The 144,179-nt window shown below is 37.4% G+C and overlaps 1 pseudogene; it reads left to right on the top strand.

The window, feature by feature from the left end:
- Positions 1-49,469: 49,469 nt before the first annotated feature.
- Positions 49,470-49,619, top strand: LOC123393893 (annotated as a pseudogene).
- Positions 49,620-144,179: the final 94,560 nt, after the last annotated feature.

Below are 144,179 nucleotides of genomic sequence, written 5' to 3'. Positions count from 1 at the left end.
CACATGCAAAATAATGGGCAGAGAGAGCGACTCTTCTTTCAGAATCTTTTAAGTTCTGTTATTGCTGTTGGTTTGTTTAATTCACTGCAGTGGAAAGCCAATGGCCCCACAAGAGCAAATGCTTTTATAAGCCTTCCCAAAAGGACCTCGTTCTAATCCAAAGAGCAGTTTCAGTGTTAAGACAAATGCCTTTCAGAGACCCAAGAAGATGCTTAAAAGGGAATTCGGTCAAATATTTGAGCATATTTCCCCCTAAACACTTGCCTGCTTTCTAGTTACTCAGTCGTAGTATAATCTTCAAGCATGGAGGGTCCATTAGCATTCCAAACACTATGGTCTAATCTCCCAGGATAATAATAAGTCAAAGATACAAAAACAAACAATAAGTCCAGATAATTCTGGACTTCCAATAGTGATAATTCATGGGGGCATGTTAAAACTCTACAGTTTGGTGCCACTTCAGCAGTTTCAACAGTTTCCATAGCCTCTGAGACTATTGGTATTTTTTTTGTTTGTGAATAAATTGAGCACTTGCTGTTTGTACAATATTGCATTGTTCCTAATTTGCAAGACGCTAGATAGTCTTCTAATATCATGTGAGAACTATGGGTTTTTTTTCTGTCTTCTCACTATATAATATATATATATATAAAACTTCTCATTATAAAATACACCAGATGTATTTTATAAGATAGTTTTCAAGATGTGTCTCAGGTTATAAAATAATGTGCAGTAGTTTGGTATTGGGACCAGGCAGATTGTTTGAAATTCAATGTGATTCCTCAACTTCTGACATAAAAAAGCAAGGGAAAAAACAAAGGAAGCCTCATAGTGCTCTTTAGATCTCCTTGTTCTACATTTGTGGTTAATTCATTTCAATTTCTTATATCAAAGGGATATAGTAACTTACCATATACCATGGATCAGTGGGAGGACAGTTTCTTGTTTCCATTTCTTTTAAAAAAAAAAAAAAAAGACCCCACATATACATCATACATAAATTTTTAAAAAATGAAGAACAGGTAGTAAGTAGTAAGGTATGAGTTATATTGAATAGCTTTATTTCCCTGACTTGCTGATAACATTTCATGACTCTCTCTTCCTTTTTTCCTCCCTCTCACTATAAATATCAGAGCTGATGACTGACTTTTACTGCTGCCTTTCATGCAAACTCCTCAGGCTTGCAAATCAGCTACTGATTCTGGAAACCTTCTCCCTGTCTCCCACTCTTGCTCACATTGTTTCCTAATAATGGGGCAAAGGGGCCACTAAGAACACACGAACCTTGTATAGTACACTGATTGGAGTGGGAAAACTCGAAGGTTGAATTTTGGACACATTGCATCAGCTCATTTCAGTCCGTGTGGTTGCATGGTACAAGGGAGCTACCCACTTGACATTTTGCCTATTGGGATGATGTCAAAGGGCAGCCTGGACAGGTGAACACAAATGGAGCAGAGTAGAAATGTTGGCAACAAAGCCTTTCTTCAAGCAGTAATTCTACTCTCACTTCAGACTTTGTTTCTCTTTAAAAATAACATTTGAAGATACTTTACCTTTCTAAAATGAGTCACCTTCCCTAATAATGGTCCAGGTTAACATTCTATCACACATATTCTCTAACCTCCTCCCAGCACCTCACACTCACATGCCTCTTCTGTCTGATCAAAACTTATGAAGCAAAGGCAGTGGGTATATTGGGGGGTGGGGTGTATATAGACACACGAACACATACCACTGTTCATCTAAACCCCATGCTGATTTAGAAATGGAAGAATAGAATAATTAACTATGGTGATTAGCTTTTTTGAGAACATACTATGTGCTAGGCTGTATACTAAACATTTTATTACATACTTAAATACACACACACACTATCATTTAACACAACTTGAGGGAGAAACTATAATCAGCTCCATTTTATAGATAAGAAAACTAGTAGGCAAGGCTGTCAGTTGAGTTTCCTGGATCACACAGCTGTAAAGTAGCAGAGAGGTATGCTAACCCAGACCCTGTGCCACTTTGCCAAAAACTCAAATACTTACACCACCCAACCCGTTGTGCAATGTATGTGTTATTTGGGAACTTGCTTCCAAATATTAAATAAACTGTGGGGCTGTTGCCAGTCTTTTGGATTTGTGATAATTCCATTTTCCTTAAATGTGAAAGTTCCTCAAGTTACAGCTCCTGGAAAGAAACCTCTAAACCTCAGGCTCTTGGACTGTGCTGGCTGATATGATAGCACATATGGCTACTTAAATTAATGTAAGCCCCTCACTTCCACTAGACACATTTCCCATGTTCAGTAGTGGCTAGTGGCTACTCTGCTAACCAGCACAGTCATTGGACATTTCCACCATAATAATAGTACTGCTCTAGAAGACAGATAACTGAGGAGATACAAAAGAGCAAATGATCCTTGAGCCCCTTCCAGAAAAGGAACTGACATGTGTTTCCAAGGACAGACGTTTATGGAGTGCTTGCTCCTGGCCAGACACTGTGCTAGGTGCCAAGAGCACAATGATCAATACGGATCAATGAGGCAGACATGATCTCTACCCTTCCTGGAACTTGCAGTCTCTGCTAGAGTCAGTCACCTGAGGTGAACACTGCTGTGGTAAGGGAATCTAAAGTGCTTGGAGGCAGAGAAGACCTAGAAGATGCAGCATCGAACCCTGGCTTTGGGGCAGGAGTCAGGCAAGGTTTTCTGGAGAGCAGGAAATGTAAACTAAGGTCTGGATTATGAGAAGTCTCATGAACCAAATACTAAAGGAAAAGTGTTCCTCACTGAGGGAACAGCCTGCATGAAAACTCAGATACGGGGAGAGACCATGCCCTGCTCTAGAGGAGTTTAAAGAAGTCAGTAAAATCACTTTCTCCAGTCTGTTTCTCAGAATGAGAGCTTGGATAAAATCTCTTTTTTTTTTCTTTGTATTTTAACCAAGTTATTTTGCATGGAGGGAAGGCAACAGAGAAGCAAATAGCGAAGCCTAGTGCAGAGTAGGTATACAGGAGCCAGAAATGTCTAGTAACTCTCCCTTACCCCTCAAATGCTCCAATACAAAGAATGCACACAGACAGGAGCCTGTGCACTGTTAATAACAATGCAGTAGCCACTTAATATGAAGGACACTTGCCAGATACTATGCAGGACAGTTTACTGGCATCATTTTATCCATTCCTCACTATAAGCCTAGCTATTTCCCTACATTTATGCTTACATAATTAGAAGCTGGTAGAGTGACCCATGAGATAGAACAGCCTGAACTCATGAGCTCTTCTTCTGCCGAAATGCCAGGTTGTAGTCTCCTCAGGTACCACTTCTTCCCTGCCCAGGCTAGTACCTCCTAAGATGACCAGTTGGAGGGATGGTTGAACTCACATGAAGACATGGAAGAAAAGCCGAAGAGTAGAACTAAGAAAACTTGTGCTGCAGAAAAATTAGTTTGTACCAAACTAAAAATAAAGTGTAACCCCAAAAAGGAGTGGCCAGGGGGAAATGCCCTCCTTCTTTCAGAACCTACCTGTTAATAGTTAACCATTTACCAATACTGATTAACCCCAATAGAGGAATTTTGCTTTTTAGCCTTCGAGTTTTCCAGGAAAGTATTAAACAAGGATCACTTGTAGTTGTCATCTTATCTAGCAATGATCAGACAGATTCAAAACATTTATGATTTACAGTGGGATAGTTCAAGCCAACTTTCTTCACAAACTTCCCTCTGAGATTGCCTCAATCTGTTGAAAACTGTTTTATGACTCAACCCAGCTAAAATTTCAGCAGCACGTATCTTCGGATAAAACGCTTCATTCACATCAAGCAGTAATTAAATGTGCAGGGCATGAAATAAGCAGCAAGTTTGGCTTCAGAGACATCTTGCAATCTGTAAACGATCCAAGATAGACCATATGCCTTTAAATCTAGATGACTGCATATGTATCCAAGGGAAAGCTAACTGCCATTTCTGCACAAGAGTCATCAAAAGATGAAAAAAGGAAAAAAAGATTAAAATAGATTTATGTAGCTTGTCTGATAAATGTATATTAATACGTATGTGCGCTGAGACTTGGCAAATGGCTCTTAACTTTCCCTTTTGGTTCTCAATTCAGTTCTTCTAGAGAAAATATTCAAATTGACAACTTGAACCAGCATTATCCTTTAGTAGCTCATTGCAATGGTCTGGGGTAGCTATTTGGACAGAGTTTTTCCGTCCAGCAAGTGTTCCCACTCCTTTAGTTTGGGTTCCTTATAGAAATCTCTCCCCCATTCTACACTGGGACTGGCCACCACCGTAACATCCGATTCCTAAATAGGCTTGCCATGCCTCAGAGGGGTGATTGGTTTAATCATGAACATGTGACAGAACAAGACCCGTCTGATCTCCCAGAGATTGCTGTACAAACAACGGAAGGAGAAGTCTTCCATGCATGGGCTTACAAAGCTAGGAGGATGTGAGAGCGGGGCTGCTGGTGGCCATCTTGCTACTGCACGAAGAGAGCCCATGTAAAACAGTCAAGCAGGGAAAAGCAGAGCTGCGAGATGGAGACAGAGTGCTGACCACGTTGTTCGAACTTGTGGATTCCATCATGTCTGATGTCACTTCTTGAGTATTGAATGAGTTAAACCGTGACTGGCAACAATAGGAGGTGCTCAATAAATGTTATAGCCCATCTCTTTTCCTCCCTCTTGGACTTTGGCATCTGCCAGATAAAGATTCAAACCATCTTTGGCAACCAACACTTCTGTTTTGGGCTTTTACAGGAAAGTCAGTAAGAGAATGGAGAATGATGAGCACAAAGCTGACCCCTCAGAGCAATGCAAGCTCCCTCTGCATCTTACAGATAGCTCTTCGGAAGCAGTCCTTCTCTGCTCAGCACACTCTCATAGCTTAGACAACTGCCTGGTCCAGAATCCAGCTGGTACGAAAAATGACACTCTGTTTCCTGAAAGAGCACGATGAGTTGGCCATACCCTAAAGTGGGACCTACTACAGGAAGCAGGCTATATAAGCACCTCGTTGGGCATGCAGCTTTCCAATGACCAATCATATGAAGGTGTCAGTCTGTGCTTGTTTGGCTGTTTGCCAATGGCACCATTCTCTAGAAAGCAGGCAATCAAGACTATTAAAAATACATAACTTATCAACTTGACACAATGTTTAACCTCATGAAAACCAGACAGCATGGTGGTAATTAGTGCTAAATACTAACAGTGGCTTAAAATTCAGTTATGACAAGGCAGGTAAAGCCACCACTACTGAATGATGTTTGTAACATATACATCCTCTCACACCTGCAAGGTTGTGTTGATAAACCATTTGCTTGCCTAATAAATGCAGTGGTTGATGCTCAGATTGGGTTGTTTATGTGCTATAGTCTGTGCAGTATGAAAATCTTAAAGATAATTTCTGAGATCTTATGTTTGTGCTTTTTCAGACTCAGTAAGTAGAGTCTTAAATATTGTAGGATTTCGAACTGGAACGGATCCTTACAGGTGAAAAAAACTAAGGCTCATAAGGATTTAACGAGCTAAATGGCAAGGCAGGGACTTCTGGTTTTCAGCTGGATGGTTACCTCTCTGTCACACCCCACTCTCACTGCAAAGACATCAGAGTTGGGCTGGATCCTCTAAGACATCTAGTCCAACCTGCTCATTAACAGGTAAGGTAAGGAAATGGGGCCCAAAGAGATGAGGTTTTCACCAAAGGTCAGAAAGGAATCAGGCTAAAACTTATTGACTCCTGGACCAGTGCTCAGTCCTTATTGATATGGATAAAAAGGCTTATTGAACTTAGTTGTAAACACAAGTCGTCCCAAACCAGTTAATTTCCATCAAGAGGCCAACAAGTTAATGAACACCCCTTCATCACCAGGGAAATCTGGCAGCAGATAAGGTCTTGCAATAAAATGTTTTAGAAAGATGGGGTCTCCAAGTCAAGAAAATGCATGGTAATGTATAACTAAACAGCTGAACTGAAAGACTATAATCCGCCAGGTGTGTTGTGGTGTTTTATTTTTCTTACAGTCACTGAGATCTAGAGGCTGCAGCTATTTCTGATACTGAAACTTCACTGACTTCAGCAAAAAGGCCCTTAAATGGCCTAAAGCATCAAGTCTCTTTTCAGTTCTTGGTTTCTAATTTATTCTGATACGGTAGACAGGGTTAAACTAGAGCGTTTGTGTTGTTGTTACAGTTTAAAGTTCACAGCTTTCTAAATTCCTATAGGATATGTGTATACCAGGTAGAGTCTACATAACTGTAAATAAGTCTTGGTCTCTTTCTTCCTCTCCTGCTCTTTCTGAAAATTAGAGGAGTTCAGTCATTCTATCTAAGGAAGAGGGGGAAGGTGGGAAGCAAGTCTCTGAGTTGCCTGTCCGCCTACAGAAGAACATGAACATTGTTAATCAGCATTACAGGCTTGGCTTTGCTTCCCAGGGAAATGGCTGGTAGAGATACAAAATGTTTTAATCCTTTCTAAGCAATGTTGTCCTTAGTGATAGCTGGGAAGGAGGGATTTCTTCTTTTCATTTATACCTTTCAGCAACCTTGTAAAGTTTCGAGTTACGTACAGTAAGAACCAAACTAATGTCAAATTAGGTTAATGAGGAATTATCAACTGCTTGCTCTATGCCCAACATTTTCCTAAGCCCTACCGAAGGGACAAAAAATAATATTGCCCTTGTCCTTGAAGAGTTCGCTACCTTCATAGAACTGCAATATTTAATAACAAAAATGATAAACTATTGCTGTTCCTTGGGTGTAGTGCATTCTGGTAGGGCTGACCCTCATCCAGTGGGGTGTGACTCTGGGAAGCAGTCAGAAGGCCAGGGAGGAACGGAAGGTAGGTAGTTCTGAACACTAGCAGTAGCCCAGTTATGAACACTAGAGCTGTCTCACATGAACTTATGAAAGGAATCATCTCCATTTTTTTTTTTCTTGCTTGCTTTGGTTTCCTGCAATGAAACTCTTAAGGCTACAATGTAAGGGGTGCCTTGACTCACACTTCACCCCTTGGTCCATATGTCGTCTTTTATGTGGCTCAGAAAGTGGTGTTCTCAGAGCTGCAAAGAAATGGTGCAAAAGAACCCCTTCGTTCTTGGTAGTAACACCCTTGTTACTATCTGATCCTGAGTCATGAGCCTGAAGTGAGTGTAACCTGTGGTCTTGACTCTTTTTTTACTGAGAATAAAAATATATTTGTCATTTTCCTTATTTATGTATTTTTTTTATCTCCCTACCCCTTTGTCTTTCATGCAAATAATTCCCTTGATGGGTCCACCTTATTTGTACTTCACTTATATTCTGATTTATCTGAGTTTTGGGTAAACAAAGCTAAGGTTAGCAGCTACAACCCATGAACCAAGAATAATCAGTCAACCCTATTAAACCTTTTGGAACAAAGTAGATGTGCCTACCAGCTCCCCTTTCTAAACTGCTTATAATAAGCTCCATTATGGTTACTAGAAAGGACTTTGGAGATAGACCCAAGCAAGATACTGGGGGTTCCCAAATAAGTTCTTTGATTTCTGAGTTTCTACTTTATTATCTCTAAAATAGGGACAATAATAATCCTCCCTCCTAATGATGTCAAAAGGATTAAATGAGGTGCTGCATGCAATGTGCTAAATACTATACTTGGTCTATGGGTGAATAAAAAAAAGCCAATGCAATATTGGCTTTTATTTTTATCATTACCCTTAACATCAATCTGGATGCTCTTTTCAGTTCAATGTTATTGTATCAAAAATTGCTGGCAGTGAGTCAGAAAAAGGCCACAGTGTGCTCTGTCATTGGTAGAAGAAGAGGGAATGCTGAATTCAGGCACAGACCTATTACAGATGAACTCTAACAGAAATTTTTATTGTTCTATCAGCAGTATAATAATACCAAAAAATAGAAATAAGCAGCAAAGCACCTACTACTCCTCCATGCTAACACATTAATTATTATTTTTCTATATTCTTTTTTGATTTTCTCCATCACCAGACATAGTTTTGCAGTTACACTTTTAGCAGTTTGGATCTATTCAAAAAGCACATAAATGCCCTAGTGAGCACCGAATATTAGTAAATTTCAAGTCTTTCTGCCTACTAAACATTAGGCCATATTCTAAGGTACTAGGAACACAAAGAATACAACACCTTGAAAATTTACAGTCTATCTAGATAAAAATACAGTTTTTGTTTTGGTATCATATTTTTTCCCCCCATACCTCAAGGATTTTCACATGTTGCTGCAGAGGAATGGAGAAATAGTCACGAAACAAAAGATAATGCATATTTCAGAGCTGATAGCAAAATAGAGAAGTGACTGGAGAATGTCTGACCAATGTCTGTGTAATGGCTGGTTTCATTCAAAGAGGCATACGAATGTCCTGCATTAGGAGTCATTTATATCGCAAAAAAGATAAAGTGAGAAATAAAAAAGAATGAAAGGAATTCAGGTAACACATGCATTGTGGGGTATCTGCAATAGTGATGACTTGAAAATAAATAGAAATAAACAATCAAAATGTGAAAAAGGGACTAGCTATAAAATTGAAGCCATTCATGAAATAGACAAGGAAAACTCAGAAACCTAAAGATAAAATTACTTGTATTCACTGTTAGTTTAATGTTTATAGGTGCCACAAAAGGGGGTTATCAACCAAAAGAGAGAAATCTATTAATAGAAAAGTAAGAAATCAATTGCAATGAAAGAAAAATTGTTAAAGGGGCACCTGGGTGGCTCAGTCAGTTGAGAATCTGACTCTTAGTTTTGGCTCAGTTCATGATCTCTGGGTCCTGAGATCAAGCCCTGCATCAGGCTCCATGTTCAGTGGGGAGTCTGCTTGAAGATTCTCTCTCTCTACCCCTCCCCATCCAAATAAATAAATAAATCTTTTAAAAAACCATTAAAGTATCAAAAGCAATAACAACAAACACTCTACAAATATAAATAAGATAAGTGGGAAGCACTTGGTACATATCATAGGAGAATTTTTAAATTCTTTTTCACTCCAAATTATCTTGTTACTACTGCATTTCTCATGGAATCACATGAACAATTAGGCAATGTGCAGAGGCTCAGTTGAGATCTTACTGATCCATCACCTTTCTGGTAAACATTCTTTGTCATCAAAAAGAAAATTATATAACTGACCATTAAAATAATCAACTTCATTAAATCTTAGCAAACTCTCACCCAGAAATGAAAGTGTAAGTGAATTTTACTGAGAAAAGTAATGCTTCTAGGAAGGTTATTGCTTAGTTAATTAGTTTCCAGAATAATGCTAGAGAAGCCCAATAGGAATTGTTGTTGTAACAGGGCTGGCATAGGTTGAATATTAGTAAATTTCAAGTCTTTCATCTGATCAGTTGATGTCCATGACTCAAAAATAGGATGGACAATTAAATTAACATCAATCATTTATTATAAATAATCTAATAACAACAACAACAAAAACCTCAAAATACCTTAAATGTTCATAAATTGAAAATTAAAATTTATAACACATCCAATGCAATAGAATAATAATTAGCTATGAAAATAACATATATGTGCCAAATATATATAAAAATTTTACAGAAGTCACATGAACAATAAGGATATATAATATAGAGAGATGTTAAAGATATGGAAAGGTATTCAAGATACCCATTAAATAAAATATTCTAATTATATAATGGCTTCATATACATATCATTTTTGGGGCACCTAGTTGGCTCAGTCAGTTAAACATCTGACTCTTGATTTTTGGGTCAGGTCATGATCTCAGGATCATGAGATCAAGCCCCACATTGGTTTCCATGCTGTGTGCAGAGTCTGCTTAAGATTCTCTCTCTCCTTCTTCTCTCCCTCCCCTCAACTCACATACTCTAAGTGAATAAATAAATAATAAAATCTTTTTTAAAAAGTTACATATCCCTTCTAAAGGGATATTACATATTCATAAAATTATTTCTGGAAGAATACACAAGAGATTGTAAATAGTGACTACCTCTAGAATGAGACTGTGTTGAGAGGTGTATTTGTGCTTTTCAGTTTATACACCATCATACTGTTGAATTTTTAGCCATGAGCATGAATTACCATAATAATAAACTTTAAAACTGAAAAAAAATTTAATGAAAAATTACATAAACAGTTAATGGCAAATGGCAAATGTATCAAAAAACAATTGAAAGCTTAATAAAGGGAAATCGCTATTTGATCCAAAAAGGTGAAATAAATAATTTTCTATGAAAATAAATTTATCTCATGATTCTAAAGTAGAACAACCATAAAATAAATGTTAAACAATACATTAAACACATTAGTTGCCATGTGTTAACAGCACTAAATTATGAGGAAAACTGTGAAACTAATGATTCTTTTTTAGTCAATAGCTTTAATTATCAAGAATTAAATACATAAATGGAACTTTTCTCAAAGAACTTTATGAATTTTCCTATGAATATGCATCTAAAAGACAGAAGGCCTCTTCCCTTCTTCCTAACCACACTCACGCACACACACAGCTCTGCCATGCACTGTCAACATATGCTCACTACTGAAGGGAAATTTAATTTCATGACCCACCTAAAATATCGACATCTAAATGTAGACATTCTTTTCATTGCAATAGCTGCTGCAACCATACCCTTACATGGTAAAAAAAAACATTCAAAGAGATATATACATTTTTGGAGTGTGTCACATGGTAATTTAACATGTGGCACTTGCAAAGGATGGGCCTTGGAGTAAGAGGAGGTGCTTTCTTGCACTACCCATTCTGGGCCAAATCATGCCCGTGGTCATCAGATGTGTCTATTCATTCCTTTTGGTATTTAAATGGATCCTTGTAACATAAAACTTTGTAGTGACAATGCAAAAGGCAAAATAAGAATGCCTGGATCCAGAGCGCCTGGGTGGCTCAGTGGGTTAAGCTGCTGCCTTTGGCTCAGGTCATGATCTTAGGGTCCTGGGATCGAGTCCCATATCGGGCTCTTTGCTCAGCAGGGAGCCTGCTTCTCTCTCTCTCTCTCTCTCTCTGCCTGCCTCTCTGTCTACTTGTGATTTCTCTCTGTCAAATAAATAAATTTAAAATAATCTTTTAAAAAAAAAAAAAAAGAATGCCTGGATCCAGACTGGGGAATTATTATATGAAATCATAAATAGGTAATTACACATATAAGTATATATATATATGTGTGTGTGTGTGTGTGTGTGTGTGTGTGTGTGTGTGTATAACTATATGCTTCTATATATAATATATATATCACATATATAAAAATATATATAACTATATGTTTCTCTCAATAACCCCAAATCCTTCTCATTAAAAGATGGGTAAAGACTTGAGCCTAGTCCCATTTGGATTCTCACCTTCTTGCTTATATTCCACTGATTCTCTTTCATATCCTTAAACTGTTATTAGTAACTTATTATTAATGATCATTCTTGTTACCATTTTTTGAGAACCTAGCATATATTGTTCATTGTACCAACCATATTGCTTGTATTTACCAAATTCTTACAATTTTACAAGGAAGCAAGGGCTCAAAGAGGGTACGTGGGTAGTAATTAATAAATAATAATAATTGTAATAAATAATCAATAATACCAAAACTAAGATGAGAATACTGTTGTACCATTTAGGGTTCTGGGTTGCAAATGATAGAATCTGATTTTGCCTAACAAAAGCACAATAGTAACCTACTAGAAGATTATCAGACACCTCACCATGTCTATGAATATCCTTCCAGAAATTTTATACACACACACACACACACACACACACACACACTTTTTCCCTTTATTATTTTTATTATTTTTTCCCCTTAAAAAATATGTCATATTATGCTGGAGAAATGGGCTCAAAACTTATTGGGGGAACAATGGGGAGGCTAGACAGTCAGAACTTTAGCCCAAGTCCTGCCACTTGTTCATAATAGAAAATAAAATGGACACAGTGAATGGCCACCAAGGAGAATGGCTGAATAAGTTATGATGGAATTAATGGAATATAATGCAGTCATTAACAAAGACAAATTGAGCTCTCACTGAAAGCTTGGAGATATTTCCATAAAGAGTTGCTGAGTAAGGAAAGCAAGATGCAGGAAAGCATCTATAATATAATCCCATCTTTATAAAACATCACAGAGCCTACATATTTGTACACACATATATGAATATGTATTTTTCCACATATGAATACATGACACAGATGATACAGAGAAAAACATGGAAGGATATATTCTAGGTTGTCACCAGAAGTGTTTGGCTGAGGTTGGGAAAAGGGCAGGATGAGGGATGATAGAACCAAGGACAACAAGAAACTGATAAACACACTGTGTATACGATTGCATTTCTGCATTTTTGCAGAAACACAACCACATGTAGTTGTGTTTATATGTGGTACATGTAATAAATAATAATATTTTAAACCTCAAGGGCAGAGTCTGGTTAGGATTCTGTGACTGTTGTGGCATCAATACAAGCTTTCTACATCTGTGCCTTTTCTACATCCTTTGCTCCAGAAGGAATGCATCTGAAGATAGAGAGCATCTCCTGGTCTGAGCAAGTATATTGGTCAACTCAGCTGCATAAAAAACACCACAGGATAGGTAACTTAAATAATAGAAATTGACTTCTCACAGTTCTGGAAACTAAATGTCCAAGATCAAGATTCAGCTGATTGAGGTTCTGGTGTTCTTTCTTCCTGGCTTGTAGACAGCTACCATCTCACTGTAACCTCTCCTGACCTCTTCTTGTGGACCAAGATAGACCTCTTTCTCTCTCTGCCTCTCTCTCTCTCTCATTCTCTCTTCCTTTTCTTATAAGGCCACCAGTTTCATAGGCTAAGAGCCCCAACTCTATGATGTTATTTAACCTTAATTACCTCCTAAAGATCCTGTCTTCAAATACAGTTACACTGGGATTAGGGTTACAACACATCAACTTTGGGGGAGATACAAATCAGTCATAGAAGTGAAGCAGCTTCTTTATTTTTTATTTCATCATGGAAATCTAGGTCCTGACTCATACACACAGTGTTAGATTCTCCAAACACTTAAAGGTGGTTTGGCTGGGTGGCCAATGACACTTGACTCATATGCAGATATCTGACTCTAAAACCCATGTACATTTTTACTATGCCAGATAGTTTCCTCTGCAAAGATAATTTAGTCTCTCTGTGTTAATACTGTATGTTTAGACTTTAGGTATAAGGTCTTTGACAAGTATATTTCTATTGCATGAGCTACCACTTTTCCTAATTTGCTATTGTACCAATCCAAATTTAATCTGTGGTATAACTGCTTTTAGATTTTTGGGGGTGGGGTGGGGGTAGGGTTAAGGGATATATTTTATTTTCTATATTGTCTCTCTCTTTGCTGTGTGCTGATAGTAAGAAGGTTATACAGACCTTGCTGACTTTTGGAGAGAAAATATTCATTTATACCTGAAAAAAATTCTCCTTCTGAGTGAAAATGACTGGCTACAATGCTCTTTCTTTAGTCACATTATCAAATACTCCCTGGATACAGTCATGACAATTTTTTTATTTAATTATTTCATATCTGCCTTAATGGATTAAGCCATTGCACCTTGTTATTGTTTTGCAAGACCCTTTGGTAGACCAAACATCCAAAATGACTCCCTACACTCTAGTCCAAACACAGTTTCTGTGAGGCTAAAATCCATGCAGTCATTGTAAATGCATAAAAATTCTTGGAAATCTATTGAACATATGTAACAGATGTTACATAATGGATACTAAAATTCAAAACTGTTTCATAAAAACGCCTCTGAGAAGAGTAAGCCAGAAAAGTGCAAAAGAATATAAATACTATGCTACCATTTGTGTAAGAAAGAAGAAAGCATTCCCATACCTACCTATCTTTACAAAATGAAACAGAAAGATATAATGGGCTGAATTTGTTCCCTCAAATTTCATATGTTGAAGCCCTAATCCCTAGTACCTAAGAATAGTTAGGGTGTTTGAGGAGTCTAAGTTAAAATGAGCCCGTTAGGGTGGGCTCTGGCCCAGTCTCACTGATGTCCTTGTAAGAAGAGATGAGGACACACAGAGACAGCAGGAGGATGAGTGAGCAGAGGAGTGACCATGTGAAGAGGCAGCAAGAGGGTGGTTAAGCAGAGATGCCTCAGAGGAGTGCACTGAGTATGCATATTTTGGTGTCTTAAATATTCTTTTATCAAAAGGAACCAGGGCTTCTTAGAGAAAATACCAGAAGACTGGAGCAGAATAGGTACAAGGTGAACATACAAGGTTTTATTGTGCCAGAAATAAAGAAAGTTATTTTTTAAAAATGATAGGGATGCCTGGGTGGCTCAGTGGGTTGGCCTCTGCCTTCAGCTCGGGTCATGATCTCAGGGTCCTGGGATAGAGAGCCTCACATCGGGCTCTCTACTCAGTGGGGAGCCTGCTTCCTCTCTCTCTCTTTGCCTGCCTCTCTGCCTACTTGTGATTTCTGTCTGTCAAATAAATAAATAAAATCTTAAAAAAAAAAAAAAAAAGATAGAGGCTAGTTTAAAGGGCCTATGAATGGCCAAACTGGGACAATGTTAATGCCAAAATAACTGAGTCCAATCATGTATTATAAATTAATTAATTATAAGCTAGGAATCCACATGCTCATACTGAAAATAAGATAAATGGATAAGGGAGAGGAAGGGCTCTTGCTTACAGTATAATACTTGCCAAGTGGCAAACATAGAAGGAAGGCTAGAGTTGGATAAATATGTTTGTGAAGATTGGTCCAGACAAGAGTCATCAATGGATGCTAAATATAGGGCTAATTTTGATGGGGAACAGGGTATTTGCATAGTCTTCAAAAAATTTCCCATAGGTTGCTTGTTAATTATAAGGGAAAAAATAGTAACTATGTAGTACACAAATACCAAGACATCTTCACCATGTACTCAAAATTCACTTTACCAATGAAGAGCAAATAGACATCGTGTTCTTCTAGATGTGATACCTTGAAAATGATACAACATTGCTTATGCAATATTCTGGCCAGTAATATATAACCTGAATTAAATCATGAGGAAGTATCAGAGAAGCCCAAATGAGAAACAGTGTATATTTTTGTATACTTAAAAAAATCAATAATATGAAAATCACTCAAAGCCTGTGGAAATCTTCCAGTAAAAGGCTGATAACTAAATGCAATATTTGATCCTAGACTGGATCCTATTCTGGAGGGAAAGAAATGTTATTAAGATGCTTTTATGTTAGTGGACAAAATGGATATATGGATGGTGGACTAGGTAAAAGTATTGTTTCTCTGTTGTATTTACTGAAGTTGAAAACTATATTGTGGTTATTTATGTTTTTAAAAATCCCCAATATTATGAAATAAACATTGACATATTTAGGAGTAAACAGCCTGATATATACAAATTACTTTAAATTGTTCATGGAAAAATATATATACACACACTCTGTATATAGATAGATGATACAGAACAAATGATAAAGCAAATAGAGTAAAAAACTAACAATAGATGAAACTGGGTAAAATGAATATTGGTATTTTCTGTAATATTCTTTTTCTTGCATCTTTGTATAAGTTTGAAATCATTTCCAAATCAAAGGTTTTTTTTTTTTAATTGTTTTCTAGGGCTTGTTTATGTGTTTTGTATGTCTAGGGAAGATGCTCTGAGAAAAGGATTTTTTTCATCTGAAAAGATTACTGTTTAGGAATGGGTGTTCTTTTAGTGAACTATTTTTCTGTCCTTTAGAGGACACTGATCTATAGAGAAAATGGCAGTAATTAGGAAAGCAACTAAAAAAGCTGGCTATGAGTAGTATTTTGATCCAGGAAAAGATACTTTTTCTTATATTGAAGAACTCTTAGCTCAAGAATGAATAAAATTTTAACAGGAAGAATATAAGATTGTGAGTTATGACAAATTTATTTATAGATTTAACATTTATGTTAAAGTAAATAACTGTATGTAAGAAAGAACAAACTATTCTGATTTCCATAAAACAGGTGTAAAATCTGGAGAAGAAAAAAAGGAAAAGATAACTGTTTCTTTAGAAATAATAATAGCTGTCCTCTAGTTCTCCCCTCTTTTAGTGAACTTGGGAATTAACTCAATTCTCTACTCCATTTTGATTGTGCACAGTTTGCCTTTGCTCAACTCTCCCTTGCTCTCTTCATTGTGGGTTAGCAGTAATGCAGTGATTCTCTGAATGCTTGAAACACCAACCTCCCCACCTGCTCATATACTTGGATTTATTTCATTTCCATTATAGAGCCATTGAATTTCATTATCATTTGTTTCCATGATTTTTTTTCAATTCTTCTTTAATTTCCCGGTTGACCCATTCATTCTTTAGAAGGATGCTGTTTAGTCTCCATGTATTTTGGTTCTTTTCAAACTTCCTTTTGTGGTTGAGTTCTAGCTTTAGAGCATTGTGGTCTGAAAATATGCATGGAATGATCCCAATCTTCTGATATCTTTTGAATTTCAGTTATTTTAAGTCACCGATTTGTAATTAAACTAGTCCCAAGTGAAGAGCTAATCTCTAAAATAGTTCTTTTTAAATTTTTACAAGTAGTTATATTCAGGTATATAAAACTGATTGGCATGCTACAAACTCCATATAGGCTACAGTGTCTAAAGGTATTTTATAAAGCATGCACGTTCTCACCATATACCTTAGAATTTACTTTTCTTTTGAAATTTTTTACTATAGAAGTGTTCAAACATAGGCAAAAGTAGAGAGCATTACATAATAATCCCCCATGTACCCATCTCATAGCATCAGCAATTACCAACATGCAGGCACTCTGGTTTCACCTATAACCCCATTTTTTTCATATCCCATCCCACTGGATCATTTTTGTGGCATATCTCAGATATTGTATCATTTCACTTATAAATACTTCAGTATGTATCTCTTTGAAAAAGTCATGATACTGAATAATTTAATAATAATTTAAAGGCAATTCTAAATTAAAATTTAATTTTCAAATAATTGGTTTTTCTGTCTCTTTATGGTATTTCTTCTTGATCTTTCTCTTTGAACTGTAACCCCCTCTGTACAATTTTGAGATGTGCCACGGAAGAGGTATTGCTTTAAGTCTAAGAAAACGTTTCCAAATTATAGATAGTTACGGTTATGCTCATAACCTAAACCTGCAAAAAGTAAAATAAAGCTGCATACCCTTACTTAAAAAAAAAAAAAAAAAAAAACCTCTTTATTGTAAAATAAAGAAAGATAGGTCAATGTATAGCTTAACGAATTATCATAAGACCAACACCCTTGTAACCACGTCAAGGTGACCTTAGAAGCTTGTCCATATGAATTGTCTCAACCTCAGCCATTCCATCCTCCCAAAGCAGTCACTACACTGACTTTTATAATTATTCCCTGTCTGCTTTGCTTTATCATCCAAGAATGCAAACCTAGACCCTATTGTTTAGCCTTGCCTATTTTTTTTAAACTTGGTATATGTTTTTGAAGCTCCATGTCTTTTAAGACCAGCTGCATGCTTATTCCACTGCATTTTCGCCACCTTACCTACCCATGAAAATTAGGTTTTATTGCTTTAAACATCCTTTCCTTCCACATACCATTACTGTAACTAAAATATATTCAACTAAACCCACACAAAAATTAAAAGCAAACAGTCTTTTCCTGATGTAAGCAGACAAAATACTTTGATCTAGATTGAGGTGGGAGGCACAAAGCACTTTTATAATTTCAGCCAACACTAGAAAGCCCAACAGTAAGTATTTCATTGTATTTTGAAAAACTTCTGGTGGCAAAGTTTCCTTTTAGTTGTCATGACAATGTTCATTCTTTACAATGTGGAAGCAATTAGAGTACCTGGGAGATTAAAAGGATAAAAAATATATAGAAACTTCTAGACAAAGTTGTTTATTTGGTATAATTAAAGTGAAACAAAGACTAATACATTTTGATCAGTTCTGGATATAACATTTCTCAAAAATCCTTCCGCCTCCACTTTTATTGATTAGAGAAACAATGTGGCCTCAAAATGACAGCTAAGTGATTGAAGAAAAATATATGAGAGCAACATTAAAATATGAATTCCCATTTTATATTGTCTTTTTATTAAGTCTGTTTACTTGCACATTTTAAGGTAAAAATTCAGAAGCATAGCTTATGCTTTAGAAAGGAATCCATTTCTTAAATGGTGTCAGCAAAAGCTTTCTTTCCGTAAGATAGTAAAGTAAGTAATTGAAGGATATTTTTCTTCATCTATATATCATGGTCAGGCTTGTGTTAGAAAGAAACAGGAAAAAATCTCTAGCATTAGCAGTTATATTTGGTAACAAAGATAACAGTAACATTACTTTATAATTTGATTTTTTTATTTTTAAAAAAAAGTGTGAGAGAGAGAACAAGCTGGGGGAGGGGCAGAGGAAGGGAGAGGGTCAAGCAGACCAAGCAGACTTTGAACAGGGAGCCTGACCTTGAGCCCTACCAGGAGTCTGATCTGGGATTTGATCCCAGGACCCTGAGATCATGACCTGAGTCAAAGTTAGAAACTTAACCAACTGAGACAACCAGGCACCCCTATAACTTGATTCTCATTAAATATTTTGTAGATACCTTGGTGAGAGTGATAGAATCTGGAATTTCATTCGTTTCCCTTCAGTTTTCCTTTCTACTCTAAATCTAACCTGTTGGAAAGATAATCATATGTCATTGATTATCTACTAGCTATGATATCCATCCTTAATATGAACAGTGATTTTTCCTTCTTTTAAAATGGTAATTTGGCACTTCAAAGAATAAACTAGGTAAAACACATCTTGAAGGTGCTCATAAAATGCAGCATTGTTTAAGTTTAGTCATACTGATCACCCAATAGAGCATTAGCTGGGGGAAGAGCAATGATATTACTATCATATATTTACATCAAGGAATTTTTATGTGAGCCTCTATTTGTCCCATCAGTATAGATGTGGCAAGAAAAATCCAACTGCATAAATATCTGTCCATGTGAAATTGTGAGGCATTTGTTAAACTGTGCTCTAAATTTAATCCTCACTAAATCGTATCATTTATTTTTTCTTAAAAACTTAATGATGAGAAGTCATTGTTTATCTGCAAGATCTTGATATTACCTTAAACTCTTGAAAAGCCTGGCAAAGATATGACCTCTCATCTTAAGTTTTATATTTCAGATAGCTTTAGGAGAAAAACAGTGACTTCAAGATCTGGTCACCATTTATCAGCTGTTAAAAATGTCTTTTCTTTTTGGTGTTTGAGAAATATCACATTAGCACTGCTTTGTTTCAAGGTCATCTGTTAAGAGTCTCAATTTACCTGCAAGTCTTGATGGATCCTGAACATTAATGAGTGGCTCGTTCCTACCTTGTAATACAAAACTGAGTCTGTTCCTGTGTCATCTAATAGAACAATGTTTTTTTGTTTTGTTTTGTTTTGTTTTTTAAGCAGTGGTAGAAGTAAACACTCAAAAGCATCACATCTAGTTCCTCTTTCTTTTTCTCTTGAGAGAGAACAAAGCTATTGCTCCCAAGGAATAGAAACCTGGCATCATCTCCCTGTCAAACAGTTCTTCATCTCATAGTGAAGGAGCATCCTTTCTCCATACAGAATCATTTTTAAAAATGTGTTTTATCCCTATTATGAAAGAAACACTATGCCTGCCTGGACTTTCCATAAAGTATCCCTCATTGTGTCTCCTCCGTATTTTCCTGGAATTTAAAGCATTTCTTTACATTGATATACTAAATAGACATCTGGACTACACAGTAGTAGGCAGTTTATTAAAGGCAGGTTTTAAAGAGGCAACTGTAAGAACCTATTTTATTCTTTATGTTGCAAGTGTAAGGATATCAAATGTCAGTGAATTTATTTTTGTGTTATACTGGGTACCTCTTTGTTGTTGTATGGAACATAAGCTTAATGATTCTTTGTGAAGTTAAAATCCTCATGTCCAGGAAGCCTAAATAGGCTAGTATTTGACTGGATATGTTATTTTAATGCATATTCCATAATGATTATTAATGCTCATCATCATAACATTTGTCAGGACACTCTATTTGAAGTAGGCTGCTTTGTCTCCTTCTTTTACCTCCCTCTTCATGCCATTAACTTTTATCCAACAGAGGGTCAGAAAATACATTTATTTATTTACTCAGCCATCGGAAATATTTGTGGAGGACTTTCTGTGTGCAAGTGTTAAAGAATGTTCAAATAAGTTTAAGAAAAAGCTCTTGCTTTCAAGGACCCTATGCTGTTATAGAGACAGTAAGACTTGCTCTCAAAAACCCACACTAGAGACCAATGCTATTTGATTGGTAAAGGGAAGGGAAATATGTATTGGTCATCTAAGTGCATTTACATGCGATCTCGTATAATTCTTACAGCAATCCTCTCCCAGAAGTATTATTATCATTTTTTTTTCTCGAAAAGAATGACAAAATTTGTTGAAGGTCATGGGATTTTAACATGAATCTGTCTTAGTTCAAAGCCCATAGTCATTCTGGTGGAAAGGGAATTCGCTCAGGAAGAATGAGGAGTAGTGCTGATAAATAGTGGAAAATAAGGCTAGGGCTAGAATTAGTAGCTGCGGATCTGAGGAGTAAGGCCACTTAGTGGTGGACTGTGAAGGCTGTACTTCATCCTGCAACCAGTGGGACCACAGGAAAATTCTGATCAAGGACATGAGATGATCAATATCATTTTTTTTTTTAAAAAAACCTTCTGCCAGTAGGATATAGAGGGAAGAGATGTAAGTTATTCTGTCATTTTTAGTGCAAGCCATACTCTGGTTTCTAGACTGGGCCAGGAAGCTGCCATTCGCATTTTTTATGGTCTATTGTGGGCATGTTCATTCTTTCCTGGGTGAAATTCAGTTTTTTTTCTTAGTTTTTTTTTTCTTTGTAGATTTTATTTATTTATTAGAGAGAGAGAGGGAGAGAGAAAGTGGGGGAGGGGGCAGAGGAAAGGGGGAGAGAGAGAATTCCAAGCAGACTCCCCACTGAGCACAGAGCTCGATCCCATGACCCTGGAATCATGACCTGAGCCCACATCAAGAATTGGACGCTCCACCAACTAAGTCACCCAGGTGCCCCAGTTTTTTCTTAGTTCTAAGTGTATCATGGATTAGTGCTCCTGTGGCTGACAAGAAAGGGGAGCAGGGCAAAGAAAGGAGAGATGCAAACTAATTATACTGAGATGAAAAATAGGAATTTTAGTCCCTGATTAAAGGAACAGTAACTTCTCAGTGCATTTTTATATCTCACAATAAGGTAAATGTCGATTATGTGGGAATGAATGAGAAAAGATAGTCTGGGATCATTGCTACCAGGTAACAATACTGTACATATCCTTCACAAACTCATAATTAAGGTTCTAGTGAGAAAGTGTGAAGAGTCCCAAACAGCTTAGAAGAAAATGGCATTATTGAATCTTATGTTGCGTACTATTAGAGGTACAGGGTAGAAACTCGGTACTAGGAGATGCAGATATGCCCCAAACCCTGTATCCAAACTACTCTTGGCTTTCCTATATTAAAAGGTAATATCTCTCCTCCCTGGTTGCACATAAGAATCACCTGGAACATTTTGAATGATATATTAATATTCAGGCCCCATCACCAAGAGGTCCAAAGTTAACTGTTGGGGGACTTTTCCCCCCTTATATTAAGACTTAGGCTTAATAGACATATAGTAACAAACACCAGATTTTTGTTCTACTGTTTGATGAGTGGGTCCAGTTTTAAAATGGAGATGCCATAAACTTGGGAGTTGTACAGTCTTTGATCTTCAAGCCACAGGTTGAACATCTCTAGGACTAGAAGAAATTCAGAAATGATTCAGAAATTAGCAGAAAGGAGAATGATTACTAAAATTACCTTTAAAATATATTTTGAACTACATTTACTGAGAGGGTACAGTTTGTCAAGGGTCATAATATATAAACTTTTGAAATTTTCTTTCTTGGCTGTATATAGAGAAACACCAAATTAATGATGCATATCAGTGGGGCGCCTGGGTGGCTCAGTGGGTTAAGCCTCTACCTTCGGCTCAGGTCATGATCCCAGGGGCCTGGGATCGAGTCCCGCATGGGGCTCTCTGCTCAGCAGGGAGCCTGCTTCTCCTCATCTCTCTCTCTGTCTGTCTCTCTGCCTATTTGTGATCTCTCTCTCTATCAAATAAATAAATAAAATCTTTAAAAAAAAATGATGCATATCAGTGAACTGTGGAAAGACCATGCAGCCTGAAGCCAGAAGATTTTTTTCCCTTTGTGATTCACAACACACCCTCCCACCACCAATGACATGACCCGAAGGCCTGTTACAGAAGAGTAGGATTATGTGAGAGGGGAGTGCAGAGGGCTACTCATGGTATTAAGATCTGGGCCCCAGAGCTTTACCAGGGACCTTTAGTTGGTCCCATTTTGTATGGAGGTGGTGGGAGAGGGAGCAGCACAGGGAATTCTGCCAGCACCAGTCTGTCTGAAGGAGAAAGACTTGCCTCATGTCGTGCTTCCGAGAGCAAGATTCTCCACATGGAAAAATACTAGAGAATGCCAAATAGCCAAACCCAGTAGAACATGAAGGAAGGAAAAATAGAAGCTGGAATTTCAGACATTGTTTGACTACCTTATCACAAGTAAAACCGCTTCTGAAACATTGATAAGAGTGGGGATTGGCAATTTGGTATGAAAAGTGATTTGAGTAAACATGTAAGCAATTAAACATGCAAGATATAATTTTATTGTTTGATGTTCACTTCTGGCATTCTTTCTGGGAGAACTGATGACACACTAAAACCTGATTCCTGGAACCAGTTTTCAGAAGCACAGATTTTAAATTCTTATTGGTTATTGACAAAAAGCAAACAAACTCATAACAAGGCAGAGAAACCACACATGATTTCCATTTCAAGTAGCATTAGGCCTAGAAAAAATATTTAGTCATACTTTCAACATTCTAATTTCAGAGATGTGTTAAGACTGAGTGAATAAATATGTGTGAGTTTAGTTAGCTAAAGAGAAGGCTTTAGTATCTACAGATAAAAGCATAGCAATGAAACAACACCTCAGAGTCATCATTTCCCCTTAGCAACCCCGGATATAAATGGGCACTGAGAGGACTAACTATGGAGAGTTTCCCATATGCCAGCGAGCAAAGTTCATTACATGGATTATCTCATTTAATTCTCACAACATGTTCATGGTGCTGATCCTGTTATTATATGTGTCACAGATGAAGGAACTGAGAAGTTGAATAGCTTATCTGAAGTCACCCACCTAGCAGGGCCAGAGGCACACAGGAACCCAGGCTGCTTGATTTCAGACCCCGAGAGAAGCTCAGAATTAACACCTCAGGTCACTGCAATAGTGTTCAAAGGATAGCATCAAAAATATAGTCCAGGCCCTCTGCTGGCCCCATTCAGAACCAGGATAGGAAAAGCAGGACTGAAATCCATCCCTGGCTTTACTTCCCTTCACCCTCCAGGCCTTGGTCAGTCCTCACAAGAAGCATCCAACAGGCAGGTAGTTGTTTTCTTCCCTGACCTCTTTCTTCCCTTCAAGCAGCAAGGTCAGAGTGACCAGAAGGACAGTCACGGCTCAGTGGTTGACGTGCCCCACCCCCTCCCTTTTTACCACTCACCCTGTGAAGCTCAGGACATTTCAGAACATTGTCAGCAGCAAGCCCTGGGCAGTTGTACTCTAGCTTTCTATTCCTAAGCCTCTCTACTGTAGTTTGTCACCATGCCTTTAAGTCTCACTATTTAACTTTTGAACCAAAGGAATACAGCTTGAGAAATAAGAGTAATAACTAAAGGCCCTACCTAATATGTAGTCCTTGCAAGCTACTGTATTTGTATTTCACATTTACAGTTCCCTTCATTGTCATTATAGTCCTGTGAGGTCAATACGGATGTGACCAGGTCATCACCAGTTGCTTGGGACTTATACAATGAAAATCCTGTGCCCTAGGAACTCTTTATTCTCAGGCAAGCTGGGATGCTTGATCATATCAGATAAGTACTATAGTAAGTTTAAAAAAAAAAAAAAAAAAGGAGGCCCAGAGAAGTTTAATGACTTGCTCAAGATCACAGACTTAGCAAGTAGCAGAGGCAAGAACTGGCACCATAGCTTTCTCTCTTAGCCAGTAAGATATAAATTGTTCTTCCTTGAGAATAGGGAAACCTTAATGATGGACTAATGTCAATGACAATAATATCATCCCAAAGATATCTGAGCTAGGAAATTGGAAAAGGAAGGAGATATTATTGGGACACTGTGATAGCCCCCCCCCTTTTTTCTACATGACTTTATTTAAGCCTGACAACAACCCTGTTCGATGTAATTTTTCCCATTTTATGGTTGAGGAAACAGAGGCTCAGGAAAGTTAAAAGTCTTGCTCAAGGCCAAAAAGATAGGAAGTGCGGAGATGCATTTCAGATGTAATTCTCACTATCTCTGAAGTCAGTGATTACTTCATTACATCTGGCTATCTTCAACAAAAAAATTTACGTTTATAGAACACTCTGCAGTTTACAAAGCCATGTTATATGCATTACCTTCTTTGATCCTCACGAACTCACTAAAATAGGTAGAGCACTAATAACATTCTCCCTTACACATGAAAACACCAAAGATTTGGGAGGTTACATGTTCTTCTGAGGTTGTACAGGTATCACGTTACTAAGCTGAGACTAGAAAGCAGGTTTCCTGACAAGTTAATGTTATGGAGTGAATGTTTATGTTCCTGCAAAATTTATATGTTAAAATGCAATCCCCAATGTGATAACATTAGAAGATGGGGCCTTTGGTAGGTTATTAGGTCATGAGGGTGGAGCCCTTATGCACAGAGTTAGTGCCCTTATAAAAGAGACCCTGCTCTTATAAAAGAGTCTCTTCTGCCTTGTGAGGTCACTGTAAGATGGCAGTCTCTGAACCAGGAAGCAGGTTCTCATGAGACAACAAATCTGCTGGTGCCTTGATCTTGTACTTCCTGGCCTCCAGACCTGTGAGAAATAAATGTCTATTGTTTATAAGCCACTCAGTTTGTCTTAGCCTGAACAGACTAAGACAAGTTAATGTTCTTTTATTCTTTCTTCCTAACTTTTTTGGAACATATTCTGTAGGATATCAATGAACTTATGTGACAGAAAGAAATGGGTGAGGTAATGGGTGTGAGGTGGGGTGGGGTAGAGAAAATGGTGAACTCCAGTTCCAAGATAAATGTGACAAGATAAGTAGACTAGGAGCCAATTACCAGAAGAACTTATAAGCTCACAGCAAGAATAGGCCTAGACTTTTTTGACGTTTCAGCAATGACCAGAACATGTACTTACTATATAAAAAATCTCTGTTTCCAGCTCATTCATTTATTCCTTCATTCAATACTTAGTGAAGACCTAACATGCCAGGCAAGTGAGATATAAGAATGAACAACATAAATATAGAACAGCTAGATACTCAGAGTTTATGGTGTGATGAGGAACTATTATCACTGTTTATTATACATGCCAATCCTGGCTCTTCTCACACCAGCTGGGGGTGGGGACAGCTAATTTGTGTAGCATTTGTTGAGTCATGGTGTAAATGGTTTTACCTGTGGTTGATTGTAACCTGCCAAGGTGATTCAGTTGGCCCTCAAAATTCCTAAAAATGTAGCAGTCCGCTCTCCAGGCTCAGCAGATCACTGATACTTGTCCCCACCTCACCCCATCTAACCCTCACACATTTAACAGTGGGAATGATTATTCCTTACAAGTTCTAAAATGTTTTAAAATTAGGAGCGTGTTTCCAGCACTAGGAGGATAGCAGCAAAGTTGGCAAAGTGTAGGGTAGTGTGGGTTTTTGTTTTTGCCTAGAGTGACTGAAGTGGGGGTAGGAGAATCCAGTAATACTGCGAATTATATCTGGGAGCTCTAGAGCAAAAAAAGCTAGAGCACACTAGGAGTCTCCTAATGATCTACAAATGGACCCACACTCAGGAGATGGACAACTTTAGCAAGTGTGATTTCTCCACAGCTTAGCTTTACTCTTTTCGGTCCAGTTTCTTATGTAAGATCCTTACCTGAGAGAAGTAACGTGATGACCCATGAATGTGGGTCACTAGATCACACTGGTATGCACTTTGCTGAGAATATACACTTAAAATTGTTGAAAAATGGTTTGAATGGAGGGTGGGACCTGGGTTCAGGGGGTCAGAAACTTGCTAGAAGGAAATGTAGGGGCAAACCTAGAAAGCAGAGTGAGGAAAACACTAAGAAATTCAAGGCCTCCTGAATCCCACTTCATAATTTTGCTTGGGCCTGGTGAAATATGCACGTTTTAAGATATCAACAATTATAAAACAGTAATGATAAGAAAAACAGGTTAAAAAATAAAGTAAGATAACTTGGAAGGATTTATCTTCTATCTCTGCTAATAACCCTGAAAAAGACATTTGACAGCAAATAAGAGTTTACAGCTGTTTTGGCTCCCATAGAGATTAAAGGCTAGTCTTGGCAATAGTCTGCAGTACTTAGCAGCATGTGTGAAATTACTCGTGGAGATACTTCTCATTTTGTACATTTTATTTATTTTTTATTTTTTTAACCATGGTATGAGGATGAATTCTTTCTAGATGCAGCAAAGTGAACTACCAGATTGCTTTTCAGTGCTTTTCAGATAGTACAAAACTTTTTGCTCACCTAAAGAAAAAACATAACAAGTGGTATTTGGTACTGCACCAAAGTTCCTAAAGACCTGCTCAACAGGAAATTATTTATGTAATGCTTCAAGATATTTGATAATCAGGGACGCCTGGGTGGCTCAGTGGGTTAAGCCACTATCTTCGGCTCAGGTCATGATCCCAGGGTCCTGGGATGGAGCCCCAAATCAGGCTCTCTGCTCAGCAGGGAGCCTGCTTCCTCCTCTCTCTCTGCCTGCCTCTCTGCCTGCTTGTCATCTCTCTCTGTCAAATAAATAAATAAAATCTTTAAAAAAAAAAAGATATTTGATAATCAGAAAATGTTGCAAATTCCTAATGAGACAATGGTCACATGAGTTAGTGGTAACAATATACTTAATTCTTTCTTCAATACAGAATGGACAAATAAGACTCAGTACTAAGTACTGGATAAATAATGACCAAAAAAAGAAAGAAAGAAAGAAAAAGAAAAAAAGCAACAACCTGGATGTGAATGGATTTAGCCTGGTCACCTCAAGGATAATCCATATCTATAATAGAAATTACTGTTCAAACAAGTGAAAAGATGGTGGCAAAGGGGAGAAAGTGTAGTTTCACTGTGATAATAATGATATTAATATTTCAGTGCAATAGTTCATCACCATCTATTCACCAGTGATGTCCACTTAATGTTCAACTGGCTAAATAGTACAACTAACATACACAGGCTGTTTCAGTACATTATAGGATGTATGATGGTTCTAAAATTATATCTCAAATAATAAATTCCCTTGGACAAGAGTATATGTGAACATACTTTAATTCATAACCCTTTTTTTAAATCCTTGGTCATAGGTTCTACTTTCTTTCTTTTTCTCACTTCCTGTCATTGGGAATTACAGTTTGACAATATAACAAATGAACATAAAGATTTAGTAGGTGCTTCTTTTAGAAGCTAATTTTTCTCTTCTTTATAGATTTATTGCCACACCATCTTCAACCCTTATCCCAAATGACATCGAGCTTTAATACTCAAGGAATATAAGCCCCCAATTATAATTAGGAAAAAAACCCCTACACTAAAGAATCAGAGACCCACAAAAACGCAGCTCAAACAAGTTAACTCTAGTGTCTAACTTTACTGTTTTCCTATTTTGGGGCTTTCTTTAAATTATAAACTTGGTATAAAACCAATATTAAAGAAAATTTTGAAAAAATTTTAAAAATCAACTGTCACTTGGCTCCAAGATAATTATTTTCAGTTGTACATCTGTTACTGCATTCTTGAGCTTAAGGTATATCTATCTTAGGTAATTGTGATTGAACCGTGCACTCAAATTTGTATTACTTTCTTCTCATGAATGTCTTTTAGTGATTATTCATTTTTTTTTCATTTTTGAGTATCCTCTGAGTACCTGAAAGAGTGCCTAGCACATAGCAAGTGTCATAAATAAATACTTTACTAAAGGATGGCAGAAATGTCAGAGTGCCCAGATGTTCTTTAAAAGGGTATATACCGTGTATCTAAACTGGTCCAGGTATAGCTGAGTAGCAATTGTTGCTCACAAGACAAGTTGTGAGTTAATGAATCACTATATGCTGTTTACTTGTTCTGAGATGTTTCAGGTTTCTCCTCTGGCAGGATGCCCCAGGCTCAAGTGTGATATGAGCTTCAGGTTCTGCCAATATGGCCTTGGGCTTGTTTTGAAGCCTGCACATCACTGATCTCCAAGGACTCCAAGGGGACAAGGAGGACACTTTCTTCTCTTGCAACTAGTGTTTGCTTTCCCCTGATAGCAAAATTAAGCAGTCCACACTCTTGGAAACTGAACAGGGCAGCCCCAGGCTCAAGTGTGATATGAGCTTCAGATTCTGCCAATATGGCCTTGGGCTTGTTTTGAAGCCTGCACATCACTGATCTCCAAGGACTCCAAGGGGACAAGGAGGACACTTTCTTCTCTTGCAACTAGTGTTTGCTTTCCCCTGATAGCAAAATTAAGCAGTCCACACTCTTGGAAACTGAACAGGGCAGTTGGTGGGAGAGACAGATTATGGTAAGGACCAGTGGGACTGAGAGAAATCGATCCCATTTCAATGTCGTTTGGCTTGGAAGATGACAATAGGCTTCACCCAAATGGGCCATATTTTTCCAATGCCAGTTGGGAATCTGCTCTAAGGTAGGCTTCTGTGGAGGCTGCCTAGATTCCATCCCAGTGCATTTCAAGGTATACTAGAATTGTGGGGACAAAAACAGTCCTGTACACTTTCTCCCCCACTCCTGGTCCACAATTAGAGATGTGGATAGTAAGAAAGTCAGTAAACTCTGCTGATGACTTTTTTTTTTTAATTTAATTTAATTTTATTCTTTCAGTGTTCCAAGATTCATTGTTTATGCACCATACCCAGTGCTCCATGCAATCTGTGCCCTCCTTAATACCCACCACCAGGCTCACCCAACCCCCTACCCCCCTCCCCTTCAAAACTCTCAGTTGTTCTCAGAGTCCACAGTCTCTCATGCTTTGCCTCCCCCTCCAATTTTCCCCAATTCACTTTTCCTTTCCTTCTCCTAATGCCCTCCACGTTAATCCTTATGCTCTACAAATAAGTGAAACCATATGATAATTGACTTTCTCTGCTTGACTTATTTCACTTAGCATAATCTCCTCCAGTCCCGTCCATGTTGATACAAAAGTTGGTATTCACCCTTTCTGATGGAGGAGTGATATTCCATTGTATATATGAACCATATCTTCTTTATCTATTTGTCTGTTGAAGGGCATCTTGGTTGATAGCTTTCTATTGAACAGAATAGCTCGGAAGCATCTTAAATACCATCTTAATGAACTGACCAAATTAATATAGTCTTTTTTGGGTCAGTTAATGGAAAGAGCCTGGATTTTACATTTAGACAGATCTGGCTTTACATTCTGGCTATGCCACAGAATATGTTGGTCATATGATTTATGTCACATGAATGAATTTCTTAGCATCTGAATGTTCCATCTCGGAAATTGGGAAGAAGAATTCCAACATTGCAGGGGTTTGTGAATATTAAATAGGATCCCAAGGTGATCATTTGAAATCATACCAATCCCATGTGATAGGCACATAATCTGTTTTTGCTTCCTTTCCAGAGATCAGGTAAGGGTTTAGGACCACCTGGTTCTTTAAGCATAGCCCTTTGCTTTATTAAGGACAGTGGTCTTCCAGTTTTAAAATAGGAGTCCACAGCCATTTCAGAAATTATAAAGATTTGCTAGAAGTCCATAATGCCCACTGTCACTTTGTAATTATATGAGATCAATTTGGAGACTTGACTGTCCTTACCATTCTGTATGCTGCCAATCTAACAGAACACTAAGGTCGACGAGAAGATAGATCCTAGGCCTTACATGGTAACTTACACACAGAGAGCAGCCCAATAGCAAATCCCGCAGAGCTCAGATTTCCACTGATAGAATTCAACCCTAGACATAAATTACACGGTGCTTACAAGGCAAATGAAACACAATCTATCAAGATGGAATCACCAAGCTTGCACCTCACAATCTATCAAGATGGAATCACCAAGCTTGCACCTTGCAGCCAAAATGGATGTGATTGAAACAAGTTTCTTTGCAGATTCTTATTTCGGATTCTGACATTTTCCTACAGTTTGTTTAAAAGTTTTCTGAAGTAACTGAAAAGTAATTGTATTTTTTGGCAACATAGAATCCCTAGGAAAGCACTTAAAATGCAACCGCTGCTGGCATAGGAAGAGGAGATATTAGATTATAGATATTCTGCCAGAGATTTAAAGGTATTTTTTACACTGAAGAATTGCAGCTTAATTATCTGACTTAACCCAAAGTAACACCTTTTTTGCCTTTAACATGAGATGCTGATAATTTATCAGCCTACCAAAAACTCTTGACCAGCATAGTCTTAGAATAGACAATATGCAGTTTTGAGAAAACGAGTGAGCATAGTTGATTATGAAACTGTTTGATATTTTCCCCCTTCTGATAGATGAAAACCTGTATCTCCTTGTACCAAGTATCCTGCCAGGTGTAAGCAGGTCCTCAGCTCTCCTCTCCAGCATCCCTATACAGTCTCTGTGGGAAGCAGGTGCTAGGCTTGGCAGCTTGCACCCTGGCAGCTGATGTGGGGTTCGTTATCATTTCTGTAGCTACTCTATGGGGTGCTCATTATCTACTCTGCCTTCAAGCAGTGGTCCAGATGGTCTTCACACTGCCATGTGTGTTAGGGAAGAGCTGCAGACAGGGCAGCAGTGGCCAGGTGTGTGGTGTGGGCCCTGTTGTGTGTCGGGGCATAAAAGGGAGGCTTGGATGGAGAAATATACCTCCTTCAAATTGTTTTCTCTTTTCCCACCGGCATCTATTCACTAGGGATTATAGGGGATTATAGGATAATCACACCTGCAGGGACTGCTTCAACTTCTTGGTGTGCTATAGGTGAAATAAGAGAAGATGAACAAGGAGGTATCCTACCTTTAGGTAAACTTTTAGGTCACCACCAGAACATAGGTAGGTAGAAGACAATATCCTATGGACCTCATTTGCAAAACTCATCCTTTATTGAATTTCCTGTATTAAAATAATTTTTCTGTTCTACTAGATATGTGACTATGTTCTTACTCCCTGACATATCAATGTCTTTTTTCTTTTCTGAATTAGTCTCTGTTTATTCTAATATTGCTCAGTTTACTCAATTTTACTGTAAAATTGATTGTGACCTTTATCAGGTGATGCATCTTAGCATCCATTCTTTTGGTCTGACCAGAAACTAATTTTTCCTCCTTGCTGCATAAGTATTTATTAATAAATTTGAGGAATCACCTTAGCATTTATTAATTCACCTAATTAGTGTTTTTGCCAGGCATTGTGCTAGGGTCTAGGAATAATAAAGAAAAATGAAATATTCCCCCTTTCTCAAGATGCTTACAGTCCAAGGCTACACTTATTTCCCAAAATATACTACAGAAAAAACACGTTCCTGTAGTTGTTTTACTCTACCCCTCCTTTATGCCTCCCCAGACCTCTCCCCATCAGCGTATTTTTGAAATGTTATACACAGGGTACATCAGCATATTAAAAGCTCAGAATCTTATTTAGTATTAACTATTAAATTAATCCTATTTAATTTTATCTTACTCAGATAAATTTGGACACACCTTTTGTGTAACACCTGTAAGTGGCCCAAGAAACGAACCTTTCTGAAACAGCAAATGAAAAATGTTTTTCTGAACATCTTTTCCATTCTAGTGGGGGAAGAATTCGAGAGAAACAATAAGATCTTAGACTTCCCAAATAGGTTATTGAATTCAGAGCATTTTAAGGAGAGAATGTGTTTTATGTATTTGATTGAGTTGTATGAAAGTTCAAATTATGTGTTATTCTTACTTACATCATTGCATTTTAAAATCCTGAACTCCTACAAGAAAGGTTTAGAGGATTTTTATAACATATCACCTTTCCTTGAAACTTTATCATTGTGCTTCACTGGTTTTCTCCAAATTTTGTAGATCTCCAAACACTGTAAAGTATCTGGGCCTTTGTTGTAATTAACAGGATCTCAGGAAGATCATATGGTTAGTTGCCTGGCATGGGTTGGAAACAGGAGTCCCCATCCTTTTGGGGAGCCAAGGCTTACTGTTTTCTAATGCTCTGACCTCATTGAGGAATTCCTGATAGCATCTGGCTCTGTCACTTTCCTGCTTGAAATACTCTTGAGCAGCTGCCCCTCACAGCAGGGTAGCTGCAAGTGACTGGCTGGGGATCCCTGTTGTAAATGACAGCTGCAGGGTGATTTTGGTCATGGCTGCCAAGAGGCAGAAGTTGAGTGAAACATTATAGAATTTTCATTATTCACAGTGACAGTGTATTCATGGCCTAACAAAGAGTACCAGTTGCATACAGAAAAAAATTGGATCCATTTTTTTGAAAACCTCACTGATGTCCTTTCATTCCCAGAAAGTGGAACAATCAAAACAAAACTGAAGGTACACTGATACTTCAACCCTAGCCAATTCTGCCTAGTTTGTATATCCTTGGCCTGAGACACTTAGCATACCATACTACTAACATACCATTTTTGGAGCACTTTCCTGGTACCAGCTACCACTGTCTATAACCATTATCTGAATTTCTCCTCCCAACACACGTAGGAAGTAACTGCCTTTTTACAGGTGAAAAATCTGAGATGTTGAGAGGTATGTAACTTGCCCAAGGTCATATAGCTAATAGTTTATGATACAGAGACTCAAACTGAGACCAACTCAGAAAGGGACTTACTGAAAAGTCCATGCCATTGACATATGGCTGTGTGAGTTTCTAAAGTCTAAGAATAGTAACTGTTGTTTAAAGTAGTGACTTTTCCCAACAATAGTACAAGGTGGTATTTCTAAGCCAAGGTGAACAACAGGAAATGAATTTAGCAACTGAATTCCATTTTTTGACTGCTAAATTTCAGTATAAGTTTACAATGTCAATTTCTATTCTGGTTTTCCCCTTCAGTAAATAAAGATACTAGATGATTGTTGTGGACATGAAAATGACTACCCACTTTATCCCAGTTTAATAACTTCTTTCAGATTAAGATGGATCGATTATTGTTTGCTTCTGTTCTTCAAGCACCATCTTGTCCTCTGATTACACTGACTGAAATGAGGATCAGTCAATCCCTAGTTTCCTGCTGAGGGGACAGGGTTGCGGAGTGGATATGCATGTGAATTGGGCCTAAAGTTTGTGGAATACAGTCATTATGGAAGGCAAAGCTTGGAAACATCATTCCTGTGGAAATGGAAAACCCTTTGAGGAAATTGCAGTCAGGCTTCCATCCATGTTGAAGGTGTTGTGTTAGTACTAAGAGGTGCATATCTTAGAAGTGTTTTTCTCTCTGAGTACATTCTTAGGATTTCTGTAATGGCTGCCGAAAGATTTTCTTTGCCTTTCTTTTAGAGATTAAAAAGGGATCTTATTCTTAAAGAGCTAGTTCCAGTGTGAGAAGTATAGTGATGCCCTGTTTTCTTTCACGTGGCTCTAAGAGAAGGAGAAATTGGAGGTCATCCTATTCATGTTCCAGCCACTATAGATGGGTTGATGGAGATATCAGGAGGTCTTCAGAAGACTTTTTGACTAAGAAATCAGAAATACCTTATCTGAGATAGTGAGGGAAGGGGTTCAGTCCAGATGTCACTGTATATTTCTTATCCCACAGTTCTAACAATTCATCCCGATCTCTTCTTTGCCAGGTTTTGACACAGAAGTTTCTTTTTTGATAAGGCTGAAGGCTTGGGGATGTTGCTCACCATTCTCACTGCAGCCAATGCTAAGGTTTTGGTCAGTATTTGAGATAAACTTTTATTAGAATGTTTCCATTAAGATGCTCCAAGGCCGTTATGTCAAGGAATAGACACATTTATCTTGTCCTGATTTAATTGCAGAAAGGAAAGTTGGTTTTATATGCTATAAAGCTGTTTTCAGGGAAGATAGAGCTTCATATCTATAGTTCCCGTGTTTCATTTTGTTGAAACCTTCAGTTTCTCTTAACACTGCTGAAATTATAATGCAGTTTCACTTTATGAGGCCCCTGAAATGGTGGCTACAGCCACTGCCTGGTTTAGCAAATTGACAATGACATGTACAATATGGAGTGCTGGAGCCAACTCAGCCAGATCTGTGGCAGCAGTTCACAGGATTTGCATGCTCTGCCTTAGGAGACTGCTTCTTAATGGTTCATGCTGCTTCCAAGAGGATATCTCCCCCACCCTTGACCACGTGGCTTTTCTCCTTAACAATAACTCCTCAGAGCCCACCTGCACCTCCTTACCATGTCACCCTTAAGTCCAAGAAGCTCTGATGAACCAGTCACCTCTAATTGCTCCTTTTAGGCTTTCCTCCCTCTCTTCGCTCAGGTTAGCTTAGGGTCGGCCATTTGGTAAAGGATAGACGGAGGTGAAGAGAAGTCAATGTCCTCGCCTCCTCTTCCAATCATCCAGCTTTGTCTACCTTGAGCCCCATTTTGCCCCCTGGCTGAACCGCCCGAAATGAGATCTACCCATCAATCTCCAGGCCACTGGTTTGCTGAAACAGAAGCTCTACTACTACCACTACTACTGCTGATGCTGCCACAACTACTTCTCCTCCTCCTCCTCCTTCTTTTCAAAAGGAATTTTTTCACTGAAACAAAGCAAAGAACAAGTAAGTACAAAAGCATAGAACCTGACAAGTCTAAGACCTCTCTGTCCTGGCCTTTGCCACTTTAGAATCAGTGTTTCCTATTGGACTGGCCACAGAGGTCTCTTTCTTTCAGATAATGAGAAGAAAGGATTGCCATACATCAGAATAACAGGTTCCCTTCATAACCCAAGTTTCTCTTAGTGCAATCCTAAGATATGCCCAAGAGTAGCCCTTTCCAAGTCTATCATTAATCATAAAATGATAAAATTATACATTCTAAAAATATCTCAGATGTTACTTCAATCTAGGATTTAAAAAATGTGTCTTTCTTTTCCATCCCCTGAAACAGCCTTCACATTTTATTTAAGTGGGGTACTCTGGTACTTTGAATTTAGCTCCATTACATCCTTTGCATCAGCTGAATCCCAACTCTTGTAAGATTTCCTTTGGTGTCAACCTTGGCTCTGACTCTCCGGTACCAATACATTGATTGTAAGAACCTCCAAAGATGTCTATGTCAGTTTTTACTTCATTCCTATAAATAAGCAGGGGACTCCATCATATATACATGGTATGTTCATATATTATTTGATGTCCTACAGGGGTTATCTACTCCTTAAAGACAAGGGCTGTGTGTTTAACAGTCTAGAGCTATGAAATACATATCTGGCCACTTAAAAAATATTATTTAATAATAATTATGTGGAATTCAGGAATTGGGAGGTAATTTGTAATTTTAGAAAGCAAATTATTTCCTTTTAGGCACAATAGGCTGATTGTAGGAAGTTAAGACATTTAGAGATATTACCACCTTGAAAAGGAAACATCAAAAGGGTTGCCAATGAGAATCAGTGGAGAATTTTCTTATAAAATTCCATTGTATCTTTACCTTTTTATGGAAAATATTACTTGTTATTTAAATTATAGTTGAAGGTATGGACATAAGATCTCTGAGGACAGAATTCCCTTTCCAATCATCTTGATAAATTCTTCATATTCACATAAGCACCATGTCTTGCAAATATTAAGTACTCAGTGAACTTCTCCTGAATTAATAATAGAGATGGGATGGGCTGTGGAGCCATAATGAAAGGGATGCCAGGGAAATGCCCTTAAATGATATGCTATCTGTGTTGTTGGTTTGGGTTCCCTTTCTATAGGTCAAAGTCCCTTTACTACACTCTTGCTCTCTTCACCCCATCCTTGATCTGTATCTGAAGGGTCAATACCTATAGAAAAATTTCATGAACATTATTTTCAACTTTTCTCCCATTAACTGCATATGGTGTAGAACTAATTCTTACTTCATACTTTTGTTCCTTTTTCTTTATCCCTCTCTTTTTGTCCCTTTCCCCCATCTCTCTTTCCACCCACATCTCTTTCTGAAAGCATTCCTCCCACACTGATTCACTTTCTTCTTATAGAGAGGAACATCAAAGAGATGTTGTCAAAGAGGCAAGATAAAACAGGTAAATACATATATGTGGTGGGATGGAATACACAACACAGTTATAGAGACTGTCTTTATTCTCTGTATACTTTAATGTCTGTTTCATAGGATATTTACTTAGGTGATTTTTAAAGACCAGTTCATTTTCATAACAGGCTTTCTAGTTGAGTGACTAAATGCAGTATAAAATGGCAAAGCGGTTATGGAGTGTTCAATTTATTCTTGGGTAATTGCAACAATTATAAATTAATTCCTTTTTTCTTTCACAAACATTTGTTAAGTACAGACTGTATGCCTGGCAAGAGGTAGGACAGTGAGTATACAAAGCTGTTAAGACATGATCCTTGCCTTTAATGAGCTTTTCCAAGTGGGAGTGTGAAATAACAAAATCCCACCTCAAAAGCCCAGGACAATATTAACACTTCAGTCAGATTTTCTAGGAAACGTTCTTGTTTTGTGGGAAAATACTGCATGAATCTTCCTTTCCAGTGCTTCAAGGTTAATGAGAGCGAGAGGGCAATCAGCTCTCCCCCTCAATGTCATTTCAAACTTATGAGTGTTAATACAGTTTTACCTTAGTTAGTTCACTTGTCCTCAAGCTTCACAGAGCATCAGAATCACCTGGGCAGCTGCTAAATAGACCCACTCCCAGATATGTTTATTGAATTGTCTGGGACATAGGGAAGTATTCAATCTCTGCAGAAGATTTTAATATACAGATTGGGTTGGGAAATGCTGATGGAAATTGTTGGTTATTGATAAGCTGGATCACCCCTCCTCCACAAAAATTAAATTAATCATCAATAGCAAGAACAATAATTAAAGGCATTTAAATAAAAGAGGGGGGTATGGGGGTAGAATTCAAGCTTTAGTTCTGTAAAAGGAGAAAACAAATTAATGCTTTAGGAAACAGCATTTTTCCTGGAACAAATTCTGAGAGAAACTCTCATGCTTGCTGACAAATTAAAGACAGCTTTTAAAAAACTATGTTATTGAAGCTTCACTGAGGTAAAATTAACATGCAAAGTCCTGTATGTTCTAATATATACAACTTGATGTATTTAGATGTGAGTATATACCCATGAAACTATCACTGCAATGAAGGCAGTTCTTAAAGGGATTATAGGGCCATGTTTTAGTGAGTAGTCCTGAGGTCTTCAAATGAAATACAAACAAAACCTAGAATATGATGCTAGAGGAGTAATCAGATAGCGTTGCCCCTATACCTTATCATACCTCACACTTGGAGGACATTACCTTCAAACAGTTCTTCATGGTAGCTGGTATTAAGCACACCAAATTTCTACTTCCTTGGGGGTGCTGAATGAAATGATCTTGTCACTGCTGACTCATTGGCTTTGAAAATCATGTAGTTGAGTAGTGGGTAAGGATATTTTATGATGAAAATAAGGCATAGTCTCCTTTGTTGAGAAGGGCAGGAGTATCTGAAACCCAAGTCAGGATATTTCTTAGGAAACATTTCTGAATTCCCTAAATCACTTGAATCAGTGTTTAAGACCCCATTTACTATACTGGGGTGTTCCCTAAAATAAGTCTGGGCCCCAGAAGTATTCAGGTTCACACTAAACAATGTAAAAGAAAACTATGTGTCCTATATATCATGTGTCTTTGTATAAAGAGCTCCTTGAATGGGTAGAAAATTCAAAACACAATAGAAATGGAATAAAAATTTATGTAAAGACAATTCCCCCAAAAAGACATATAAGTAGCTCTTTAGAAAAGAGGGAAAATGCTTAACTTCAGTTATAATGAGAAAAAATGCAAATTAAAATTAATCTGATACATCTTTTAAAAAAATCTATATTGGTAAATATATAAGAATTACACAGACTGTGGGGAAACATGGACTTGTGTACATTACTAATGAGCATATAAGTTGACATAGCTCTGTGGATGACAGTTTGTCAATATCAAACAAAATTACAATGCACATAACATTTGATCCAGCAATTCACCTTCTAGAAACTTAACCTGCAGGAATGTACGAGGTTACTGGCACAGAGTTATTTGTGAGATCAAAATTTGGATAAACCTAAATGTCTTTATAGTAGTACTATTTATGGTACATCCATAAAACAGAACAGTAGGAAACCATTTTTTAAAAACATGGGGAGTTGTTTAATTTACCCATTAGGAATAATCTTCATCTACTATTGAGGAAATAAAGGCATATAAAAGTATATATAAACATGTATGTACACACACACACATACTATGTGTGTGTGTTGTTGTTTTTGGTTCTTTTTGAATTATATACCACATGACTGTATGTAAAATTCAAAAATAAAGTTACAGGCTGTTGTTGTTAGTTATCAAAAAGAGTCACAGGGACAAGCAAGTAATAATCCTGCATGAAATCCCATTCTAAGGCAAAATGACCCCTTGATGTACCTACCTCTATGGGTACAAGTTCAAAACCAGGTCATTTTCCATATTTACCTACTCAGTGGAAATATTCATTATTGACCTCTCTTACATTGGAGAGTGTGAACAAAAACAATGATTGGAACTTGACTGCTCTAGGTAATGGGAAATTCACTCCCCACTGTTAGCCACAACTGAACACATTATCTTCCTGAAAAATTCTCCCACATACTCCAACTTTGAACTCCTTTCCCATACCTCCTGATTCTTTTGCTCTTAGTCAACCCCTCTCTATTCCTCCAGAGAGTATTCATTAACCCCTTCTCCAAATATCTGGGTTGGGTTTCCCTACCATGTGCTCCCAAGTACCCTAGTAACCATCAGAATGATCTTTATCCTTCTCTTTGCAGTCACTCAGTCACATGTTAACTTGTCTTTCTCCTCAAGATTCTAAGCTCCCTGCAGGGGCAGTGACTGTGTATTAACTCACTCCCTATTGTTTCATTAATATCTGCCACAGAACCTGCCCAGTAATTTGCACTCATAAATATATTTGTTGAGTGAATGAATAAAGGGCAGTTTTGTTATCAAAGATAATGCCTAAATCATGAGAAGGAAATGATGCCCTTAGCATAAGGTCTTATTCAATTTTGGAGAGCAGGGAGAATAGGTGGGGAGACACTGCATTTCTCAAAAATAAAATAAACACTGCTTGTCTTGATTCAGTCACTCTATTTCTGGGGTGAAGAATGTTGATACTAACTTCTGTTCACATTCTTATCCCCTTCCTCAGATAACCTAGCAGGTAATCAGGAGTTCTGCCTCTGAGCTGAGAGTTGGAGTATCATCTTCACCGTTTTTGCATCCATTCAATTCAAACAAATGGACCATTAATTTGAAGCATGATATTTTTGGAAGTTAAATAAATCTGTGGGAGAGCACTTAAAATTAACGTTCAGAATTATTGTCAGAGGACCTATTTTCCTCCAACCAAAGTTTATGTATCAACAGACCAACTGCAAGTCATGACAGGGCATAGAGCCAGTTTCTCATCCTTTCAAAGTTTAGTGCTGACAATAATACTTGAATTTTATGTGTATATCCACATGCACCCTGCCCAGTTTGGCTGCTGTTCCCTAAAAAGTGAGTGAGTACAGGACTGACCAATGACTCCAGGCATGGTGAGAAAAGAAGAGAGACCTGGGTAGTTAGAAGCTAAAGAATCCAGAGCAAAAATTAACATTTATAACCCCCTTCTGACATCTGTTTGCATAATTAAACAGAATAAACTAGAGAGGGAAAGGACTTTTTGTGGATGAACCCCATGCTGTGCTGAGAACATTTTGCCTTTCTAAGAATAAGAGTTTGTTCAAAAGTCTGATGTTTATGTGTCAGTTTCAGCATAGGGTTTATTTAACTCTCATTGTCTTTGAAATTTTTGTTCTCTTTAAAAGGGAACTTTTCAAACTAACTTAACTGTTGTTGTTGTTGTTTTTAATATATTTTATTTATTTATTTATTGAGAGAGAGAGAGAGAGCACCAGCTGGGGGGTGGGGGTTGCAGAGGGTGATGGAGAAGCAGACTCCAATGTAGGGCTGACTCCCAAGACCTTGAAATCATGACCTGAGTTGAAGGCTGTTGCTTAATTGACTAAACCTTAACTGTTCTTTCTTAATTGAATCTTTTCTTTGCAATGGAAATGCAGTGGAAAATATTTGGGATGTCATTATTAACATCAAATAATCAAAATTACCTTTCTTTCCCCTCTCCTCTACCTTTACTGTCAACCAACTTTTAGTATTGACTTTAGCTACTGCCAGAGTATAAATGTGAAACAAATGAAGAAAATGCCAGACTCTTCTGCTCTAACTCATCCCTCGTGAGAGGTTGGTTCATGCCCTCTAAATCTTGGCAGGCAGAATTGTGCCTTCTTCTATCCCCACTACTCCCTGCAGGAATCTGTATGTTCCCTAGGAGTTGAATAAGTGTTTTAAAACAAGCAGTGTGATGGTTACAGCTTGGAGTAGAGCCCATTGTGAGTTGAAAAGAATTCCCAGCTGTGTTTTCACTAGTCCAGAACCCAGCTGCAGCAGTGCGCAGGGGACCCTGTTTCTTAAGCCCTGTATGTATATGTACATATTCACATCAATGTATATGAGTGCATGACTTTGAAGCAGTTGGGAAGCCCTGAACCTTAGAGATGAATTCATTTTCTTTGTGAGATAGACCTGAGTATCTACAGGGACAGGGTAAATATATCGTACTTCTCTGTTTATTAAATTGTAAAGATTCTCAGCATGATTTCAAACATTAGGAGCATCAAAAGAAATGAAAAGCATGGATATTCATGTCAAAGTAGGTAAGGGCATGGAAAATAAAATAATTCAAGGTAGGTCAAGGAGTATCAGCGTACACTGAAAAAAAGAATAATGAGGTTTAAAGTAGATTCAAGATTAGTGTTATAAAAGGATTCCTTCTCCCTGGCCTCATTTATAGAGTAAGTCTGCGTTTTCTCCTTACCGGGAGAACTGATTCTCATAAATATATGCTAAATTTCCCTTTAAGATTACACATAAGCCAGGGAGAGGTAGTTATATTGAAATTAAATTTGAAAGAGAGAAAACAATGCTCTTCTAAACAAAAAAAGAAAATTACAACTGGGTATCTATCACTTTTCATGGGATCAAGAGCCAATGAAGCTCAAGAGCCTAATCAAAAGACAGAGTTACAGAAATGTGCCTCCAACTTTCCTTAACAGTGCTTATCTGATAACCAATAAAGTCCTTCATTTGCCACTTCAGTTATGAAATATAATCAGTCAAAATAAAATATCGAATCCAATATCCCCCATCGTCAAACCTGAGGCCATTTCTGTCTTGACCTGTATTCCTCATCATTGACTATACGCTGTGTTGGGTTTCTGAGTGCCTGATTGAATGACCTCAGATCTCTGTATCAAGTTTTGAATGCCAGTTTTCCCTAAACCCTGATCTTAGTTTTTGCTCTTTGTTTGCTGGCTCACCCTAGTGTCATCATTATCTGTCAGTTTAGGAGCTTTTGAAATCTTGTCCTCCCTGAGATCACTCACAACCTCCTTAAAAACCCCAGTAAATGAAAGGAGTTGTAACACTAAAAGAGCAAGCAACAAACTCCTCAACAAATTGCAAGAAAAAAGCGTAGCAAGGGCTAAAGTGACCAAATGTCTAAATGTCCTCAAAAAACCTGGGCAGGATGGAGGAGGAAGAAAGCAGTTTGGGAAAGGCGTTGCTAGGCCTAGAAAGACAGGGACAGTGTTTCAGACTTAATTGCCAGCAATTTTCTCTGCATTCATTACACCCATTCACAAGCTTAGTGTTATTTTGATGTCATTATTCTGCGAATGGCCTTGGTTTTATTTTTTAGAATACAAGAAAGGGACAAAAAGAATGTCATCAGGAGCCTGTCAAGCAAGTGTTCTCTTCGAAGAGGAAGAGAGTGGCTGAATCCTTGTCAGCGGAACTATTCATTTCATAGTTTCCCTACAGCTAAAACACCAGTATCCAGGGTATGACTTGCAGTCCTCTTGTTCTCAGCATCAACAGTGGGGTCAAATTTGGGGTCTGATTCCTGAGTCTGTGTTGGACCACAACTCCTTGGCAGTGGCATTTTTATGATGAAAGGAAAATACACAGCTGACTATGATTTAGAGCTTTGCTCAAGGTCAAAGGAGGCACCTCCACATGACAAGCTTCCTGTTCAAAGTCCAGGGCACCACAGAATGAAAGCTACTTGTTAAGACATATCAGGCAGCCAAGAGCATCCATTAAGGCTCTTTGTATAGATTTTAGGATATTAAAGTGAAATAGAAGATATGGCTCCTTCCTCTTAGAAGCGTGAAATCTAATGGAGGGGGAAAATACACAGGCAGGAAAATGGGACAGTTATAACTGAAAATAGGAACAGTTACAGAAGAGTAGCAGAAATATGAAAAGATGGTCACTGTGTTAATTGGACATGGACAGAGATATATACTCATGTGCTGAGATAGCCTGGGAGTAGCTGGAGTAAAAGTCTGTGTGACCTTCATAGCGCAAAAAATAAGATTTTTGGAAAGATTTCAGCTTCAGGTGACTTGATAATCCACCCTCCCTGCGGGGTCTAGATCCTATGTATCCCCTCCACTCTATCTTGTGTTGAGAAAGACTAGACCTGATGTCAATAAATCAAAACAAAACAATAACAACAATAAAAACAGGGAGAAGAAGCAGACACTTGGGCTGGGGAGTGGAGAAGGGGTTAAAAGAATTCGAAAAAGTGGCTCTATGGAGAATTTGCAACAACCAATAGAATCAATCAGAAGGCTAGGAATGTGTGTCCATGCCTGTAGACTAGGCATGGGAACAAGTTAAACAAACCAGAGATACCTACCACAATTTGATTATGTCCAGGAGATTATATTACTTGAATCTAAGGGAAAGAACTAAGGATAGTTTAAGAAGTTTTTTGTAATGTCGGCCTGGCTGAGGGAATGGATAAGCCACTGTGTTAGAGGGTCTTCCATACATAACCTATCCCTGGTCTACAGACAGACTCTGTTCTTCTAGAGTAGAAGGTAGAGGAAGTCAAGGCAAGCTGCAAAGGATCAACCAGGAAAGAAGGCCATCTGATTTTCCAAACTGCTCCCTTCCCTGGATGAGGTGGAAGGGCCAGATTACCAAGATGTGGACACATGTTAAAAATAAGTTGTTTGACAGAAGATTTGGCCTGATAAGAGAGTCCAGGGAGCACAACTTAACCAAGTTACCTTCAGCTACCTTTTCTAATGGATTGCCCAAAGACCTTTTTGAACAGTTTGCACAGCAAGTTGCTTTTGGTAAACATGCATAGTGGGTTATAGTAAAACCATATCATTTTTTATTTGCACTGGAATTATATCCAAAGCACCATGCTACATCCATTGTACAACCCCTCAGGTATACGTTTCAGCAGAGAAGGGGCAAGGCTGACAATTCCTCAGGTCTCCCTCTTCCAAAGGCTTCACTCTGAAGTAACATTCTTTGTCCTAAACTCTAGGTAAGAAAATGGTATAAAGTATCCCAGAAACCCTCTCTAACAGGTTCCTGCTGCCACAAGTCCTGCTTGATAAGCCTTTGCACTGAAGGAGAAAAGAATTTTGATTATGGTAAAAACATACATTAACTAGTTGCTGAAAGTATTATCCAATGTATCTCCAAATAAATGCCACAAAGCAACTTCAGGGGCAGAGTTCTTCTTCTTCTGTTGCATTTTTATGCAGAATCATTCTTTTAAACAAAAACATAGATAAAATTAACACCAAATATAATCAGAAGAGGTGAGTTAGAAGAATTACTTGCACATCCTAGAAAAGATGCACCTAGCAATACTTCTTTTTATAAATTATTACTTTTAAAGTTATCTTTAAGTTTTGTTTCATGGTCTTTGTATTTCAAAAACCAACTTTAATAATCTTTTCTTCACTGGGGCTATTGTAGGGTAAAGAACTTATACTAGTAATAAATGAGGGTTTGCAACTTGTGCTTTTTGTAAAAATTAAGTATTACAAGTGACAGCAGGAATAATGAATTGCAAAACTATAGTGACAGAAATCCTGGAAATTATTCATGGAAGGTTTAGAATTACTACAAATGTCACTAGCAGCCTTCAATCCAGCATATGGGACAGAGCCCCTCCAATGACGGCCCTCGATCATCATGTAGAGAATTGTGTGGGCAGAGTAGGTGTCATGAAGTAGCTCAGAATCCATATAATTTTCTTCATAATTAAAATTTCTTGCTAACAGTTTATGAGTGGATTTGTAAGAGGTTGATTCTACAGAGAGCAGGAGGGAAATAACTATTAAAAATAGGACAATCACAATTCACCACAGGAACATTTGCCAACATAACATTTTGACCCAAGCTACTAATATTGAGCTGTGGATTACAACCTTTTGTATGACTGTGGCCATCTATAATTAATTGAAAGGAAATCATTATTTGCTGCCTACCCAGAGCCTGGGGTTAAAAGTGGGAAGGGGGAAAAAGAAAGGAAAAAAATTCCTACACATTAATTTCATGATCTTTTCTATTTTTAATGTTCAGCTGGTTTAAGGTAGCTCTAAGAAAATGAGATCTGAGCCTAAATATTCAAATATGGTATTAATTCCTTTTCTCAAAATCAAGATTATTGATTTTCTAAACATTTGGATACTAACTAGCATTTGTCCCTAGGATTGAGTTTTATTGTATGATACAGAGACAGTATCAAAGTCAGGAAGAATTAAATTTCACCCCATGTTTTTTTCAAGTATCTAAATAAGGAGCACTTACCCTTCAGGGTCTTATCTGTTCTTCCTCCTTCGGAGAGAGGTAAAGTTTATGGTGGAAGAACACAGGCTTTGGCATCAGAGGGTAGATGATTCACATCCACCCCTGGCTAGCTCTAGACCTTGGGAAAATCACTTAATCCCTGTAAGCTTCAGTTTCCACATCCAAAGTGGATTATCCTGTCATACATATATATAAGGTCATAATGAAGGTTAAATGATATGACATACACAAATCTGACTAACAGAGTTTAGATCACCCAGTTCCCACATTTGTATTCAAAAAGCTGTTTATTCCCTTGCCACCAAAGAAGAGTGAGCCAAAAAGGAATATTTGCACTCCAAATAGTAGCAAATATAACCCTAAGTGGCTTGCATAAGAAAGGGACTTCATCAGCTCATATCTTTGAAAGTGTAGGGATAAGGTTGGCTTCAGGCAGGGCTTAGTCCAGAGACTCGAATCATGTCTTTGGGCTCAGTTCTCTGACTCTTGAACTTCACTGTTTTCTGTGCTGTCCTCACTCTCTGGCTGGCTTCCCTTGAGGCAGCAAGATGGTCGCAGCCCAAAGCCTCACATCTTCTTATTGCCATAGCCTGTGGAATAATAACAATGACAACAGTGGAAACAATATGTACTGATCCATGGATGAAGCGTGTTTTTCATCTTTTTTCTCCTTTATTATATATACTGAAGGTATATGACTTGATGATTTGATAAATGTGTATATCAATACACATTGTTGTGAATACACATTGTTGTGTATGTGGGAATAAATGACATATAATTTGAGACAATACACATTGTTGTGAAATATTCCTATGATCAACTGTAATTAATATCCACTTCAGTGCCTTTCTAAGCAATAGATAGATGGACATGGGTAGAGATATAGATACATAGAAGGGAAGTATATATGTATTAGGGTACATATATGTATATACTTCTACAATTTCATTGTCTATTTTACATGTGAAGAAACTGAGACACAGAGAAATTAAGTAATTCCTCCAAGGTTTTTCAGCTAGATGGCCACGAGACAAAGACTCTGACCCAGTCTAGAGCTAAATGTTGTGCTTATGAATTCTCTGCTGAGCAACGCCTTCCCAGAAGCCCCAACTAAGAACTGCTAACAGCCCATTGTCTGGGTTATGTACTTCTTCTTGAATCAATCTCATGAGCTGCTGGGAAAAGGAATGCTGATTGGTTTGAAGAACCCACTCTGGAGCTGAGAGTCTGGTCTGTCCATTGACAGCACCTGGCTGTCAAGACTGCAAGAGTACTTGCCAAAAGGGACTGTTAAAAGAAGAGGGCATGGATACTAGGCATGTTACCTTCAGGGAAATGGATATAAACTATAGGTGGAGGCTTCCAACAAGCTTACAGTTTAGAAGAAAAGATAAACATGTACGCAGAGCCATGCTATAGGGCACTCAGAATACTTCTTATAACTCTATAGCAGATTGCTCACTGTCTGCTGGCATCAGAGTGCCTACACATGGGCTCTGATTGGTAAGGCCCTTTTCTTTGTCTTATCCTGCCTTGAATTGCTCCTTGCCTGTTTTCATCCACCCATCCCTTCAACAGATATCAGAGCACCCACCTTGTGCCATGCATTAGTGGTACTGGGAGTTCTGAAGTAAACAAAATGGGCACAGTTGCCATTTACATGGAGCTGCTCACTGAACAGTGGAAGAGCTACCGTTGCAGTTAATGTGTACCAAGCATTTGCAATAGGGATCTGTGCGTAACAAAGTGAAGAGTGAGACACAAAATCATATCAGAGGAATATAACCCAGGCTGGAGTCAGGGGAAGCTTCTGGGAATAAATGACATATAATTTGAGACTTAAAGGAATATGAGGAGTTGGCTAAACAAAAGTAGATGGAGATACGATCTCAGAACCTCTGTCCTGTGAATACTTTGGCCATTTCTTATTTGTGAGCCTTATAGCAATGTCCTTCCCTGACACCTCTATCCTCAAAGCCTCCATAAAATTTCTTCTAAAGAAAATTAAAATATGAGGGTAATTGAATTGATTTATATATGCTTTATGTTGGGTAAGATTGCGTATCATTGAATCATACTCCTGAAGTCCTAGTGTTCCACAAAGGTGTCAAGGACTCAGGGGTGGAGGTGAGGGGTGGAAACGGAGGCAGAGGGGCTTGCAGAGGGCGAAGAAGCTGAGCAGGATGGCTCTTGGGTTTCCTTTCTCTGATTCAACCAGACTGGTTCTGCTTTTATGCTTTATATAATGGAAAATAAGTGTATATATTATCATGGAGTTTAAAAATAAAATACAAATAGCTCTGAGATAGCATATGAATTTATTAGAGTTCCTCAAATTTATTGTTTCAGAACATTTCTCTATATTCCAGTCATCAGGTCCTTGACTGGGAGAAAACCCATCATTATGACACAGTCTCCATGAGAAAATTCAGATTCATCTTTTGTACTTAAAATCACATGCCTTTTCTAGGAATGCAGCCTCCTATAGCACCACCTGGATGTCGCAAGTAAGAGAGTTTCCAGCATGTGCAATAAGATTTCAGTGAGGAGAAACTGGACTTGGCTGGGGGGTTATCAGTGATGCTTTCACAGAAGGGGTGGCCTCTCACTGGGTTTTTGTTGGATTTCAATAGTCATAAGAAAGAGCAGGGCTTTCCACATGAAATGGAAAGATGCAAGCAGGAATACAAAGGCATGTTTGTGGAGAACAGTTTGAAAGATGATTTGGCTGGAACCTGAGTATCATGTGGAGTTGTTATATGAGATAAGGCTAAGAAGCTAGCTCAGCTCAACATGGGAAGGGCCAGGAATGACAATTCACCTTCCCTTCCGAGGGCTTTTGTACTTGCTGTTTTCTCTGCTCAGAATGCTTTTCCCCCAGATCTCCAGATGCCGAGGTCCTGTTCATTATGTAGGTCTTTGATCAAAGTCATTCCTTCCCAAAAGTCTACCTTGACCAACTTGTGAAAGCAATTCCCTTCCCATCCAGCAACTCTCTATCATTACTACATTTCATTTCCTTCATAGCATCAATTTATTTCTTTGCTTGTTTACTACCTACCTTCTCAAAAGCCATGAAAACAAGAATCTTTTCCATATTGTTCACTGCCAGCTCCCAACATGGTATATATTAGGTGCTCAGTAAATATTTGTTCAGTGAATGATTACATGAGTTATTCTTAAACAATGAATAATGAAGAGCTGTATGAATTTTTTATTTATTCATTTTTATTAACATATAATGTATTATTTATTTCAGGGGTACAGGTCTGTGAATCTTCAGTCTTACACAATTCACAGCACTCACCATAGCATATACCCTTCCCAATGTCCATCACCCAGCCAGCACATCCCTCCTACCCTCCAGCAACCCTCAGTTTGTTTTCTGAGATTAAGAGTCTCTTATGGTTTGTCTCCCTACTCGGTCCCATCTTGTTTCATTTTTCCCTCCCTTTCCCCACAAGCCCCTACTCTGCCTCTCAAATTCTTCATATCAGTGAGATCATATATAACTGCCTTTCTCTGATTGACTTACTTTGCTCAGCATAATACCCTCCAGTTCCATCCATGTTGTTGCAAATGGCAAGATTTCAGGTTTTTGATGGCTGCATGGTATTCCATTATATATACTATACCACATCTTCTTTATCCATTCATCTATTGATGGACATCTAGGCTCTTTCCATAGTTTGGCTATTGTGGACATTGCTTCTATAAACATTTGGGTACACCTGCTCCTTCCAATCACTACATTTGTATCTTTAGGGTAAATACCTAGTAGTGCAATTGCTGGCTCGCAGGGTAGCTCTATTTTCAGCTTTTTGAGGAACCTCCATACTGTTTTCCAGAGTGGCTGTACCAGCTTGCATTCCCACAGTCTAGGAGGGTTTTTATTAAGAAAATGAAACAGGGGCTCCTGGGTGGCTCAGTGGGTTAAAGCCTCTGCCTTCGGCTCAGGTCATGATCTCAGGGTCCTGAGATCAAGCCCCACATCGGGCTCTCTGCTGTGCGGGAAGCCTGCTTCCTCCTCTCTCTCTGCCTGTCTCTCTGCCTACTTGTGACCTCTGTCAAATAAATAAAAAATCTTAAAAAAAGAAAATGAAACAATTCCAGAGGCGTTTGAAAAACATTAGCTTGGCAGCAGAGTTTAGGATGGAATGAGACAGTATGAGATTAAGGGCAGGAGGATCAATTAGGAGGCCATCTTAACAGTCCAGAAAAGGGTTAAGCTCCCAAACTCTGGCAGTGGCAAATGGGCATGAATATATGGGCTGGATGAGAGAATTGTGGAGATCAAAAGCATGCCATTTGAGGACTGATTAGATATGGAGGGTGAGGGACAGCTGTGAATTAAGGGAATGGTGATACCATACTTGGAATGAGAGAATTTGGGGAAAGAAACTAGCTTGGACAGAGTTCATTTTGAAGCATCCTGAACTTTAAGTGATGCATCATTTGGAAATGAAGTAGAAAGTCAGTCAAGCTTTGAGCAGTGGCAGTATCGTAGCCAATGAGGTTACCCGAGGCGCGATTATTGCTAATTGAAGTAGAAAGTCAGGTAGGCAATGTGCGCCCTTGCCTGGAAAGATACACTAGAGCAGGAAATAAAGGTCTGGGAGTTAGCAGTTCAGAAGTTGTAGTTCACCCCTTGAGAGTGAGTAAGGTCTCTAAGAGAAGGTATAGTAAGAAATGAACATAGCACTGAGAGTAGTGTGGAGAGAAGCTGTAAAATTCAAGGATGAGAGAAAAGAAGGGGAGCAGTAGGGATAGAAAGAGCAAATTGGGAAGAGAGCATTTCGAAGTAGTCACGGGGTACCAGAAGATGGAAGATGAGGATGATGCAGGTTGAGGACAGGCATCTCCCCCTTCTGTCTCTACAATAGGAAGAGCAGAGTTCAGTGCACTCTACAGTTTATTATCACCAATACCTTCCACCACATTGCCTTGCTTACTAACATCCTACACCTACCCACATGTAAATTCTGCATCACTTCTCAGCAAACACTCCTGTTCAAAGACCTTCCATAATTTTAAAACTCAGTTGCTCTTTACTGCTTTCCTGTATGTACATTTTTTTCTTAATACCCAGTACCTTATGGTTAAAATCTAGTTTGAATCTTTTAATTGCTAGGCATCAACAATAGAGCCATACAAATCACAATAACCATAGTAATAGTCCATAATAGTTAATCATTTACACCTAATCTCATTAACATTGCTATTGCTTGTCATCACTGTGTGCCTATTATACAGGACATAAGAAAAGGGAAAAAAAAGATAATGACTTCTCTCCTTTTTCAAAGTCATGGACTATCTTTCTAGTGTTCTGGAATGTGTCTCTATAACATTTTTTTATTAAGGCCTGTGAATTTAAATAAAAGTAGAGCCTATGGTACAGAAACAAAACTCTGAATAGCACAAAAATTATGCAGAAGCATAATGAAGGAAATTTAGAACTTTCACCATCCCTTCAGGATTTTCCTCCCTAGAGTCAGGTTAAGTGATACCAACTGCTGCCCAACAGGACTTTTAAAAATCAGAGTAATCCAAATTCTCCCCAGTCAGGCCCATTTATTGAGCCCATGATAAGAATATAAACAGAAAGTGTGAAGAATATGCAGGGGGTGGCACCAACCATTCACAGGCCTCAGGAAGGGCAAGGCTGATGCACTGATGATTGTGAGATAAGATGAAAGATGAGCGAGAAAAATCTGTAGCCTGTGCTCCTAATCCCTAGCAGTAGTTTGTAACCCAGCTGTGTGCAGCAGATGAGGCAGATAGACCAACAATCACTCCTGGAAGCCAAGACAAAATCCATAGGAGAATGAAAGTCTTTGTCATAGCACTGGATTCTTTGGATTCAAGACATTATGGGTCCCCAAGGACAACATGAATTTGAGTACAAGACCTTACAGACTAGAGTTAGGCAGCCATTGACCTAAATCAGCCTTTCTGAAGAAGAGGCATCAATAGAGACAACAGGGAAACAGACCTGGTGCCTAAGAGAAAATTGCTTCTGTCCCCATATTGGAAACTCTTGGTATCTGGCCCAATGTACATGCAGGGGGAGGATGTTGGTTGGTATTTAAAAGTTAGGGAGAATATAGTTGTCATCTGGAACATTTGTCTCTTTGAGGTCTTTCAGGAGTCAGTTGGGGGTTTCCTACCCTCTGAGGTTTAAATAAACTTTACTCAAATATCCACCCTCACAACTAGGAATTATTGAGGACCCACCACACAAGTACTATACATTTGGGGACTTTTTTTTTTTTTTTTAAGATTTTGCTTATCTATTTGACAAATGGAGATCACAAGTAGGCAGAGAGGCAGGCAGAGAGAGAGGAGGAAGCAGGTTCCCTGCTGAGCAGAGAGCTCAATTCGGGGCTTGATCCCAGGACCCTGGGACCATGACCCAAGCTGAAGGCAGGGGCTTCATCCCACAGAGCCACCCAGGTACCCCCATACTTATTTTTTGTGGCTCTCTCTATCTCTACTCCTGCATCCATGTCCTCACCAAACCACGGCTCTAACCTGGGTGCAATAATACCTCATCCCTCATCGTCTTTCACAAGAAATCCAATTGCACAGAGTACTTCACAATTTTTGTAATTTTATTGGATATTTGTGGAGGGCAAGGGGCAAATACATCCATTCATTTCTTGAGTACGTATTGTGTTTTAGTTGCTGTCGTAAGTGCTTTAGGTACATCAGTGATAGAAAGACAAAATTCCTATCTTCCTAGAATTTCTAATCCAGTGAGAGAGATAGATGATTAGCTCCATGAAGAGTGTAACCACCTGCCAGTTTCCTGTTCCCTAGCCATTCCACCCTTCCTCTTTACTCTGCAGGTTTCTGAAGCCTGTACTCTGATGTGTGACCTCATGGCCCCACCAGGTTGCTTTGTCTTTCACAATCTCCCAGCCTTCACATTTTGGCAGGCAAAAATATCTCCATCTTGTTGCATAGGATTATCTAAACCCATGGCGCTAGACTGGAATGAGCATGTAGGTGCCCAGTTGCCAATGGGAATTTAGGTTGGTGGATGGGACAATGGGATGAACATAGAAATTTGTGATCAGGCAGCTCTGGGGTCAAATTTCTACCTCCTGCTGGTTATATAACATTGAACATGTTCCTTAGTCTTCCTAGGCCTTGATTTTTCTCACCTGAAAAATGGGAACATTAATCACTTTTCCTTAATGTGAGGAGAAAGTTTTTTTTTTTTTTTTAAAGATTTATTTATTTATTTATTTATTTGAGAGAGAGAGACAGTGAGAGAGAGCATGAGCGAGAAGGTCAGAGGGAGAAGCAGACTCCCCATGGAGCCGGGAGCCCGATGTGGGATTCGATCCTGCGATTCCGGGATCATGACCTGAGCCGAAGGCAGTCGTCCAACCAACTGAGCCACCCAGGCATCCTGAGAAAGTTTTAATGTGGTAACAAATAAAAGTTTCCAGTACAGGATGGGTACTCAAATATAACTAGTTTACTTTAGGTTCTAGAGAGATTTTGGGGGTAGACCACGAACAGGAATCAATCAGAACTCAGGACCAGACACAAGAATGGTCATATAGGCCAATAAGGGAGAAGGAAAGTTAACACTTGCTCCACTTTAAGGGGCAACACAAACATTCATAGGTTATCCCTACCACTCTCTGATTAGTGGTAGGGTGACCCCCTCCCATATCACAAGCTAGCACAGGTCAAAGCCCCAAATATGTCCCAAGAGCAGGATGTCCAAGGTGGCTGGGGCTGGCAGAATTCTGGCATTTAGGGTAGGAGTAAGCAACTGGTTGTTAGGGCATTGCCCACCGAGGTTGGGAAGTTGAGATTCTCAGACTCTCCAGTTTTCAAGAGCTCTGAAACATCTTCTAGTCTGGGGGTTCCTAAACATGACCCTGACATAACACTTCTGAATAAGAAGTCCCCAGTTTTGAGCCAGGCCAAATACTTAAATACTTCTCAGGTGACTCTTGTGGCTTAGGGTGGGGAAGAGATACTCCATTTCTAACAAAGCTCCCAGTAGATGCCTATGCCCAGCTCATGGACCCTATTTTTGATAGCAGGGTTCTAGGCTGACTCCCCAAGCAGATGCTTGAATCTTCTCTACTATATCCCCATCAAGAGGTCATTCAACCAATGTGTGACTATCTTCTGTGAAAGAAATCTCATTACCTCTGATGGGGTCCATTCAAACTTTATCCTTCCTAGTTAACTGTGTGTGTATGTGTGTGTACACATGCATGTGTGCATGTGCGCGCGTGCGCGCGCGCGCGCGCGTGTGTGTGTGTGTGTGTGTGTGTTTTAAGTCCTGCTTTTGACATTTCTAGCCTATTCTGTCTTTTGGAAGTTCTGCCAGAAAATGCGTACTTACGTTTTTCTATCATTTATCTTTCTATTTTATTTTTTAGATTTTATTTATTTATTTGACAGAGATCACAGGTAGGCAAGCAGGCAGAGAGAGAGAGAGGAGGAAGCAGGCTCCCCACTGAGCAGAGAGCTTGATGCAGGGCTTGATCCCAGGACCCTGAGATCAGGACCCGAGCCGAAAGCAGAGGCTTTAACCCACTGAGCCATCCAGGTGCCCCTATCATTTATCTTTTTAAAGATTATTACATTAACTATAGGTTTTTGTTAGAAAATATGGAAAATACAGGCATATAGAGGGAAAATTCCGGGGCACCTAGGTGGCTCAGTGGGTTAATGCCTCTGCCTTTGGCTCGGGTCGTGATCCCGGGGTCCTGGAATCGGGCCCCGCGTTGGGCTGTCTGCTCCGCGGAGAGCCTGCTTCCTCCTCTCTCTCTCTCTGCCTGCCTCTCTGCCTACTTGTGATCTCTGTCTGTCAAATAAATAAAATCTTTAGAGGGAAAAATCCTTAATAACCATAATACTACCGACCAGATGTACTTGCTCTTAAAATATTGGAGCATTTCCTTCTAATTCTTTCTTATCATGATTTAAAATCTGATTCCTGTGTCTTTCTCCCTTAGAGCCTCAGAGCACGAGGCGCAGCTCCAGCCTGTTTCTCTCTGGTAGCTTCAGGCAATGGGCAACAATTCTCCACTGGCTGATGCTCCAGTGCCTGCCTTTCTCACTGACCTTACAGCCTCCACTCCTTGCAAGAACAGTGTTTGGGCAGAGATGAGAGGGAGGACAATCCAGGCCCTCTGGGTGAGACGGCACTGGGCACTGCTGGCATTCACTGAGCAGTGAGGCTGTTTTTCAAGTCATCAGAATGGCTTTACAATGAGCCATTCTGTTTCTTCCACATGATACTGCTTGTCACCGAAAAGCAAACATTTTAAGGCATCTGTGGCCACACAAGAGAATGTTTTTCATTTGGAAAGTAGATTGGCTCACAACCAATCATGTTCTCACCCTCACTCAGCTGTATTAGTGTTGTGATCAACTGAGCAGGGGCTCATGTTTGGAACACCAGGGTTCAAATCCAGTCTTCATCATTTGTTATTAACTGAAAAGTTGGACAAGTTACTTTAACCCCTCTATGCCTCAATTTTCTCATCTTTAAATGAAGATGATACTACCACCTACCCCACAGGGTTATGTGGATTACATGAGTTAATCTATATAAGGTTTTTATTTTTACGTAAACTCTACACCCAACATGGAGCTCAAACTCATGAAGCCAAGATCAAGAGTTGCATACTCCACCAACTGAGCCAGCCAGGTCCTCCACATAAGATTTGTAGAACAGTGTATGACTCATGGAAGAACCCAGTAGATGATATCTAACATACACACACAAATAGCCACAAAGTCAAGTTTAATGGGTAAGATTTATTGAAATAAAGAGATAAGCTTGGTACTTATTTCCATATTTTAACCTTGAGAAAGACCTGGCTAAGAAAAGGTTCATGGAGTGCCTAGAGACAGCTGTGATAAGAAATATGTTCTGCATGGGAAGCCACAGCACAGACTCTATCTGTGGTCCTGGACCTATGCAGAAGGGGCTGTGCTCTAAGCTCCTAGCCCAGAAGCTGCAACAAGACAGGTGAGCAGTGAGCACTGCTCTTGCCAGCTCCCTCACTTTTGTTATTTCTGCCTAGTGGGCTGACTTAGAAAGGGTCCAGGATACGGGGGAAACCTGGGAAATTGGGAAATACTTCAGAGTTAGTTCAGGTTCTCCCTAGGACAGGACGTTGAAGATTCCATATTCCTGTCTCTGCGTGCATCTGAGACCTCTGTCTGAGCGTCAGATGCTCTAAGTCTTGAGAGCTGTGCTGAGTCCCCAGGGAGTCACTGGCTCCGCTCTGAGCAATTATTGCATTACTGCAATTATAGCTGGTTTTCTAGAGAGCCACTAAATGGCACCCTGATGACTAGAAAAAGATAATGTTTAACCCTATACACCTAACTTCCTATTAGAGAATTACTTAGACACTGGGGGCAATATAACTCATTAATAAATAAGTTCTTTCTGTGTTTTCTAATCCAGACCACCCCGGTATCTTACCCCATACACTGATCTTTGAATTTATAACCCATTCTCATTTTTTCCTCTTTGTCTATCCCACTACTTTTTTTTTTAACAGCTTTACTGAGGTATAATTGCTATACAGTACACTGCATATAACTTACACATATAGTTTTGTAAGTTTGACATACACAGACATCAGTGAAACTATACTCACAATCAAGGTAATGAACTTGTCATGTCCATCATTCCCTAAATTTTCCTTAGTTCCCTTTCAATTCCATCCCTCCTACTTCACATGGTCTCAGGCTGAATCCTGGGCAATCACTTATTTAGAACTTCATATAAATAGAATCATGCAGTGTACACTTAAACATATTTTTTTCCCTTGTGCTGTCTAGGATCTCCTGTATGATATTGAATGGGAGTGGTGAGAGCAGATATCTTTGTCTTGTTTTTGATCTTGGTAGGAAAGCATTCAGTCTTTCACCCTTAGCTGTGAATTTTTTTCATACATGACCTTTAAAGGAAGCTTTCTTCTACTCTTTGTTTGTTAAGAATTTTTATCAGGAATGGATGTTGGATTTTGTCAAATACTTTTCCAGCTTTTTGTGAGGTGACACAAAATAAGTTCATTAAAAAGACAAATTGATGTTTGAATGCTAAACCAAGCTTGCATTCCAGGCTAAACTGTACTTGATCATGATATACTATTCTTTTTATCTGTTCTTGGATTTGATTTGCTACAATTATGTTTAGAATTTTTGCAAGTATATTCATGAGGGGTGTGGGTTTTCAGTTTTCTTTTCTTGCAATGTCTTTGGTTTTAGTATCAAAATCATGTGCTGGTCTCAGAGAATGAATTGGCAAGGATTAATTCCTCTTCAGTTTTCTGGAAGAGTTTTTATAGAATTGGCATTATTTCTTCTTATGTATTTGGTAGAATTTACCAGTCAAGCCATTTGGAACTGAAGTTACAAGGGGGCAGGGTGGGGAAGATTTTTAATTACCAAATCTATTTCTTATTTCCTTTAATAAATATGGGTCTATAAATATATGTGTTTTTCTTTGGCTTAAAAAAATGCCTTATCTTTCAAGGAATTGTTCTTAATTTATTGGCATAAAACTGTTTAAATTATTCCCTTATTATTCTTTTAATATTTACAGAATCTATGTTGATACCTTCTCTTTTATTTCTGGTGTTCATAATTGGTGCTCATTGATTATATTCTTTTAATCACAATTAATGGAATTTTTAGAATCTTTAGAATCCAAAGATTTTTAGATGTTTAGAAAAGAACAATATTTTCTAAAAATGCGTATGATTTCAGTTATTTTTTCCTATCATTTTTGGTTTTCTATTTTATTGATTTCTGCTCTGATCTTTATTATTTCCTTTCTTCTGTTTACTTTGAGATTTAATCAGTTTTCTTTTTCTAGTTTCTTAAGGGAAAACCTGAGGCCATTAATTTGAGCTTTTCTCTTTTTTTAATTATTAATTTTTAAATTTTTAGAAATTGAGGTGCAATTGACATATAACATTATGTTGGTTTCAGGTATACAATGTAATGATTCAATAATGGTATGTATTGCAAAGTGATTGCCACCACAAATCTAGTTAACATCCATCACCTTATACTTCTTCTTTATAATATAGATGATTAGTTGTATAAATATACCTATAAATGGCATTGCCCAAACTAAGAAAGTTTTTTTCCCTTTTTTGTTTGGTTTAAAAACCTTCCTGATTTCCCTTTTGATTTCTTCTTTGGTCCATAAGTTACTTAGAAATGTCTTATTTAATTCCAAATATTTGGGGAACTTTTCAGAGAGATTTCTGTCATTACCTTCTAATATAATTACACTGTGTTCAAAGAATATACTTTGTATTACTTGAATCCTTTTTAACTTCATGGGGACTTAGTTTATAACCAGGATATGGTCTATATGTCCTGTGTGCACTTGAAAAAAAATGTCTATTTTGCTGTTCTACAGATATCAGTCAGGTCAAGTTGGTTTATATACTATTTTTCAAATCTTTTGAATAGTTGTTCTGTTTTGCCCTTTGTTTCATCAGTTAGTGAGAAAGGGGTATCAAAACATCTATTATAGGGGCACCTGGATGCATTAGTCAGTTAATCGTCCATCTTTTGACCTCAGCCCAAGTCTCGATCTCAGAGTTGTGAGTTCAAGCCCTGCATTGGAGCCTATTTAAAAATAAAAAATAATTTCAAAAAATATATCTATTCTGTGGATTTTTCTATTTCATCTTGAAGTTTTTAAGTTTCTGCTTCATATATTTGACACCATTATTAGGTTTTTAATGTTGGGACTGTGAGGTGATCTCAAACTGACCTCTTTATTATTACAAAATGATCTTTTTATCCCAGCTAATATTTTGATGCTCTGAAATCAACTTTATTTGATAGTAATATAGTAGTAGTATTTTCGGTAGTAGTTACTCCAGCTTTTCTTTCTTTAGTCTTATCTTGGTATGTCTTTTTCCATCCTTTTCAATTTAATCTATGTGTGCTGTTATATTTAAAGTTAGTTTCTCATAGCCAACATTTATTTGGGTCCAACAATTTTTGCCTTTTAACTGGATATTTAGATCATTTGTATTTAATGTGATTATTGATGCAGTTAGGTGTATACATATCATCTATTTGTTTTCAATTTTTCCCACCTCTTCTTCTCTTTTCCTCTTTTTCTGCCTTATTGTGGGTTATTTAATTTTTTTGTGATTCCAGTTTATCTCCTTAGTTGTATTATTAACTGTCACTCTGTTTTGTTATTTTAGTTGTCTTAGGGTTTGTAGGACCCATCTTTAACTCGTCACAGTCTACTTTCCATTGCCATTAGACCACTTCACACGTGGTATGGGAACCTCTCAGCAGCTCACTTTCATTACTTCCTTTCTGGTCTCGGTACTATGGTTGTCACACATTTTACTTCTCATGTTATAAGCTACACACTACTTTGTAATTATTTTTGTTTGAACGGTCAATTCCTCTTCTAAAGGGATTTAAATAATAAAGAAATTTTAAATATTTGCTCTTATAATGACCATTTCTAGTGTTATTCCTTTAGTTCCATCCACCTGGACACTATTTTTAAAATTTCTTGTAAGAGTATGTCTGCTAATGAATTCTTTTAGCCTTTGTAATATCTGAAAATAATGTTATTTTGCCTTTGATTTTTGAAAAATTTTTACCCCTGACCAAAGATCTCTAGGGTGACAGTTTTTTTTTTTTTCTTTCACTACTTTAAATATGTTGCTCCATTGTCTTCTCACTTGCATTATTTCTGGTGAGAACTCAGTCATCTTCATCTTTGTTCTCCTGTATGTAACATAACTTCTTTCTCTGGCTGTTTTCTTTAATTGTTTTCTTCATCTTTCTTGTCTGAGATTCATTGAATTTCTTAGATCTATGGATTTATAGTTTTCATCCAATTTAAAAAATTTTCAGCTCTTATTTCCTCAAAAACTTGTGTCTTCCACGCTGACCTTCAGGACTCCAATTGTACAGTATATGACTACTTGAAGTTATTTATAGCTTGGTGATGCTCTGCTCATTTTTCTTTTTTCTTTCTTTTTTTTTCCTTTTTCTTTTCTTTCTTTTTTTTTTTTTTAAGTTATCTTTCCTCTGTGTTTCATTTTGGATAGTTTCTGTTGCTATGTCTTGAAGTTTACTAGTCTTTCTTGTTTCAACATTTAATCTGCCAGTAACCCCATCTAGTATATTCCCTATTTTATACACTATAGTTATCATTTCTAAATTTTGATTTGGGTCTTTTTTATGTCTTAACTTTTTGAACATATATAATACTTTTAAACCTATTTTAATGTCCTTATCTGCTAATTCTAACATCTGCAGTGTCAGTTTAGGTAGATTAATTTTTCTCCTTATTATGGTTCATATTTTCCTATTCTTTGCATGCCTGATAATTTTTTATGTATGTCAGATCTTGTGAATTTTACCTTTTTGGATATTGGATATTTTATTATGTTTACAAATACTTCAAGCTTTAATCTGGAATGTAGTTATTTGGAAATAGTTTGATCTTTTCATATCTTGCTTTTAATATTTCTTAGAACTAAAATAACGTTCAGTCTACAGATGTTTGTTTTCTACTACTGAGGCAAGATTTTCTGTGTACTGTATTTATTTTCCCATGAAAACTATTAAGTTTTCCAATCTGGTAAGCTCAGACACTATTCTCAGCCCTGTGTGAACTTCAGGCAGTTGCCACTAATATTTTTTAATGTTTCTTTCTCTTACCTCAAGTAGTTTTGCCAACATGCTCTGCTCAGACTTCAACTCAGGCAGACCCTCTGTATATAATTAGTTTTTGCTCCATGCAGCATTTCCCTCTCTAATATTCAGTCCTATGACCACCAGTTACTTTGATGTCTCTGGATACCCAGATCTATCTCTTCGACTCCAGGAAGCCACAGGGATCTAACTGGGTTTCTTCTCCCTGCACAACAGCCTGAAAACATCTTTAAGGCATTAAGCTGAGGCAATTCTAGGGCTCACCTATTTGATTCCCATCTTTCAAGCATTACTACCCTTTGTTGCCTTATATCCAATGTCTTGCAAACCATCATTTCATATAGCTTTTTTTTTTTAATTGTTTGTTTCATGTGGGAGAGTAAATTTGGTTTCTGTTATTGTATATTGGGTGAAAGTGGAAACTAACCACCATTTCTCCTCAAATATACTCTGGCTATGTCCATTTTAATGACAAATAATATAGCTTCCCATCATTAGGTATAATCTGTTGAATGCCTGAGAGTAGTCTTTTGCATTTAGCTTTTGTGTGGATCTCTGTGAGTTACTTTAGAAATTAATAATATGATCTAGGATGTGTTTTATTCCCCTCAAGTGTTTGTGTCCTCCTTCACCACTTCGAGGGCCACTCTTCTAATGGGTTCTTCCCCTAACATGTGTTACATGCATGTCAACTAGGCTAATTGTTCACAGCACCAGAACTTTTAAATTGTTATTCCTTTTTTATCACTTAAAAGAGAAATGTATGTATGAAAGCATTTATTTGATATAGTTGTTGATGTCCTTGTCTAATGTCAAGGACATCAGGTAGATTAGGAGACAAATTTCTGAATCACATGTAACATGATAATAAATATAGTAAACATAATTAAAACTAGAACTTATTGAGAACCTATTATTGGCCAAATACTGAATGGATCTTCCCACTACCCATATACATTATCTTAATCTTATAAGGTGATCAATAGGTGGATATTTTACAAGTTAGAGATCTGCCACTCCATTTTTGCAGACAAGGACAGTGAATATCATAGAACTTTAATAATTGCTAAAAGCCATTGGGCTAATAAATAATGTAAGTGGGATTTAATATCAGGTAGTCTGATTCTAAAATCCAAATTCTTTCTCTTCCACCATACTGCTCCAAGAAGAAATCAACCTGTTGCCGATTGTTGGCCTTTTCTACATTTTCTCACTAGTGTGCCCAGCTATAGAAAGACATGTTAAAATCTCAGAAGCAACTGAAATATCAAAATCCTTTCAAGTAGACTTTTTATTAATCCCTTTATATATCCTTCTCTTAACCTGAAATCCTTTAAGCAGCAAATAAATTAACAACTACAAGTAATAAAGGCAGTGAATGAGATGTTCATTTCTACATAGAGAAAGGTTTATTTGGATGATTTGAGGTTATATTCAGCCCCAAAATAAATGCCATATGAATTAAATATATAAGAATGAAAATCAAAGACATAAATAATTAAAATGAAATATTAGATAGATTTTAAAAATCTGGATTTGGGAAATACCTTTCTAAATAAGAAACAAAATCCAGAAATCATGAAGGAAATAAACTGACAGATATGATAACATAATCTTTTTAGTTCCATCTGTACTAAAATTTTTCAAGAACTCCAAAAGCACTTCTCAAGTGGAAGAACTGGGGGAAATATTTGTGATACTTGTAAGAGTTAACCTTCTTAATTGGGCCATCCTCAGCATTACTCCCTATTTGTTCTTAGAATGCACTGCGCTGCAGGGAACTTTGTCTCCCAGGCCACCCTCCCTCTGGCTATGTTCTTGGGTCTATCCTCATCTGGAGTTCCTAGTATCCTGAAGAGACTTAATCAATCTTGGGTTGACATTCTGGCTCTTCCATTTACAAACTACATGACCCCAGACAAGTCATATAACCTCCCCAAATCTCAGTTTAATGGCCCAAAGGGGATAGCAGCATTACTCAGCTCATAGCATTTTTTTGTGAGAGTCACTTAGCTTGATGTTGGTTTATTGTAAGTGTTCAATAAATTGTAGCCATTGTTCACTGCTATATTCTCAGTGCTAGAACAACATATGGCACATACAGACACTCAATTAGAATTTGTTGAATAAATAACTTCTACAGATCAATAAGGAAAAGACACTCGGTGGAAAAATAAGCAAACGATACGGTAGGAAATACACAGAAAAATGCAAACGTTTGCACAAACAGGGAAAGAGGCTCTATCTTAATAGTAAAAATGCTAATTAAAACAATAATAAATTATTGTTTTTTTAACCTTCTGCTTTAAATGGCTGATCACAGCCAGTGCAGGCAAGGTCGTAGGGACATCTTCCTATATGTGGTTGATGGAGTAGAGCTAAGTAAAATAGCCCTAGAAAAATATTGGCAATAGGTTTTTAAATCTAAATGTACACAATTGGCAGTTGCACTTCTCAGGTCTAACCTACAGAAATAATACGTGTTTAAAAGGATAGATATTTGAGGCTGTTTGTTGCACATTGTTTGAAATGGAAAAAAATTAGGAATAACCTAAATTTCCATCGATTTATAAGGTCCATTGATTGATATAAAGGTCCATCGAGTGATAACTACTAAAAAACAGTGATACATCCATGTAACTGGCTAGATATAAAAGAAGTTCATTTTATATATATATATATATATATATATATATATATTTATTTATTTATATTTTAGGGATATATGTTTAAAGAGAAAATTGAGAAGCAGCATACTAATAATATTTGTAATGCTTATGTGTTGGGCAGTGCAGTAACCAACCTACTTGAATTATTTTTTTTAATTTTTTTTCAGCATAACAGAATTCATTGTTTTTTGTACCACACCCAGTGCTCCATGCAATATGTGCCCTCCTTAATACCCACCACCTGGCTCCCCCAACCTCCCACCCCCCTTCAAAACCCTCAGATGGTTTTTCAGAGTCTATAGTCTCTCATGGTTCACCTCCCCTTCCAATTTCCCTCAACTGCCATCTCCTCTCCATGTCCCTACTTGAATTATCTTATTTAATTCTCAGCACATAGACATCCTCTGTGGACTTGAGTTTCCTCATATGTGAAATAAGGAGGTGGAAACAAATAACCTCTGGTACCCTTCCCATCCTAGCTCTAAAATGCTACCTCTACTGAAGTACTATTTTGAAAGACATCTAGCCCTGAACAAGGCCAAGCATGATGATACCTCTAGGAGGTGGACAATCAAATTGATGTCTGTGCAGTGGTTTCTGCCATGGAGACTCTAGTACATGATTCTGCCTCGTGGAAGATATTCACAAACTTGTTCTCAAATGCTAAATGAAATGATGCCACTGCTTATTGGTAAAGAATGATTTTCTGACATTACTGTGAACTGGCTTCACCTGAAGCCCACCTTACAAAACAAAGGGAGCTCAGGTTTTCTAACTGTGGATACCAACCACATGCTCTCCCAAATGTCTAACTGTAGTAGAAACAATTCTCTTCACTGTCTCCCAACTGGCACAGAAATTGCCTCTCAGTTTTTCCTGGTCTGGCATGTTGGCATCAGTTTTCACATTGGCAGCTGAGCAATGGAGAATAAGAGAAGTGTGAGGAGCAATTGAATGCCCATGGCAGGTCTTCACTTTTGGTCCACTCTTCATCCATACCAGGAAGTGAAAAAATTGAATACCTTTATGTCTGTCCTGTGGAGAAAGGACAATTTTGAATTGTGAACATGTGTGGAACAGTGTGGGAATATAGGAAAGTGAGTAGTAAATTTAAGATTTTGAAAAAATATTTACATTTCTAGAAAAATTTTATTAATATATTTTGTGGAAATTCATCAAAAAGATTGTTTTTACAACTGCCCTAATTTTACCTTTTTCTTTTCTTTTTTTTCTAAGCAACAGAGGTATATTCTGTCTTTGGATTAGTGTCTCATAAAAACAATGTATTTTTCAGTAGCTACAAACTCAAAGTACAATATAAGCTCAGTTTTTGTCTATTCAGAAAGACCTTTAATCAGGTAGAAATATTTAATTGGGTAATCATGCCCCAAACTTTTCCTCTTCAGTCATGTAATCTGTTGGGATTTATTTGGATACTATTAGTGGCACAGGTATGAAAATGACCATCAGAGAGACTGGAAGAATTGGAATCACCTATTCCAGGAAAGGGTAAAAGCCCATTTCAAGCATGTGTCAGGCAACTGGAATGTTATTTTGGAAACGGATAATTGCTTGTCCCCAATATTAACAGAGAGAAGTGTATCCTCTTGCATGGACTACAGTAACCCCTCCAAAAATCATGTTAGATTATTAAAAGTTAAGAAGAAGGATAGGGGAGGATAGATCACAAATCTGTTTTATTCTACTGGAACTCTTTAACTTTTAGATACAGATCATTTTTACCAACCCTGACTCTCACAACAGTTTTGATGCACAAATACTGTATGAATAACCAGGTGTCTACATTGTGCCTCAGGCTGGTTGTTGTCTTTTGAGTTGAAAGCTAAATACAAGCCAATAAAATCAGAAATAAACTGGAACTATTCCTGAAAGGTTTCTTTCCAAGGGCAATAGAGTATAACAGAAATCTATAATGGACTGGCAATGCCTAAAGCCCACCTATTCCTCATGTAAAATATTAGCTTTGAAAACTACAGAGGGCAGATTGAATATTTATCTAATTCGTTACATCTCTGTGTTTAACAAACTATCGGGTAAGAGATGTAAACATGTATCTCTAAAATAAGACAGAAGCTCTGTTGGCCTCCTCTACCTCTAACAGTGACTAAATGACATGACCTTTGCCTACGACAGAGGCAGAGTTTATTGCTCTTTGAACTCCTAGCCAAAGGTCTATTTCATACCTCACCATCAGCCAATACTAGTCTCACTGAAGAGGATAAAATACCTTATACTCCATTTTTGTGCCCCTCTGTTCCACAGGCCAGAGGCAGGGCTATCTCATACTTTCTGAGCTGTATTCTTCAAGCTTAACAAATCCTAAGAATAGAAAAGAATGGATGCAGGACCAGATGAAAAGCTGGATGACACTTATGAACTATTTCGAGTAAAATTTGTCTTTAGAGGTGATGTGTCTCCTTTAATTCTTATTACTTGAGTGAATTCCTTCCCCTGAAGCTTCTGTTCTTCATCTGTTCCCAATGATGTTATTCCCATGAGGCACCTCTATTACTGCTCAGAAATCCACTTGCCTCCTGGGCATGGCTGAATCCTCTAGCTATACCTGGTCTGAGCTCTTATGCTGGGTTCTCAGACAAATAGTAAGAACCATTTCCTATACCTGAATCATGAAAAGGAGGATAATTGAAGGAGATAGCAGCAACTACTCATTTCTTTTTGAAAAGGCTACATTTCTTCTTCTTCTTCTTCTTCTTCTTCTTCTTCTTCTTTTTTTTTTTTTTAGGATTTATTTGTTTATTTGGTGGGGGGTATGGGCAAAAGGAAAAGATAATATCCAGCTGACTCCACACTGAGCATAGAGCCTAACGCAAGTTTCCTCACGGGGCTTAGTCTTGCAACCCTGAGATCACAACCAGAGCCGAAACCAAAGAGTCGGACACAACCGATGGCACCACCCAGACCCCCTGAAAAGACTAAATTTCTAGGGGTGCCTGGTGGCTCAGTGGGTTAAGCCTCTGCCTTTGGCTCAGGTCATGATCTCAGGGTCCTGGGATCGAGCCCCACATTGGGCTCTCTGCACAGCGGGAAACCTGCTTCCCCTTCTCTCTCTGTCTATTTGCGATCTCTGTCTGTCGAGTAAATAAAGAAAAATCGTTTTTAAAAAAAAAAAAGACTAAATTTCTAATTGAAAAATTAGTGCCTGTATTAGACAACTTGCCTAAATGTTTTGCGTCTGCTGAAGAACTATTACACCTGCTCTTAGTTCTCTAGATAGAAGAATTCATTGCTCTTTTATTTTCCTCCTTCCATTTCCAACATTGAGGGGCTTCTTTCAGAGGAGCTAAGAAGGCTGATCTCTTACATTCCCCAATGCTGTCAACTGTGGGTCCATTTTAGTGTGGAAAAGAAAGATAAGACCATCCTTTTGTCAGAAAGAGAGACCCAGGAGAGAAAAAAGAAAAAAGCAACAATCTCCAATGACTATTTTCTGAACTTAAGCTTTTATTTATGTATGTTGCATCACCAAATGATTTCAATTTGCGGTAGTATTTTAATGCAGAAAAAATGTAAAACTATCATACTTGACATTTGAAATTATGCTGATTGGCTAGCATGTTTTAAAACATCAAATAAGATGGGCCTCAGTGTTTGACAGATTTTTACACAAAATACATTGTAAGAAACCCATGAAAGGGAAAGTGTCAACAAATTTCTTTATAAAATTTAAAAGACAAATGCACAGAATTGCAGTAGGTGTATTAACTCCATGTAGAATTTAAAGTGACTTTTGTGGTTTATAATCCTTTTAAGATTCAATCTGGAAAATTGCTTTGGAACAATGAAAACATGAAATCAAATCATAAAGCAGACTAATGGATAAAGACTGTAACACAAATGGACATATTTTATCCTACGATAAATGCAAATACATTTCTACTCTTTTTATAAGCACAAAGAAGGGCCTACATTAATATACCTTACAATAGTCATTATTTCCCTTGCAAATTTTTAAGTTATTTTTAAATTCTCATCTGCTTGTATTTTTGTCTTTTCGCTGTTGCTTACTGGTTCAAGTCTTGTACACACACACACACACACACACACTCCTCATAAAAATAATCAAAATCCTGTAGGTATTGATGGGCATAATATGGGTGTTACAAAGCAGCTGTTTGCAAGGACTAGATCATATGTAGGACATTTAGGACATAGATTTAACAATGAAATTACCACCTTTGAGCTTGAATCTGCTGATAATCAGTGCCTGCTAGACACAAACGAGGTAAAGCAAGATCAGAAACCACATCTTCTCATTGAGTTTTATTCATTGAGCATTTCTGTGCAACTTCTCACAACACATTGAAATTCTCTGCTGTAGTCACCATGTGATTGGGTTTTAATGTATGGCAGCATATCCCAAGGGCAGAGCAAATTATGCTACCTGAACCCTTTATCTGTAAGCAGCAATACAACAGGGTGATGTAAAATAGAAGACAGATTTATTTAGACATAAACAATGTAAAAAATATTATTCGATACAAGAAACATAAAATCCAATATCCCAATAAATCTAGCTGGCAAGCCTTACCTTATTGCTAAATGATTGCACAAAAGAACAAACTTTCTTTAATGTTTCCAGGTTGACAAATGCAATATGTTCTGTCTACAGCCCTGTAACTTTGTCAGGAGCTATAAAGTCCTTCTCTCTTGGGTGCCAAAATTTCCACAGAGGTTCACAGGATTTTACTCTATCCTGCTGCAGCTTACTGAGACCCTGGCCTTATATTTGTCCTGTGGTTTTTTTAATGAAAACAGCAGGCACTATTAGAGTAGTATACTAGAATTGCTTATATTTACCTTAAAATTATTAATCAGTTATAAAAATTATCTGGCCCACTGCACCTCAGACATTACTGTGCATGCAAATTACCTGAGGATATTGTTAAAAAGCAGACTCAGAGTCAGTTATTTTGGGTGAGACCTGGGATTCTTTGTTTTGAACTTAGTTCCCAGGTATAGCCAATGCTGTTAATTGGAGGGCCACACTTTGTTTTGCAAGAATCTGTATGACCTCATTTGCTGAAGAGAAAAATCTTTCCCAAAGTGCATTTAGGAACTTAAATTTCTACAGATACATAGGACTGCGACGTTGGAACATTTATTAAACTCTTACGATGTGCCTGGACAGGCACAGGCAGTAGGGATACACGGATAAGGGTACCACAGTCCTGCCCTCATGGTGCTTAGAAGGTCATGGGGAGTCAGAACAGAGAAGAGAAGGACTTACACAGAGCTCACAGCTGGAAGCAGAATCCACACTTCCTGAAGTCCAGTCCATGGTCCTGTAGGACCTTTCAGTCTCTTGTCTTCCTTATGGCTCTTTCACATCCTCCCTACCTTCTCCCATCATTGCGGACCTACTATTTCATTCAGACTCTAAGTAAACCCCTCCATTAGAGAGGCCCAGTCAACATGACTAATGGTTCCCTGATAAGGGGTGTGAATATTCTCCTGTAAGTAATATGGCATCCTTGAAGGAAAATGGCACTAGAGGAGCTAGAGTTTCGTCTGTGTTAACTATTTTGTCAGCAGCACCTAGGATAGTGTCTGAGAGGAAGAATTCAGTAAGCATTTTTGAGTGAACGAATGTAGGAAAGAGGGAATGAATGTTCATTTGCATTTCAGATATGCTAACTACTTGAAGTGAGGGAAAAGGATTAGATGATAACAACTCTTCTTTGTGAGAATGGGTTGGCTGTCTCTTCTGTGCCCCTGCACCAAGCCCTGAGGCTGACATTGTCATCTGATCTCATGAGATCCTTCCAATAATAAGAGAGCAGTAGCTACAAACCACTTAAGTTTCAGTTTGAACCCAAAGCTCTCTGACCCCAGAACTTTTTAGTTTTTTCAGCCACTACTACTTCGAATGCATGTTACATATACGATACTTCTACAGTGCTGGGCAAAACAAATGCATATTAGGTATAAATGTAAAATGGCAACAGGAAGTATGGCAAAATGATTAAGCACTCAAGCTTAGGAATCAAACAGATCTGGTTTCAGATTCTGCATCTGTTACTCAGTAGAGAACTTGGGCAAGGTAATTAACCTCTCAGAGTCAGATTCTGCTTCTGTAAATGGCAGTAACACCTACTTCACAGAACGGTGTGAGAGAAAAAGTAATATAATATGCATAAAGACTTTAGTGGAGTACTTAGCACATACCCACTGTTAAATACATGGAAATCATATTACTTATTGTTGTTTTTAGTAAATATGCTTGAATTTTACTTGGAAAGATATAGACTGAAGAATAAAAGAAAATTATTTTCAGCAAGGATGTTGTGAATAAGCTAGAAATTTCTCAGAATAAAATGCAGGACAGTTTATTCCTGATGGCTTAATTATAGCCCTGCCTAAGATTTCTTTCTAGTCCCACAATTCTTTGTTTTCTCAGCTAAATAAAGAGGGCAATCATAATACTGACCTACTTCATAAATGTCGTAAGGAATACCAAAACTGAGTATCTGAAAGAGTTTGGAAAATGCAATGTAACATATACATTCTAACTAATAATTATCTTTTCATTGAGGTCCAATCCAAAACTACTCTGGTAAGGCACCAGCTGAACAGTCTTTCTCTGTCAGGCACTTGTCAATCTGGTACAGTGGAAATACCCCCAAATGGTGTAAGAATACATTTTGGGGAGTTTCCATGGCAACCTATAGACTACTTTAGAATGTCTTAAGTCTGCAAAACTCAGTTTTGTTGCAGTCAAGATAATCAATCACAGTATCAGACCAACTTGCAGTATAGTTCAAAACAATTTCCATTTTTATTGAGAACACCATATTCTATATAATAATTTTTCCCCATAGTGCACCTTTTACCTTATGTGAAAACACAAATAACCTATTCCATCTCATAACTATCTCACAGTTTACACAACTACCTCACAGTTTACACCTAACCATATCTCATATGTAAAGCAAAAATGAATTTTTGAGACTCCATCAAAATCAAAACTTCTGCACAGCAAAGGAAACAGTCAACAACACAAAGAGGCAACCCATGGAATGGGAGAAGATATTCACAAATGACACTACAGACAAAGGGCTGGTATCCAAGATCTATAAAGAATGCCTAAAACTCAACACCCAAAAAACAGATAATCACATCAAAAAATGGGCAGAAGACATGAACAGACACTTCCCCAAAGAAGATATACAAATGGCTAACAGACATGTGAAAATATGCTCATCATCATTAGCCATCAAGGCAATTCAAATCAAAACCACATTGAGATAACACGATACACCAGTTAGAATGACCAAAATTAACAAGACAAGAAACAAATGTTGGAGAGGATGTGGAGAAAGGGGAACTTTCTTACACTGTTTGTGGGAATGCAAGTTGGTGCAGCCACTTTGGATAACAGTGTGGAGATTCCTTAAGAAATTAAAAATAAAGCTACCCTATGACCCTGAAATTGTACTACTGGGTATTTACCCCAAAGATACAAATGTAGTGAAAAGAATGGCCATCTGTACCCCATTGTTCATAGCAGCAATGGCTATAATTGCCAAACTGTGGGAAGAGCCAAGATGCCCTTCAGCAGACGAATGGATAAAGAAGATATGGTCCATATATACAATGGCATATAATACCTCCATTAGAAAGGATGAATACCCAACTTTTGTATCAACATGTACAGGACTGGAGAAGATTATGCTGAGTGAAATAAGTCAAGCAGAGAGAGTCAATTATCATATAGTTTCACTTACTTGTGGAGCATAAGAAATAACATAGAGGACTTCAGGAGAAGGAAAGGAAAAATGAATTGGGAGAAATCGGAGGGGGAGAGGAACCATGAAAGACTGTGGACTCTGAGAAACAAATTGAGGGTTTGGGAGGGGAGGAGATTGGGGGTCAGGTGAGCCTGGTAGTGGGTATTAGGGAGGGCTCATATTGCGTGGAGCACTGGGTGTTATACATAAACAATTAATCTTTGAACAAATCTTCGGAGAAACTCCAAAAATCATGATAGTGAGTTTGCATTTCTTGTGGAAGTCAGAGGACACAGTTCTGTGAGGGTTTGGTGCAGAGAGCAGAATGTAAACATCCAAGGAAGATTCAGTGGGGAAACACACAGGGTCCCTGGAGAAATATAGTTGGGACTGTACCAAAACTGTGAATATGAAGATACATAATAAGATGGATTACAAATGCCTAGCATTGACAATGAGGAACAGCCTTTATTTGGGGGAGAGGCTCATATGGTTCTTTGTACTTATCGGTGTTATTGTTTCCAGGTGGGAAGAGATCCTGAGCCATCCAACTGGGTGCAGATCCAGAACCAAATATCCAGGTACTTAAAGCCTGAAAACAATATTCACATAGGAAGAGTAATGTTTAAATTAGCATCAAGGACACCCTTGAAAGGAACACGGACAGTATTTAGAGATAAAGAAGGAAGGGATTCTCTTGAGTTTTGCTTTGCTAGTAGTGTTGAAGTTTTGAATGGCTGTTATGTGTAGAAAACTCTATCTTTGTCAGTACAAGGTGATGGAAATTCTTTGACCTGTTCACTGTCCAACCATCACTGTCATGCCCCATTCGTCCCCAGTTATAAAAATGTGCTAATTGCCCTGGGTCATCCTACTCTAAACAAAATTCTATTTATCTCCATCATATTCATATGAATATGTATGGTATCTTTTTCATATGAAATGTACGGTATCTTTTTCATTTTAGTATTTGGGACACCAGAAAAAATATCTCTCATGGGAATTATCTACAGATACAACATACATGGAATATATTACTTAAATGGGTTGCTATGTGAACCTATTGGCTCTCCATTTCTGAAAACTGTATGTAGACAACTTTCCACTCTGACAGGTTTTAGGTGCTAAAACCCAACCTTCTGCACTGAAGATATCTTCACTATTTACTTTATTTTATTATACCTAATCATCCTGCTAAATGTATGCTAAAGCACTTCACTTTAAAGTTAATTACTAAGTTTAGGTATTTTAAAAAGGCCCTTTCTGATTCTCTGAATTAAGTGTTGGATGTCCCCCAGAATACATGAAAATTCCTGACTTAGGGGTATTCGCTTGGATGAGCTAAAAATGACACTAGTTTCTTTTTAGTTCTTTGATCTATGAAATCTGAGTGTCACCGTCTATTTGATTAGAGGTGTATCAGTCTTGGCATTTAGAAAACAAAGGTTGAATATTTATATTGGTGATATGAAGTAAAGAAAAAACGTTCTGATTGGTCACTAAAACAATCACAAGATCTTTTGAAACTTATCTTAAGCACTATTTTTAGCGGCCTAATGCTCTAGTTTTCATTCAGTCATAAATCGTCCGCCAGTGTTTCCCTAGAGACAAGTTTTTCAGAGCTAAGAACCATTGAATGGTGTCTGATTATAACAAATTCTTCTCTTTGTTTAAAAAAAAAATTATATTTTGAAAGGTTGTTTAACCATATCTTCATTTTTTATGTTATATTAATCACCATACAGTACATCATTAGTTTTGATGTCGTATTCCAAGATTCATGGTTTGCAATGAACACCCAGTGCTCCATGCAATATGTGCCCTCCTAATACCATCACCAAGCTAGCCATAAATTCATATTAAATCTGCAATTATATACAGAAGTTGTTTCATATTTTCAAAAACACTGAAACTTTCTGGGTACTAAACTTTCTGGGTTTGTCCTAATAATAAAACATAAACATGTCTGTATTAGAACTGTGGCCTATCCGGGAAGACAATACTATTCTCTAATGAGTTTCTGAAAACCCAAGTGAATTTTTCATAAAGGCAGCAAGGCTTGGAAAAGGAAGTGTTGCAACTCTTCTTATTGGAAATCTATTCCACTTAGAGTTACTTCCATTGAGACTAGACTGATTCTTAGTCTAACTAGGAAGTGGTCCAGGGTTGGCCAATTTATATGCCACAAACAGTCTAATAATTTGGCATGCCTTCAAATCTATATTTCTTAAATATTATTTTAATATTTATTTGAGGTGAGGGGGTAGAGAAGGAGGTGGGCAGTCTCAGTCCATCTTCTATTTCTCTTTAAGCAATTCAACTCCAGCACAAACTTACGTATCCCACTAAGCAGAGGGATACCCACCTAGGTTTTTAAGTCGGTTTCTCACCATCTGTTGTTACTCATGCATACTTCTTGATATAGCCTTGATATTAAAAAAAAAAGTAGAGCCCAATATGGTACAAAGAGAAAACAATGTAATTCACTGTCCCTTAAATCTTTCCTATAGGCTAGTTCCTTCCTTGCCAATGGATGAAATCTTAGCTTTTATGTTCACTTGTAAGTAATGTTTTGGGTTTTTTTTTAAGTCCTCCAAGAACTTCTAAGCGAAGCACAATATCAGTAATTAAAATTTCCTTCCAGGGGTACCTGGGTGGTTCTATCATTTAAGCAAGGGAGCCTGCTTCTCCTTCTCCCTGACTTCCCCCACCCCACAACCGCACCACCCCACCCAACCCCACTCATGCTCTCTCCTGCTATCTCTCTCTCTCAAGTAGATAAATAAAATCTTTAAAAAAGAAGTGCCCTTCCAATACAGTGGTCAAACCGCTGAGGTTGCATCCATCTTCCAATCTGTCTGTTAAGGCACAATCCAAAGCAGCCACTTCCTAATGCGGTCTTCTTTTATCCATCATATCAAGGCAAACTGGGAGGCAACTTTACTACAACTCCATGACAGCCTTGTTCTCTGTGTAGGCCACATAGAAAGTCTTGACCAGTCTGACTCAAGACTTGGCTAAATGCCCTGCTATTCCTCCAAGAAAAGGGGGGAGATAAGCAGCCTTGTGAAGAGCTGCCCAATGCAGTTTCTCATCTGCCTGCCTGTCTTATAAGAGACTGCCACAAGACCGTTTCTCATCTACCTTCCTAATTTCTGCTGAGTGCAGGGCTTTCCACCCACTTCTCCCCTCCCCCCTTTTGGTACAGATGTAGGCTTCTGTGTAAGTATAGAAAATTTATTGGCTGTAGTTTAGAGTTGGCTTCTTTGCAGCAGACCGGCTAAAACTCTCACCACTCCCCATATTTAGTGTCATGGCCACCCCGTCCTGTGGGAGAGAAGCACGGGGAGCTGATATCATGGTGTCCTTGCTTTTGCCATGTGGTAAGAATTTACCTGAATCCATTTGGGCTCACTCTCTCATTACCAGTCAAATCTCTGGGAGTGTGGCAAGCCTACTTAGCAGTTTCCATAGTGGCCCGGTGACTCTTATCCGCCTGCTGCTGCTTAGAGAATGTCTAGCGTTTTGACAGCAGCAAACCATCTATCGTCTCTCATCTTTATACTCTTCCAGTCTCTGTTCACTGCAAACCTCAGGGATGGAAGTCAAATTTTTAAAGTAATTTTTATGAAACTTTTCATCCTTGAGGTAGATGTAAGCACACCCTAGCACTCTAACATTGCCACTAATGGGATAGCCATAATACTCCAGCTACTTCTTCCAAAAGACCTTCTCTTGTCCAACATCTTCAGCCCAAGCCTGTTTATATCCTCCGATGTTTGCCTGAGCCTGTAGAATTGATCCAACTTCTTTGCATGCTGGCTTAGCATTTCATTTTGGAATGTAAGCACAATCTGACCCTATAACCTGTTATGATATTCTCAGCTTTTGAGGCATAGGCTTAAATGAAGACAGAAAGAGTTCTAAGCAAACTCTTTGGCTGGTTTAACATCCACCCTACATAACACACTCAAACTATTTCTTCTAGTAAATTCTAAAAGAAATTCTGGTTAGAAACCATATCATGCTTACCCATTTTGTTAAATTATTAGTGACTTGCCATCACTCTTCATAGATTGCAACTTTTGGTAATGTCCTAATGGGCCACTATTTAATTCAGCTCTGGTGCCAACCATGAAAAGGCTAAATTTCAGGAGCCATGTTCTGTTCTAGACTGCCAGTCAGGCAGATTTAATTTAGACACTGTTTAATGTCTAATGTTCACTTCTCAGTTGCTGTGAAGGCAAGAGTTAACTTTTGAGCACATTAATCTCAATCACACAGTTGTTGCATTTATAACCCTCTTGATTAAATAACTGAAAAGCCCAGAAATTGCACTGAACTTTTTAAAAGCTTGAAACTCTGAGAGTTTTCATATACCTTATTTGTCTCTAGCTAAATGCAGCTGTAGCCACATCTCTGAAATATGGTTGACCCTGGGGAAAAAATTATGAAATAGCACCTTTGATATCAGCACCTCTCCAGCCCCCTTTTGTTGCCTTCTTCCCCTCAGGAGCAACTAATGGTTTTATAGTTTCACAAAGACATTCCCTCTCAGGGCTGGGCCCTGAGTCAGAATGACCCATGCTCCCTTCCCTACTAGAACTTATCAGTTTTGCCATTCATTTATCCAGACAAGTATCTGCCCTGATCTTATAATGAAGGTTTTTGGCTTTCCTTGCTTAGTTTCCTCTCTTCTCCTACCCAACTAGGAAATGTTTGCTTCTCCATATTAATTCTTCTAGATTTTTATAAAATAGCAAAAGAGGAAGAGGAGTGGGACAGGAGATAAGAAATTAATAAGTTTATCCTAAGATAGTACTACCTCATAATAACAATGTGTTATTTACTCCCAGTGTATTCAAAGAAGTAAAGACTCTAATGGTTAAAATTTCAGACATTGCAGCAAAGTGGAAGAAGTACAACTTGAATCTAGGAGTCTTCATATTAAACCAAGAAAAGTATATTTGTACCAAACTTATTCTTCCACTTAAAAATCTGGCTTTGCTGAAAAGCTCTCTCAGAAGACCTTTCTCTTAGCATTTCAGCTTCTTTGACAAAGCATATACTTGTGTATAGTATTAACTTAAAATAAAAATAGATGCCAGTTGCTGAGCACCTGTGAAATAGTAGGTACTATACAAGGTATTTAACACACATTAGCTATGGCGGTTTGATAAATATTTTTCAGTGTAGTCTCTCCTTCTTCAATGGTAATGGATTTTCAGATAAGCCCATGTTTTCCACCTTGAGACTATTCTCAACCCATCCTACAGGTAGGTAGCCATGTTCCTAAGGTCTTTTCAAAAGAATATGGGCAGAGTGACATGTACAACTTCTGTATCACTTGAATAAAAATTTCTTATCCTACATTACCTCTCTCTTGCCCTTTTCCACTGGATGGAATGCAGATGTGTCCATAAAATAGCTTGGCCATACATATTCAACAAGAATACAACTAATGGAAAAGCAACACAATGAAAATTACCTGGGCTCCTAACTCTCTGTGTGCAGAAATATCTGGTTATTCTAGATCAGCTAGACTTTTAGCAGAGATAGAAAAAACTATCTTGTTTGTACTGCTGTAATTTTTGGTTTCATTCTTACAGAACTTTAGCTTATATTCCAAGTAGTATCTAAACATAATTCTGCTTCTGAAAGACCCCTCTCCCCTTGCTAAAGGCTTGTTTAAGTAACCTGATGTCCCCACAGCACCCCCTCTCCCCTTGCTGAAGGCTTGATTGTCCCCATAGCCGGATGGCAAAACATACCAGGATGTCTATTGTCTGTGATCACCCGGTCTGTCAAAAGAAAAGACAAATGAGGAATAGAGTGTACCTGGGACTTTCCAGAGTGCTGAGCCAAGGCCCACCAGAACAAACCGTTGTGTCCTTGCCTTAAACCCAGTGCCTGACAATGCTTGATTTAAATTTACCAATCAGATTCCTGTTACCAAGCAGACCGCTTCCCGCCACCACTTCCCGCCACCCCAACCCTTGCCCTATATAATCTGTTCCCCAACCTAGCCCGGCGCTCTCAGTCCACAAAGGCTGATGCGTCCGCAGGCGCCTGTGTAACCAATAAACCTCTTGCAACTTGCATCTAGTGGAGGCTTGGTGTCTGCTTCTTGGGTGCGGATCCAGGGTCTTTCACTTCCAAGTTACAGAGGTCTGTTATTACCCTTATTTTAAAATAAGGAAATGCCTACATTATTAACTTTATCTTATAGTAAGAAAATTAAAACTAAGAGAGTAAATAAAAAAATACTTAGGCCTAAGTTATATTATCTTATAGAAGATAAGATAAGTGGGTTAAAGCCTCTGCCTTTGGCTCAGGTCATGATTCTGGGTTCCTGGGATCAAGCCACACATCAGGTTCTCTGCTCAGCAGGAAGCCTGCTTCCCCCGACCCCACCTGCCTCTCTGCCTACTTGTGATCTCTGTCTGTCAAGTAAATAAATTTTTTAAAAATCTAAAATAAATAAATAAATAAAGTCAGATGTTTTTCCACTCTGTTCCATTATTGTTTATAATTCCTAAATTAATTTGTATATATGACATGACAATGTGTTTTTTTAGAAGATTTTACTTATTTATCAGAGAGAGAGAGAATGAGAAAGCAGGGGAGCAGCAGGCAGAGGGAAGAACAGACAGAGGGAGAGGGAGAAGCAGCCTCTCCGCTGAACAAGAAGCCCCATGCAGAACTCCATTCCAGGACCTTGGGATCATGAGCTGAACTAAAGGCAGACAACTTAACCAACTAAGCCACCCAGGCAGCCCTGTCCCAGTGTATTTTTTTTTTAAGATTTTTATTTATTTATTTGTCAGAGAGATAGAGAGCAAAAGCAGGGGGAGCTACAGACAGAGGGAGAGGCAGACTCCCTGCTGAGCAAGGAGCCTGACACAGGACTCAATCCCAGGACTCTGGGATCATGACCTGAGGCAAAGGCAGACACTTAACCCACTGAGCCACCCAGGTGTCCCACGCCCCCAATTTTTTTTTTTTAAAGAAATCAATAGTAAGTTTTGAAGTATCCTAGGTTTTTTGAAATTACCAGTAAGTCTTTGAAACACACATTAATATAAGAAACATTAGTATAAGAAAATAACACACGTTAATATAATTATATAAAAAATATAATATAATATAATGTGTGTTTCACATTAATATAATATGTATAAAATATAATTTTATTCATAAAAGTACTTCAATATTGTAAGAAACATATGTAATGCCATAGTCCATTTGGCTCAGTCTTAGAGTGGTGTTGCTGTAAGAAAATGATTCTCGGGCTTTAAATGACAAGGAGTCTCAAGGCTCCTTTACACCAAAAACTTATTGAGGGACACCAGGAATCTTTTGTTTATGTGAGTTATAGCTATACTTATTTATCCTGTTCAAATATAAAACAGAAACATTTTTAAAGGGTGAGAACTGGGCAAAATGGGTGACAGGGAGGGGAAAATCCAGGCTTTTAGTTATAGAATGAATAAGTCACAGGAATAAAAGACACAGCATAAGGAATATAGTCAATGATATTGAAATAATAATGCATGGTGACAGATGGCAGCTACACTTGTGAGCATAGCATAATGTAGAGGGCAGTTGAGTCACTGTGTTGTATACTTGAAAATAATGTAATATTGTGTCAAATTTTTAAAAATTATTAAAAAATTATTTAAAAATTTTTAAATTTTAAAAAATTTTAAAAAATTATTTTAAAAAATTTAAAAATTTTTTTAAAAATTAATTTTAAAAAATTATTTTAAAAAAATTTTAAGACTCTACTCTTAACTAATAAAATACCCTGGAGAAAGATAACCTGTCATCTCATAGCTCAGTATCAATTATCAAGTTATGGAAAGAGAAGAGAACACTCCTATACCATTTAAGACAATGTCAACCACTTATACCTATGTTTGTCCTTGCCTTCCTTTTTGAGGCAAATGTGTATCAAATAATATAAACAATAGCTGTCAAAAATTGTTATGAATTTATTTAAAATAACAATGATAAACCCATTGCATGTTAGTATAAATACACATTTTAATTTTAAATAGCTGTATTAAAATACAGTTAAAATTAGTGAATGTAATGACATTGTTTTACATTTTGCAAATCTCTTTAATGTCTGGTTTAATAAGACATCTGGATTCTCCATTCACTGTTGCAGTGTTTTTTTCTGGTTAAAATATACAAAGAAAATCCAGTCTCACACAGATAATATGGTTGAAAAAAAGAGAAATATTTTAATAGCCTTTTCAGATGGTTGTGGATATTTTTCTTTGATACCACACCTAAACTCAACAAGTGGTAGGTACTTAGGATGAGTTGCAAGGTGGCATTGGCAATCATTAAAATCCGTTGGCCTATCTTGCATTTCAGCGGGATCTTTAGCCCATGCATGATTTTATGACATTGTGTATTGATCAATTGGAAAATATTGGTTCATTGAGTTATTGGGTAGCTATCAAGCTTATAGTGTAGGTACAAGTTTTCCACAATATTAATTTTTTGAAGATTTTATTTATTTATTTGACAGAGAGAGAGAGAAAGAGAGAGGTCACAAGTAGGCAGACAGAGAGAGGGGGGGAAACAGGCTCCCTGCTGAGCAGAGAGCCCGATACCGATACCGGACTCCATCCCAGGATCCTGAGGTCATGACCTGAGCCAAAGGCAGAGGCTTAACTCACTGAGCCACCCAGGTGCTCCCATAATGTTAATTTTTATTTGAAATCTTGGATTTTATCATTGAAAATATATAGTGTAAATTATTTTCCTTGAAGTGACAGGCTCATCTTCATTTTAAAGATCAGATCATTATTCAGAATTGAATCTGAATACGACAGTTTGCTAGTTATTCTTTTAAGTAAAGATAGTGTTCTGTGAAAAACACTGACTAGTTGCTCACAACTCAAAGACAGAAGTGCCTTTCCTCAAAAAAACATCATACTTTGGTATGCAGCAGAAGCACTCTATATATGTACTTTTCATATTGTCACAGAGAATATTAAAATGACATATATTTAAAAATTAAGACTTAATAAAATAGTAATTTTCACTACTTCATCAAGGATATTATTAAGTGAAAACAGCATTTTAATTTTATTTTTATGATGCAAGTGCATGGTTGTGAGGAACAGCAGACTTAGACTAATACAATTAGCTTGGTACGGCTGCTTTGATTCTTGCTAAGTTGCCAGAAGTTTTACCCACTACTGCTTTTGCACATTAGTAGAAATTTCATCATGGTGAAAGAGTTAAGTAATGTCTTTGTATTATTACAAAAATAATCTTACCTCAAAGAATCCCCTGAAAGACTCCCAGGGATCCTCAGGGATCTGTGGAATCTCTGCTGTAAACAAACATAAAAACAAAATGCAGCAACCAAAGGAATTTCAAAATGACTAACATCCCCTATTTGTGTCTCTTAAGCACCATGAAGTAATCATATAATTCACAGCAGTGCTTTTAAAAGTCATTTTCTCCTCCAATCCAAAGATCTCATATTGTAACTACTCTTAGGCTTTTCTCTCCAACTTTCTTACTTACTTACTGTCTTTCTTTCTTTCTTTCTTTTAAAGATTTTATTTATTTATTTGACAGAGATCACAAGTAGGCAGAGAGTCAGGCAGGGGTAGGGGGGGAAGTAGGCTCCCCATTGAGCAGAAAGCCAGATGCGGGGCTTGATCCCAGGACCCCAGGATCATGACCTGAGCTGAAGGCAGAGGCTTTAACGCACTAAGCCACTTAGGTGTCCCTCTCTCCAACCTTCTTAAAATCTCCCTCCCTAATCACTCTCTATGGTCTTTTACCTACTTAGTCTAATCATTTTCCCCCCTACATAGTCTCATTTTAAAGCCTCAAAATAGTTATTCCAAAATGTGAGGAAAAGACAGAGACATTATGGGAAAACCATAATCTTCTACCTATTGGAAAGACAATGGAAAAACCCCTGAATCTTTATATGTTACTTCTTGTTGCCACATTTTAAATATCTTTGAGAAGTTGATGGACATATACTGTGCCAAATATTGATCGTTGTACCAGTGTGATTCCATCCTCCTAAATTCTTCTCTATACAGTAGGGTCAAGAACCCTAGAAAATACATTGCTTCAGCTACCTCATTGCCTCATTTAGATTCTGCCAGTAAAAGGCATCTTGCACAAAATTTGGAAGGCAGAAGAGAGGACAGGCATCATTCTTCCCTAGCAGTGACTAGTTTGACAGCAAACATGAAGTTTTCATGATGCTTCTAGGTGAGCTCTTATGAATTACCTACCTTGGTGCTACAAGCAGCTGTAATCACCAGTTACTGACTCTGATTCCTGGGTTTCCAAATTTCCTCAAAGCCAGCATTATGTTTCCATAAACCTTAATTGCTCCAGTCCTCCCAATAGCTTTTTAAGTTTGTAATTCCCTTTGTATTTAATCATCCCTTCCTCTATAAACTAGAAAGGTAAGTGCTTTCCTGGCAAAATCCTGATGATAACAGTGTTTGGTTCCAGAAGTGGTTCCAGGATATAGAAACTCAAAGACAGGAATCTGGAATCAGTTATCTGACTTCCTTAGATTGGAAAGCATTTAAGATGTCAATGACAATGAAAAATGGGATACTAGTAGTCCATAGAAAGTAGCAATGAAATAATTATCTATAGTTTTCTGGAATGAAGTACTTACTATAGAAAAGCTTTTGCAAGACTACTAATTATTACAATGGGATTTTCAGAGCAAAAAGGGATTGTAAGAACTGTGGTATGAACTGGCTGCTTCTAAATAAAAGGTTAAGATTTCTAATTTTTAGTCAAGACACAGATAACCAGAGAGCTTCTAAGATTGCCCTAAAAATATCTCTTATAGCCATATGGCTAATGTGTAAATTTTTTTTATCCTGTAGTTTGCATAATTATAACCCAAATGGAATTCACAAACTTGCCAGGTCTCTTATGTAAAAGTGAGGGCATTGATTAGGAAAGAGCAAAAATTGGAATGAGGACATTTGAGTGGATTCCAGTGACTCTGAGAATTCTGAACTAAATCTCACTGAGCTGCCTCTCTTCACTTTTTGGGGATATTAGCTTTCCCTAACTTAAAGATCCCAATACACTTACTTTTCACAAGGACGCAAATTCTCTTTATGATCCACCTCCACACCTTATTTGCAACTCGAGTCAGAGTTCAACAGACGATTGGAGGCTATCAGAAACCTGGAAAACATTAGTGGGAATAGAATCTAATGGTTATAGACAAGAGAAGAGACATAATTTGGGTAGTAGACAAATTTGTTAATATGGGTACAGTAATCATAGATTCTAGATTGAATGATTAATTTGAGTGGCTGGAAACAACCTTAAAAAGAGTTTGATTGACTGGTTAACTAAAACCAGAATTCAACAGTGTTCTTCATTAAGTGAAATTGATGCAGTAAGGAGAAATTCAAAGGATTAGGAAGATAAAATTAATGGCATGGATCAATCATATGTTACTGGCTCATCCATTCCTTACCATGGCTCTAAGGAGATCCCAGAGGACATGCCTTTTATGATGGTATTGAGGAGTATATTAGTGAGGGGAGCACCAGCATCCTTGAAAATTTGTCCCTTTTCAGATTAGGAATGGCAAGTATAATATAACACTATTCAGAAGGGCTACTAGGACTTGCAGAGGCCAACTGACAGCACTAAGTCACCAGCAGACAAGATTATCATACTGGACAATAGCCAGAGTCCTATCTAAGTGGTTTTATCTACAGAGATCTTTGGCAATAACTTTTCAATCATAGTGTCTCTGGGACTTAAATAGATTGTCAACCTAGTAAAGTATTAGTTCATTTGAAAAATTAAAACAATTAAATCTATGGGACAGATATATGAACTAATAGTCACAGTAGAGAGTCATCAACTTACCAGTTCTCAGTTAACAAGGTCCCTTACAAGAAGGGGAGGACTAAGACTTATGAGGAAGGACCCAATGAGACTACAACAAGAAACTACTATAAAATTTCCTTCTAGTATTTCCCAGAAGAAAATGTATCAATTCATTGGAATGATAATATATCCTAGAGAAAGGGGAAAAAAAATCAGACAGTTTCAGATTTTTAGACACTGGCTCTGAAATTAACCCCCAAATTTTAGGATTCAACAGTTAGGGTGGGGACTCAGGGATGTCAAATAATAAATGAAGTTTGGGCTTGAATCCATCTCTCACAGGGCCCAGGGGTTCTGTAAACCTAGCTCTGTGGGGTTTTTCCCCCTGTTTCCAAAAGCATATTTGGCAACTGATCATATTTCATTTCCTGACCCTTGAAGTGAGGCTTTATGATAGGTAGGACCAAAAGGAAGCCCTTGGAACTGTCGCTTTCTACCAAAACATTAAACTAGTGATAGTTACACAATTCTGGGAGACTTTCAGAGATTAATATCATTACTAAAAGCTTGAAAGATAGAGGGGTGCCAATTCCTACCACATTCATATAAAACTCCTCTGTTTGTCTTGTGCAGAAGAAAGATAAATTTTGGAGAAAAAAAACAGTAGATTATCAAAACTTAATCAGGTTGTAACATCAGTTACAATTACCGCCTCAAATGTGTTATTTTTTTCTGGAGCAAATTAATTCTTCCTCTGATATCAGGTATGCCACTATTGATCAGACAAATGCTTTCTTCTTTATGTCAAATCATAAAGAACAGTGGTTGCAAGTGGAAAGGCTATATTAAGCCTCCAACAAATCCAGATAAGAGAATAGCAATGCAACACTTGGGATTGTAAAGTGAAAACCATGTACTCTTCCACAGATAATTCTCCTTTTGAGAAATAACTCTTGGAGTAAAACTGGACCTGATAGAAACTGAACGACTAAACATGGTCCATCAAACAGCCTGATAACCTGAGCTGCCCACCATGTACTGGAAGTTGTGAAATTCACTGAGTCACAGACTTGGGCATGGGCAGCAGCACTCCGTACTTAAGTAGAAGTAGCATAAACAAGATCATGTTCAAGCAAGCCTTGAAAACAGATGAGCTCCATGAGCATTTGGCTCTGATTTCCATGCCTTCTAGTCCTTCTGCCTTGTCATCTCTTTCTTGACCCACACATGCAATCCTTGGGCAAATTCTTGATGATCAGTTGGCCAGTAGAGCCATAATTTGGGCCTTATTTTGAGATGATTCTACATTATATGTTGGCACAACCCAAAAATATAGTAGTATTTCAGCCTTATTCAAGGGTAGCCTGAAAAATATCATAAAAATGATCTATGATGGTTATAGAACAATGTTATGAGAAGGACAAGAGATACATTAGTCTCCCTAAAGCCCCATAAAACTTTATATTTTATGTATCAGATCTTATAATTTCAGTATTATCACCCATTTACCCTCCCCACTCCATGGCTGCTTACTTTGACTACCATTTATTTCATTAATATTCACTACATGCTGCCCCACCTTCAGGATTTTTTCAAAACGATGCTTCTCTCTGAGGGATCTTTCCTGCCCTACCCACAATGCCACCATCTAATTGAAGCCTTTCTGGATTTCCCACTAATTATCACTCTCCCCCTTTCCCATAATCCTATACAATTTCTTCTCTTCTTCCCATCTTGTACTTTATACTGATATCCCCTAAACCAGGGGCCCCAAATCCAAATGCATAAGGAGGTAAAGCAAGTGACTTGAATGAATGACAGAGGCCTACAAGTTGCACATCAAATATCTTGGATTATTTTTACTTCTTTAAAGAAATATGCTCCCTTCCATTTTTCTTAAAACATGGTCACTTCGGCCTTTTATTTTCCATTTTTGATATAAGCATAAGTTTAAAACTATTTCTCTAGTGTTTTTTGAAATCATTGATAAATGGCCACTGAGACTCATCCTCTGTGTCAGGAAGAAGGAGGGTCTGGTGGGGACTGTGGCAACTAGAAAATTCATACCCTGTCAAAATGAGGGGGCTGTTGGGTGACTGTGCCATGAAATGTGAGACTAGTAATGGCAGATCTTATGATTTTTCCGTAGAAACTGGAAAGTCAGATTTTTATGTGAAATCTCAGATTCAAGTTTAGTCTCAAATTTGCTAAAGCACTGTGTCATTCAAAATCAGAAGGAATCTACAGGCAGGAATGGACCTACAGGCACCAATTTGCAATTTTTCCCTAAGTTTCTATGAGTTCCTTGAGGGCACAGAATGAGTCTTATTCACTTGTATATCTACAGATTTCAGGACAATGACTGACCCATAATACCTTCTCACTACATTTTGGTTACCTTTAGTTAGATTTTTAAAATCTAATAAAATTATATATTGCCGAAATCTACAGGTAGATAATCCTCAAAGAGATCTTTTTCTTACTCCTTTTATACACTCCAGAACCTTGCACACAGTAGATGCTTAGGCATGTTTTGAGTTGCTAAAGGGAAATGCATCGAATGTTCATTAACAGCTTAATTTGATTTTGCTTATTAATGAGTATCAAGATATCTCCTAATGTGTAAGGGTAGAGAACATAAGAGATCATTTTGATAAGGGAATTTGGTCAAGAGATATAATCAATGCTGCCCTCAGCAGGTATAACAGAGCATCTCAGTGATCTTTGTGCAACAGTGGGGAAGTGAGAGAATCCTGAAGCTCTGGGGGATTTGGCACCAAAATAAATCCAACTGACTTGACATTTGTGGCCCAAGTGACAATGAGGCCCAAATTCTGCTTCTGTAATAACCAGGCAACTCTGTAGCTGTCGCTCTTGGATGTGACTCTCAGGAAGACTGCTCATTTATGGCGGTCACTTTGATCATTGCCTTAAATGTCCATTCAGAGCAGAACCATAATGTATGAAAAAAGTTTTTGACAAAGGGAAAAATAGGCCTTTTGAATTTTGGAAGTTGAAAAAAAAAATTGCCCAGACTTAATTTTCTCAAAGATTAATAATTCAAAAACAGTTGTTTTTAAAAAAATATTAGCAAGCAATGTATTTATAAGCGAAACCAAACAAATAACTGCATATCTATTCATGTATACCACTGCTATATAATGTAACTTTAAAAAATGAAGATAAGAACTATTTCATATAATCTAAAAAATGACTAATTTGCTGCATAAATATTGAGTTGCCTCCAATTAATTAAAAAAAAAGATCAGTTGTAAATATTTCCTGTTAAATTATCATGGCATATATCAAACGATGTATTGGCCTTGTCTAAAATATAATGAAAACAGTTTTGGCAAATGTTTACCATATGTTAAATAATGCATTTTAAATTTATAATTATGACAATGTTTTATTATGCACATGGAAAACTCATATGAATTTGAACAGCATTTAGAATACGGAAAATTGAACAAGCAAAATTTTACTTCCAAAATGCCTTTAGATAGGACTTCAGATCTAATTTATTTGAGGTAACCAGCCCCCTGCACTTACCAACACATTGTCCTAGTTTTATAGTGGATAAGGAAAAAAAAAATCCAGTTGTATACAGAACTAGGTAATAGTTCCTAGTATATGAATTTAGATACAAAATATTTAACATCCATAATCATGTTATAAAATACGTAAATCAAACCGTCATTCCATATGCCTTAAACTTACATAATAATGTATGTCAGTTACCTCTCAACACAACTGGAAAAAAAAAATTTAGCTATAATATCCTAAAATAGCAAAGCTATCTTACTAATAAGAGCACATATTTTATAAAAATTCATTCAATGATTATTTTTGAGTGCCAAATATGTGTTGGACACTGTAGGCCTTGGGAATATATCAATGAACAAACAAAAGAAGTCATCCCAAATGGAACTTTAATTCTAAATCATTGTAATGCTGTTTTCCCCCTTTTGCATTTTTTGCACGTCATGTATTCTGAAACAATAACATTATCTTACAATTCAAAATAGGGTTTTTAACTTTTCAAAGTACTTTTTCATACATTCTCAGTTAATTTTTACCTTTCCTGTCCTTAAAGTAAGCTTGCCAGTTGTTACAATTTCAGTGTTAATGATGAGGAAACCAGAGATGATAGATTTCCACAGCCACTGTCCTAGGATCAGGGTCAGAAGGTCAGAGGCTGAACAGAATAAAGGAGGCTGTGTTGAGCACTGGGTGTTGTATGGAAGTGTGAACACAATATTGTACACCTGAAACTAATACTATACTGTATGTTAACTAACTGGAATTTAAATAAGAACCTTAAAAAAATCATTGCCATGGAGAAAGCAAGCTAATTGGGAAACATTAAGAATATCAGGAGCAGAAGATGGCGGAGATGTAGCAGGCTGAGATGACATCAGATAGCAGGAGATCAGCTTGATAGCTTATTAAACCATTCTGAACACCTACAAATCCAACAGGAGATCAAAGAGAAGAAGAGAAGAAAAGAAGAAAATCGACCACTTTCTGAAAGGTAGGATCAGTGGAGAAGTGAATCCAAAGCAACAGGAAGATAGACCACAGAGGGAAGGGCCGGTTCCTGGCAAGCAGTGGAGCAACGGAGCACAAAATCCAAATTTTAAGTCTGCTTCACTGAGGGACATTACTCTAGAGGCTAAGCTGGGATGAAGCCCATGCAGGGACAGCATGGTCTCAGGTTCCGTGGGGTCACAGAAGGATGGGGATATCCGAGTGTCACAGAGCTCGCAGGTATTAGAGCGAGAAAGCTGACTACAGAGATGAAGCCGAGGAGTGAACTCTCAACTCAGGGTTACCTTAAATTGTGATCCTTGGCACAGGCCACTGCTATGTGAGCAGGGACCCCACAAAATCCAGGGAGACCCCCTCTCGAAGAGCGCAGGGATCTGAGGGGTTTGGAGACTCCAGGCGGGGCTGTGTTCCAGCGAAAGAGACACTTGGTCACAGGCTGGGTGAGCTCAGAGCACAGGCAGAGGCCAGGGATATGGCACTGATTGAGTACTTTTCTCCTAGGGCATACTGAGGAATGGGGCCCCGGGCTCTCAGCTCCTCCAGGCCAGAGATTGGGAGGCCATCATTTTCATTCCTGTCCTCCAGAACTGTACGGAAAGCATTCAGGGAACAAAAGTTCCCCAAAGCAAACCCGAGTGGATTACTTAGCCCAGCCCCTGGTAAGGGCAGTGCAATTCTGCTTCAGGCAAAGACACTTGAGAATCACTGCAACAGGCCTCTCCCCCAGAAGATCAGCAAGAAGTCCAGGCAAGACCAAGTTCACTTACCAAGGAGAACAGCAGAATTCCAGAGGAGAAGAAAGCAAAGCACAGAATTCATGGCTTTTTCCCCATGATTCCTTAGTCCTGCAAACTTAATTTTTTTTATTTTATTTTTTTCATATGCTAATTTTTTTAACTTTATTCTTTCCTCTGTTAACATTTTTTACCTAGTTTATCTTAACAATACCTTTCATTTAAAAAAATTTTTTGAAACTTCATTATTATAGTCATATTTTATCCTTCATTGTATCTAACTTTATTTTTTGTATACACATAGGGTTTTTTCTTCTAAAAAAATTTGGGATACAGCTTCTTCTAATAGATCAAAACATACCCTAAATCTAGCACAGGGCTTTGTTCTAGTCTACAGCCTGAGTAAATTCTCTCCACTTTCTTTTTCTTTATTCTCCCAACCAATTTATCTTATCAACTCCCTTTTTAGGAATTAAAAAAAAAATTTTCATCTTTATAGTCATATTCCGTCCCTTCATCGTGTATACCCTTATATATGTTTTTTTATTCTTTAAAACTTGGGGAGGTAGTTTCTTCTAAGAGACCAAAATACTCCCCAAATTAAGTGGGTGACCCTTTTCTATTAACCAGTCTAATATATATTTTTTCTTTTTTACATTTTTTCTTTCTTTTCTAAACTTCTTTTTACCCTTTATTCCTCCCTCCCCCCATGATTTGGGGTCTCTTCTGATTTGGTTAAAGCATATTTTCCTGGGGTCTTTGCCACCCTTTTAGTATTTTATTCACTCCTTCATTTATTCTTAACTGGATAAAATGACAAGGCAGAAAAACTCATCACACAAAAAAGAACAAGAGGCAGTACTGAAGGATAGGGTCCTAATCAATATGGACATTGGTAATATGTCAGATTTAGAGTTCAGAATGACTATTCTCAAGGTGCTAGCCAGGCTCGAAAAAGGCATGGAAGATATTAGAGAAACCTGTCTGGAGAAATAAAAGCCCTTTCTGGAGAAATAAAAGAACTAAAATCTGATGAAGTTGAAATCAGAAAAGCTATTAATGAGGTGCAATAAAAAATGGAGGCTCTCATGGCTAGGATAAATGAGGCAGAAGAGAGAATAAGTGATATAGAAGACCAAATAACAGAGAATAAAAAAGCTGAGCAAAAGAGAGACAAACAACTACTGGACCAAGAGAGGAGAATTTGAGAGATAACTGATACCATAAGATGAAACAACATTAGAATAATTGGGATTCCAGAAGAAGAAAGAGAGAGAAGGGAGCAGAAGGTATATTGGAGAGAATTATTGTAGGGAATTTCCCTAATATGGCAAAGGGAATAAGCATCAAAATCCAGGAGGCACAGAGAATCTCCCTCAAAATAAATAAGAATAGGTCCTCACCCCATCATCTAATAGTAAAATGTACAAGTCTTAGTGACTAAGAGAAAATCCTGAAAGCAGCCCGGGACAAGAAGTCTGTAACATACAATGGTAAATATATTAGTTTGCCAGCAGACTTATCCACAGAGACCTGGCAGGCCAGAAAGAACTGGCATGATATATTCAGAGAACTAAATGAGAAAAACATGCAGCCAAGAATACTATATCCAGGTAGGCTATCATTGAAAATAGAAGGAGTGATAAAAAGCTTCCAGGACAAACAAAAACTAAAAGAATTTGTAAATACCAAACCAGCTCTACAGGAAATATTGAAAGGGGTCCTCTAAGCAAAGAGAGAGCCTAAAAGTAGTAAGTAGATCAGAAAGGAACAGAGACAATATACAGTAATAGTCACCTTACAGGCAATACAATGGCACTAAATTCATATCTCTCAAGTTACCCCGAATGTAAATGGGCTAAATGCCCCAATCAAAAGACACAGGGTATCAGAATGGATAAAAAATCAAAACCCATCAATATGCTGTCTGCAAGAAACTCATTTTAGACCCAAGACATCTCCAGATTTCTTGGGTGAAATGAAGGGGTGGAAAACAATTTACCATGCTAATGGACATCAAAAGAAAGGAAGGGTGGCAATCCTTATTATCAGATCAATTAGATTTTAAGCCAAAGACTATAAAAAGAGATGAGGAAGGACACTATATTATACTCAAAGGGTCTGTCCAAAAAGAAGATATAACAATTTTAAATATCTATGCCCCTAACATGGGAGCAGCCAACTATATAAACCAATTAATAACAAAATCAAAGAAACATGTCAACAATAATACAATAATAGTACACTCCCCTCACTGAAATGGACAGGTCATCCAAGCAAAAGATCAACAAGGAAATAAAGGCCTTAAATGACACACTGGACCAGATGGACATCATAGATATATTCAGAACATTCCATCCCAAAGCAATACATTCTTCTCTAGTGCACATGGAACATTCTCCAGAATAGATCACATCCTGGGTCCTAAATCAGGTCTCAACTGGTATCAAAAGATTGGGATCATTCCCTGCATATTTTCAGACCACAATGCTCTGAAGCTAGACCTCAATCACAAGAGGAAATTTGGAAAGAACCCAAATACATGGAGACTAAAGAGCATCCTTCTAAAGAATGAATGGGTCAACCAGGAAATTAAAGAAGAATTGAAAAAATTTCATGGAAACAAATGATAATGAAAACACAACAGTTCAAAGTCTGTGGGACACAGCAAAAGCAGTCCTGAGAGGAAAATATATAGCAATACAAGCTTTCTCAAGAAACAAGAAAGGTCAAAAAAAAAAAAAAAAAAAAGAAAAAGAAACAAGAAAGGTCTCAAATACACAACCTAACCCTATACCTAAAGGAGTTGGAGAAATAACAACAAAGAATGCCTAACCCTAGCAGGAGAAGAGAAATAATAAAAATCAGAGCAGAAATCAATGAAGTAGAAACCGAAAGAACAGTAGAACAAATGAACGAAACTAGGAGCTGGTTCTTTGAAAGAATTAATAAGATTGATAAACCCCTGGCCAGACTTATCCAAAAGAAAAGAGAAAGGACCCAAATAAATAAAATCATGAATGAAAGAGGAGAGATCAAAACCAACATAAAAGAAATACAAACAATTATAAGAACATACTATGAGCAACTCTACGCCAACAAATTTGACAGTCTGGAAGAAATGGATGCATTCCAGGAGACATATAAACTACCAAAACTGAATCAGGAAGAAATAGAAAACCTGAACAGATCCATAACCAGTAAGGAGATTGAAGCAATCATCAAAAATCCCCAACAAGAACCCAGGGCCAGACGGCTTCCCAGGGGAATTCTACTAAACATTTAAAGAAGAATTAATTCCTATTCTCCTGAAACTGTTCCAAAGAAGAGAAATGGAAGGAAAACTTCCAAACTCATTTTATGAGGCCAGTATTAAACTGATCTCAAAACCAGACAAGGATCCCATCAAAAAAGAGAATTATAGACCAACATCCTTGATGAACACAGATGTGTAAATTCTCACCAAAATACTATCCAATAGGATCCAACAGTACATTTAAAGGATTATTCACCTCGACCAAGTGGATTTATTCCAGGGCTGCAAGGTTGGTTCAACATCCACAAGTCAATCAATGTGATACAATACATTAATAAAAGAAAAAACAAGAACCATATGATACTCTCAATAGATGCTGAAAAGTCATTTGACAAAGTATAGCATCCTTTCCTGATCAAAACTCTTCGAAGTGTAGGGATAGAGGGTACATACCTCAATATCATTAAAGCCATCTATGAAAAACCCACTACGAATATCATTCTCCGTGGGGAAAAACTGAGAGCTATTCTGCTAAGGTCAGGAACACAGCAGAGATGTCCATTATCACCACTACTATTCAACATAGTACTAGAAGTCCGAGTGTCGACAATCGGACAACAAAAAGAAATTAATGGCATCCAAATTGGCAAAGAAGAAGTCAAACTATCACTCTTTGCAGATGATATGATATTATATGTGGAAAACCCAAAAGACTCCACTCCAAATCTGCTAGAACTTGTAAAGGAATTCAGTAAAGTGTCAGGATATAAAATCAATGCACAGAAATCAGTTGCATTTCTTTACACCAACAAGAGGACAGAAGAAAGAGAAATTAAGGACTCAATCCCATTTACAATTACACCCAAAACTATAAGATACCTAGGAATAAACCTAACCCAAGAGGCAAAGAATCTATACTCAGAAAACTATAAAGTACTCATGAAAGAAACTGAGGAAGTCACAAAAAAATGGGAAAATGTTCCATGCTCATGGACTAGAAGAACAAATATTATGAAAAATGTCTATGTTAGCTAAAGCAATCTACATGTTTAATGCAATCCTTATCAAAATCCCATCCATTTTTTTCAAAGAAATGGAACAAATAATCCTAAAATTTATATGGAACCAGAAAAGACCTTGAATAGCCAGAGGAATATTGAAAAAGAAAGCCAAAGTTGGTGGCATCACAATTCTAGACTTCAAGCTCTATTACAAATCTGTCATCACCAAGATAGTATGGTATTGGCACAAAAACAGACACATAGCTCAATGGAACAGAATAGAAAGCCCAGGGGTACCTGGGTGGCTCAGTGGGTTAAGCCACTGCCTTCGGCTCAGGTCATGATCTCGGGTTCCTGGGATCAAGTCCCGCATTGGGCTCTCTGCTCAGCAGGGAGCCTGCTTTCCTCTCTCTCTCTCTGCCTGCCTCTCTGCCTACTTGTGATGTATTTCTGTCAAATAAATAAATACAATCTTTATATATATATTAAAAAAAAAAAGAATAGAAAGCCCAGAAATAGACCCTCAACTCTATGGTCCGCTAATCTTCGACAAAGCAGGAATGAATGTCCAATGGAAAAAAGTCTCTTCAACAAATGGTGTTGGGAAAATTGGACAGCCACATGCAGAAAAATGAAACTGGACAATTTCCTTATACCACACACGAAAATAGACTCAAAATGGATGAAAGACCTCAATGTGAGAAAGGAATCCATCAAAATCCTTGAGAAGAACACAAGCAACAACCTCTTTGACCTCAGCCACAGCAACTTCTTCCTAGGAACATCGCCAAAGACAAGGGAAGCAAGGGCAAAAATGAACTATTGGGATTTCATCAAGATCAAAAGCTTTTGCACAGCAAAAGAAACAGTTAACAAAACCAAAATGCAACTGACCGAATGGGAGAAGATATTGGCAAATGACATATCAGATAATGGGCTAGTATCCAAAATCTATAAAGAACTTATCAAACTCAACACCCAAAGAACAAATAATCCAATCAAGAAATGGGTAGAGGACATGAACAGACGTTTCTGCAAAGAAGATATCTAGATGGCCAACAGACACATGAAAAAGTGCTCCGTATCACTTGTCATCAGGGAAGTACAAATCAAAACCACAATGAGATACCACCTCACAACAGTCAGAATACTAAAATTAACAAGTCAGAAAGTGACAGATGCTGGTGATGTGGAGAAAGGGGAACCCTCCTACACTGTTGGTGGGAATGCAAGCTGGTGCAACCACTCTGGAAAACAGCATGGAGGTTCCTTAAAAAGTTGAAAATAGAGCTACCCTACAATCCAGAAATGGCACTACTGGGTATTTACCCTAAGGATACAAATGTAGTGATCCGAAGGGGCACATGCACCTGAATGTTTATAACAGCAATGTCCACAATAGCTGAACTATGGAAAGAACCCAGATGTCCATCAACAGATGAATGTATAAAGAATGGAATACTATGCAGCCATCAAAGAAATGAAATCTTGCCATTTGCGACGATGTGGATGGAACTAGAGGATATTATGCTTAGCAAACTAAGTCAATTGGAGAAAGACAACTATCATATGATCTCCCTGATATTAGGAAGTGGAGATGCAACGTGGGGAGTTTGAGGGGGTAGGAAAAGAATAAATGAAACAAGATGGGATCGGGAGGGAGACAAACCCTAAAAGACTCTTAATCTCACAAAACGAACTGAGGGTTGCTGGGGGGAGGGGATTAGGTAGAGGGTGGTGGGGTTATAGACACTGGGGAAGGTATGTGCCATGGTGAGTGCTGTGAAATGTGTAAACCTGGCGATTCACAGACCTGTACCTCTGGGGCTAATAATACATTATATGTTAATTAAAAAATTAAAAAATCTTTAAAAAAGAATATCAGGAGCAGCTGAGATTGGTAACTATGGCAGTCACTAGCTAGTCAGAAATACTCATATTTGCTTTTTCTCCTTCCTAGCACATGGTAAGATTGCACTTCTCCAGCCCCCTAAACTCAAGTATGGCCACCTGAATTCCTTTGGCCCATATAAGGTGAACAGAAGCATTTCAAAGCCAGAGTACTTATCACCATGTCCTCTTGCCTCTGTTGCAATGACCATGAAGCATTAGCTCAGATGGACTCTTGAGTCCCTTAGTGACCAAGATGAGCAGAACCCCTGCCAACCCATTCTGGACTGGGCATATTCTGGAGCATAGGCAAGAAATAAACTGTGTCTAGCCCTTGATGTCTGAGATTTATTGTTGATGTTTTGCTTTCCTTCATCTTGGTTCATTTTGTTTGTTACCAAAGCATAACCTAGTCTATCCTGATTGATTGAAAGTATGGATTTATGCTGGTATCAGTTTGTCTGGTTGTATCTTTTTTTTTTTTTTTTTTTTTTTTTTTTTGGCCCTACAGCTGTGCTGAACAGCTCAAGAATAGACACAGACAGCAGATAGTAAATTCATCTGGGGATGGGGATTTTTGTTGGGTGGTTGCAACAAACATTCTTAGGATTTTCTCAAGAGAGTGATTGAAACTGTGGACCGTGAAATCTAAAGCTTGATTGAGAGAGAGGTCAAGCAGAAAAAGGTCTGTGAGTAGAGAAAGTAGATGGGTCAAGAGAATGGCTGTTTTGATAAAGTGGATGAACAGTTATAGAGAAGATAAATAAATAGTGAATCTTAAAAAAAATGATTTGTGATTGAAGCATAAGATGGGTTAATTAGAAATTTCTGAAGTGGCAAAATTCCAAGTCATGACAAGGTATAGGATGTGAAAATGGAACTGAGTGACTCAGCTGGAAAGGAGATGTTCATGCAAACATAAGTCCTGGAACTGGGAAGCTGTGTGCTGGGCAAGGCAGCCACATACACATTTGGATTCTGCAGAATGGTAACAGGAATTGGGGTAGAGGGGGAGACCATGAGCTATTTGCCAAAATCACCCATTAATGAGGGATGGGAAGTCATAGATAGAGATTGTGTCTAGTTGTCAGGAGCTTCATGGAGACAAGAGTTTTCATTTCTAGGGACTAGACACAGAAGTAATGGGCTGCAGACTCTGCTTCCCAATCCTGAGCTACACAGGTATGGGAGAGAAAAAGCAACCTCCACTCAAGAGATTGCAATGCAAATGGTATTACAAGGTGATAAGGTGATTATAAGCCAAATGTCAGTGGAGATAAAAATATTGAGGAAAGGTTGCCTGAAGAAGTTGAAGAGGCGGGGTGGGGGGGCTTATTTAAGGCCACGGAAAAGAAGCTGTAAAGGGCCCAAGGAAAGAGTTGTTTGGAGGAAGAGAATGGGAGATTGGATCAGGAAGAACAATGCATTTATAGAATAAGGATTAGGTGGTGAAGCATGACCAGAAAGGTGTCCCTGGGTAGTGACCAAGGAAAAGAGGCATTTGAGGCGAGAAGGAATTAAGTGGCTGTGATCGTGTGATTTATAATAAGAAATTTATGTATGTATTTGGTTTTCATCCTCATTCTTAGCAGGGCTCCTAAAACCCTTGGAATTTCCTAAGTGGTAAGAATGATAAAGACACCTTTTGTTATGTTAATAAGCCATCTTTTTTAAAGCACCTAAAGATGAGGGAATATTCCTAGGAGAATCAACCACCTGATTAAAGGGTTGGAACTTTCCGTCCTGTCCCAACCCCCAGAAGGGAGAAGGTCTGGAAGGTAGAGGGTCTAGTTGTTGAATCAGTTGCCAATGGCCGATGATTTAATCAGTCACACCTATGTAATGAAGCCTCCATAAAAACCCAAAAGGACTGAGTTTGGAGAGCTTTCTAGTTGTTGAACAGGTGGAGGAGCTAGGAATTAAGTGTACCCCTCCCACATACCTTGCCCTATGCATCTCTTCCATCTGGATGTTCATCTGTATCCTTTGTCATATCCTTTAATAAACTAGTAAATGTGTTTTGCTCAGTTCTGTAAGCTGCTTTAGTTCATTGATTGAACCTGAGAAGGAGTTCTGGGGAGATTCTGATTTATAGTCAGAAGATCAGGAATACATATAATAACCTTAGGCTTACAACTGGTATCTGAAGTTAGGGCACAGGGAGCCTTGTAGTACTGAACCTTTAACCTGTGGAATCTATTCTATCTCTGGGTTAATAATGTCAGAATTGAGTTGAATTATCAGACAACCTGCTGGTGTCTGAGAATTGCTTGGTGTTATGTGGGAAGCCTCCTCCCACATCCCCCCACTCATGTTGGAACTGGGTTCAGGAACCCAAAAATAGTGGCTCTCAGGGAGGGGTTGGAGCCAACTAGGACACTTGTTCTCAATGTCTTTTGGGTTCATTTGTGGGCTGGGAGGCAGGACTAATAGCTATACTTTCAAAATACACACTCCTTTTTTGTGGGCATGGATCTCATATGGGCTTGAAGCCTGTACCTGTCGAAAGATGCTCCCAGGAAACTGATCTTTACTTTATCCAGTCTCATGGAAAATACTTAGAAAAGTGTTGAGATCATCTTGCACTGGTTTCTAGAAGCCAGAGACTCCAGAATAACCAGGGGATAATTCATCCACATCTTTCTCATTCATTAGATGAGAAAACTAAAGCCCTAAGAATTTCCCAGCTTTGTGTCTGTAGTTTGTTACAGATCTGAGTCTATAACTCAAAGTCTTTTGACCTACTTCCTTTAAATGTTAAACCTTTTAAGAAGAGCAATGGCAGGTTATTGTCATGTAGCTAATGCTTACTGAGAACCTATTAGTCACCAAACCCTGTATATTACATCTCATTCTCCTAACAATTCCGTGTGATGTAGACACTATCATTATCCCCATTCTATGGATATGGAAATTAGGATCAGAGAAGTTAAGTGGTCATGGTCACAAAACCACTGTAGCAGATCTGGGATTTGAACTTGGATCCTTCTACTCCAGAGGCCTCATTCTTAGCCAGTATAACATGCTTTATTTTCCCCTGCCACATGTGCTATTTCTTACCTATCCCCCTTTTCTTATTTAACAGAATCAGATAGAAAAATAGTGTCCTCCCCCCCCCCCAATATATAGTCTCATATGCCAGCACCTGCCCTGCTCACATATCTAGTTACAGTGGATGTACAAGGATCTGTTTAAAAGACTGGCTCTTTCTAACCATCATTGACTGTCAGTTTCTGGAGCTACCCACTTCTGGAATGAATCAAGAAAGAGAAGGATAAAAATAAAAGTGGAAGACACTGGTTTTTTAAATTTTATTTTGATTTCTAAAATTACCAGTATTATCTGAGAAAGACACCTTGCCTCCTCTTTCACTGTAAGAAGATAACAGAGTGGCTATAGAGCCATTTGCATCTGTGGAACTCTTAGGCAGTCCTCCCAATTTTCTGTACCATAGAGAGAACTGTACTGAAGTCAGCTTGGGATAGAACATGAAGGTGGTGGCACAACCAGGCACACCTAGAACATGCCTGCTGTTTCCTAAAGGCTCTTCAGAGATGGAGAACCTTTGACGAGCTTACAGACTTGGCCTGTTCCTTGACACAGGGTGGCATTTATTCAGCAGACATTTTGTGGATTCCTCCTGTATGTTGGGCATGTGCTAAGTGCCCCCCAGGAAGATCATAATCATCTGGGAGACAAGACTGAGTGAACAGAAATGTGGGATACCATGTGGTCATTTCTACATGGGAGCACCTGTAGAGTGCTAGGGAAATCCAGAGGAGGGGCTTGAGCATCCCCAGAAAGCTTCCAAGAGATGTCATGAAAACACAATGACACCAAAGGACCCATTTTCCTTCAAAAAAGCAGACTAGCGGTTCTATCAAGGGAGTTATTTGCTTTTATTCTTTGAAATAGAGAGGCTCACATTTTGAACATGAATAGATATTTGCATGCAGACCAGGGCACCTCTAGCACACTAGAGGAAAATTGGTAAGGCAAGTTTCTAAATCCATTCCCCCAGCTTCATTACAATTAATAAAGTTACCCTCTTTTGTTCCACCTGCCACTCTGAAGGCATGCAGGATTGCCTCTGAATTGTTTTAATGATGTGCTGTTTTGTTCCTGTGAGTACTCCATACTTTAGGTGCCAATTCACCTTTTTCTCCCATAAAGAGGAGTCAGGAAAAAGAATAAGAAGGATGCTGAACAATTGAAAATCTAGCATATTGAAAAGGTCATTGTACCTTAGCACATTATTTTAATTTCTAAGTGTTCTAGGCATTGTACGTCCTTTTGACACTCCATTCTAATGACAAATACTAAACAGGAGGTGGGAAAGGGCACAGATGATTTCATCTGCTTGTAAAACATGATGATAAGAATAGGGAATGGTGCCCAGTTAAAACATGCTTTCCGTAGCATTTCATTTGGAGGCTTGTTTTGGACATGTCTTCCTGTGAGGGAGGTAACAGTTTTGACCTAGTGATGTTTATCACAGTGATGTTGATAGAAACTAGGCATCCCTCTATGCTAACATTTTAACCTTCTCTTATTATTATTCGTTCTACTATTTCTCATCCATCATGTATTTAGTGACTGATTTACTTTCAAGAAACTTCACGAAACATTTAACCAGAGTTTTCACTTTACAAAATGCTTATGGTGGGTATGATGATTGTATCCAAACTCCTTTCTCTCCTGGTTCTCTCCTACTCTGGAGGATGAAAAGCCAAATGCTTTTCTAGCCTCCTTTGCAGATAGTCTTAGCCCTGTCACCCAGGTATGGAGACTCTAAGATATAAGTGAAAAGACTGCCAAGTGAGTTCTAAGAGGAAGGGAATGGACGAAGCTCATGTATACTTCTTTCTGCATGGAACTTTAGGGTGATATCTATAGAGATCGAGCTGCCATGTTGTCACCATGAAGCAATTAGTTGACTTACTAAGGAAGCTAGCATAGAAAGATAAAAGCATCCTGAGACATGGATATCATGGAGCTACTATCCTTGCCTACCTACCTGCAGATGTCTTGTAATGAGAAAAAGAAATGAACTCCTCTTCATTTAAAGTGTTGGAAATTTATTCTCCCCTCGTGGTCCAGTAGCTGTTTGTCTGATTTTTTCTCTTACTTGTAACTGAACATATAGTATTTCTAGGTGATGAAGTGCTTTTATAAATAATATCTCATTTGAGCTTCATGACAAATCTGTCATAGATTTTCATTATTCCCATTTTACTGATGGAGAAAGGGAAATTAATGGAGTATCAGTTAAGAACACATACCTAGACAAAGGTGAGTATAGACTTGAGTCCTGGAAATCCCAAATTCTCTGTGTTTTTTTTTTCACTACTCTCACATCCCTACCTGGAATAAGATTTTGAACTTACCTGAGAAAGGAAGACAATCCACTAAATAGTTATTTGACCTGTCTACTGAGTGACTTCAGGTTCTTCTCTCCCACTTCAGTTACCAAGGTACTAGTCAGTGCATTCTGCTTCTGCTTTCTGTATTTGAGTGTCATATTTACATAATATTTTTCCTGCAAAGTTAGGGAACTTGGGGTTAAATTAGAGCTAGGAATATGAAAAATGTCTCTGGATGCAGGAAACACCACTGAACCTTTCTCATAACCAGAAAGATGGACAATGTTATGAATATATATTTTGAAAAAGAAGGTAGGCTTTTTTTTTTCTATTTAACTTACAGGTGAACAATCTCAAAATGAGCAGTCAGTGTTTCTGTAGTGCACCCTGTTGGTGGCCCATCCGTGATTGTTTTCCCTGTTCTTTGCTGACAGATCATGGTGTTTGAGTGTCCATCATTCCTCCAACTAACTAAAGAGAGAAATCCTTTCCCCAGTGAGAGGGTTTCTTTTCTTTTTTTTTTTTTTAAAGATTTTATTTATTTATTTGACAGAGAGAGATCACAGGTAGGTAGAGAGGCTGGCAGAGAGAGAGAGAGAGGGAAGCAGGCACCCTGCTGAGCAGAGAGCCTGATGCGGGACTCGATCCCAGGACCCTGAGATCATGACCTGAGCCGAAGGCAGTGGCTTAACCCACTGAGCCACCCAGGTGCCCCCCACCCCAGTGAGAGGGTTTTTGTCAGCCAATCATAGCAGCTCCTTTTCCCTTGCCAATGATTGGCTAAAGTAGACATGTGACCTAGTAATAAACCATGAGAAAAGGTCTAGAGAAGATGGTTTTCTCTTCCTCTGGACATTATCAGATTGACTATAACTCCTATCCTATGACAAGACAAAGCCAATTCACTATGGATGGCAGAGTGACAAAAGAGAAAGAACCTGGATCCTTAATGGTAGTGTTGAGCCACTTCATTTGGACATTTTGTTATGTCACAGATTTTTTTTTTTAAGCAAAATTGAGTCAGCTGAAGGTATAGTGACTGATTTTATGGATTCCTGATCTCAATAGAGATTTGGCCTGATGTAGAAGCACAGCAGGATAGTTGCCATCTGGGATCACCCAGTCCCAGATGATGTGGGAAGAAGTTTGCTAGGCAAGTCCTGAAAATTTCTCTGCATACTGGTTCTTCCAGGTGGTCTGAACATTCATTACTGATCTATAATAATCATGGTGTGACCACAGGCTGGAGACATTCAGCAAAGACTATTGAACAACCAAATCTAATTAATGTGAACTGAGATTTCTTAAAATAAAATTGTTAATGCAGTTAACTGAACTGAGTACACTATAGAAAATGATTCATGTTGTGAACCAGCATCTAAACATTTATCTTTTTCAGAATGAACAGTTCTTTGGAATCTTGCTCTCTGGAAAACAGTATGCTATAGAATTTCAGTCTGTTATCTGAGTGTAAGCTGCCAGAAATCAAATCCCATTATCTGCCATTAACCAGAGGTGTGACATTGAACAAGTTATATTACTTCTCTCTACCTCAGTTTTCTCATCTGTAAAATAACAATAATGGCACTGACATCATAGGATTTTTATGATAGGCTATCATTTTACATCATGCAGTAGGCTCTAAGCAATGGTTAGCAACTGTCATTCTTTGCTGTCTAGACTGCAAGCACCCTATCTTTCTCCCTTATTCTTTTGCTTGAATGGGGGGGGTGGTTTCCATTATTATCTGGAAGTTTCTGTCTATAGTAGGATTGCCTTGTATTTATCTACTTCATGACTGGAGATAATAATATCTTGAAAACTGTGTTCTTTTCTTTTTTATAATTAAGTTACTACTAATAACAATACTATACTAAACATGCTTTCAATCACAGACTCCTTATAACTCATAAGCTGGTGAATAAATCCTGGATTGTCTTAATTTCTAAGGCTAAGTGGATTTCACTAAGTGACTCCAAGAAATTCCCTCTCTTTAGCTCATATTTCTCAGTGACTCACCATTCTTGTGGTAGCTACAAACCACCTGTACACTGTAATTTAAAAATTTCTCCTCAAAGTGCAGCCAAGACCCTCACAGATGCTTTCTCAATGGGATATCTTTCCTTAAGAGTCTAACTATCTTTGCATATAATTGGATTTTACTCTTTTCAGGGTATTATCTCAAAATATCCTGCAAGAAAAGATTCTGGAAGGAACATTATGATGCCTGGGTTTTCTTTTTAGCGTTTGAACTGCAGATTCTACAGCAAAATAAATATTATTTTTTTAAAGGTTTTATTTATTTATTTGATAGAGAGAGAGGGAGAGCACAGAGGTTGAGTGAGAGAAAGAAGCAGACTTCCTGCTGAGCAAAGAGCCCCACATGGGGCTTGATCCCAGGACCCTGAGATCATGACCTGAACCAAAGATGCTTAACCATCTAAGCCACCCAGGTGCCCTGAAATATTCTTATTTGTTACAGCCAACATATCTCTAGAAAACAGTACTCATGTTTTCAGATAAGGCCACTAGATATATTGGTATATAAGTTATAATTATGATGTGAAAATTAATGTCTAGCTTTCTTGCTTAGATTTTTTCTTTTATATAGCTTCACTTTATTTTTAAATAGATTCTCAACCATAAATAAGCTTGTAATTACTGAAATCCTTTTCCTGCATAAAAATCCTTTATTCTTTCAAAATTTTACTTTTTGTTCTAGCAGGAACACAATAATGACAAGAACATAAGTTATTTTCTATAATTTCTATAATTAATAAAAATATAAATAGTGGCCAATTCATAATCATTTCATAATTATGAGGGTACAGAAGGATGGCATAGATAAATACTACTTAAATAAAATGCAAGTATTTTATTAAATCACTAGCTTCCACAAGAAACATCTTTCTCTAAATGTTAAAAGAAAAAATAAGAGCTGTGCACTGTTGTATTTAAATGTCATAAAGAAAAATCCGGGACTGATTGAAGAATGATTCCAAAAGAAATTCAAATTAGGAAGATACAGTCTGGTTATAAAAGTAGAAATCCCACTCACAATAAATGGCAAGACCGAGCAAGTGGAATAACATTAAAATAATGCAAAGACATATAAACAGTTCATGACAGAGGACACAGAGTCATGAATGTTGCTAATAATTTCATTTATTGAAGAGAGGAAAAAATGGCCACGTTTCCCTATAAAAGATACGGAAAGTCTCAGAGAGCCTGAGAGATGCAGTAGGTAACAAATAACATGAGATGATTATCTCCGAGAGATTTTAGAACATTAATTAAAGCCATTATCCTGGCAGCAAGAAAAACTGGCTACAGGCACAGCTTTAACCAGAGAATTCTGGAAGAAGGGCAGCTCCAAAGCATTTGATCCTGGAGGAAGAGAATAAGATGATGATAATGATGGTAATGGTGATGATGATAAAGAAGGGGGAGAAAGCAGGGGAGGAAAATAATAGTTATAGGGTACCCATTATGTAGCAGGTGCTGTGCTCAGTGCTCACCTGTCATTTCATTTATTCCTCTGGATGATCCTTGAAGACTATTGTTATTAATGTTTCACTAATGTGAGAAAACCAGGGAGCAAAAAGCTGATGAGATTTATATGAGGTTGTTATTGGATTGTGACCTGTGGTTTGGTAATTCTTCTAGCCTCTCTCACTTGGGACTCCCCTTCAGTTTCAAAGCTTCTTCATCCCTTCTTTCCGCCTCCCTTCGAAATCTCTGTCCCATGTGGACCCTTCCCTGCCCAACCAGAGTAAGGGCTCGTTTAGAGCATATAGCAGACCTCTCTGGATGTAGAAGCTTATCTCTGCCTGCACAATAAGCAGGCTGATCCTGACTCCTATTGAAGCAATATTCCCATGCAAAATAATTGCATCCACCAAAGAGAAATGATATTAATCAGGGGGTGAGTACCTTGGTCTGTGAATTGAGAGTTGACGATAAAACCTTGTCAACAATATTACTTTGAATTCACAGAGAACCTTTCATCTGAAAGGGCTTTGTAGTTAAGATATGAGTGATTGCTCAGATTTATATCAAATTCTGTGTTGGAACTGAGAAATACAATTATGGATTTCCATATCATATTTTATGTGCAGTGTATTTACAATAATTCTAATTTCCAGCCTGTGCCTCTTTAACCATAAGATAAAGTTTAAAGCACTGTAGTCATTCTTTTATTTGACAGTTTGACAACGTAGTTTTGCACATTTTAAGTTTCTACACATTAATAAAAATAATAACTAATGATTATATAGCACTTTCAATTTATAGTTCTCTTCCTCAGGTAGGTGAGAATATTACTTCATTTTTTCAGATGAGAAAACTGAAGTGGAAGAATTCAGTGATGGGCCAGGGTTCACCCAGCTCTTAAGAGTGTAGGCTGGTCCTTCCAGTTGCGCATCATAAGATTTTTCTCCTGTCATGCATTGCCCTCAGTCCAAGTATATGATCTGTACCTGAGATTATGAGTTAGCTCCTTAAGTAAGAGATGTTGTCTAGAAATAGATAGGTGTTCAATCTGTTTGTTTAATGACTAAGTAAATGAATAAGAAAGAATCTTTACCAAAATTGTTTTCATTTAGCTCATTTCCATATTTCATATCAAAAATACCTTCCTGTCATAAGTGGAGGCCTTACCTGTTTAAACAGAAAATGAGGTCCAGGGAGGTTAATTAGGTGCTGAGAGCCATCTAAGTGATTTACTAGCAGAACAAGTAACACTGAGCTCCAATTCTAGCTCGTCTTTGCCTTCTCTGTGTAGTGTCAGTCTCCTTCCAACCTGCTCTGGCTTTCAGTGCAGGCACTTTCCTGGTCATAAATGATTTCCTTCCAGTATGCCTAGCCAGAACACACTTAATGGAAGAGCATGATACAAAGTATACAGAAAAAATAGTTATTTGTTATGGAATGTTTCCCATTTGGATATTAACATCTCAATCTAACTATAAATCATTGATAAGGATTGTTAATGATCAAGTTTCAGCAAACAGCTCCATTTTAAATACTGCCCTCATTCAAAACAACATTGACTTAGGGAAGAAAAACCAGATACAGTTTTTAAAATACAGCTCAACAATTTCATGTGATTGCATATAGATAGTGGCAACATACCTTTAAGTATAAAATATTATTTGGCTTTGTCCAAAAAATAGGGGAGAAGGGTATTAGTATTCCTAGCTAAAAAAAAATCTACTCTGAGACATAAAGAGTCACATGTTAATAACAATAGAAAATTTTTAAATTTTTTTATAAATAGATAATAAAATTGCCTATTTCATAAATAGGTAATAAAATCTTAATGATCCAAATTAGGTTCTAAAAAGGAGAAGTTGGAAATTTATCCTAAAACATTATTAAAAACAACACTTTACTTAAATAATAATGAAGTATAATAAATTTTGTGTTCTTTTTTTTCCCCCTTTTATTAGTGAATTAGAATTCACACAAAGAATAAAAATGGCGTGTCTCGCTCCTATGGCTTATTGATTGCTTTTGTGCCACTTTGATTTTTATTTAACTGAAACTTATGCTACAAATGGTATCCTGTAATAAATGGAACTTTACTTTTTTATCAAAGGAAGGCGATTTCATTTTCTACCTCGGAGAGAATCCAATGCAAAATAGAGCCGGCATAATTACATACATACTTTTATAACTTCAATATCATAATATTTTGATTTTGCTTTACATCACACACTTTCCCAGCTGGTGGGCAGCTTCTGTTTTAGCTTTGTGGATTATATTAGTAATGGGGGAAAGACATACCATACACATTGTGAAACTAATGAGACCAACAATCTGGTGTCATCTGAGGATGCGATGATAGGTGTTTGATAGTCTTTGATGTACTTTGTGACGCCTTCTACCCCAGGTGCACTGGCACTTCCATTTACAGCATGGGGGCACCAAGGCAGCAGACTATAGTGCAATGTAGCCAGGAAAGGGGGCAGGCTTAAAAAGCACTAATGAGGTAGGTGGATATCAGGGCAGAAGTGAAACCAGATGATATGAACTGGGGTCCACATTGTCCAGTCATATCAAGGGAGCAGATGACAATGAAGCAGGAAGGCAGTAGGAGAATACCTGGAAAGCCGGGTTCCTTGTTTTCGGGGTCCAAGGAGGTTTTAGAGGCAATTTCCTACTTCAGCTTTAGGAGTCCGCTGATCTCACGGGAGTTAATTCTTTAATTCAGAGCTTCTAAAACTTGATGTGCTTATGAAATCCCCTGGGGATCTTTGAAAATGCAGATTCTGTTTCAAGAGGTCTGAGATGAGGCCTACCAGCCTCCATTTCTCACAAGCTCCTAGATGAAGCTGCTGGTCCGAGGGCCATATATTGTACAGCAAATTGTTAGACCAGCCCAGAAAGAGGCAATGCAGACAAATAGAAGCTGGCTACAGTGAGGAGCATAGGGTTCGGGAGCAAGTGTATTTTCTAATGAAGACAGTCTGTAAATTCAATGTGTTTCAGATGAAAAAGCAACTTTTTTTTTTTTATAGTTGCCTCTTTTGGGTTGAATTATTCCCCCAAAATGATATCATTGAAGTTCCTAACCTCTAGTACCTCAAAATGTCATATTTGGAAATAGAGTCTCTACAAAGGTAATCAAGTTAAAATTAGGTCATTAGGATGAGACACAATCCAATAAGACTTGAGTCCTTATAAAAAAGGGAAAATTTGGACACAAAGACAGATACCACAGAAAGATGTGAAGACACATAGGAAAAGATGGCCATGTGACAGGAGCGATGCGTCTGTAAGCCAAGAAACACCAAGGATTGCCTGCAAACAGCAGAAGCCAGAAAAGGCAAGGCAAGATTCTTCCTTAGAGCTGTCAGAGAACATGGCCTTGCCAGTACCTTGATTTCAGATTTCTAGCCTCTAGAACTGAGGCAATACATTTCTGTTACTTTAAGCTCTCCAGTTTTTGAAACTTTGTTAAGGCAGCCGTAGGACACTAACATACTGCTGAATAATAAGAACAGTGACTTGCCACATTTTTGAACAGATAGTCAGCAAAGAAGAAAACTAGACCTAGAATGATTTAGTTTATTGCCCAAGGTAGAACAGAAAGAAATTCTGGAAACCAGGTCCCCTAGTTGTGGGGCACTACCTTTCCACTTCCATAGGCTGCTTGCCAAGAGCACACAAAAATGGACTAGTCAATAAACCTGTGTTCTCCAGAACTTTTTTCAAGGTTTTGTTAGCAGGTGCTTCAAGGGGTTCATGGTTAACAAGTTTCTAAACATTTCAAATCTACAGACACATTAACTAAAGATCTAGGTAAAACCTATGAAAGAAAAAAAATAAGAAAACTTCCAAAACATGTTAAATGTGCTGAACCAGCAGTTTCCTAATTTTTACAGCATTGAGTATTTTTTCCATCATCCTACAGAACACCGCTTTAGGAAATGCTGGGTGAAAAGATAAAATTCATTGCAACTGAAAAGCTTCATATCAACAAAGCAGCTACTTTAAAATTTAACTGCGTTTTACTGTTATCCAGGAAAGTACTTGAGTTGTTCATTGTCGTTTCTTTTAGGCAGAGAAGATGAAGCCCTCTGGGATGAATTTAAAGAGTGAACTTAAAGGTCTATCCTAGAAGTAAAGTAAGAAATCAGTCAGCGACATGGGGCAAAATGGAAGTGAACAAAACTGATGGGGTTTAAGAAGAACTGAGAATGGAGAAATGAAATATTTTAGACCTATCTATATGGCTACTCTCTTCCTTCAGAAAAATCCCAATGAGCACAAAGAAAGATTTTTGACATTTACTGTGCTTTTGAATCACTGGTGAAGAAAAAACACTGCACAAGTAAGCAGTGGGTAGCATGTTTTTAGTGTTACATCCCACATCTGGTACACCTCCCAAAGCAACCATGAATATTTGGGCAGGTACAGTGACAGCACACCATTCACATTATGGGTGTCACAGATTTGTGTACTGATTAGAACAATTCTGGCAGTAAAATTTAAACAAAATCGGTAGCATGTTACAACAGTTGCTAACAGATGGAAATAAAGTATCCTGAGCAGGGGGGCTATTTTCCAAGACACTAAGGAGTTACATGAGCTAGCAGCAGCCCTTGGAACACTTTCTCACTAGCCATAGAGTTCAGAATCCCATTTCAACCAGGAAAATTGTCTAATATCACCATCTGACATTAGAATGACTGAAGAATTCCTTAAGAAAAATAATGTTGCTTTATCTAGCATATTTTTACTTTGTACAGAGATATGGGCCATGTGCCCCCATCCCTTATCCTGAGGAGCCAAGAATTTAACTGGATATGAAGAATAAGTTTCCCATTAAGGGACATTCATGAATTCTTCAAAAATGTTTATTCTAGGTCTATTAATAAGAATTGCCGTGCTAGGAAATAGAAGCAGTTGATACACGGGCTTGAATTTTAAATGCCAGTTTCACATATAAGGAAACCACATTTTGAAAAGTCTTTAAAGGAAAGAATTTTAAAGAGATAAACCCTATTACGCATTCAAAAGAGAAGCTCTAAAATTAAGTCAGTACATTCCAGACATTATTTTAGTTGTTGGAGACAGCAGGAACAAAATAGGCACAGCTCCACCTCCAGGGAGTTTACAATCTAGTGGGGAAGACAGAACGCTAAGCTGTTGCATAAATAATGGTATAGCTACATTTGGAAAAATCTTAAAAAGTAAAATTACCAAGTGCTACAAGAGCTTATGATACAGGGCCTCAATCAAGACTGGGGAAGCCCTTCTTAAAGAAGGCACCTTTAGGCTAAGATGTAAGGAGAGTAGAGAGGAAGGGCATGGGGAATGAGTAGTTGCCAGTAGTAGAGACATGTAGATGCCCTCAGGCAGCAAAAGCTTGGTGTGTTTGAGAAACAAAAATGTGTGGCCATGACATTATAGGATTGACTAGAAGAGAGCAGGTGAATGAGATTATGCAGCTCCTTCTAGATTAGGCTAAACACATTCAATTCTTCCAGGAGAGCCAAAGGAAGCATTTAAAGCTTTTTAAGCTGTGGAGAAGTATCAGGGTTTTTTAAAAGCCTGCTTTGGCTGCTTTGTATGCAAAGATTGAAAGAGGAAAGAAAAGAACAGGGAGAACAATTGGCTATTGTATTTGTTCAAGTGGGAGATAGTAGTTTAGCCTAGAATGATGTCAGTAACAACAGAAGTGGTCAGGTTAGAAATATATAGATGCCAACCCATTTTTCTTGGAGTGCTTTGGTTTTTAAATATTAACTTTAATTTAAAAAATATTTATAATAACTCTAGATCTCACAATAAAAACTGTAAGTTTTGCTTTGGTTCCTGATCTGGAATATTGAATACCAAGTCATTTCATTTCTACTTTAAAACTTCAGGCTTTTATTCAAGTTTTATTCCATCTAAGTATTGCTTCTGATGTAAAGAAGCAATTCACTGCTAAAAAATTGCTCAACTTAACTGATAAAGAAATGCATACATCAAAATAATAAAATTGGCCAAAATGTTTTAAAATTATAATTTTTATTTTTATTTGGTGATGGTGAAAGGAAACAGGAAATCTCATACCCTTCTGGTGCTGGAATACCTTGCCAAAATATTTCTGGAGGATGATGCAGCAATTAACAGTTAAACTGAACCAACATTTTTACTACTAAAAATATAATCTTTGGAAATAATAAGAGATATATCCACAGATATTCACTACAAGATTATTTTTAATACCCTTCCCAAAAAATAACTGAACATAAATATCTGGTAATACCGGGAACAAGTTAAATAGATTACTTGTGTATGCATCTGATGAATCTTATGTATCTATATTAAAGGGAGAAGAATTAGTCAAAATGGTAGTCTCAACCCTGACTCTGCATTAAGATCAGCTGTGAAATTTTTTCAAAATACCCATACCTGGGTCTCTCCAAGGAGAGTCACATCAGTAGCTGGGAGTAAGATCCAGGTTTCTGTGTTTTAAAAAAATTCACACTGTTGATTCTATGGAGAATTGAAAAATCATTAAATACAGGACAATATATAACAAGATGGGAACATGGTAGAGACAGAAAGCTTGTTACAATACAGTAAAACCCACTGAAATACGGACTCGGAAAATAAATGGTAAGAATAGGATGGGTTTTTATCTCCAGCTGGAATGACATATATATATATATATATATATATAATTCCATGTACTTTCCAAGTTTTATTGATTAAAAATATATGTTTTAAATTTTTAGAAATGACAGAGAACATCTCTTCCTAGTTGATTTTGTCTTTTATGCTTCCTCAAGACCTCTTTACACTGTCATTATTGCTATTTTTTTATTCAATTCTTGTTACTTATTTTTAACTAATTGTTAAAAATTCCCACTAATTTTAGGGGCATCTAAAGCCCAAGTCCCAAATCTGCCAATACATTCGTTTTGTCTTGTAATAAAGCAAACACTTTGATCTACCTGGAACACTGTAAAATTTTATCTAGTGGGACCCCTTCAGTATTAGCACAAATACGATTGACGAAGAAATACTTCAATTTTTTTAAAAAGCATAATGTTCCCAAGAAAATAACTGCCACTTTCTTAAATACAGTTTAAGAGATAATAAAGAACAAAGGAAATGTAATCACTGTAAATGTTAAAAAGTATTTTCCTATAATGTGCTATTAATTTACAACCTGCTTTTCCTATAAAAAATAATAACTACTATAAGGTGGTCTGTTTTTATTAATTAATTTTATCTAGATGATGCTATTTATCATTTGGATTTAAAAAATGGGAAATAACCTCACTATTTTGTTATCCCTTTAATTGGGAAGTACTTCTACCTAGGTATTGCCTTAGCCTCATTCAAACAAACCTTTATTGAATACACACATACATGTCATGTAAAAATCATAAATGTTTGGCTTGATTAACTTCTGAAGTATGAACACACCCTTGCAATTACCGCAAGATCAAGAAACAGAACCTTGTCTGCACAAACACAAACAAACTTTGTGTTCCCTACTAGTCACCAACCCTTTCACACTCCAAAGATAGCCACTATTCAGAATTGTAATATCACAGATTAGTCTTGTTTTCTAATTTTATATAAATGGAATTAGATAGTAGTTACCCTTTTGTGTGTTTTCCCCTTAATGTTATGCTTGTGGGATTAGTGTATGTTGCTACATATAACATCATGTGTTCTTTTTTATTGTAGTATAGAATTTCCTTATGTAAATATATTGCAATATATTTATCTAATCTATTGTTGATGGACATTGAGGTTATCTCTGATTTGGACTATTATAAATAATGCTGCTATTAATGTTTTTGTGTATGTTTTTTGCCTGCATATTTATGCATTTCTGTTAGGCACAATCTAGGAATTGAATTTGAGTCAGGGTATGCAATTGTTCAGTTGTACTATGTGCTGCAAAGCAATTTTCCATATTTATATAACCTCTTTTGTGAATTACCTGTTTTAGGTTTTATCCATTTTTAATTTTTATTTTTTTTATTTTTTTTTCCTAATTTTTTTCAGTGTTCCAAGATTCATTGTTTATGCACCACACCCAGTGCTCCATGCAATATGTGCCCTCCTTAATACCTACCACCAGGCTCACCCATCCTCCCTCCCCTCCAGAACTCTCAGTTTGTTTCCCAGAGTCCAAAGTCTCTCTTGGTTCATCTACCCCTCTGATTTACCCCAACCCACTTTTCCTTTCCTTCTCCTAATGTCCTCCATGTTATTCCTTATGCTCCACAAGCAAGTGAAACCATATGATAATTGACTTTCTCTGCTTGACTTATTTCACTCAACATAATCTCCTCCAGTCCTACCCATGTTGATACAAAAGTTGTGTATCATTCTTTCTGATGGTGGCATAATATTCCATTGTATATATGGACCATATCTTAGAAAACAGTCAACAAAACAAAGAGGTAACCCACAGAATGGGAGAATATATTCGCAAATGACACTATAAAAGACTGATATCCAAGATTTATAAAGAACATCTCAAACTCAACACCCAAAAAACAGATAATCATGTCAAAAAATGAACAGAAGACATGAACAGACACTTCTCCAAAGAAGACATACAAATGGCTAACAGACACATGAAAAAATGTTCTTCATTTTTAGCCATCAGGGAAATTCAAATCAAAATCATATTGACATACCACCTTACACCAGTTAGAATAGCCAAAATTAACAAGACAGGAAACAACAAGTTTTGGAGAGGATATGGAGAAAGGGGAACCCTCTTACACTGATGGGAATGCAAGTTGGTGAAACCACTTTGGAAAACAGTATGGAGAGTCCTCAAAAAATTAAAAATAGAACTACCCTATGAACCAGGAATTGCACTACTAGGTATTTACCCCAAAGATACAGATATAGTGAAAAGAAGGACCATCTGTACTCCATTGTTTATAGCAGCAATGTCCATAATTGCTAAACTGTAGAAAGAGCTAAGACACCCTTTGTCCATTTTTTAAAATTTTTCTATATTTTGCAATGTAGGACTTCTTTATATATTCTCTTACATATCCTTTGTTCTTATATAGTGCAAATATATTCTCCCACTCTGTGAGTTTATTTTATTCTCTTAATGGTTTCCCTTTGATTAACATAATTTTATGCTAATTTAGACAAGTTTAATAGTCTTTTCTTTTATGATGGCATTTTTGCTGCCCTGTTATGAAGACTTTGCCTCCCTCAATGTCATAAAGGTATTGTTTTATATTATCATCCTAAAATTTCTTTTTTAACTTTCTCATTTAGACCAATAACCCATCTTGAATTTATTACTTCTAAGATGTGAGGTGAAGGTAAAGACTCATTTTCTCAGAGCTATCCATTGACTTATCACTATTTATTGAAAAGATTATTGCCCCCCATTGCCATACATTGATAACTTTGTAATAAATTAGATGGCCATAGCAGCAGTAGCACACCGTCCTAATTACTATCCTGACATTTGTTCACTTAAGTCCTCCAATTTTAGCCTTCTTCAAGACAGTCGTGGCTATCATAGGCCCTTTCTATTTGCACCTGTATTTTAGAAAATGTTTGCTAATTTTCACCCCCCCAAAAAAATCACCAAAAAAAAGAGAGATTTTGGTTAGAATTACATTGATTCTGAAGACAAGATGGAGAATATTTATATCTTTACAATATTATGCTTTCTAGTATTTGAACATGATAAATCCCTACATTTATTTACATCATATTTATTTTTTCTGAATAATGTTTAATTAATGTTATTAATAAACAACAACAATGTTTAGTGTGTGTGTGTGTACAGAGGTACATATGTCATTAGATATATTTTTAGGTATTTGAATTTTATACTACTTAAATATTATTTAAAATTTTATTTTCTAATTTCTTGCTACTTAAATATAGAGATACAAATACTAGATACTGCTCTAGTATTAATAAACAGCTAGATATGCTTATTAATTCTAATAGTGTATCTATAGATTCTTTTGGATTTTCGTTGCGCACATAATCATACTGACCATGAATAATGATAGTTTCTTTCCCAATCCTGACATCTTTACTTTTTTTTTGACTTTTTGTCCAAGGTAGGACCTCTCAGACAATGTTTAGTATAAGTATTGGTAGCAGATGTCCTTGCCTCATTCTTAACCTCAGGGAGATGATTTTTCTCTTTCACTATTTAGTATGCTAGCTGTAGGTTTTTTTGGTACATAGACTTTGCCTGTTTAAGAAAGTTAAGGAAGTTCCCTTCTTTCCTATTTTGCTGAGATTTTATTATGAATTGTTATTGAATCTCATCAAATGTTTTTAACTCATCTGTTAAGTATTCTATTATTTTTCTCCTTTGCTCTATTAATGTAATGAATTATACTGATGGATTTGAGGATAACTCGACCAAACTTAACATTCTTAATCATACTGTATGGTTCCTCTTATATATCAGTGAATTTGGTTTGTTAGCATTTTGTTGAGGATTATTTGTGTTATCTGAGTTTTTGAAAGAGATTGATGTAATTTTTCTTTTTTGTAATATTCATATAGGATTTTGCTCTCAGGATTATGCTGGCCTCAAAAAATAAGTTGACTCTTGTTTTCTGTCCTCTGTAAATGCTTATGTAAGATTATAATTACTTTGTCCTTTAATGTTTAGAAGAATTCATTATTGGAGCCATCTCTGGCTTGCATTTTCTTGGGCATTTTTTTTTTTTAAACCAGGAAACCCTTTTTTTTTTTTTTTTAATTTTATTTATTTACTTGACAGAGACAGAGAGATCACAAGTAGGCAGAGAGGCAGGCAGAGAGAGAGGAGGAAGCAGGCTCCCTGCCTCACAGAGAGCCCAATGCGGGGCTCGATCCCAGGACCCTGAGATCATGACCTGAGCCGAAGGCAGAGGCTTTAACCCACTGACCACCCAGGTGCCCCTTGGGCATGGTTTATAAATAGAAATTTAATTCATTAAATCAGATAGAGGAATATCATAAATTCTGTTTCTTCATTATTTTTGGAAAAGTGTGGGTTTTTAAATCAATTTTCCCACTTTATTTGATTTTTTCAATTTACTGGCAAGAGGTTGTTGATACTGTCTTCTAATGTGTTTTTAACAAATGAGTAATCAGTAGTGATTTCATCGCTTCTACAAGTGGTATTTAAAATTCTTTTTTCCTCTCTCTGCATCTTTCTCTCTCTCTCATAATTCTTGCTAGGGGTTTATCTTTCTTATTAACCTTTTTAAAAGGACCAACTGGTACCTTTTAAAATTCTCATTATTACGTTTGTTGCTATTCCTTTTTTTTCTCTCTCTCTCTCATATATTATTTGTTCCTTCTACTTTTTGGGTTCTCTTTGGTCTTTCTTTTTCTTTACCTTTTAAGATACTTAAGTCATTGACATTCAGTCTTAATTGAAATATATGCACAAAAAGGTATGAATTTCCCTTTAAACAGAAGTTTTAGCTGTATTTTACAAGATTTGGTATGTTCTATTATATTTCAATCCAAAATATTTTTTAATTTTTATTGTCATCTTTAACAAGTCAATTATATATAGATATACTTTAAATTTCTGGGTATTTGGTGATTTTATTTTTGGGGGGGTAGATTTTTTTTTAGCTTAACTATCACTGTACTCTGAGAATATCCTCAGTATTATGTCCTTTGAAATTTGTTTAAGCATACTTTATGGTCCAGAGTAGCTCATTTCCAAGTAATCCAAAATCACTAGAACATAATTTATATTCTGAAGTTTGGGGGTAGAGTATCCTAGATAATATCAATAAGTTCAATTTTATAAATTATGTTATTAAATTGTCCATATTCTTGCTAACTTTTATATACTTCTTCAATCTGTTACTGAGAGATGTGTGATTTATCACACATTTTATGTAGTTGTGGTTTTTTTTTTACCTTTTGCATATGTTAATTTTTGTTTTATAAATTTCAAAGCTGTGATATGAGTGCTTGTAAATTAATACTTATTGTATGTGAGATATTGAAATCTTCAACTATAATTTTTGAATGGTCTATTATTTCTTTCAGAATATAGACATATATTATGGGCCCCCATTATTAGACATATAGGCATGTATATAGTTTTTAGATCTTCCTGAAATACTGATCTTTTTTCATAAAATGTAATTTATCTCTAGCAACAGTTCTTGTTTTAAACTTTATTTTGTTTTGTATCTACTATTTGATAAATTCATTTCATTGTCTTTTGATTTTCTGTATTTCATATTTTATAGAATTAGGTTGAGATCTTTGTTTCCTTTTTCATCGTGTCTTTTTTCTCTGGCTGTTTTAAATTTTCCTTGTCATTGGTTTTCAGCAGTCACAAAATCATGTGCCGAGGTGTGCTTTGCTTTTGTTTATTTTTGAAAAAAATCATGGTCATCCACTTTTCAGTTATTCTTTTTTCTCTTCATTCTCTCTCTGCCAAACTGTTTACCAGAGTGATTATACCATAGACCTGCATCAGGAATTTATGAATGATCCAGTTTCTCTGTATCCTTACCAACATTTATATGCTGCCACTATATTTTTGTTTTTGCCATTCCAATAGGTATATAATGATATCCCATGATTATAATTTGCATTTCCCTAATAGCTAATAATGTTGAACAATTTTTAGGTGCTTATTTTCCATTCTGTATTCTCTTTGGTGAAATATCTCTTCATATCATTTATGATTTCTATATCTTCTTGGTGAATTGACCGTTTTATCATTAGGCAATACCCCTCTCTGTCTCTATTAATGTTCTTTACTCTGAAGTCTGTTTTACCTGATATTAACAGTTATTCCTGTTTTCTTTTTATTAATGTTTGCATTATGTATTTTTCATCCTTTTGCTTTTAACCTGCCTATTTTACTATATTTGAAGTGAGTTTTTTGTAGATAACAAATGAGTTATGTTTTATAATCCACTTTGATAATCTCTGTCTTTTAATGGGTATATCTACACCATTTGTATTTAATGTAATCATTGATATATTAGAGGTTAGGTTTACTTTTTTTTACTTTTTGTTTTCTGCATGTTCATTTTGGTTTTTGTTTCTCTTTTTCCTGTCTCCCTATGGGTTACTTGAACATTTTTTAAAGCTTTATTTTGATTTATCTGAAGTATTTTTTAGCATATCTTTTTACCTTTTTAAATGGTTGCTCTAAGTAATACATTATATACACATAACTTATCATGGTCTTCTGGTTTTGTATCCTGGGGCCCAATGTCCCTAGGCAGTCTGCCTATTTCTTATGTTTGTTTTATGTGTAAAGCCCAGAGTTTTTAATTGTAATTAGTGAAAAATATGTTTACTCCATACTCCCAGAATTGAAAGTCCAATTCTGATTTTTAACAAACACATACAATAACATAACTACCACCATATCTACATTTAGCACAGTTCTACCATCCCCCTATATTGCCCCTGTCCCTTTGTCAAAACCTCCCTTCATCACAAGAGTTCTGTTTTTTGTCCTTATAGTTTTGCCTCTTCCAAAATGGTGTAGAATCACATGGCAGGTAACCTTTTGAGACTGGCTTCTTTACCTTAGCATAATGCATTTGAGAGTTAGCCATGTTGTGAATGTGAATTGATTGTTCTTTTCAGTTGCTGATTAGTTTCCATTGCACTTAAATAAATTTTAAGTTATCTATTTTCAATAAATTTAATTTATTTAATTTAAGTAAAATTTAAATAAATTTAAATAAATAAATATCCATTCCCAAGTGGAAGGCTATTTGGTTGTTTTTAGTTTTTGGTGATTATAAATAAAGTCACTATAAACGTTCACATACAGGTTTTTGTGAACATAAATTTTCATTTGATTTGAGAAAATAAATAAAAGTAGGATTGCTGGGTGTTATTTTAAGGTGTATATATAATTTTATAAGACATTACAAACTTTTCATTTCCTCAGGTGATTGTACCATTTTTTTATCCCTACCAGCATTTTATGAATATTAGTATCTTCACACAGCCTTGCTCCCAGCACCCCGGGCCTGGCTTCCTCCCTGTCTTTCCCTCCACCCATAGGTTGGCAGGAATGGTCTCTCTACCTCCTATCTCCAGGATCCTCCCTCCTCTAGTTTTATATGAAAAAATAGAGGAAGGTCTTGAAGCCTCCCCATGAGTGCCTTCTTGCAGTCACTGGCCTTCCAAGTGTTGGGGCCCCTCCTTCACAGATGCTGAGCCCAGAGGCCATGCTGGCCCACACTGAGTTTTAGGATGGTATTAAAAAGAATGAATCTAAAAAAAATTTTTCATTTTGTCTTTTTTCCCCCCGTTATAACTAGCATGCGTGGTATCTCATTGTGATTTTAGCTTTATTTCCCTAATCACTAATGGCGTTGAGTATTTTTCATTTGCTTAGTTGTCATCTATATATTATCATTGATGAGGTCTCCTTTAAAATCCTAGGCTCATTTTTAATTGGATAATTTGTGTTCTTATTACTGAAGTTTTGAGCTCTTTACATATTCTGGATACAAAGTTTTTAATCAGAAATTTGATTTACAAATATTTTCCCTTGCATAGCTTCTGTTTTCAGTCTCTTAACTGCATCTTTCAAAGAGCAGGAAGTCTCAGTTTTGAGCAAGTCTAATGTATCAATTTATTCTTTGATGGATTGTGCTTTTGATATCATAGCTAAGCATTAGTTGCCTAACTTAAGCTCAAAAGATTTTGTTCTATTTTTTTCCTGGTAATTTTAAAATTAAATTCCAGACATTGTTTTTGAAAGATTGTAGAGATAATTTGAGGCTCTGGATGATGTCACCTTCCTTCTAGAGAGACTATACTTCAGCTTCTGTCAGGCAATTAGGTTAGAGGCAGACATCTTAATCTAATTAGGGATTTAGATGACTCAAATCTTGGTTTTAGTTTTTGTGAGAGCAGGTATATTTCTCATTTGCCCCCCAAAGTTTAAGTCTTCCTGGGGGGGATTAAAAGCCTAGAGTTTTTATTGGCTCTCCTCTTTGGTGGATTTTAAGCCACAATTTTTGTTTCATCAACCTTGTGACCCTGCCAAAAGCTCTACTTAGCTTCTCTTCATTCCAGCCATTGTTTATAAATCAGCAAATGGCTCAGGAGAAATGTTCAGGCAAATGTCAGGCTCTTTCTGTCCTTCTCTTCTCTTCTCTTCTGCTTCATAGCTCCTCAAGCACAGAGAGAAAGTTTATGGGAGCTCTCGGATGCCTTCAAACATTTTCTTTATTCAGCTTTCATAATTTTAATCAATGATGGGGTTGCTATAATATAAGCTAGTCTGACAATAGTCAGAAGCAGAGCTCTTCTCTGTCACCTTTTGACATTAACTGTTCTAGAACCATATTATTTAGTCAGAGTCTCAAAGATTAACTTTCTTTTGGAGCACTTAGCCTATATTGGGAGAGACATTATAAACCTATAGGTTCTAATAGATGTAGGAAATGACTTCATTTCCCTGCAGAAGCTAAGGTGAAGAAGAGTGATTCTCTCTCTAATACTTCTGGGAGAATCTGTTTTACCAACTTAGAACAAGAGAGTCTGATACTTAACCACCTGTACCAGCTTAATGTAACAACTTTCTTTGCCTAAGTAGGATAAAAAATTTAATTACTTTCTACTTCAGTCATTTTATGTGTTTATCTCCCACCTGTTTATGCCCTCAGAAGGGCTACTGCTAGCAAACAAATCTGTCAAGTAATATCTAGCATTCTATCCAGGACTTAATAGTGTGGTTCCCTAGGATGATCCAGGATGAAGGAATTTGTCTTCAAAGTGTCAGACAAGAGAGATAAAGTTTCTACAGTCAACATTAAATCTTTGATAGCAACTCAAAAATAATTGAAATAAGGAACACCAGATATGAATGCATATGCACCAGCTTTCAAAACTGAAAGTAAAATCCTTCTAAGAATCCTGATGAAGATATTATAGAGCTTGTCAGGGCTGCACTGACAGTTGGACTAACTCCAGTGAGATTATAAGTAAAGTGAGAGAAGGTAAGTTTATACAAGATACAGAAAGAGAAAAAGAGAAGAAGGTAAAAAAAGAGAGCTCTTAAAGGTAAAAGTAATGTTTAGTTATTAGAGGAAATGAAGGACTTAGTTTAACAAGGAGCAGCTTGACTAAGAGAAATGGCTACAACAAGGGTTCAGAAAGTATGAGAGCTTTCAAAATTGAGTATGTTTAAAATATAAATAGCAGATACAGTGTCCATTTGCTCCATATACAGAGTATACAGCCTGTGGGATTAATTGACCGAAGAACAGGGTTAAAATTCCAGTTAATTCATGAAGTGTCCTTGGAAAGATCACTTATTTTCTCTAGGCTTCTGCAAAATGGCAGGTTTTGAACAAAATCATCTTTTGGGATCTTAACGGTTTGTATGGTTGTAACCCAACTTTAAATATTGATATAAGGAAGTATTGGCCCTGTAATATATTTTCCTTGACATTTTGCGTTCAGTAAAAATTACTGCAATGGGATTAGGCTGCTTTTTTTCCTCATAGAAACATGAATTACACAACATATCCTTTTTTAAAAATCATTAACCCTTTAATATATACAAATTAAACTGTAAATACAAATACATAGGATTTGCAGAGAACCTAGATTCATAAGCTTAATTGCCCTTGGAAGTCATTACTTCAGACTCATACCGAGCTAAGTTTTGTGCATAATTTCACCCCCTGTATAGTCATTTTTGGATGAGTGGCATATTTACCTTACTCCAGAAGAAAAAAGACTTCTTTGTCACTAAATATTTATAAAGGAGAAACTAAAATTTCACATCAGCAGCTTTAAAAGACACAATGTTAACACTGTCCTTTGCCTCATGTCACCTTAACTCTTTTTTCGTTGTTATATTTCTAGTTTTGAAACAAAAATCTAAGCACTGAAGTTACAGGAACTCAAAAGCAATCTATGAAACTGATACTAGAAACTTTGTGTTCCTTTCAGAGATATTATGGTGGTTTATCTTATTTTTAAAGTTCTATCCCCTGGGGTGCCTGGGTGGCTCAGTGGGTTAAAGTCCTATCCCCAGACTTAAAAAAACACAGCCAACATGAGATATTTGCCTGCAATTATCTTCAATTCTCACAAACACTAATTAGTGACAGTTTGAGGAGGCAGGATTTTTTGAAAGCAACATAGGACAACCCCAGTTTTGCACAAAAAAGGAATCAGAATTCACTTATCCGAGAGGGGACAGTCTTGTTACCAGCAGAGTCCTGCTCTCCAGGCTCCCTGTTAACTATTCTCTGAGTCTAACAGGTTGATCAAGTGTCCATTTAAGTGAAAACCATTTTACCAGGTGTATAGACAGAGTTACAAAATAAAGAAATCATGGTTCTTATTCTCAAAATTAAAAGCTTTAAGACAACCAAGTTCATGTGAATCTCGTTCATTGGTGTAACCCAGTACCTAGCTTAGTGTCTGGCTTCACAAAAGTGCTTCCCTACTACATTAACTAAAAGGAATTTAGGAGACAAAGTAAATTTAACGGGAGAAGGTTCACCTGTTGTGAAGATCATGGAAGGCAGCATGTCAGAAGGTTCATAAACCCAGGACTTTGAGGAATAGCTGACTGAATGAACGTATTCTTCAGGGAAAGACAGAGAAAACAGTCATGGGTCCAAGCACTACCCTGAGAGTAAGTAATACTTTTGAATATTTTTAAAAAACTTTTAGGGGTACCTAGATGGCACAGTCAGCTAAGCGTCAGACTCTTGGTTCAGTTCAGGTAGTGATTTCCGGGTCATGAGAACGAGACCTGTGATGGGCTCCATCCTGAGTGCAGAGTCTGCTTAAGACTCTCTCCTTCTTTCCCTCTGCCCCTCCCCCCTCTCCAAATAAATATTTTGAAAGGGTTTTTAGTAATTGTTATATACATAGAGCTAGCACTATTTCTTTAACTAGGTAGGTGTCTTGGATGATCTATTAGCTTGGTGAAGCCCTCATCCTTCATGTATTAATAGAAGCACTAGCAACTCATATTGAGGCTGTATTCACAGATCAGTGCAGTTTTGAGCAAACATAGCAAGAGTGGGTTCCTGCAGAATTTTTGTGAGTTGCTCCGATAGAGCTTTCTAGGGTTCAATTAAGGCAAAAGGAAAGAACAGTGTATGCATGTGCTTGTCATATTTTGGGGATACAGTTTCAGTACCTTCCATTTTTAAATGTGTTCTATTTTATAAAAACACTTGCAAAGTCTTTACTGTGTCCCAGGCATTGTTCCAAGCAGCTTGTCGATCTGAACTCTGACTCGCAGTATGACCTTAAGTGGTAGATACTATCCTGTACTACAGATGAGGAAACCAAAGTAGGGAGTTAAATAACTCACTCAAATTCATCAGCTAAGAAGTGGCAAAATCAGGATTTTAACCCAGGCTGACTAGCTCTAGAGTTGGTTCAGTCAAGCACAGTGTCATACTTACCCCTTGCTATAAAGAAGAGGATGAGGACCCAAAGCAAATAAAGCCAAGCTTTTCTCATTGCTTGACCTTTTCCAGCAGGTTCTTGAGGTGTATCAGGGCTTGGTCTAAGCTAGACCTTTTCATTCCTATATGCATCATCCCTTCATTAGAACCATCCCTGATTGTGCTCAAAAAGTGATACATGGGAACTACTTTATTTCATGGACACTGCATTGGTAATGGAAATTGCCCTCTTCCCTGACTGGCAATAGGGAAGGAATCCTGTTCTCTCCATGGAGAGCCTGAGGAAGCCTGGCTGACAAATGTAGTAAATAAGTATTCAGGAGCTAAGCTGGTAAATTATTCAGGTGCACATGTGTGGGGATTGGCTAACTAAAGTAAAGGTCTGGAGAAGGAAATGCTAATGCATGTGCATGTAGCATAATAATGTACTGAGCATTTTACCTACATTAGTTCACTTAATTCTCATACCAATCAGATGAAGTTAAAAACTCTTACCTATGTTAAAGTAGAGGTTTTAAAGTTTGGGAAAGGTGACTATTTTGTTCAACATCACACAGCTTCTATAAACAACAGAGATAGGTCAGACCTCTTGTCCGAGCCCCAAACCATGCTCTTCCAATCTCATCATTCCAAACACAGCACCAGGACAGCTGGAGGAGCTGAGCTAAAGGCAGACATACTGTGGATAATAGTACAATGATACAGAACAGAGCACAGGTTCTTTGCCAGGGCCAGCCAGGGCCAAAAAGAAGTAAGAAGCAACATGATGTGGCTCATCTTCTGTGGCTGAGTGCAGAGGAGTTAAGAAGCCTGAGATCAGGCATGTGGCCAAGGCTGGAGGCCATAGCTAGGATTTCTGCCAAAGAGACCCAGACTGCCTGGGCTTCTTGGAGACTGAAGACTATTTTTTAAAAAGACAGTTGAGCTTCTTTTGGGCAGGTCCCTGGTGGACATCAGCAGAGCAGGCACATCAGGGAGCACTGAACTCGAAGAGGCCCAGTACATAATTGGAAGTGCTGCTCAGACATGCAACAGCTCTTACCACTTGGACCGTATATAAACAGAAAGCCTAAAGAAGGGATTTAGTGATCTGGTAATTCAGGTTTTCAGACTAACACTGTTTGTTTGTTTTTACATTATTTCTATATACCAAGTAATTGCTATATAACCCTTGAGGGTGGAGATTGGGTTTTATTCTTGCTCTCAAGCCCTTTAGTGGTTTTCTTATGGTAAGAGTTTAATAAGTGTGAGATGAAGAAATAAATATTTCAGTTATGTATTGCATACATCAGACTTTAATTATACTATTCAATAGCCAATCAAACTGGGACCACATAAGATCAGTATTCTGGTTCCTGCCTTTTCTTCTACGTTTTACAGGGACGGGAAGCAAGGAGTTCATATTTAATATTGTTCAACAGAGGAATGGGAGGTGCCCAAGTTAGTCATATTTATGCAAAGAAGAGTATTTTTGGTATTCTTTGCCTGGTTTGTGGCATCGTGCATAGGCACAAGCTCACTGTACATGGAGCCCTTCTCTGAATTTCACAAAACCAAACTGAATTTGAGATGCTCTGAGACTTAACAGAGGACTTATTTTTGCTATCTTTTTTAATAAGCCAAGGACCTTGTTTTTAAAGACAAGTTCTCAAAAAAAAAAAATTGTCCCAAAGTCAAGTTAATTTTTTATAAACTACTAAGTTGTATCACTTCCTGCCCTGAATAAAACCTGATTTTAATTTATTTCTAAGAGCTATTTATTTCTAAGAGTTAAAAGGAAATTGCCATTAAAACTCAATACTGAAATTAAATGAATGTCCCTCCAAATGCTCAGCTTGTTGTTCCTGTTTTCCCAATTCTAGTCACCAGCAGCCTAGTTCTCAGATTCACATGCTAGAGGCTGAACACAATAAAAACAGGAGGGAGGGGTTTGCTCCGAGAGAGTATAGCAACTATTTCCTTAATAAATACACTGAATCTGTTTTCAATGATGTTAACTAATTATTTAAGATCTTCCTTCTAGCAAATTATTGAAAATCTAAATGTTGTAAATGTTTGTAAGATTTTCTAAACCTAATGTAAATTCATGATATAGTGATTAATGAGACCTCAGTCTTGTTTTACACATATAACCTGTGATCAGCATTGCCAAAAGTTGTTCTAAATTTACCAACAAATTAAAAACAGAGAAAAATGTAACACATAAAGACAATATGTTTTTCTCTATGTGACTGCCTAAGAAAAGAATATTATAAAAACACCTACAGGATGTCCCCCAAAAAGATTTCATGATTTAAAAAAAAAGATTTCATGATTTTTTACTAAACCCTATGCAAGCAGTTTCAATTACCTTTTTAAAAAATGAACTTCTATGAAAAGAAATGAATAAAAAGCCTATGCCTTCATGCAGAACTAATACATGGTATAAAAAAGCTGGACAGACTAAAATTAAAAGAAAGCATTATTATGAGCCACTTGGGATGGTTTAGTAATTGACATTAGCAATATTAGAGATCCAGAAAGAGGTATAGCCTGACTTTTTTCCCACTGAAAAGTGATTTTGGAGGGCACTCCCTGTGAGTGAGTGACTAGCCTTGAGACAATTAAATAATTATCATCTCTAGAGCTGAAGTTTCTCTTACCTTTAAACCACTTATCAATATATTCAACAAATATGTATTTCAGTATCAACCATTTGGTGGGGACTGGAGAGTCAGTGGTGAAGAGAATGGCATTGTCCTCACCTCAGGGAGTTCACAGTTTAGTAATCCACTACTCACACTGACTTCTGCAGCCCCATACCAGGAGGACTGCTTGAAAGGAACTGACTCTGACATTAGCCATGTATAGACTCAACTGGAGGAATTATATCCACTTTGCTGACAAAAGGCACAAGAACATTCTGAAAGTCACACAACTGTTAATTGTTATGGGACATGTCTCTGTCCCCTGGACAGAGACATGTCCCATAACATGCTTCTGCCTGGGTTGGGATCTGGTAAAATTACCACTCTTTGATTCATCACACTGGGAGGAACACTTGGGATGAGTGGAAACTTTTGAGTTTAGACTTGAAAATGAAGGCACCACTGTAAGAAACGTGGTAGCTGAGAGGAAGACTTGAGGTGGGTGAGATGGAGATATAGATCTAAGAGCTGTGAAGTGGTCCTGAAACTTGAGAATATAAAGAGCCAATAAGAGGATCAGTGCTACCTGACAAGAACAAAATCAGCATTTATTAAATGCCTGGCACTGTTGTTAGCATTTTGCTTATAGTAATTCCTTAAAAACAAAACAAACAAACCCAACCTATGTGACGGTCTTAATCTCCACTTTACAGGTGAGGAAACTGAAGCACGAAGAAGTTAAGTAACTTGCTCAAGATAACCCAGCTAGTAAATGACCTTGGTGGGATTTATAACTAGGCAATTTGACTCCAGAATCTATGACCTTGACCATTATGCTATACAACTGGTCTTAAGAAAGAGAGGTCTAGAAGAATATTTGTCTGCCACTCAGTGTTCTTTATTCTTTTTCACTAATAAGGTATACAGAATGACAGCAACTAATGCTTCCTATTTCACAGCACTGCTGTGGGTTTTTATAGATGATTATGTTTTCTTCTCTTCTTTCTTCTAGGAAAAGTTATCCGCCCTTCTCTTGGGGGAATAAAAGGTTATTCCTATTTTCCATTCACTTTCTGCTAGCTCTGCCCCAACTGCATATTTCTTGGTATTCTTTTCCAAGCATTAGCCTTTTTGACCTTTAAAATCAATAGTGTTTTATCCTGAGGGGAGCTCAGAAATCAAAGCTGTAGGAAAGTACGGGACTGTCATTGTCTATGAAAAATACCATGACACTGGTGGTACTGTGACCACACAAAATGAAATTTGCTTGTGTGGAAAGAAAAGGACTTTACTCTAAAATAAGAAGGCTAGAATTCTTTTGGCTATTATTTATAATGAAGGTTATAAAATTATATTATCACTAAGTCTATGGGTCAATGAGTTCCAGGTAACCTGAGGTAAGAGTCATTGTGCTTGAATTTACTGAGTAGCCAGGCATGGGTCCATCTTGGCCCAAGCCACCTAAATTTCAGTAGGTCAAAAGTCTGCAAAGAATGGCTCCCAAAAAGAAAATCAAGGAATTGTTTTAAAAGTCAAATAAAATAGGAGTGGAAGTGGAGAAGATACAAACAAACAGTAGGCCGATAAAAGAGCCCAATCTCCACAACTCAGCTCAAAAAACTGGGGCAAATTTCCTTAACAGTGTAACAGTATAAAGAATTCTAGATTTAGCCCATGGTTTTCTCTGAGTAAACTAGGCAATGGAGAGGAGGGAAGAGAAGTACATTTTTGAGCTCTCTAGTGCCAAAAACAGGGCTAGATGGGGATTTGTTAATCTCCCAGAACTACTTCTGGCTTTACCACAGTTTTCTTTGAAAGGTATCACATGAGACTATTTTGTCATTCAGCCTGAATTACTATATTGATACTTAGAGTTCCTTAATTGTGTTCAAGAAAAATCAACAACCATATGGGTTTTAAGAAAATGAATACTTTATCGGTTCAACAATGAATATGAAAATGGTAAAGTAATTGTATTTTGAATTACATAGTGCCCCTGTTATCAATTCACCAGAGATTGTATCTAACTGAAAATTAAGTTAATGTCATGGGATTTGGTGACTCAGAAGTGCCATTTTTTTAAATGTGCTTACAGGACACTATATAAACACTTGTATCTACATGTTTTGACTGTCCAATTATTGCAAGTCTGACTTGCTTAATCACAAAATATGAATGTCAACACTGGAAGAAGACTTGGAGAATTTACAGATGAGAAACCAGCGGCCCTAAAAGCTACAAATAAAGTTCAGGTCAGTTCATATGTGGGGAATAGTTCAATATAAACATTTTTGACCATTTAGCCATAGTCTAGGATTAGGTCACCATACTAGTAAACTGTGAGATCATCTTTTTCTTTTTTTAAAAAATAGTTTTTTGGTCCCTTTTAAGAAAAGTGGGTTTCTCATCAATTCTAGGGTGTTTTTTTTTTGTGTGTGTGTGTGTGTTTTTTTTTTGTCTCATAACCTTACACTAAATTAAAGGAGAGATGAAGTGCCCCCAGTGCCTCACCTACTGGGCTACATACCCAATAATACAGTCTTTATGAATAAAGGTCAATAAACAGAACACATCCCCATGGTTGACAGTCCATCCACGGATGATGGTCCACAGCCTCTGGACTGTGTAGGCTGGGCCGGGCCAAGGCAGACTGCCTTCTCCAAAGAATACTAGGGCTTGGTACATGTCCTTCATATTTGAACCCATTAGCCAACCACTCAAGCTAACTCTGCACAGAGGAACCAAGGCAGACTGCCTTCTCCAAAGAATACTAGGGCTTGGTACATGTCCTTCATATTTGAACCCATTAGCCAACCACTCAGGCTAACTCTGCACAGAGGAAGTACTCTTCAAAGCTTTCAGTATAATTTGAACACAGTGACAGCTGCTTGCGGCATCTGGGTGGTCAGTGCTGTCCATGCCCAAAGTCACTCTTGAGCCATGGACAGTTCTTGTAGAATTATGTGACAGAACAATCATACAAATCTGTCTTTTCACCTCTTTTAAATTTTATTTGCTACCATTACTCTTTATCTTGCCATTGGTCTTGAAAGAAGAGAAATAGGGAGTCTTAAAGAGATAATAGTCTTCAAAGATTCATTCCTACATTCTTGCTATTTTGACTGATGACATAGCTGCTAATAAGATTAGTGCCTTCCCTTATGTTCATTTTCTAGCAGAATTAGTTGTTGCTTTTATACCCTCTGCTGCTAATTTTGCTGGCAAATCTCTGGAGGATTCTAGCCTAATTTTCTGCTACCAGAAGCAGAAGTACCATTCTAGTAGGTCACCTAACATTATTCAATTCCTTTAGGGGATCTCAGAGAATAAATCCTATAGGAGTAATTTAGACATAAATATCAAATACAAATTAGGGGCCAATTTTTTTAGATAGTAAATTGATTGATTCAAGCCAGATAATTTCTATTTCCCATAATCCTTATACAATAGAGTTGTAAGAAATAAATCATATATGAGTGTGTGTTCAGCATATGTTATATATGTGTGTGGTTAGTATAGTATATATTTTCTGTTAATATATTACATTATATTATAAATTTATATATAATACAGTATTATGCCTGACATATGGAAATTTAATAAATTTGAAGTTTTTAAAACAATGAGAAACAATTTAAGGTTCATAAATATGCATTTAGGTCACCCTTTATTTTGGGGGGACTTGAAATAGGTAGCCTAAGGATTATATAAGAAACTTCCATTTTCTTCTGTTGATTCCCTTTGTTTCATTTTGTATACTTTGGAAATACTGTCAAAAGGAAGATGAGAAAAGGTAGAGGTGATACACTCCAGATCCTCCAGATTAGCACTATTGATGCAATGAGAGATGGTGTGGAATCTCTCCCACTAGGTGTAATGAAAAGTGGGGATATTCAGAGTTGCAGGACATCACTACCAGAATGGTAGTGGGCATGCTCTACTTGATGTCCTTTTTATTCACCACCCAAGGCAGAGTCATAAGAAAGAAGGGTATTGGTAAGGGGCTCAGAATGAGGTACCAACAACAATTCCAAGGAAAAGGAGAAATTTAAACTGTATCAGAGAATACGAGTCAAAAATGGAGGAAACTGGCCCAGATTGGAGGTAGGAGTACTCATGGGAACTCTGTGTTAAATTTAGGAAGTGTCTTTATATTTCTGAAGATGAGAGCCAATGGCAAATACTGTGGAATTTCCCCCAGTATGTTAAAGGTACCAATCAATCTCTGGCAGTACACTCAAATTAACCATTAAAAAAGAACTGGGATATTAGCAAAACAGTAGGTGTTCAGGTTTTTTGTCTTGCTTTGTTTTGTTTTGTTTTGTTTTTTCCTGAAGGGAAACACACACACACACACACACACACACACACACACGCACATACACACACACACACACACACACACACTACTTCACTAGCAAGGCATGGAGGCACAGCTCATTTATATTGAATGATATGGGACTTGTGGAAGCAGGGTCATTAACAGGATGAAAGCTCAATAAGGTGATAGCACAACTCACACATCAGCTCTACCAAACACCACAAAATGATTTGTAATTGACATAATGGGCTAAGATTGAAAGCACTGTACATTAATGAGCCTATGGACTTAATCGTTTGGGAAGGATTATAATTGAGGAAAGCAGCAATTAATGTTGGCTGGTTACAAAATTGTATTTAAATTTGTAATTTTAGAATTGATTGAAGATTATATAGAGAGATACTAGAAATTTAAGTGGACACAACATCACAGTAATATTAGTAATAGCATAGATTTTGGTACTCAATAGAAAGTAAAGAAGGGTAGGAAGACACAGCGAAACCCAGTGAGGACTTGTTTGAGCATTCAACCTGCATATTTTGAACAGAATGTTTTTCTGGTACTATTTGGCCTAAAACATGCTTTCATTATGGCGTCATGACTCATGATGTATCAAAATCAAATATATATTTGCTAATAATAATGCATACAAAACTTCAGCATTGACTTGCTTTTTCTTTTAATACCGTAGAGAAGATTCAAAATTATCCTTAGCCTAATGCCATTACTCTCACTAACATAACATTATACAGATATTCCTCAACTTAAGATGGGATTACCTCCCAATAAACCCATATAAGTGGAAAATATTGTAAGTCAAAAATGCATTTAATACACCTAAACTACCAGACATCATAACTTAGCCTAGCTTAACTAAAATATGCTCAGACCACTTATATAAGCCTATAGTTCCACAAAATCATCTAACACAAAACCTTTATAAACATGTTGAATATGTCATGTAATTTATTGAATACTGTACTAAAAGTGGAAAATGAAACAGCTGTATGGGTACAGAGAAGTTTTAAGTATATGGCCTATTTATCCTCATGATCACATAGATGACTGGGAGCAGCAGCTTGCTGCCATTGCCCAGCATAAGAGAGGATCTTACCAAATATCTCTAGCTTGAGGAAAGATCAAAATTCAAAAATAAAAATACACTTTCTACTGAATACATATGACTTCCCATGTAAAGTAAAAAGATTGTAAGTCGAATCATCACAAATCAGGGACTGTCTGTACACCTGTGAGTGAGAAGAGAAAGCAGCTGCCTAAGGGCTGAAAAGGTTTAAGTGAGGTGAAGGTAAAGAACAGAGGTGGCGTAAGTGGAAGAAAGACCAGAGAAGAGCATTAACCCAAGTAGTCTGGTCATGGAACTTAACCCCATTCTCTCATACAATAATTACTGACTGCATCTCCTAAAATTCTGTACTGTGCTTTTGTCATTTTTTGAGCAACCAGTATCTGAAGTCCTTTTATTTTCGGAGACCCCCATTTTATAAGCCAGACTTCAACTCCCCCCAGAGAAATGAAATCACCTGAGATACATTTTTCTAGTTTCCCCTGAAGCAAGTGTACTGACACAATACATACACATGGCTAAACGATTAAGCCTGTTCTGGATGCTGATTCAGAAGCCAGCAACAAGTAGAATTAGGAACTACAAGTACTCATTGTAATTAAATTTGCAAAATACAGTGATTAAGAAAAAGATCTTAAAAGCAGCAAGACAGAAGAAATCCCTAACTTATAAGGGAAGACCCATAAGGCTAGCTACAGATCTTTCAACAGAAACTTGGCAAGTCAGAAGTGAATGGCATGATATAGTCAACATGATGAAAGGAAAAAATATGCAGCCAAGAATATTCTATCCAATAAGGCTATCATTCAGAAGAGAAGGAGATATAAAGATTTTCCAGGAAAACAAAAACTGAAGGAGTTTATGACCACTAAACTAGCCCTGCAAGAAATGTTAAAAGGAATACTGAGTGGAAAGGAGAGACCCAAAGTGACAAAGACAAGGAAGGAACAGAGATAATCTCCAGAAACAAGGACAAAACAACTAATAGAATGGCACCATATCAATAATTATTCTGAATGTAAATTGACTAAACATTCCAATCAAAAGACAGAGTATCAGAGTGAATAAAAAACAAGACCCATCTAAAAAGCTGCCCACAAGAGACTCATTTTTGACCTAAAGGCATCTGCAGATTGAAAGTGCAGGAATGAAGAAAATTTATCATGCAAATGGACATAAAAAGAAAGCCAGAGTAACAATACTTACGTCAGACAAACTAGGCTTTAAACCAAAGATTCTAACAATACATGAAGAAGAGCACTATATCATAATAAGGTGGACAATCCAACAAGGAGATCTAACAATTGTAAATACATATGCCCCCAATAAGGGAGCACCCAAATATATAAAACAATAGAAAACATAAAGGAACTCATTGATAATATTACAATATTAGTAGGGGATTTTAATATCCCACTTAGATCAGTGGACAGATCATCCAAGCAGAAAACCAATGAAGAAACAATGGCTTTGAATGGCACACTGGACCACACAGACTTAAAAGATATATTCAGAACATTCCATCCTAAAGCAACAGAACACACATTCTTTTCCTGTCCACATGGGACATTCTCCAGGTTAGATCAGATTCTAGGTCATAAATCAGCCTCAACAAGTATAACACACAATGAAATCACATTATGCATATTTTCTGAACATACCTCTATGAAACTTGAAGTCAACCACAAGAAAAAATTTGTAAAGGCCACAAATAAATGGAGATTAAACAACATGCTATCAAACAATGAATGCATCAACCAGAAAATTAAAAAAAATGTTTTTAAATACATGAAAACAAATGAAAATGAAAACATAATGATCTAAAAACCTCTGGGATGCAGCAAAAGTGGTCCTAACAGGGAGGTATAGAGCAATACAGGCCTACCTTACAAAACAAAGAAAATCTTCTTTTTTTTTTTGGAAGATTTTATTTATTTATTTCACAGACAGAGATCACACATAGGCAGAGAGGCAGGCAGAGAGAGAAAAGGAAGGAGGCTCTCTGCTTAGCAGAGAGCCCAGTGTGGGGCTTGATCCCAGGATCCTGGGATCATGACCTGAGCTAAAGGCAGAGGCTTAACCCACTGAGCCACCCAGGTGCCCCTGAAGCAAAGAAAATCTTAAATAAACAACCTAACCTTATACCTAAAGGAGCGAGAAAATAATGATAAATGAAATCTAAAGCCAACAGAAGGGAAATAATAAGGATTAGGGCAAAAATATACAATATAGAAACTAAAAAATAATAGAACAGATCAATGAAAATTGATAACCCTCTATCCAGATTTAAAAAGAAAAGAAAAAGGGCCAAAATAAATGAAATCACAAATGAGAGAGGAGAAATAACAACCAACAGCACATAAATGCAAAGAATTATAAGAGAATATAATGAAACACTATATGCCAACAAATTGAACAACCTGGAAGAAATGGATAAATTCCTAGAAACATACACTACCAAAACTGAAACAGGAAGAAATAGAAAACTTGGATAGACCAATAACCAGCCAAGAAATTAAATCACTAATTAAAAATTTCCCAACAAACAAAAATCCAGGGCCAGATGGCTTCCCAGGGGGAATTCTACCAAGCATTTAAAGAAGAGTTAATACCTATTCTTCTCAAACTATTCTGAAAAATAGAAATGGAAGGAAAACTTCCAAATTCATTTTATGAGGCCAGCATTTCCCTGATAACAAAACCAGATAACATTTCCACTAAAAAAGAGAACTAAAACCAGTATCCATGATGAACACAGATGCAAAAGTTCTCAATAAAGTACTAGCGAACTGGAGAGAGGTAAGATGGTGGAAGAATAGAGAGACTTTGTTTCAGCTGGTCCCCTGAATTTAGCTGGACATCTTTTTTTTTTTTTAAGATTTTATTTATTTATGTGATAGACAGAGATTACAAGTAGGCAGAGAGGCAGGCAGAGAGAGAGAGGGGAGAGCCCAATGCAGGGCTCAATTCCAGGACCCCGAGACCATGACCTGAGCTGAAGGCAGAGGCTTAACCCACTGAGCCACCCAGGTGCCCCTGGACATCTTTCAAACCATTTCAAACACCCTCAAAATCAACCTAAGATGTAGGAATATATATCTGGATCTCTACAAACAGAAAAGTGATTGCTTTTTGCAACATAGGACAAGCAGAGCTGTGAATCTGCAAGGAGATATCAGAGGATAAACAGAAGGGGGAGGAGACTTCCATAAGTTGGGTTCCAGAAAGTAATATAACACTGGAGTACACAGTTGGAACCCTTAGATATTCGCTCTACTGAGAGACATCCCTCCCTGAAAGGGGCTCTGGAAATAAAAAGACAGAATTCTAGGCAGGGCATTGTGGTCTTGGGATACGAAGAGCTAAAGAGCCTAAAGGGGAGTCTGAACCGGTAGAGTGCCTGAGCAGTGGAACTAGGAAGCAGGTTAGGGTCAGCGAGCTCAGGAAGGGACAGCTCCCATCACCATAAACAGCAAGCTGGACTGGTCTATAATTGCTCTTTTCCTGAGAAGACTAAAAAACTCTGGAACCGGCTCCCCACTAGGAAGAACTCCCAGGGTAGCATCCTGGAAAGGACATTAGAGCAGTACCAGAAATGCTCTAGGAGCTTTGGGTGTGTGAGTGACCCTTGGCCACTAAGGGTTTTAGAATCACAAAGGGCAGTGGCACTCCAGCGCCCCTAAGACTACCTCTGAGAGGGTTGCAGTGGGCATGCACTGAGGGAGGCTGGGGTTTTGGGAGAGTATATACAGAAGTGAAGACTATTTGTCCTGGAGAGTTCATTATAGAGGACAGATCGTGATTTTTCTGCTCTGGACCTGGAGTTTGAATGCACTGATTTTTGCTCTGATCTTCAGAAATGGTGCAGAAACCCTCCAAGGAACAAAAGCCACTCACAGGACTGAGAGCCCATTCCCCTGGCAGGGGGTAAGGCAACTCTGCCCAGGCAAGGTTACCTGAGAACAGTGCAGTAGGCCCCTCCCGCAGAAGACAGGCTGTAAGAACAGGTGGATGACAACCCAATGGATCCCATAAGACTATAAAATCTCAATTCCAGGGGAGAATAGTATATTGAGCTCCAGATGTTGACTCACAACTTGTTTATTTTTCAGATAAAATCCTTATTTCCTTTTTTTCTTTTTCTTATGTTTTTTCTCTGTTTTTAAAATCTTTTTCTCATTTAAATTAGACGTTTATTATATCAACTTATATTTCATAGTTGCTTTTTTAACTTGTATTTTTTCACACCTATACTTTTATAGATATATGCGTCCTTTTTCCACACTATTCAATTTCATATATATGAATATACATATATGTGTATGGTTTTCCTTGCAATTTTGTGATATAGTGTCCTCTAACACACAGATCAAAATATACTAATGAACAACTGGAACACCCTGCTGTATCTATATTGAGAGCATCCCCTCATCCCTTTCTTTTTTTCTTTTTTTTATTTAATTTTTAAATTTTATTTTTGTGTTTCATTTTGGCTTTGTTTTTCAGTGGTGGCTTCTGACCACACCGGATTTTGCTAGGGCGCATCTTGCTTGGGTCCTGGTTATTTTGGACTCTTTTCACTCACTCAACCATCCCTCAGCAAAATAACTAGAAGGAGGAACTCTCAACAAAGAAAAGAACTGTGGCCATTGCTGCTATAATATTGGGGTGCAGATGGCCCTTCTTTTCACAACATCTGTATCTTTGGGGTAAATACCCAGGAGTGCAATTGCAGGGTCATAGGGAAGTTCTATTTTTAATTTCTTGTGGAATCTCCACACTGTTCTCCAAAGAGGCTGCACCAACTTGCATTCCCACCAACAGTGTAAGAGAGTTCCCCTTTCTCCACATCCCCTCCAACACATGTTGTTTCCTGTCTTAATTTTGGCCATTCTAACTGGTGTAAGGTGATATCTCAATGTGGTTTTAATTTGAATCTCCCTGAGGGCTAGTGATGATGAACATTTTTTCATGTGTCTGATAGCCCAATGTTTATAACAGCAATGGCCACGGTCGCCAAACTGTGGAAAGAACCAAGATGCCCTTCAATGGATGAATAGATAAGGAAAATGTGGTCCATATACACTATGGAGTATTATGCCTCCATCAGAAAGGATGAATACCCAACTTTTGTAGCAACAAGGATGGGACTCGAAGAGATTATGCTGAGTGAAATAAGTCAAGCAGAGAGAGTCAATTATCATATGGTTTCACTTATTTGTGAAGCATAACAAATAATATGGAGGACATATGGAGTTAGAGAGGAGAAGGGAGTTGGGTTAAATTGGAAGGGGAGGTCAATCATGAGAGACTATGGACTCTGAAAAACAATCTGAGGGGTTTGAAGTGGCAAGGGGGTGGGAGGTTGGGGTACCAGGTGGTGGGTATTATAGAGGGCACGGATTGCATGGAGCACTGGGTGTGGTGAAAAAAAATAATGAATACTGTTATGCTGAAAATAAATAAATTAATAAAAACAAAAACAAAAATAAAAACAAAGAAAAGAACCAGAGACAAAGTCCTCTGCCACAGAACTAATGCACATGGATATAAGCAAGACGTCAGAGATAGAATTAAGAATAGTAATCATAAAGTCAATAGTTAGGCTTGAAAAAAGGTATTAGTGACAATATAGAATCTTTAAGGGTAGAAATAAGATCGAATCAGGCCAAACTAAAAAATGCTATGAATGAGATGCAATCTAAACTGGATACTCTAACAGCCAGGGTAAATGAGGCAGAAGAAGGAATCGGTGATCTAGAAGGTAAGCTGATGGAATGGAAGGAAGTTTAGGGAAGCAGAGATAAGCAGCTAGTAGCACATGAAGAAAGGATTGGAGAGATTAATGATGCCATGAAACATTCCAATATCAGAATTATTGGCATCTCTCAGAGGGTGAAGAAAGGGGGCAGGTGGCTAGAAGGTATATTTCAGCAAATCATAAATGAGAACTTCCCTAATCTGGGGAAGGAAAAAAGCATTCACATCCAAGAGGCAGAGAGGACCCCTCCCAAAATCAATAAAAATAAATCAACACCCCAACATATAATAGTGAATCTTGCAAATTTTGCAGCCAAAGAAACTATCCTGAGAGTAGCTAGTGAGAGAAGGTTCCTTACATGTGGAGGAAGGAACATTAGAATAACATCAGACCTGTCCACAGATACCTGGCAAGCCAGAAAGGGCTGGCAAGACATATTCATGGTACTAAATGAGGAGAACATGCAGCCAAGAATACTTTATCTGACAAGGCTGTCATTCAGAACAGTTGGAGAAATAAAGAGCTTCTAAGACAGGCAGAAACTAAAAGAATATGTGACCACCAAGCCAGCCCTGCAAGAAATATTAAGGGGGATTCTGTAAATGAAGAGAGACTCCAAGAGTCACACAGACCAGAAAGAAACAGAAAAAATCCACAGAAACAGGGACTTCACAGACAATACAATGGCACTAAATTCATATCTTTTCATAGTTACCCTGAATGTAAATGAGCTGAATGCTCCCATGAAAAAACACAGGGTCTCAGATTGGATAAAAAAGCAGGACCCATCCATATACTCTCTATGGGAGACTCATTTTGAACCTAAAGAAACCTCCAGATTGAAAATGAGAGAATGGAGAACCACTTACCATACTAATGGACCTCAAAAGAAAGCTGGGGTAGCGATCCTCATATCAGACAAATCAAATTTTAAACCAAAGATTGTAGTAAGAGATGTAGAGGGACACTGTACCATACTTAAAGGGTGTATCCAATAAGAACATCTAAAAAGTATACATATGTATGCCTCTTACATGAGAGCAGCTAATTAAATCAATTAATAACTGAAATAAACATATTGATAACAATACATTAATAGTAGGAGACTTCAATACTCCACTCACAGAAAAGGACAGATCATTTATGTAGAAGATCAACAAAGAAACAAGAACTTTGAATGACACATTAGATCAGATGAACTTTGTAGATACATACAGAATGTTCTATCCTTAAACAACAGAATACTCATTCTTCTCAAGTGCACATGGAAATTTCTTCAGAATAGACCACATACTAAGTCACAAATCAGGTCTCAATGGATACAAAAAGATTGAGATTATTCCCTGAATATTTTCAGACCATAATGCTTTGAAACTGGAACTCAACTGCAAGAAGAAATTTGGAAGGAACTCAAACACATGGAAGTTAAAGAACATCATGTTAAAGAATGATTGGGTCAACCAGAAAATTAAAGAACTTAAACAATTCATTGAAACTAATGAGAATGGAAGCACAGTAGTTCAAAATCTATGGGATACTGCAAAGGCAGTCATAAGAGGGAAATACATAACTATCCAAGCCTCTCTAAAAACTTAGAAAAATCCCAAATGCAAAAGCTAACCTTATACCTAAAGGACCTGGAAAACCAGCAAATAAAGTTGAAGCCAAGCAAAAGAAGAGAAATAATAAAGACTAGAGCAGAAATCAATGAACTAGAAACCAGAAAAAGAGTAGAACAGAACAACAAAACTAGAAGCTGGTTCTTTGAAAGAATAAGATCGATAAACATCTGGCCAGACTTATCCAAAAGAAAAGAGAAAGGACCCAAAGTAATAAAATCATGAATGAAAAGGGAGATATCACAATTAACACCAAGGAAATAGAAACAATATTATAAATTATTACCAGCAACCATTTGCCAAGAAATTAAGCAATCTTGAAGAAATGGATGCATTCCTGGAAACTTATAAACTATGACTAAAACAGGAGGAAATAGACAACCTGAACAGACCAATAACCAGGAAGGAAATTGAAGTAGTCATCAAAAACCTCCCAAAAAACAAAAGTCCAGGGCCAAATGGCTTCCAGGGGGAATTCTACTAAACATTTAAAGAAGAAATACCTAGTCTCCTAATGCTTATCCAAAAAAATAGAAACAGAAGGAAAACTTCCAAACTCGTTCTGTGAAGCCAGCATTACCCTGACCCCCAAATCAGAAAAAGACCCCATCAAAAAGAATTACAAACCAATATCCCCAATGAACATGGATGCCAAAATATTCAACTAGATCCTAGCCAACAAGATCCAAAAGTACATTAAAAGGATTATTCAGCATGACCATGTGGGATTTATTCCTGGAATTCAAGGGTGGTTCAACATTTGCAAATCAGTCAACATGATAGAACACATTAATAAAAGAAAAGACAAGAAACATATGATCCTTGCAATTGATGCATATAAATCGTTTGACAAAATACAGCATCCTTTCATGATGAAAACTCTTCAAAGTATAGAGATAGAGGGAACATACCTCAATATCATAAAAGTCATCATGAAAAGCCCACAGTGAATATCATTCTCAATGGGGAAAAACTGAGAGCTTTTCCCTTAAGGTCAGGAACACAATAGGGATGACCACTCCCACTGTTATTGTTCAACATAGTACTAGAAGTCCTAGCCTCAGCAATTAGACAACAAAAAGAGAATAAAAAGGCATTCAAACTGGCAAAGAAGAAGTCAAACTCTCTCTCTTTGCAGATGACACGATACTTTGGGTGGAAAACCCAGAAGACTCCATCCCCAAATTACTAGAACTCATATTGCAATTCAGCAATGTGGCAGTACATAATATCAATGCAGAGAAATCAGTTGCATTTCTATACACTAACAATGTAATGGAATAAAGAGAAATTAAAGAATCATTTCCATTTACAATAGCACCAAAACCCATAAGATACCTAGGAATAAACCTAACCAAAGAGGTAAAGGACCTATACTTTAGAAACTACAGAACACTTAGGGGAGAAATTGAGGAAGACACAAAGAAATGGAAAAACATTCCATACTCATGGAATGGAAGAAAAACATTGTTAAAATGTCTATGCTACCCAGGGCAATCTACACTTTGAAGATCAAAATATCAAAATACTATTGGCATTTTTCACAGAGCTGTAACAAACAATATTAAAATTTGTATGGAACCAGAAAAGGTCCCAAATTTCCAGGGGAGGGGGAATGTTGAAGAAGAAAACCAAAGCTGGGGACATAACAATTCCTGACTTCAAGCTATATTACAAAGCTCTAACCATCGAGACAGCATGGTATTGCCACAAAACAGACACATAGATCAATGGAGAAAAGAATAGAAAATCCAGAAATGGACCCTCAACTCTATAGCCAACTAATCTTTGACAAATCAGGAAAGACTATCCAATAGAAAACAGGCAGTCTCTTCAATAAATGGTGCTTGGAAAATGGAACAGCCACATGCAGAAGAATGAAAGTGAACCATCTCTTACACTGCACACAAAGATAAACTCAAAATGAATGAAAGACTTCAATATGAGACAGGAATCCATCAAAATCCTGTAGGAGAACATAAGTAGTAATCTCTTTAGCATCAGCCAGAGCAAATTCTTTCAAGACATGTCTCTAAAAACAAGGGAAATAAAAGAAAAAATGAACTTTTGGGATTTCATCAAGATATAAAGCTTCTGCATAGCAAAAGAAACAGTCAACAAAACTAAGAGGCAACCCATGGAATGGGAGAAGGTATTTTCAAATGACATTATAGATAAAAGCCTGGTGTCCATGATCTATAAAGAACTTCTCAAACTCAACACCCAAAAAACAAACAATCCAGTCAAGAACTGGGCCGAAGACATGAACAGACACTTCTCCAAAAAAGACATACAAATGGCTAACAGACACATGAAAAAATGTTCAAGATCACTTACCACCATCAGGGAAATAAAATAAAAACCACAATGAGATACTACCTTACACCAGTTGGAATGGCAAAAATTAACCAGACAGGAAACAACAAATGTTGGTGAGGATGTGGAGAAAGGAGAACCCTGTACACTGTTGGGGGGGATGCACGCTGGTGCAGCCACTCTGGAAAACAGTATGGAGTTTCCTCAAGAAGCTAAAAAGAGAGATAACCTATGCATTTGCACTACTAGATATTTACCCCAAAGATACAGATGTAGTGAAAAGAAGGGGCACATACACCACAACCCAATGTTCATAGGACTAATGTCCACAATAATGAAACTGTGAAAGGAGCCAAGATGCCCTTCAATGGATGAGTGGATAAAGAAGATACAGTTCATGTATTATATACATGTATATACATATATATACATTTATGTATATATATATATACATTTATGTATATATATATATATATGTGTGTGTGTGTGTATATGTATATACATATACACATGTAATATTACTCAGCCATTGGAAAAGATGAATACCTACCATTTGCATTGCCATAGGTGAACTGGAGGAGATTATACTAAGTGAAATAAGTCAAGTAGAGATAGAAAATTATCATATGGTTTCACTCATATGTGGAGCATAAGGAATAGCACAGAGGGCCACAGAGGAAGGGAGGGAAATCTGAATAGGAAGAAATCAGAGAGGGAGAGTCTCTGGAATCCAAGAAACAAACTGAGGGTTACAGAAGGGAGGGGAATTGGGGGATGAGGTAACCAAGTGATGAGTATTAAGGAGAACATGTGTTGTAATGAGCACTGGGTTATATGCAACTAATGAATCATTGAACACTACCTCAAAATCTAATGATGTACTCTATGTTGTCTAACTGAAAATAATAATAAAAAAAAATACTAACAAACTGAACCCAAAGATATGTTAAAAGACTCATTCACCCCAATCAAGTGGGATTTATTCCTGGACTGCAAGAGTGAATCAATTTTCTGATATTAATCAACATGATACCTTGAATTAATAAAGAAAGGATAAGAATGATATGATCCTTTCAGCTGATGTAGAAAAAGCATTTGACAAAATATAACATCCATTCATGATAAAAACAACAACAACAACAACAACAACAACAAAGTAGTGTTAGAGGGAAACCACAACTTAATAAAATCCATGTATAAAAACCCACAGCTAGTATCAACCTCAGTGGGGAAAAATGAAGAGCTTTTCTCAAGATCAGGAACAAGATAGGGATGTCCACTCTCACACTGTTATTTAACATAGTACTGGAAGTCCTAGCCATAGCAATCACACAACAAAAAGAAATAAAAGACATCCAAATCAGCAAGGAAGCAATCAAACTTTCACTATTTGCAGATGACAAGATACTCTATATAGAAACCAGTCAGAATGGCTAAAATTAACAACACAGGAAACAACAGATGTTGGTGAGGATGTGGAGAAAGGAAAACCTTCTTAAACTGTTGGCAGGAATACAAACTGGTGCAGCCACTCTGGAAAACAGTATGGAGTTCCTCAAAAACTTCAAAATAACTCAAAGAGATCTGCTCCAAGACATAAAGTAAATAAGATGGCAAAAATCAGTGATAAAGAGAGAATTTAAAAAGCAGCAGGAGAAAGGACAGCAGTGACATATAAGAGAAACCCCATACAGCTATCAGTGGGTTTTTCAGCAGAAACTCTGCAGGTCAGAAGAAAGTGGCATGATAAATTCCAACTGCTAAAAGGGAAAAAATCTACAGCCAGGAATACTCTATCCAGCAAGGCTTTCATTCAGAATAGAAGGAGAGACGGGGTTTCCCAGTAAAACAAATTTAAAAGCAAAACCAGCCATGTACCTGTCACACATGATGCCATTGGCATGTGGGTCCCATATTCACAGTCTTGCCAACCTTCTGCCCGAGTCAACATGCACGGCCTGCCACCTGCTCAATGCCAACTCAACATACCTTCACCTCAGATTGCCAAGGGCTCAAACTGGCACTCCTCCCCTCAAATTCTAGCCCCTGTGCTCAAGTTTGTGCACAAATCTGGGAATAATTATAAGGGCAGAAGGAAGCAACCCAAACAGTGACACTAATTCTGTGAAATATATAATGTTTGAAAGAAGGGTGCTAGCCTGAGAACATTACCAACAAGCACATCAAAGAACAATGCGTACAGCATGATCCTGGTTAGTAAAAGAAACAAACCCAGGAAAAATAAAACAAGATGAAATCAGAGAGGGAAACAAACCATAAGAGACCCTGAAGCTTAGGAAATAAACTGCAGGTTGCTGGAGGGGAGTGGGTGGGAGGATGGGGTAGCTGTGATGGGCAATAAGGGGGGCACTTGATGGAATGAGCACCTGGGTGTTCTATGCAACTGATGAAATCATTGAACTCTACCTCTGAAGCTAAATAACACACTATATGTTAATTAATTGAATTTAAATTAAAAAGAGGACCCCCCCAAAAAAAAACCCTTCAAAATAGAATTACCTTCTGATCCAGCAATTGCACTACTACATTTACCCAAAGGATACAAAAATAGTAGTTCAAAGGATACATGTACCCTGATGGCTATAGTAACTATATCAACAATAGCCAACTTATGGAAAGAACTCAAATGTCTATCAACTGATTGAATGGATAAAGAAGATACAGCCTATATACACAATGGAATATTACTCAGCCATAATAAAGAATGAAATCTTGGGCGCCTGGGTGGCTCAGTGGGTTAAGCCGCTGCCTTCGGCTCAGGTCATGATCTCAGGGTCCTGGGATCGAGTCCCGCATCAGGCTCTCTGCTCAGCAGGGAGCCTGCTTCCCTCTCTCTCTCTCTGCCTGCCTCTCCATCTACACTAAGATTATACTTCCATTTTTTTTTTGCAGAAATTAGCAGATGTATGTATAGTTTCTCATATTCCCTATTTTCTTATATAAAAGGTGGTACACGTTCTTCCTCTTTCCATCTGTGGGTGCATGTGTGTGTGTGTGTGTGTGTGTAGATAACAGAATTCTATGTATCTATCTATGCATCTACACACATACACATATACACATAAATTTGATCCTGTTGAGTTTTCCTTATTTCTTATTTTTGGGTGTTTTTATTGTGAATGGGTTTTTTTATTTTGAGATAGTTTTTTTCAGTATCAATAGACATAACTGTGTGCTTTTTAAATTTCTTTATATTGTATACTAATATTTCTTTTTTTTATACTAATATTTCTTAATGAAAAAAAACTTTGCATTCTTAAAATAAATCCTATGTGTTCATGGCATATTTTTAATGTGATATTAGATTCTTCTCACTAATATTTATTTAGTATTTTGCCTCATCACCAAGAGGATATTGGTTTTGTAGTTCTCTTTTTTTGTGCTGTCCTTTGCCATGCCCATTACTTTCTCTCTGACCATTTTTACTTTCTTTTTACTTTATTCTCTTATTTATTTTCCTGCCTTCTATGCCTGTTAATTTTTTATGTGAGTCTCTTCTCCATTGGCCACTTTATAATGTATCATTTTTAGTTTTTGGATATTTTTATCTTTTTAATCCACTTCCTTCCTGAATTGAATCAACTCTCTATTTCTTCCAGTTCTCATCTTTTTCTGTTCTTTGTGTTTGAATTTCTGACTTAAGGGATTTTCTTGTATCTTTGAATGCTTGAATGAGTATATATGATTCTTTTGGAGTGTTGACTTAGAAATTCCTTCTGCTTCTCGTAAGAAGTGGGTTGTTATTCAGTATATGTAAAAATTTACTTCATTTTGTGCAATGGCTCTGTATGAATTTGCTGTGGTTCTTTTCATTTTTATGTTATGGCTGTATCTTCTAGCTATATAGCAAGGTCCATGTGCTTTAGAGGTCATTTTGATGATTTGTTTTAGTAGTCAGAAGAAGAGCTCTAAGTCCTTCAATGTTGCATTTCTCCTCCATCTTGCAGGACCCTCAGTTTTTTACCTTTTGCTTCTTTTTCCCTTCACAACCCAATTACAGGGTGCTTTTCCTTTTCTTTTTCTCTTTTTTTCTCCCCTTAAACAATCTGTTTTGAATTATCCCCTTTTAGTAACTCTTGATCCTTCTAAGCACACATACTCTGAAGTCTCCCTGAGTCGAAGTTGTGCTCTGTCTGGACACCATTAGCATATTTCCACACAGAGGGCAAACTTAGTCTCTGATGGCAGTTTCTGATGAACCATAAGCCCTCCTGCTAGCTTCCCTTTTTTGGACTTCCTGGAGCCAGGAATGAGTGCTTTTGCTCACTATAGAGCCTTGTGACAGTGTAGGGGGTTGAGCAAGAGAATGAGAGATCATGCGCTGGGATGCAGTGAATTTTCTCTTTCTAGTCACAGTCATTTTAAAATTTTGGCATTCTCTGTCTTCAGGTTATGCTGAGAGTATTGTTTTATGTAGATTTACATATCCTATCTTATTGTTTAGAATCACTTGAGGAGAAAATATCAGGAGGGAAGTACTTAGGCAGCTGTCAGTATTTTCAGCTACCCAGAAGTCCCTAATTATTGTGGTTTTGAAATTCTTATCTGCTGACTTCAATTATGTGGATCATCTGTCTATTTGCTTCTGTTGCTTTTTTCCATCTTGATTATTGGTCATACGACCTTGCCTCTTCAAACCTACAGTGACTCTTGATTGTAGGTAGGATACTGTATATAAAAGACCCATAGGTGTTCCAGATATTATTATATTCCACAAGAAAAATTTTCTCCTTCTGCTCCTGCTATGGGTGAACTAAGTCCTCCCAAAATTCATACATTGAAGCGGTAACTCCCAGTGTGATTGTATTTAGAGTTAGGGTCTCTAAGAAAGTCATTAAGATTAAATGAGGTCCAAAAGTGGGACCTTAATCTGAAAGGATTAGTGCCCTTGTAAGAAAGAATCCCTCCTCCTCCCCATGTTCTCCTGTACTGGGGAAAGGCCATATAAGGGCACAGTGAGAAGGAGATCACCAGCAAGCCAGGAAGAAAACTCCCACTGGAAACTGAATTGGCCAGAAGCTTGATCTTGCACTCCCAGCCTCTAGATCTGTGAGAAATAAATTTCTCTTTCTATAAACTACCCAGTCAGTCTATTGCAGTTTGTCATGGCAGCCCAAGCAGATAAATAAGCCTCTGTTAAGCAAAGAATGGGGTCTAATCATATATATCCAATCAGGAAGTAGACTGGGGTAACATTTTAGTAGGATTCAATCGACTTGTGGTTTAATCACGGTCCTGGCACCTGACTATCCCAGGCTTTTCACTGCAGGCATGGTGGATCTAGGCCTCTTCAGTACTGAAAGGCTGCCTGAGATACATATCTGCTTTTCAGAAGTTTTCAGCTTACTTGTCGTTTGCCTGTCACATGCAACTTCAATATTTGAGAAATGTCTTTAGCAGGAGACTGGCCGTGTGCTAGAGATAAACCTCTTCCTGCTGAGAATTTGTTTTCTAAGCTCTGGTAGACTGTGGGAGATTCCTAGACTGTGGGGAGAGAGAGGCATGCATGTGAGGCTTCTCAAGCTTCTAGTATTCCATAAGATTACCGGAAGCTTAACTTGTGTTAAGTAAATATACCTATTGATGATGTGTTAAGTAAATATACCTATTAATCTAACTTGTGATTGCTCTTCTTCCTGAGAGCCCTTCTGCTTTGGTATAGCCCAAGCATCAGTGCATTCCCCAAGCTGACCAATGCCATAGTAGAAAGAGAGCTGG

This window comes from Mustela putorius, unplaced genomic scaffold (genome assembly GCF_011764305.1).
Source record: "Mustela putorius furo isolate JIRA1106 unplaced genomic scaffold, ASM1176430v1.1 tig00001063_pilon_pilon_pilon, whole genome shotgun sequence".
Classification (NCBI taxonomy): Eukaryota; Metazoa; Chordata; class Mammalia; order Carnivora; family Mustelidae; genus Mustela; species Mustela putorius.
The sequence above is the reverse complement of the archived record's forward strand: the minus strand, read 5'-3'. Positions and strand labels throughout refer to the sequence as shown.